The 138683-nt window shown below is 38.6% G+C and overlaps 1 protein-coding gene across 5 annotated transcripts; it reads right to left on the bottom strand.

The window, feature by feature from the left end:
• Positions 1-17604: 17604 nt before the first annotated feature.
• On the bottom strand, positions 17605-123444 carry ADGRG6 (adhesion G protein-coupled receptor G6). 5 transcript variants are annotated; one of them, XM_081942649.1, is made up of 26 exons: positions 122950-123444; positions 115782-115879; positions 83619-83960; positions 79795-80412; positions 73676-73744; positions 69213-69293; positions 62322-62407; positions 60798-60850; positions 60653-60709; positions 58156-58292; positions 56198-56312; positions 55933-55994; positions 54206-54413; positions 52819-52984; positions 50444-50584; positions 47152-47280; positions 45895-45940; positions 44124-44230; positions 41458-41585; positions 40110-40378; positions 36513-36627; positions 34400-34683; positions 30278-30379; positions 26936-27088; positions 25958-26004; positions 20238-20376 (listed from the first exon to the last, which is right to left on the bottom strand). In XM_081942649.1, coding segments are annotated over exons 1-25 (3582 nt in total). In that variant the 5' UTR covers positions 122952-123444; the 3' UTR covers positions 20238-20376; positions 25958-25990. The 5 variants fall into 5 exon arrangements, with proteins under 5 accessions (XP_081798771.1, XP_081798772.1, XP_081798774.1 ...); XM_081942645.1 differs by lacking the exon at positions 25958-26004 and having other exon boundaries at positions 17605-20376; XM_081942646.1 differs by lacking the exon at positions 25958-26004 and having other exon boundaries at positions 17605-20376; positions 45895-45937.
• Between the last annotated feature and the right edge of the window lie 15239 nt (positions 123445-138683).

Here is a 138683-nt window from a genome sequence, read left to right as displayed (position 1 = left end):
GCGACGAGGGCGTGCCGAATTCCCTGACCTGCTAAGTACGTTTCAAATTGCATGGCCGTGAACTGGGGCCCATTATCGGAGACCAGGAGGTCGGGCAGGCCATGAGTGGCGAAAAGTCGCCGTAGAACCTTAATGATTGCCTCTGCCGTGGTTGAAGTCATTAGGACTACTTCTAGCCATTTGGAGTATGCATCCCCAACTATAAGGAAAGTCTGACCTTGGACTGGCCCTGCGAAATCGATGTGTATTCGCGACCAGGGTGCTTTAGGCTTCTCCCATTCTGTGGCGGGTGCTTCCGGGGGTGCTGGTCTCGATTCCTGGCATGGATCGCAAGTGGCCACCCATTCCTCTATTTCTTTGTCCATGTTGGGCCACCAAACGTAACTTCTTGCTAACGCCTTCATTCTAACGATCCCCGGATGCCCCACATGTAATGCCTCTACTACATTTCTATGTAACGCATACGGAATAACAACTTGATCCCCCCACAATAAACAACCTTGTAACACTGAAAGCTCATCACGTTTCCCCCAAAATAACTTGAATTCCGGGCCCACGTTTCCCTTCAGCCACCCCCTCCAAACCCAGGTTTGAACTTGCTTTATTATGTTGTCCCTAGCAGAGAATCTGGCAACGTCGCAGGAAGAAACCGGTCCTGAGTCCAAACAGTCAATTAACAACATCGGTACCTCGGGAGTGGGGTCTGGCAAGAGATCCGGAAGTGGGCAACGGCTGAGTGCGTCTGCGTGTCCTAGAGTGGAACCCGGTCGATGAATTAGCTTGTATGAATACGCGGCCAGGAAAACAATCCACCTGGTCATGCGTGGAGAAAGGGAGACTGGTGTGGGGCGGTTTCCCGCCAAAAGTCCCAACAGCGGTTTGTGATCTGTAATCAGTTCAAAATCGCGGCCGTAGAGGTATTCGTGGAAACGTTTTACTCCAGCTACAGCAGCTAACGCTTCCCTGTCCATCTGGCTGTAATTCCTCTCGGCCGATGAAAGAGTCCTGGAGTAGAAGGCGATGGGTGCTTCGTTCCCGTTTGGCATCCTGTGGCTAAGTACTGCGCTGACTCCAAATGGGGATGCGTCGCAGGTCAATACCAGCGGTAGCGTCTGGCTGTATTGTACTAGCAGCGAGTCAGTGGTGAGCAGGCGCTTTACTGCGGCAAAAGCTGCTGCTTCGGATCGTCCCCATCTCCATGTTGTGTTCCTCTGGAGTAGTCGATGTAATGGCTCAGCAACGGTCGCCTTCTGTCTCAGAAAAACGCTGTAGAAGTTAAGTAGTCCGAGGAAGGCCTGCAACTCGGTCTGATTTCGTGGTGTGGGGGCGTCCTGGATCGCCTTAATTTTCTTTGAAGTGGGGTGTATTCCCTGACCATCGATTCTATATCCCAGGAATTCTACGCTAGGCACGTTAATTTGGCATTTCTCCTTTTTGAGGCGGAGGCCCTTTTCTCTGATTCTGGCGAAAACAGTTCTGACTCTTTTTATTAGTTGCTCCTCGTTTGCAGCGGACACCAAGATGTCGTCGAAATAGGGGACGACTCCCGGTATCCCTTGCAAAAGCCGTTCCATAACGCTCTGGAACAGACCTGGAGCAATACTCACACCGAATTGTAGCCGGTTGCATTTGAATGCTCCCCTATGCGTCACTATAGTTTGGGCCTCCGCTGTGGCGCTATCCACGGGCAACTGCTGGTAAGCTTGTGCCATGTCTAACTTAGCAAATATCTTTCCTGGCCCCAACGAGTGCAATAAGTGTTGTACTACAGGCACAGGATATGCACTTTGTTGTAGCGTGACATTAATCGTGCATTTATAGTCCGCGCAGATGCGGACTGACCCGTCTGGTTTAACTGGGGTCACAATGGGAGTTTCCCAGCGTGCGTGATCCACCGGCTCAAGGATTCCTTGCTCTACTAGCTTATCGATTTCTTTATCTATTTTTGGGCGGAGTGCAAAGGGCACTCGTCTCGGTTTAAGTCGGATTGGCGCCACTTTGGGGTCTAAATTGAATGATATTGGTTTACCCACATACTTACCAAGACCGGGGCTGAACACATCCTCGAACTCCTTAAAAATCTGTTCAGCGCTGCTGTTCTCCACGGCGTTGATCCCGGTGACTTCTAAGCCCAAGGCTTCAAACCAATCTAGTCCTAGAAGGTTCTGTAGCGGAGCGCTGGCGATGGTCACGGGCAGCTGGGCTACGATGTCCTTGAAACGAATCTGGAACGTGCCTTGGCCCACGATGGGGACCCGGTTCCCCTGGTAGTCTCGTAGCAGGATGTCTGGTGCGCGTAGTTGGCTCTTTTTGAGGCTAGGGATAGCCTTTTTCATGGAGGCCCATGAAATGATCGTCAGGGACGATCCTGTGTCAACTTCCAGCTCGCAAGGAGAGCCCTCCAAGAGGACAGTGACTTTCAGCTTTTTAGGCCGCTTGGTGTGGACCTGGCTTATTGTGGTGAGATACGTTCGCAATTCCTCTTTCTGGGTCAACTCTATCTCAGCATCTGTATCCTGAAAATACTCTCGTTGAGCGTCTTGGTAGAACGCTCTCTCAGCTCTTTGTGTATAATCTCTCTGGGAATACGCCCTTTCAGCTCTTTGGGGATTGTCTCTCTGGGTAAACACTTGTGGATTTCTCTCTGGGCGCCCTTTTTGATTTCGCCAAGCCCCTGGTTTGGGCTTCTGTTGGCGGTATGTAGGCAGCTGCCGTGAGGCAGGGACTTCGCTCCGGCACACTCGTGCGATGTGCCCAAGTTTGTCGCAGTGTGAACAAACAACGTTCCTGAACCGACAGGTAGACCGGGGGTGGTTTCCTCCGCAGCTTGCGCAGGGTGGCAAACGGAATCCGGATCTCCCCCCAGGCCTCATGTGACTGCTTCGCATCAGGTGACTTTCCTCGAACTCGGGATCCTCGAAGTCTGGCTTTGTGTCCTCGTAGTGGACTCTGGTGTGTCTTGGTGCTGGCTGGCTTGTGTTGAACCCGCGTTGTATGGTTTCCGATGATCTTTCTGCTGATTCTGAAGCTCTTGCCTCATCGAGTGCAATCTGCAGGCTTAAATTGGTTTTGGCCAACAGCCATTTCTGTAGGGAAATGTCTCTCAACCCGCATATGAGTCGATCCAGAATTTGCTCATCCAGGTCCCTGAATCCACAATGTGTGGCTGCTTTTCGTAGAGCTGCAACATACTGGTTGATAGATTCTCCCGCCTTCTGGTTCCTCGTGTTGAATCCTTGGCGACAAACGTGGCGGGAAGGTTTTGGCGCGTAATGGGTTTGCAGCGTTTGTTGCAGCGCCGTCCATGTTACCGCCTGAATGGGGATTGGTTCTGAGAGGTCCCTGGCCGTCTCGAAAACTTCTCGGCCGCAGTAGCTCAGGAATATATTTTTCTTTCGAGAGTCCGGTATTCCTGTGTATTCGTTTGCTTCGAGAAAACACTCGAACCTGAGCATGTAGGATTCCCAATGATCAGCGATTGGGTCGAATGGAGCTGGAGGAGTGTGCATCGCCATTTTGCCTGCGTTTGAATTTGCCGCGCTGAGATGGCTGCCGGAATTCCCGCCGAATCCCTAGGCTGGATCGAATCCTTGGATTCTGGAGGTAGCCTCTTCGTCCTATCTGTCTCTCGATCCCACCCTCGTCGCCAATGTTGGATTCGGGCAACGAGAGAACAGACTCCGGACACGTAGTGACTTAACAGCTCTTTATTAGTAGTAGTAGTGATCCAGCTTGTTCTGTGGCCGGAGGTTTCCCCTTTTATAGGGATCGGGTACGCCTCTCGGCCAATCAGAACAATACCTGTTTCCCGCCGTAGCGGCGGACCAGAGAGGAGACTTGCTGCGATATATGCTAATATCTAACAGTCACCATGGCTCATTAAGCAAATTATCTGCAGAGGTTAAGCACAAAATCATATGACTGTGCTTACAGCATGTCGAACTTACAACATCAGTACCTCTGAAGCCATTCTGTGAATTACCTGCAGTCGTTAAGCACAACATCATATGACTGTGGCTTGCTGGAAGATGGCTATGACATTCAAATGGTGATCATGTAACTGTGGGAGGCTGCAGCTGTCATGAACGTGTGCCAATCTCAAAGTGCCTAAATTGCAATCAAGTGACCAGAAGGGACTCAGCGACGGTCATAGGTTCAAGGATCAGTCATAAAACTTTTTCCGAATCATCGTAAATTTGAACGGTGACCAAACAGGGACATTATAAACCACAAGGACTACCTGTAATTAATGTCTGATTTTCCAAACCTTGAAACTCTCCCAATATGTAATTACAACTTGAGAGAATCTGCTAAATTAGAGCAGCAAAATAGTTTCCTTGAGTAACAGTTCTAAAACTCCTTATTTGGTTTTTGCCCTGGATGTTTGAGGTGGTGGTAGGGAGTGTCAGACATGGAGATCTGTTCCAAAGCCTGCTCAGTTATGCCAGCAGCCTTTCTGCAGAGGAAAGAAATCAAGGCAAACATTGAGATATGATTTCTATTGACTGCAGGGAGGTCTGGAAACCTACCAATTTTAGTTACTTTTATGCTGCCTGTAGCAGCATAAAAATTCTATGGCAGTCCTTTGCTTATGTAGTTTTTGGTCTGTTTAATAAATCATCTTTGTCAAGAACATGCCTTTTTTGTAATATCTTTTCTTTTCCACCAATATACAGCATTAAAAATAAATGGGCCGAGTGGGAAAAGTTGGATCACAGTACTACCGCCCTGAGATAGAATTGTAAAAGTTCTGATTGAGTTGTGCCCACCAGGGAACTGCAAGTGTGTCAATCAGCTATTGAGCACTGAAGAGTGCGTTGGCCTTTTACCCAGGGGTGGGCTGCTGGGGATTCGCAGGTGTTCAGGAGAACCTCTAGCTAAGATTCTGTGCAGTTCAGAGAACCCCCAAATTCCACTCCTGGCTGGCCCTGCCCACCCCATTCCTCCCAGGAGTCCCCATGCACCACATTTTGGATATAGGTAAGTGCAGGGCATGTGTGAAGGCTCAGGGAGGGCAAAAAACGCCCCTACTGGAAGTTCGGGAAGGCTACACATTGGCCCATTTCTAGCCTCCAGAGGGCCTCTGGAGCCTGGGGAGGCAGTTTTCGCTCCCCGGAGGGTCAAGGAATACCTCCGGAGCCCGGAGAGGGCAAAAACACCCGCCCCACTGTGGTGCAGGAGGCTGACTAGTCCACACCCACCATGGCCACATCCACCTAGTAACCGGGCAGAGAACCCATTGCAATTTTTGAAGCAATTTTTGAAGCAATTTTTGAAGTCCACCCCTGCTATTACCTGGTTTTGCAATGCTAAAAAACAGCATTGGTGCCTGAACCAGAGAAAGGGAGATGTTAGTGGTTGTGTGTATGAACGGTTTGTGCACGAAGCTTGCTTCTGGGGACCATGCTCCTGAACCAGGTTGTGCATCCCTGTGAGACACTCCTTGGATTGGATGACTTTCTTTGCAGCCTTGGTACAGCCTTTGTAAGGATGGTTTTCTTTGTAGCCCCATGTAAGAAGAGATGCTTTCTATGAACGCTTTCAGCAATGGCAAAAACCACAGAACGACTTAACACTTCCTCAGAATCCATGTCACACTAAATCAAGAGATGTCTCACCTGAATTGCCACAGCTATTTGTAGCTCTCCAAAACTTTGGCTACAGCTCTAGAAGAGGAAGGAAAAAAATCATGTAAGGTTTCTTAGCTTTGCCTTCAAAAACACCTCCATGCTGTTTTCTTTAGAAGTGGTTTGTTTGGCTTTTTGGGATGTTTTTCGGCTTCTCTATCTAGCTGATCTTTGTGGGATTCTTTCCTTGTCTTCTGTTCAAGTATTAACCAGACTTGAACCTACTTAGGACAAAAATAAATCCATTAACTCGTGTGATATTTAATGAAGTATAAATTACATGGAGTGAAATTTAGTTTTTCTCAGAGTCCATTTACAGATAAACCTCAACTTGGAACCACAAATTTCTGTTGCTCGGCAGGACCAGCTGTTAAGTGAATTTTCTCCGTTTTGCAACCTTTCTTGCCATAGTTGTTAAGTGAATCACTGCAGTTGTAAAGTGAACCTGGCTTCCGCATTGACTTTGCTTGTGAGAAGCAGGTGCCCAGGTGATCATATGACCCAGGACATGGCAGCCATTATAGCTACCTGCCATTTGCAAAATATCTGAATTGTAATCACATGGGTGCTGGAATGGTGGTAAGGGTGAAAAACTGTTACGCCATATTTTCAGTGGTATTGTAACTTTGAGCGGTCACTAAATGAATAGCTGTAAGTCAAGGACAACTTGTACTTCATTATCTTGGTCAGGCTTGCTTTGGGCATGTTGCTTTTCTTAGGCTAATTTTGTCTCAGAACAGTTATATATTCTTACCCTAAACCCAAGTGTTATTATCCAAACATGACTGGATTCATGTATCAAGCAATGTCCAAACCATCCAAGTCTGCTTAGGACTTTGTGTAATTTATGAACTGAGATAAGCATTTCAGATACAGTAATTAAATGAAAAATACATATATTTGTTAACATTAAGTTTGGGTCAGTTAAACTCAGCCTATAATAATGGCATTGTGCTAAAACTCTTCTCAACAAATGGAGCGGGCAGAATATTAAGGCAAAGCAGTAATTTGTATACTTACTCAGACTGATTTGTCTACTAAATAAATGACTGTCAAATAAATATATATAACTATGATTTTGCTTCTGCCTTTCTGGGAATTTTTTTTCCTGCACCAGCCAAAAGGATTTAACAGAAAATCTAACAGAGCTGAATGAGTTCAACCACCTCGCCAGTAAATGGCATGCTGTTTATTTGAGTTGGCAAATTTGTTAAGGAGGATACCATCTGGGAGAGATTTATTTTCCCTAAGTAAAAGCAACTGGAGGAAAAACTAAGATATTTTAAAAGACCATATGATCCTGTTGAAAAAGAAGGGAGGAAGAAAAACATTAAAAAAATAACTTTTTCTTGGAAGAAACCAAATTAGGTTTCCAGTTCGGAACAAGATTTATACAGTGATACATCTCAATGTAAAGCAGTGAACTTTTAAGCAGCAAGAGAGGAAAAATTCAAAAATTTATAGGAGAACCCCAAGTTGCTCAGATCACCACTTCATTGTTGGCTCTTCCCTCCATTTGTTGATTGAGAAATGATAACTTCTTTTAATTCGGGGCTCTCTAAAAGGGGAAAAAATTGACAATTCAGACATGTCCACAGTCCATTTGTGAAGAATTCAAAGATAGAAAATGAGGGTGAGGCTCACATAGCTACGTCTTTAACACTTTCCATTGTGTGTTTTAGAGTTTCATTCAGTGTAATTTCAGGCTATGAAATATGACTTGTTGGTCATACTATAAAAGAATACCATGTTTTGAAACTTTGGAGTGATTATTACAAAATTATAAATAGTCAACAAATGCTTAATATGAATCAGGTTGGAATTCTTTTCTACGCATCCAATTTGATCCAGCCAATTGGGCTTCCTGCTATAGAACCTCTTAGCCAAATAGTGCCAATTGGTAGGAATTAGAAGACGAGCCCTTTCTGCTGTAGTCCCTGTTTTGTTTTGAATTTTCTCCCCTCAGAGATTAAAATGGCCTCAACATTGTTGGCCTGTTCTAAGACTTTAAAAACTTGGATGTGTACCTGGGCCTGAGACTCTGAATGTGTTCAGGGCCCCATTTCTTGTTATTTATTGTTAGTCAGTTAACTATCTCAGCTGGCATTTTTTTACTACTGGTTCTGTGGGTGTGGCTTAGTGGGCGTAGCATGGCATGGCGGGCATGGCAGGGGAAGGATACTGTAAAATCTCCATTTCCCTTCCCACTCCAGGGGAAGGTTACTGCAAAATCCCCATTTCCTCCCAATCAGCTGGGACTCAGGAGGCAGAGAATAGATGGGGGCCAGTCAGAGGCGGTATTTACCGGTTCTCTGAACTACTCAAAATTTCTGCTACTGGTTCTCCAGAACTGGTCAGAACCTGCTGAATACCACCTCTAATATTAACCCAGAATTCTACGTGCTCCAGTGTGAAGTTCTATAAGAAAATCTTCATTCATTGCAGTCAAAAGGAGCACCAAGATGTGTGTTTATATCTGAAGTAACTGCTTCTGTAAAAAAGAAGGAATGAGGAATTGTACATATGGCTGAATGTCACATGCGAAATATAATTTGGAAAACTGCTCTTTTGTATAATAATTTGGAAAATTGAACTAGTACTTTAGGTTGAAATGATAGTCCCTCATTAAATAATACTGAAGAATTTTCTTTCTTTCTATAGATGTTTATAGTATTAGAAGTTTCTTTGTAACACTGTACCTAAAGAACAGAATCAATGAAGAAAAGGGACTATTTTTCTTTATTTTTAGACATTGATGATGTAAGATAAAAACCACCTAACTTGAAAGCAAAGTTTACATACATGCAGTGTTTAAATTTAAAAAAAGGATTCATGGTTTCATGAAAAAAATGGTTAACTGGAAGGTTATTTTTTTCCCCCTTCAGAAATGAAAGGAGCTCTTTTTATCACAGCTGAGCATACAACTAATAGAAGCAAACTAAAGCTGTAGAACAGTAGTACTTTCTCTTGGAACAGAAATGCTTTTTTCTATGTTTAATGAGGTGCTCTGCTTTTTAGGCCATTCTTTTAAAGTTTGAACCAACTTCGTGAATTCTAATTCTGATGCAAGAAAGTTGAAAGGCAGCATCGTAGTAGATTCTTTCCAGTGCTTGCAAAATATGGTGGTGTAACACGATGGTGCCTTAGGAAGTGGAGAAATGGTTAATGTCAGGTGAGAAATGCCTATCTGGAAAGGGGCAAAAATATCATGCACCGGTTTTCCAAAATACAATATTATCTCTTACATGGTTGAAAAATTCACACAAAACTGACACTAGGAGAATTTTATCTAATTAGCTGACAATATTTTATCAAATCCACAACCAAAAGTGTCTTTCACATGCCTCCAGTATTGTGCACTCAAGTCCATTACTTCACAAAAATATATTTGTGTATTTGTGCATACTTTTCAATTTTTTTATATAATCATCTGCTTAATAATCATATCATACCTCTTAATTTCCTTGCTCTCTGGTCCATATTTTATTTTTACAATTGCTAACAGAATTTCTTGGAATGGAAAGTCATTTGTCCTTCCAGATTAGGAAAGAAAAGGCAATTTTCTTTTTTATGAGAGTACATTTGTGAACTGATTTTGCTGCATAAAACCTAGCAATGCATTGTGTTCAGTTTGATGCAGGTCTATAAAAGAATCATACACGACAGGAATTGCATAAACTGAAGCTCAAGGTTTCAGCTATTGCTAGTGCGTGAAATATATAAGTGAATGATGTCCAATTAAAGAGACTAATTCATTTATAAATTCACTTTGTGCCCAATTATATAAACAGCTACCTATTAAGAAATTAAATATATAGCTTTTCTGAAATCACATCACCTTGGAATGCAAGCAGGAGATTGAATATTTGAATATTTCTGTACATCAAAAACTTCCTTCCTGTAGAACAGAGCCGTCAAACTCGTAACAAGGAATATCTACTTCTATCTTTGACTGATAGAATAAAGTTAACTATTCTTCAGGTATTTTATACATAGGGCCAAGTCCTCAGGGGCAGCTGCTTTAAATGTAATAAATGAAAAAAGCTTCTTTTTTCTAAACAATGGTTTCTAATCATCCATGTGCAATTTTGAATTTTACATTCTTGTTGCTGTCAATCTCGCAGCTTCCATTTCACTGTCTTTTCTGGAACAAATTGGCTCCTTGAGGAAATGCATCAAGAGCATGATCAGTAGAAAATACAAACTGGATATGAATGAAGAGCCAAATATTTGTGTTCCTCTGAAACAGGTTTCAGTGGGAAACAGAAGGGAAGATATCAACTTTCCCTGAATTCTTGATAACAATCGTCATCCCATCATTGGCTTGTGTACTGTATTGAGAATACTTCTACCCTGGCTCTTAAAAGGCTGAAAATTGTTGTATAAAAGTTTCTGTAAGCATCTGACACTGTCTTGTTAGCTTCTTTGGTTCGGGAGATTATAATTTAGAATTCAGTGTTCAAATATTAGCAATTTGATTCTGATTTGTCAATCATTTTATACACGTGGTTTGATTTCACCACTTTTTAGAGCATGAAATTCATCCTTCCTAGCAGTATTTAGCTTGTAAGGTGTGGGTGTCTTTCGGAAAAGGGGTTGTATATCAAAATTTGCACGAGTGCAGGCTCAGAATTGCAGTACAATGCTTTTTTGTACACGTGTGATGATGACACATGTACCAAAGAGGAACAGCTGGATTTCTGTGCCCATTATCTTGTAGACTTGGTTGCCTTTGCCTGTCAGCCCCACAAAGCAAAATGAAGTTAAAAAAACCAATGCCATGTGGATCAGTAATACTTTTATTGCAACAGCTATAGTAGCAGAATATTGCAAGTCTGAAAGTACTCTTCCCTTCCTCCCTTGATCCTTGGGTGAACTATGAAGAGGAGCCAGAGACGTTTTCTCAAGTTACTTTTTTTGACCTGGGTTTAGGTCCCTTTTATCTCACCATTGCATTTATAGTGACTCTTCCTCCTATCCTCCTATTTTCCCTCTGTATCACCCCAGACATTTCTGCATTAGGCATTAAATAATGAGGAGTTATTTTCTCATCTAAAGAAAAGCTAGAAGTTATTGTTTTAGAAGTGGTACAAATTACAGTATATCCATGCCAGAAATGACTGGTATTGCCAGTACTGGCTCAAAGTCATATGGTGTCTCTAGGGTACACTGAGAGATGACGCCACCCACCACAAATGTGATTTTTTCCCCATTTTTAGAATGATTTATTTAACATCTGCTGTGTGTGACATGACCTTGGCAACTACTACTTGATCTACCATTACACTGAAGCAGAATCAATGAAGAAAAGGTACCTTCCAACTTTGTTACTGTTTACTGTTTAATTCCAACAACAGTTAAGAGAAATTGTCTGTGCTTACCTGATACACGCTGAATTTACTAGTATGGTAAAAAAATTCAATATTAAGCAAAAAAAAATATTTTCAATATTGAGCAAAAATTAAGAACACAGGAGCATAACCTCAAATTGACAGGAGGGAAGTTCAAAAGTGATGTTACAAAGTATTACTTCAGAGAAAGAGTTAGGCGAACCAACTTCCAGTGGAGCGGGTCAGTCATCAATAACTTAATTTAAACATGTTTCGGATAAACATATGTCCATCATCCAACCAAAATTAAAAATGAATAAAATTTAAAAATAATAAATATATACATAAAAAAAATCCAAATAAACTCATAGGGCAGATTTGATAGACCACGAGGCCTTTTTCTACTGTCAGTTTGTTTCTATGTTTCTAAATGTAAGTCTGAAAGAAATAAGGTATTCCATACACAAACAGCTTTAACAGATTACCTCATGTTATTTTTTTTTATGTTAGGGAAAATTCTTTTCCAACTCCAGATGTGCACAAAAAGATACAAAGCCTGCCAAGCCTTCCCACACATTAGTTCAAACTGTCCCAAATACCTTTTCCAGCTGAAGCCTTTTCCATTGCTTTGCAGCAAAGGGGGGAAACCTACGGGATCAATGTTCTGCACTTCATTTTTTAGGCTTGTCTTTTAGCTTAGTTGTTTTTGCCCTGATTCAGACCCTGGGTATAGTATTTAATTCTTATCATTCCTTCTTTTGAAATGATCGGATAACTTTGAGAAAAGCACGTGATATATTCTAACGCGGAGGCATTAAACTGGCAGCCTGTGGGCCGGATATGTCACATGCAGGCCACGCCCATCCCAGGTCCGCGAAGGGGAAAAACATTGCAAAACATCACATGACAGCAATGTGATGCTGCAGGTTTGACACCCGTGGTAACCCATCTGTTTAGCCTGGGCTCTTTCATTGAAACGTTGTTCTCTAAATCTATATTTACTGCTCTGCTCTGTTTTGTGGGCTTTCGTGAGTTGTTTGGAGGGCCACTTGAGAAAACAGTATGCTGGACTTATAAATCTTCTGCTGCAGTAAAAAATGACTGAGGTGAGAATGTTTTGCTCCATTGTACTTCAGAATGGTGTGAATACAAATACTAGTTTTATCTATGTTTCATGTTTAACTCATACCTTTAATTTCTTGCTCTCTCTCCACTTTTTCACATTCCCTGCATGCTACATAATGTTGATTACTACTAAAAGCATATCTTGAGCAGTGTGTTTCCCTTTATCTTCTATCGTTTCTCTTTCCCCTGTTTCCTCATACTACCTCATATAGCCGAATCTGCCTTTCAGAAAAAAAATGTGCAGCTATTATACAACGGAAGACTCCAGTTAGCCTGTTGTCCATTGGGAATCAAACTTTGAAGAGCTGTTATAAATTAACAAAAAATGCAAACTTTATTATTTGTTGAACATCAACTGTGTGAAGGGGACTGGACAGAAGGAGAGGGAGTAGCTTCAAATCACTCCATTGAGTTTATTTTATAAAATGTATTGGCTGTCCATCCTACCACAAGATTACTCAGGTGGGTTTCCATGGATGACGATGGATAAACCCGGAGCCTTCCAAATCCTACAGTGGTGGGATTCAGCCAGTTCACAATACTTCGGGAGAACATGTTGTTAACTTTCTGAGCAGTTTGGTGAACTGGTTGTTAGAAGAAAACATTAGGGCAGAGAACTGGTTGTTAAATTATTTTAATCACACCACTGCTTGGTTAGTACTTTAACTGAGACACTGAGAAATTCCCAGACTCCAATGGCTTCAGCAGAATGCCTAGTGCCACAATGTTGTAATATATCTTTGGCCCCTGTGTATGTAATGTAACAATGAATGTAGAAAAGTGCAGTGCTTATTTGATCACATGCTCTCCCTTAGCTGTGTTGAATGCCTCTGAGTAAGCCACACTCTCTCTAGTATCTGTGTGTGTGTGTGTGTGTGTGTGTGTGTGTGTGCGTGAACATGTTAGAAGTCTTTTCCAGCAGCCTTTTGGGATTCTCCAGAACTCCAGGGTAAAAATTAGGAAGAAAATGCGATGACATTAGAGTAAAAGGACTCTATGTGGAGTAGTCAACAAATGGGATGATCTGTGTTTGGTTATACCATAATTTGTTAAAGTAATAAATGCCACCCAACTCCTAGTGACTCTAGGGTCTCACAACAATCAAGGAAATATCAATAAACTAATACTCATGAAAGATAAAAATAAAAGACAGCAAGTATGACAGATCAAGTGGAATGAAGCAAGGACCTTCACTCACATGCAAAACACCTGAGAGAAGAGCCCAAACTTCATGAATCCTCTGAATAACAATAGAGTGGGATCTATCCAGCTCTCCAGCTATGCCTCCATTCTGGACGCCAGTCATGGTTACTGAGAAGGCATGTTTGTGGGGCCTAGATAGATAACGTTGCGTAATCAAAGGAACACAAAGCACACCAACCCTACAAGATCAGATACTATGGAGGAAAGGCAACATCTCAAGTAACCAATATCATCATCATCAAGTCATATTGATTCTTTAATGACCACAAAGATATTTTTTATCTGGGACAACCTGTCTTGAAGCTAGTTCTTTAAGTCTTCCAATGATACAGCCATGGCTAGGGTAGTTGCAATTCTCCTGGTTGTTGCTTGTCTTTCTTTCCACCTTTCCCAGAATTACAGCTTTCTTCAGAGCGATGGGTCTTTGGAAGCAAACCATGTATGACAATTTGAGCCTGGTCATTTGTCTCAAGTGAGAACTCTGGGTTGTTTTGTTAGATAAGTTTGTTTGTTTTCTTGGCTATCCAGTAATATTCAACACCAACATTCATGGTTTTCTTAATGTACTGTAGTGTTTTGTAAATGCACTCTTGGTAGATTATGTATACAGACATATACATATGTTCTGGAATAATAAATAATATTTTTAGAGGAATGGGCAAACTTCAAAAGGATTCTAACAACAGAACACATCAACAAAAGTTGATAAATGTAGGTATATTGCGGTATCTTCTTTTTATGTGCCTCAAGTAATTTTTTCAATAGTCATTTAAAAATGAACAAATATTGGATTATGGGATATGAATATTCATACAAACCTTAAAATTAATCAAAGAAAGCATGCCCTGTGACATGAAAATGGAATGTAACTTGAGAGCTGAGTCATTGTTCTGTTCACTAATAGGCTTATCTATCATTTAGTGATGAAGGGCCCTGTCTAAAGAAGGCATTATGAATAGGCTTTTCTTTTTCTATCTCTTCTAGTGTTCACAATATCCATGACTGTTGAATCTACCTTAAGTATGCAGAATTAAAATTTGCTTTATGTTGTGATGTGCCTTCAGGATATGAGATGAGATTTTGGTCTGCATGTAGATTTTTCTGCTTAAAACAATTCCGTTTACAACTGCATACAGAAATGAACTGTTTTTGAGTTTCAGTGCACAACCAATAGTGGTGCCATATTGCACTCTGCTGGCTCATGCTAGCTAATGCAGGCAACCAGATTTCTGCATAATTTCTGTTTTTATTTTGAGGCAAACATGCAGAGAACTACTGCAATACAGGAATGCTAAGTCACTAAGATCATCACACCATAATTCTCAACAGATTGGGCAGAAGAAACAAATGGAGCTGTAAAATACATGTAAAGTACAGCAAGCTTCTTTTATGAACTGTCCCCATCCCAAAGTATAATCTTACTCCGAAACAAATAGTACCTATCAACTTTGGAGGCAGAACATGATCTCAAATAATGGATTCTATGTCACAGAAATATGTAGAAATTGATATGTATCCACAATAGCTCCTAACAGTCTCAAAGTTCACCTGTTCCACGATTTCCAACTGTATATAAGCAAGTGTATTTGGTAGGACTGGTAATCAAATTTATAAGGTAGGTCTTATGATTTGCTTCCAGAAATTAGTATTTATCAATGTATGCATCTGCTAATATTTATCACTTGACTTTAAAGCTGTAGCCTTTGCTGGAAGCATACTTACTCAGAATTGCATTCCTTTCATATGTACTTCGAGGATATGGATTATCTGTACCCATTCCAGTCAAGTTTCATACCTGGTTTGGTAGCAAGAATACAGCTTTGAGAGATTTCTGCTTGGCCTCATGGATGCTAGGCTGTGAACCAATCTGTCACTCTTGTTTTAATATCTATATGAAGCAAAGTCATCATAGTATTTGGAGTTGGATGTCTTCAGTATGGGTGACACTCAGTTCTTTTTCTCCCTTTCATAATTATCACAAAGCATAAGAACCATGGTGGTGCAGTAGTTAGACTGCAGTATTGCAAGCTAACTCTGCCCACTGCCAGCAGTTTGATTCTGACTGGCTCAAAGTTGACTCAGCCTTTCATCCTTCTGAAGTTGGTAAAATGAGGACCCAGATTGTTGGGGACAATATACTGACTCTGTAAACTGCTTAGAGAGGGCTATAAAGCACTGTGAAGCAGTATACTAGTTTAAGTGCTATTGCTATTTGTTTCAGAAAGACTGAGAAGACTAGGAAAAGGTGATTGGAGAGTCTGAATATCTGATAAGCCATTTTTGTTACTGAAAAGGTAATTTGGGGAGAAAAATAAAAGAGAAGATGATGGGAAAGATATGAAAGAAGACAGAGTGAAAGTGGAATGACTGCAGGAAGAGAACGCACAAGACTTGTATGAAAACATATTGTACATCAGACTAAGCTAACAAACTGAATGTGAGGAAAGATGTTGAAGGAACTAAGAACAAAGTGAAAAGAATGAAGTTACAGAGTGCCATACAAGTGTGTAGTTATGCTAATGGGAAGCATTAAAAGGTACTTGGTAAAATGAAGAACTGAAGAAAAATTGATACAAGAAAAGGCTGCAAAGAATGAGAGTGGAAATATATAGTGTATAGTTGAAAAGATGGTTCTGTGAGGAGAGATAACAAGCTTCCAGCAAGCGAATGGAATTAAAATGGATATGGAATGAAACTGAAATGATGGTATGCCAGGAGGACCATTAATACTATAAATGTTAATGTTCAAGGAAAAAGTGCTGAAGAAGATTTAATAAATGTGTGACTCTTGAATAATGGTAAAGCTGCATAAGTAGATGGTATAACTGGGGAAAAGTTTAAATATGAATAAGGTTTGGTTAAGAAATGCTACTTTGGGTGTGTGGTGTGAAGGCTGCATCCTTAGCGAATGCAAAATCTTCCTTTGCCCCTTGGAAAGTCTTGTCAGAATGAATGGAAGGAGCACATTTGCACTGGCAACGTTCCAGAATTTGGACTGGAAAGGTACAAGCAGTTACGAGTAAAATGTTGCAAATGCGATATGACTTTAACCTGGGCTGGTGTGTACACCAGGTCATTGAGAAAGATATGATTGTGAGAAAGGTTTATGTTTATTGAATAAAGTGAAGAGACTTGAATCTTGGAATGCTTTATGCAAGTATGGAGTTGAAGGGAAGATTGGTTACTGCATTCAGACACAGGGGCAGATGATGAAAACTTCCACATGAATAAATGACATGCTTAGAGGATGGTTCAAAACTGAGAGCAGGGAATAAAGATGTGCAATGTATGTTTACATATTTATGGATGTGTATGAAATTCATGTAAGAAATGCATGTGGTGATGCCAATCATTGGCTGAGAGATAAAAGTGAGTGCACTTTTGGGATTTTAGCGTTACAGTTCAAACTACCTGAAAAGGATGAAATATTTGTTTAAAATTGTAATTTTGCATTATTTTGGAGAATGATGACCAGATTGTTTGCTTTTCTTCTCATCTTGAAATCCCTGACAATACATAAAAATACCTTCCCCTTTATGTCATCCTTCTCTTTTCAGTCAGGTAGTCTCCTGTGACTCTAAGGTCATTCAGCAGAGTTTAGAGTTCCCTGTCCTTTCAGTGTCTGGTTTAACTCTTCCATCTCCAAATTCTGGTGAAGAAAAATTACTTGGAAGAAATAGATCCGTGATGGCGAACTTATGGCATGCATGCCACAGGTGGCACGCAGAGCCTTCGCTGCGGGAATGCCAGCTGTCCTCCCAGCCCAGCTCCACTGTACATGCAGGTACCCCCATCAACCAGGTGTTCGGGTCTCTGCTGCACATTGCGTGGGGGGCAAGGCGCATGTGGGGGGTATGCGAACATGAGTGTTGGGCAAGGTAAATGCATAGGGGATGCTCGCATTGCATTTTGAGGCCTCCACAGTGTCCCTGTGCCCTGTTTTGGCTTTCAATTGGTACAGGAAGATTTCCAGGCCCAAAACAGGACACTGGGGGGGTGCATGCGGCCCCTGCCCCCCCATTTTGGGCCTGGAAGGCCTTCTGCAATGATCTAAAAGCCAAAAATGGGAGCGGGTGTGGGGGGGGCGCATGCCGGGGGGGGCGAGGGAGAACGTGGGGTCACGTCCACATACACAGGGGGTTATGTGCGCATGTGTGTGTGTGTGTGTGTGTGTGTGTTGCACACACATTGCATTATAGGTGTAGGCACGTGCATTTTTGACATGTGATGACAAAAAGGTTAGCCATCACTGAAATAGGTTATTATTCGGCATTCTACCAAAGAATTTCGTTGATCAGTTGCAAAGAATCAAGAGCCACTCACAATTATGAAAAATTTAATGACTTAGACTACTGATGTTACAATGTTTGTATAAATTGTATCACTAGCCCCTAAAAACTAATGTTTGAAATTATATCAGTATTTCCGTGATAAACAAAAGCTTACCCAATAAACTGTACACATAGCAAATCTAACATGCAGACATATTCACACATACACACCTATTTTTCTCCCTATCACTTAAAGTTTGCATATAATTACAAGGACTGCTAGAGTGCAGCTAAAATATGCTGACGTATTTTGAACCTCAGAAATAAATAAATATATACAAAGAAAGTTAAGCTTTGCTGATAAGAAAACCAAAGATCTATACAGAAAGACAATATGATGAAAGAAGAGCACTAGAAAAACTATTTATCTGATATAATTTTTTAAGGATTACTACATGGTAGTAAATGCAAAGAATATTCTTATTTGGCTAAAACATAGGCACATTTCACATTAATCTGGTCAGATAAAACCAACTTCAGGGGAAACTAAAGTATTACAATTTTCCTAATGAAAGTCAAGCATTAATTACCATTTTCATATTATTTACTTCCAATTACCATATACAGAAATACATTTTCCCTTCTTATTTTGTATATTTTTATCCAGAAGAAATATTACATAAGCCACTTTCTGAAATTTATTAAGAGATATAAACTAATTTTTTAGAAGGCACATATGAACAAAACATTCTCTTTAGTAAAGTGATTTGATCTCATCAAATTCTGGTATAATTTGATGTCATAAGGAATCATTCACTCATATTAAATTAAATCCTTAACCCATTATAAATAATTCTTTTTAGGGATTATAAAGCAAATTAAATTGAAGTCAAACAATTTTGGTGCTACGGGGCAACTTAATTTGACAATTCTGATGGTGAAAATTAATAAATTGTAGTTCTTAAACAGCTATAAAACAGATGGAGTTGAAATGTATTTTGAAAATAAGCATGCAGAGATTATTGCCATAGAAAGAGGGGGAAATCCTATGATCACCTGTCAGTCACTGGTCAAATTTGCAATTCTGTACACATTTTCCTTAAAATAAGCCTCCTTGTATTCAGTTGGAATTACTTCAAAGACATACTGGAGATTATGCTATATATTACTGGGAGATTAAATAAAGTAGCACACAGAAAGAGTTATTAAAGAATTGAGCAAGTGATTGTTTTATATTTAGCATATAATTTTTAAAAAATATTTGGAGTCCTTAACTAATTTCATCCAAAGAGAATTTGTATTATATTTGTAAACAAAGAACATAACAACATTCTCCTTTAGAGATGAGGTGTACTGACTTTAGTAAATCTAAGTATATGTGCTTCAGAGTATGTAATAATATAATCTGTAATTTAAAACACTGTATGAAGGGAAGAATAGATGGCATGACCGCTAGGCTTACATGTGAAAATCTCAATTGTTTCAGCAGCTGTGTATACCTGAAATGATAAAGATTTCTTGTTAGGTATGTGTCAATACACATCTTGGAAAAGATCTATCTGGGTGAAAAAGTGTAAAAATTGGCAGTAACTTCATTTGTACAGGTTAATAAACATTGCTCTTCAGGCATAAATAAATGGAAAACATGCTTCAGCCTGGAATTCCATGTAACTAAGGATGTAAAAATAAAGCAAATTAGGAAAAAACTGATGAAAGTTTATATATAATATTGGACTGATTCAGAATTTCTATTCTTTGATCATGATGAAGATACATAGGAACTTTGACATATTCAACAGCTCAGTTTCTTTTGGTCTATAACTAGGCAAAATTTCAAGCTAACATAAAACACTTCATTAAGCTCTTCCAAAAGCACACTTCAATACTTCAGCCATTAAAAAATAATAAAATAATAAATATGGCCCAGAGTTTGCAAGCAAGAGTTAAGATCAAGAGTTAAGATAATCTTTGAAACACTTTTGGTTTCTGTAATCAGGCACAAAGAAGTATAAATTTTCTAAAAAAAATGTTTTTCTTTGTTTTGTCTGTGGAGAAAAAAAAAATCTCAAATGACCTCTCTAGCATTGCACAAGCAGACCTCTGCTTATGCCACAAGCAGAATATGCTATCATCTCTCTTTTCAGAGATTTGATAATATTAAACAAGGGGATCCATTTATACTTACAGACATGCACAATTGTATAGCTCTCTCTGTGTAAGGCTACATATGTGAACGAGCACGCACACACACACACACACACACACACACATCACAGAAGAACATTTGGGTTGATGCAACATCTTAACAGCATGCTCTGGAAATGTCTTTGGAAGCTACAAGCTTTAGTTTTGGGCTTTTCAGGATTCTTAATTTTGCAAGATTATAGATGGGATTAATAAATGCGTCACCGTGTAGATGCTTGAGAACTGTTGATAAAAGAATGCCAGCATCAATGCTGGATCAGTGGAGAGAATTAATTAGATGTTCTGTTTCTCCAAATATAGGTAGCTGAACAGCTTATATAACTGGATAAAGCACAACACTTTGGTAGAATTTATATCTTCAGCCAGTCCCACAAGTTCAACACTTAATAATCTTTACGCTGTTTGTTGACTTGTCTTCTTCCAGAAACCCAGATATTCAGAATTTTGTACTGTGGCTCAGGGAGTCTGACATGATCATACTTCTATAGAAATTGTCTGATTGAGTATTGTAGTAACCTTTCACTTTGTCAATGACTTGGTGAACTGGGATGATTGACGTCTGTTCCTTGTCCACTTGGATGTATTTTGTTGAAGGCTTGTCAAGAAAAACATTGTCTGATTAAAAAACAAGACAAAACAAAACAAGTCAGTAATGTTGAAAACAAAATTTACTGCCAACCGGATGACCTCAGACAACCCCTTAGTAAATACTGTAAAGTATATAATTTCTTTTTGTTCCGAATTCTGATTTTCTTTTTACAATCCATACTATGAGTATGTAAGGTGCCAGTCTGATAATTACAACAGGCTTTACATTGCACATTAACAACCATATATTAAAGGTTTTTCCTTTATTATCTTCTTATAAAATGTCATCATTTTTGTGTTTTAGGGAGGCAATTATAAACAAACCATTTGGATGAGGTTCAGGAAATAGAAGTAGCAAAATGGTGATTTAAACTTTCAGTTTTGAACGTATGAAACAATTCAGAATAAGGACAAGAGAAAATACATCTCATCAAGAGTCATGCCAGAAAGGGGAAAGACATTCATTTTTTACTACTGAATTGCTGAAATTAGGAAAGTTGTACTAAAATCAATAGTAATGGCTACAGGTTTCACCATTTTTAGACTCAGCTTATTATGTGCTGAGAAAGGATTTTGACTGAGTTCCTCACTACCAATTTACATTCATATTCCATTTCATTTGTGCACATAGACTAGCGATGGTGAACCTTTTTTGGCTCGCGTGCCATAAGTGGGGGGAGCGCAAGGGGGTCGTGTGCGGGCGTGCCGTGCCCATAATGCAATGGGCGACCCCCCAGTGCGCATACATGCACCACAGACACTCCCCATTTTTACATGCTTTTTTCGCCCTCCACAGGCTCCAGAGGCTTTATAGGAACCCGGGGAGGGCGAAAACAGCCTCTCCCGCCCCCCTGGACGCCCTCCAGAGGCTTTAGGGACCATCAGGAGGCTTCCCTGACACCTTCAGAGCGCTCAAAATGACAATCCAAGCAAACCGGAAGTCACTTCCGGTTTGCTCGGGGGGTCATTTTGTGTGCTCCGAAGGCTTCAGGGACCACCAGGAGGCTTCCCAGACTCTTTCAGAGTGCTCAAAACAACCCTCCAAGCAAACCTGAAATCACTTCTGGTTTGCTCGGGGGGTCGTTTTAAGCGCTCTGAAGGCTTCAGGGACCGTCAGGAGGCTTCCCTGACGCCTTTGGAGTGCTCAAAACGACCCTCTGAGCAAGCCGGAAGTCACTTCCGGTTTGCTCGGAGGGTCGTTTTAAGCATTCTGAAGGCTTCAGGGGGCTTCCCTGAAGCCTCCGGAGCAGTCAAAATGACCCTCCGAACAAACTGGAAGTCTGTTCCTGAACTTCCATTTTGCCCGTAGGGCCAGTTTTTTGCATTCCAGAGGCTTCACGGAAGCTCATGAAGCCTCTGGAGGGCCTCAGGGGAGGAAGGAGAGGCTCTTTTCACCCTCCCCAGGCTCCTATAAAGCCTCTGGAGCCTGGGGAGGGCGAAAAATGGCTTTTAAAAAGGGTGAACTCAGCTGGCCAGCGCGCGCATGCGCATTGGCCAGCTGAGAGAGCAGCCCCTTGCATGCCCTGACAAATGGCTCCGCGTGCCACTTGTGGCACGCGTGCCATAGTTTTGTCATCACTGACATAGACTGTGTTATCTACATTGAAATGAATGTAAAACCCATGCACCACCTCCAGAGATGCAGAATCTATAGATTTAGGGTTTTATTTATTTATCAAATTTAGGTACTGCTCATCTCACTTTCAGAGTGATTCTGCTGCATCTAAAGGTGACATTACTTCAAACTGTAAAGAAGGTACAGAATTGACACTGGAAGTCACAGCTTCGTATTCTTTTTTTTTTAATAACATGCACTGTCTCTCACCCTCTATTATGTTATGATTATATTGTGTATTTCCATTTTTTTTATGTTAATGACCCTGTAATCCCTTGCATCAGGGTGGAGTTGGGATGCCTGAAAGGAACACAAGCATTTACTGGCTGGGTGCCTTTCTTGATGCCCACACGGAGTTCACAGCAGACAATAACTCATTGAACCAAGAGAAATATCTGCTGTTAGCTAGGATCGAACTCACAGCCCCCTGATTATAAGGTGAGAGCTCCACCTCTAGGCCACCATGCTGCTTATATTGTGTGCTTCCCGTATGCTGGGCAAAATCAGCTGGTATGGCTATTGAAAACAAAATATTCCACACCATTACCATCTAACTAAAGATTCTTTGCAGAACTGAAATTTACAAGTTCTGATCAAAATTAGGAGAGGCACAGATTCCAGCATGCATTCATTTTACATAAAAGGTGCCAAAATGCACTTAGTTAATACATTTTGAGAAAGAAGAATAATGTTTAAATGCATTTTGTGTGAACTGGATAGTTTTCGATGTAGAGATTAACCCAGAAGAACATGCGATTAAATATCTGTGAAAGTAATATTGACTCATCTGTCTTTATTACACAGAATAAATAGCGTTATATATTACGCAAAAAAGAGAAAGAACTTGATAAAGTATTTTTTCTACTAAAACTAAAATATGCAATTTTGCCCTGGGTGCAATTAATGTCTATAACAACACTGGCAGAGTTTACTGAATTCCTTTTCAATAATGCTTGGTAGATAAAATATATTGTTTCAGACTTTGGCAGAGTTATACTATGACATAATCAGTACTGACTCAAGTATCAGCTGACTCCAACTGATTCAGTCAGCTGTGTTCATACTGGTAACTTCAGCCTCAAGCATACCTAGAACAAACTTTTGAGAAAAGGCTGGAGAATTCAAGGTAGTGAGCAGCTTTGCTGATCTAAATGTGACCATTAGATGGCGCTCATATAATGTTCTTCTTACTATACAACTAAACACATTATTTTTATACTGTAGGTATGTAAAGAATAAGATTTTACCTGCTGAATTCTTACCACAATTGATATGTGTTACTATTGAATAGTGAATATTATATTTATGCCAAAGACTAATACTCCTTAAAAAAATTAGCATTCAATTATCCAAACAAGCAACTATATAAAATTTAAATTGTTCATAAGTATAAACAAGAAGGAAAGGATTCCTCAATATAGAATAATGTACAGCTAAAATTAAGTAGATTTAAAATTAGACTTACTTATGAAATGCAAATCAAGAAAACACAAATTGCACAGGATTTTTTTACATGGAAAAAAAGTGTAGGTATGCTAAAATATAGCCAGAATGATTTTTTTTGCAAACATTTTTGTATTGTTTACTTTGGTTTTGTTGTACTATTTTTTGAAAAGGTGTAGTTATGATTTCTTGCATGTTATGTTATATGTATTTATTCAATACAAGTATGTGATTTAAGCGCTAAAGCGCATATTCCTACAGTGTTTAGGGTTTTAGGAGGAAGATCAATAAGAAGAGATACAACAGAGGTATATGAAATAAGCCATAGCATGAAAAATATAGAAAAGTTTCCCCCTTCGCTCTATTAGAAGTTGGAGTCAGCCATGGAGGTGAAACGTGCTGAGCAAAACAGCAAAACAGCATCTGCTACCGAAATGTGCAAAAGCAAATTTAGAAGCGCATTAACAGCTCATTAACCGGAGGGGTGGATTATAAAATATTTTATTCACAAACACAATAGCTACTTATTTAAATAGACACACTTTAATCCATAATCCATGTAGCTCTACAGGTGTTGATGAATTGCAATTCCCAGCAGCCACTGTCAGTCTGGCTAATGGTAAGGGATGCTGGATTCTGTAGCTCAGCCCCATTAGCAGACAATCTTTCCAAGGAAAGCTTCACTTTATCTAAGGAAGACCCATTAATTCCTCCTCCATCCCACCATTGGGATATAGGTTCAAGTCTCCAACAAAAGCCTGATGAAGGCAAAAGATGAACCAGAATAGAGGATCTCACAAATCCCTCACCAGTCCTTTAAAAGAGGGGTCCCCAACCCCCGGTCCATGATCCATGGCATGCCAAAAACTGATCCACACAAACAAGCAAAGCCCCATCTGCAGGATGCTGGCAGCATGCAAAACCATGCCCCTCCGGTGTGAGGAAAAACCTCTCTCCACGGAACCGGTCCCTGGTGTCGAAAAGGTCGGGGGCCACTGCTTTAAAAGATACCTCAACCAAGTTTATTGCACATCCTTCCTTCTCATCTTTTAGCCCTAATAATAGCCTCAAATTGGCTCTTTCCAGCTCTCATCTTATGGGAACTTCCGAGCCGTTTATCTAGCTTCCATGCTACATTGCGGTCCTATTCACTTAGATAAGTCTGCTAGTTCATGTTCACCCCTATCATGGCTCCAAGTTATTTAGGATGATGTAATAAATTTCTTTCTCCCCTCTTCCTTTATAGAGGGAATAGCTTTAATCCTCCAAATCCATGTGTGAAATGGGAGAGGGGGAGGGAATAGAGAACTGCAGTTTTTATTCTTCTTTCCAGTTGTGCTTTTTCAAGCAGATGGTGAAGGAGGAACCAAAGGGAGGCACTCAGACTTGCTCATTCATATCCACAACAGAAAGGACTGTATTGCAGCAACTCAGAGATGCGGTGATATTCAAGCCCTCGGGCCTTTCATAGGTTCACTTCTCCCACACCATGGTAAGTGGAGAAATTTCCACCATTATTTCAGGCTTTCCCAGCTCCTTTCTTCTTTCTCTCTCCTCCCTCAGCTGGTGAGATCTCCTCCATCCTGGTAGCTGTAGACTGTTTCAACAGCTGATGCAAAATAACTTGACCTATTCACAGATGCCATCCTCATGACCACTTCTCCTACCCAGACTGAGGAAGATGGCCCCTGCAGGAAGGGGAATGGCAGCTGCCTACTTTTATGTTCATAATGCTTTCTCCCTTTCTTGGAGGCTAAAATTGAATGACTGGAGTATGAACATGTACATGCTGTATATGGGATTGGAAGTCCATGGCCACACACTTAGCTGGTAGCAAGTCTAAGTCCTCAGGGCTAGAGATATTCATGGAGAATAGGAACAATGGCTTAATAGTTATATATTATGCTGAGCCTCAAAGGCAGCATGGCTTAAACCAACTGTCAGGGAGAAATATTTGAAGAAGACAATTTCCTCATTTCCTACCTATAAGCTTTTTGGGATGTCTCTGTTGGTCACTGTATGATAGCTGATTCCAGCAGAATTCATTCCACTTTCATTAGATGGGCTAAATATTAAAAATAAGTCTGAACCAATATACTGTCTATGTTCACTGCATGTTTTAAAAATTTAAGTAGGTTGGTAACTGAAAGTTTTTCCTAATGTTTTGAAAAACGTTCAGCATCAGAGAATACAGTAATTTCTTGTAGACATTATTACAAATTAGGTGAATCACTTCAATTGTGTCCTTTTTATTTTCTTCTTGTCAGCTACTAGACAAAAATATATTACCTAACAATATACATTCTATGAAGCTGTTCCCCTTGGATGTTTACCTCAAACAATGTTTCATTTTCATGCTAACCATAATCAAAAGCACCCTTGTGTACCAAATTATAGTCAGCCAGAATTAATGACAGAGAAAGATGCACAGTATAGAATGAAGCAATATGGATGATTAGTTAATCTTTTCTGCTGATTCAAACTTCATGCAAGTGTCCTTATACAAGCGCTTGGAAATCATGCATTCAGCAAATGTGATGTACACTTTACCTTGAATGTTCAACCACTGGTGAGGATGTGTTCTTAGAAGACATTATCTATACCATAAACATATGAGCAGCTGAATCAATTTTGGAGAACAGTGAAATAATTCAACAATTACTTGGAGATATCCACCACCATGTAAATTACTAAATTATGTTTAAACATAAGCATAACATACCAATTTGAATAACTGTATTTTATGCAGGTGTGCTCAAGCAGTTATTACAGAAAGAAAGATTAACATAAACTGTACTTTACAAATTTTGCACACAAACATAATATTTTTGTCACCTATATTAAAAAGAGATTACTAAGCTGTATCATGACCAAGGAGAAATAATCACCTCCAGTTACTTAAAGAAAATCTATTATCTAATGTAGAACTTCTGCAAATAAAGCTCTAATTTACAACAACACATCAAATTAGTTACTTACGTTGATTCATATTTAATGAATCACTAAAAAGACTCCTTGCAATTAATGCAATTGGGGTGGTGGTGTTATATGCCAATAATTATAAATACTTTAAAACACTTTCAGAGATTTTTTTTTGCACTCAATACAATGGGTTTTTTTTAAACTGTAACCCACCAAAATCACTTAAGTGAGATGTAGACATTTGATGAGTAAAATAAATAAAAATTAAAAGAAATGTTACTTATACAAAAAAGGAGTGTTAGCAGTGTTTTGTTGAAAAGTGCCAACAATCTTATTCTGTTTTAGATTTTGATAAGTTTTAGCTTTTGGTAATCTTAAAGATAACTCAATCCAATGTGGGCTTGAGAGCCTTCTGCCGATATATGTCACTTGAATGGGCTGTTGGAAAAAAATAGCATTGAAGCAGATGAATCCCAGGCAAATTCTAGTTAATTCCCATGGATGCATTTCCTGTCCATAACTTATCTAAGGTTCCACATCAATGTAAACCAAGCTATCTCAGGTAGATAGTTTAAAATTAGACTTTTCATATTGAAAACTACTGACCAGAATGGCTGTTCCTTTTATGGTAGGTGTTGGATGTGGATTTGGATTTTGAAGTCAGGTATGTTGAATTAGAACCAATAGAACTGGAAGATAAGGATTTCCCCAGATTGTCTGAACTCTTCTTTATTATATTAGTTGCTGTTTTACTCCAGTCTGAAAATAAATGAAAGCAAAACTGGCTGTGATTGCATACCAGGTTGAAATAATTAGTCAGACCTTAAAAGAAGCAAAGGAATGGAATTAAAGAAAGCACAAATCATTTTCATTTTTCCCTAGTGTACTTATTACCCTTTATTATGCAAATCAGGCAATCATACATACATCTGTGCTGACAATATGGGAAATTCATATATGCAGTGACACTGCCATGTTAATGATATTATTATTTAAACATTTGAAATTATTCCCACCCTGTCACTTATATAAGATACAAATAATTCTTGTTCAGCAAGGCTTGGGGTGGTTTCTACTGCATGGGGAAGGAGTGAGGGGATGTGTAACTAGTGAGAGATGCATGGCAAGGCTCAGGGAGATATTAGGGTGTGTGCCACAAGGTTAGGGAGGGTGTGCAAGAAAGGTGCAGCAAGAAGGCAGAGGTTGTGCAGTGGTTCCTGAATAGCCTGCAGGTTGCAAGTGCAGAGGGGCTGAGAAAGATGTGCAGGTGGGGGAGACTCCAGTAACTTGCAACCTTCCCTGCCAGCTTCCCCACTGACTTATTGGGAAAGCCATCGGAAAAGGTCATAAATGACAATCAGATGACTGCTGGGTACTACAACTGATCAAGTGGTTGCCAAGTGCCCAGATCATCATCACATGATCATGGGGATCCTGGGACGGCCAGAACCCTAAGGATCAGTTGTAACTACTATTCATTCAGCACCATCATAACTTTGAACAGTTCCTGAATGAATAGCTATATGTTGAAGACTATCTGTATGCACAAAGATGGAGAAATACTAAAATGCCCACAATGGAAGAATAGATTGTAAAGATGGCCGAACCAACAGAAATGACAAAAATGACCTATTTATTAGAAAGTAATAAATACTTTTATTAAAGACTGGGAACATTTTCGGAAAATGGTAAAATATTGAAATGATGATTTCTGGATTTAATAATTGTAAAAAGATTGAATAAGGGTCGAGGGACTATTATATTGTTCTGTAGGGAGGAGAGATAATGAGTTTGTCTTTATCTTTTGCTTTTAACTATTTTTTCTGCATATTTTATCTTCTCTTTTTTCCTTTATATTTGCTTTTAGCTATGTAAAAATATTTAATAAAAATTATTTTAAAATGTAAATGTTCCCTAAATGCAACCACTAAATAATGACTTTCTGTACCAAGATTCTGTATGATTACATCTTAAACCGGAGTTTAATTTAACTAATTCCTTTGGATTTAAAAGGAAACACAGAAATGAATCTTGATTGAAGAAGTGAGGTGAATTTCACCATTGTGATAGATGTTTTTAAAATACACTTTATATGCTTTTAGTGCTTTCAGTTCCTATCCCATGCATTACTAAAGAACACAGAGAACCTCAAGAGAAACTATTTCAAGATCCTTTATGCTTTTTACTCATATCCTTTCTTCCGCCAGCTCTCAAATGTGCAAAAGAAACTATTCAACCATATTCCATATGCCCACTAACATAAATCAGAAACATATATCCATTTGCCCAATACATAAACATGAACATTATTCATTTAGTAGACTCAGGGTGTTCAAATGTTCGTAGGCAACTAGCTTCTATGAAGTGGATGAGGCTATAAGCAATATTTTCTAAGCTACAGATACAATTTTAAAAAGGTTAGGAGCAATTAAAGGTTTCCCTTGTCCAGTCAATACTGATTCAATGAGATGGTGCTCATCTCCGATTCTCAGCCTAGGAAGCCTGAGATATGTTTTTATCATCATGTGGCCAGCATGAAAATACAGAATGTAGTGACCTTTCCCACTGAAGTGGTACTTATTTATCTATTTGCATTTGCATGCTTTCGAACTGCTAGGTTGGCAGGAACTGGGGTGAGTAATAGGAGCTCAACTTGTTGTGCAGTGCTCAGGTCTCAAACCTGAGCTGTCAGCTTTCCAGTAACAGAAAGCAATGGAAGTATATAATTATTTAAAACTTCCTATCAATGCTACTACAGAAGTTCCTTTTAAGTTCCAGTTACTACTAAAATTCCATTAATTCCTGGAATTATATACATACAATAACTAGGAAGTTAAATAAGAAATCTGGAAAGTTGGCAAAGGCAAATACCTTCCATATAATTGCCAAGAAAATTACAAGGACATTTCTGTAAGTAACCCATTCTAGATGAAGTCGATTTTGCTTTAATAATGAGGAGTAGAATTGACCTTAATTAAAGTAAGAAATCATAGAATAAAATGACAATTATATAGTATATGGATCTTGTCTATTTATCTACTAAATAGGAATTCTGCAAGGCTTATGAATACATACTGTATATTTAATTCAGTGAAAGCTAAGATAAAAGGATCAAAGCAATTGCTCTGTTTCAGACTTTATTTTCTAATATCTCCTCAAATATTTACATAAACATTGCAAGGAAACTCTTATTCTTTGAAATAACATCATTTGCAGAAATGGCACATTCTCAATTTTCTAGTAGATAGATTCTATTAAATATCTCAGAAAGTTGAGCTTAGCAGGTCTTTGCAGGTCAGCACATGGATGAAAGTTTACCTTATAATGTACATTTTAGCTTTATGGGTTCAATTAAGAGAGAAAAATTACAAAGGTGTTGTGGCCCAGCAGGATCCGGTTGAGCTGCTGATGGACTCGGATAGCAAGGAACCATATGAGTCTGCCCTGGATGATGTGGAGGACTCTGTGCAGGGTTCAGACTCAGAGCAGGGACCAGAGAGGCTGGTTGGCCACCAGGAGGCGCCTGAGGCATGGAGCAGTGGGGAGGATCAAAGGCAGTTTGTCCCTGATGCTAGATTGAGAAGGGCTGAGAAACGGAAGCAGCAACTCCGTAGGCAGACTCACAGAAGATGATTAAGCACAGGTGGTTGTGGATTGGCCCCTCCCAAGAGAGATTATAGGTGAGGCGTTGGGAGGGGACATTTGCAGGAAACAACCATTCGAATTAGTAGTTAAGAAAATCTATCTGTGTATTCTAGCCGTGTCTGTTCGTTTGAATTATCTGGGTTGCTGCAGAACTACTCTATTGAATGTGAGTTGTCTGGGCCCTCAGCCAAAGGATTCGTTATCTCAGTAATTAAACAATGGCAAACAGCCAAGCCTGTGTTTTGGTTTATTCACAGGCGTGGTGTGTGTGTGTGTCAGAACACAAAGGGTAGTTCATATTACCTGAGTTATCCGCCAGCCTGAATCGTCCACAACAAAGATGCCTTCTCCATTGCTTTTGTACATTTTCTTTCATTGCACAGTGGAATATGAATATAAATAAACCTGAAAAGGAAAGTAATAATAAAATCTAGGGTTTTAGTAAAAAATGGTAAGAAACACACATAAAGACACAAATACCTTTGGTTCATGAAATAGTATATATGATATTTAGATATATACCTTAACTAATTGTTACATATGTGCAAACCTAACCAGATATGAATTCAACTGATTCAGAGTAAGGTAGAAGTTCTAATAAATTAGATCAGGAGTCCTCAAACTGTTCAGCTCATCAATCCCTTCATGCAGTTTCAGCTTGTCCATCATTCTACACACATTATTATATGAAAATAATTTAATAAATATTATTTAAACTAATGATTCTATGTATAGTAATCAACAGTCCTATAGGCATTTGGAAATCAATATTGACCACAGTTAGACAGACCATCTCATTTTTAAGCCAAGCTGGTTAATATATGAATGTCATCCAATTGAGCAAATCTTGGGCATGTGTCCTTTCTCCAATGGTTTCCATAATTCTCCTCCCCTTACTCCCCTAATCATGCTGATGCTGTATCCTTAATGGTGACATTAAACAGGAGAAGCAAAGCTTTATTGAACATTACTGTTATTTCCCTGATGCCTTTATATTTAGTCCTAATACTGCTGCATTCCAGGTTCCATCAATTCATCCTCTTATAGTGCCATTAGCAATGGAACAATCATAGTAGAAGTGCCAGGAAAGAGGCATATTTGAATGCTGAAGTTGGATGGACCTGGGCTCTGGGGACAAGCATGTATAGATGTGGAGTAAAGCACTTTAAATATTATTTTGCTTGGGTTAAAATGTTCAATTTGCATATTATTTAAACAGGAGGAAGACTCAAGCCTGTTCTAATCCAGAAATATATGTATTATCGTCTTGTCTATTATTACATCCATTTGGATGTAGAGGTAGAAGATAAATGATGTACTGTAGCATGTTCACATTATTCTGCCTTACTTGTTGGTCCCAATGGAATTTTGTCGTCGACAACCCATAAGCTGGCAATTGTTACATTATCAATTTTTTAAAAAGAATCTTATTTTATTTCCATTAATTATATTAATGAAATAGAAAACACCTTTTCTTTTTAAATGACAAGGTACTCCAAATATATTTATTAATTATTTTAACAAATAGTATTCTAACAAATATTATTAATACTTTTCTATTTCTCTGTTTATTTAAAAAAATATCCATATCTATACTTCAAGGTATCTCTATAGCATGCTTCATATGGAGATAAACATTCGTTTGTTAAACATTGCAAATTAATGTTTAAAGATGGGATATAGAAACTGGTAAAGAAAAACAAATGTATAGAATTAGAACATGACATTAGGGGAGACATGATAGCAGTGTTCCAATATCTCAGGGGTTGCCACAAAGAAGAGGGAGTCAAACTATTCTCTAAGGCACCTGAGGGTATAGAACAAGAAGCAATGGGTGGAAACTAATCAAGGAGAGAAGCAACTTAGAACTGAGGAGAAACTTCCTGACAGAACAATTAATCAGTGGAACAGCTTGCCTCCAGAAGTTGTGAATGCCCCAACACTGGAAGTCTTTAAGAAGATGTTGGATAGCCATTTGTTTGAAACGGTATAGTGTTTCCTGCCTAGGCAGGGGGTTGGACTAGAAGACCTCCAAGGTCCCTTCCAACTCTGCTATTGTATTGTATTATTATTACAATACAGTTATCTGGAATTCAATAGGGAGAGTAATCTGATTCATATGGCTTACATAACTTGATTCTAACCATGACATTTTAAATACAGTTTATATAGTATTCATATTGCTAATGTATACACAAGTTGTACATATGAAATAAATGATCTATTGAATGATTTTCCTCTAGCACGTACATGGCCTTTTGATTACTAGGAAAATAGGAACTTTATTCAGTTATGCTTGTATTCAGATATATTGATAAGCAGGGGAGAACAATTTCATAAATAGAGTACAGCTGTATAAGTAGGTACCTATGATAAACTACTGTATTTTTCAGTTATAGAGCACACATTGCTTAGTATGAAAAAAAAAAACCCTGTTCAATTTGTAAATCAAGTTTTTTTTTCTTCCCTTTAATTCCTTGAACTAATTAACACAGGCTGCTATTAGGGTTGTTTGCTAAACTGGAAACTTTCTTCTTCCTAAGTGGGATTCTTTGAAAAATGTGTGGGATTCTTTGAAAAATGCATAAATGTGAATTTGTTTTGGAACTCTCATTGGATTTCCAAGAACAAATTTTAATAATTCATCTGGATTTTGGATAATAACCCAGATTCCGAGACTTTACTGGCAAGAGTGTTCAAGCAATTCCAATAAAATCAAGTATGGAGATAGTCCTCAGGAATACCTTTTACTTATACACTTCACTGGTTTTATTTTTTTAAATGAAACCTTGGCAGTCTTTGTAAAACTGCACCAATTCAAGCTTTCTATCACATATGATTGGTGTTTTCTGACAACACCGTTAGAAAAGCAATGGCATGAAATAAAATGGGGAGTATCTTGGATAAAAAGGGAAATGACTGAAAAAACAAATGGAGAGCTGATGGTGTGAAAGAGAGATCACTTTTTAAGTTGGCCCTTTTCTGCTACAAAAAATTACTCCTGAAGGGGTAGTGATATAGGCTTGATAACCTAAACTAAATTTAAATGTTATTACAACAAAGCCACATCTTGTCTACATGATAAATATTTCAAAATTTGGATTTTTAAAAATAATTAATTATTTGCATCCTTCACTTGCTCATAGATAATAAACAAATGAACAAAAATAATTAACATATTATAATATAATAACATTTTATAATACATTTCCCCCCTTTTATTCTTTCTAAACTAGTGGAATACTGTAGCAGAAATTGTGTAAAATAGTCTGTTTACCAGCAAGATAACATGAAAAACTGAAAGCTGAATAGAATTTGATATGGCAAAAGTAGATGGCAAAAAACAAGGGAGAAAAATCAGAACCATTTGTTCATTCTAAACTTTCCTATTTCAATAATAAGGAACATTTTAGGCTTAATTTTGAGTGCATTATTAATTCTAAATTAGATATTTTGAATAAATTTCAAGTTGGAAAGCAGAAATGTGCCGATTATACATTTCTTACTCGAAATGCTTGGATGAATTAAACTTTCTAGAAACAATCAGAACAGGACAGTGGTGGGTTCCGGATTCCATTCCAACCGGTACGGTTGGAACAGCCCAGGTGTCACCCACATGAACGCGCGCAGTGTGCGCACATGCGTCATACTTGCCTGTGACGCTTTCGCAAGCCTCCGTGACGCTGCAGCTGCTCAGCAGAGCATCGCACAGGTACCGTATGTGCTGTGTGCATGCACAGAAAAGGTTAAAGCACAGGTAAGGAGCGAAGGCGGGCGGGCCCTCCGAAGCACCGAACCGTACCGGTATCCGGTGCTCCAGGCTGACTCCAATAAACCCGTACTGGGGCATACTGCCTGCAACCCACCACTGAAACAGGGTGCATTAAGTCCTCGAGGCTACGAGGCCATTGACTATAATTGCTGCCCCCTGATTGGTTGAGACGCAAGCAGCCAGCTGGTGGGAGAATGCAGCCATTCCATTGGTTCAGTGTCTGACAGCTCTAGTATAAAAAGGCTGTCAGCTGTCAAATGTTGCTGTTTGCCGGGTCGAGGTTTGCCTTACATTTTGCCATGTTAAACTGTTAATAAAGGTTGTGTTAGCTTTGCTTCAGTTCCTGCCTGCCTCGTTCTCCCTACAGAACAGGGTAAGTTGGAGAACATTTCCAGTTCCAAAAAAATTCTATTCACCATGATATGATGTTTCTGAATTCTATTATCATCAATTACTGTCATGTGCTATTTATGCTGTATAGTTTTTAAAATTGATGCCATTTGTGTGTGTACGTGTGTGTATTTGTATGGGCTTAAAACTACAAATCTTAAGTACAATTTATCTGTTAAGAGTGCTACCTAATGCATATAATATACCTGTGAATCTGTAAGTTATCAGAAATTAGGTTATTATTTATACATTCCTCTACTCACCTTGCAATGAGTTGGAAATACAGAAGAGATACACAAAAGGAAGATACAGTGGTCCCCAGGCAAAAAAAGCAAAACCCCACGTCATGCCGAGGAGGAAAGTCAGGCTAATAACACTACGAAGGTTTCTCAGGATCTCTTCCCGCATAGTTCTATTGGTCCGTTTCCCATTTCGTCCACATATTTGCATCATCACCACAACAAACATGGCGATGTTCATGAGGAACATGATTCCAAAGTAGCCAACACAAGTCACGTAAAATACAATGGTGCTTTTAATCCAGCAGCTGTAAAAAAAAAAAGTATTAATTCTATGTTATTCCCATGTTACAAAATTCTGGTTGCTTTGGGCTACAAAAATAAAAGGCTTTAACTTATTACTTCCTCAAAGTTGTATATCAGGGTAAGGGTAATGTTGGATTAGTAAATGATCAGGCAAATTCAGAATCAGTTATTCTGTACTTCTAGATACCTCAAACATTGCCACAATTTCCTCAGTGAAGATTAAGTGTTTCTCTGAACAAACATGAGAACACTTAAAATCTGTTGCTTCTTTTGATCCATTAAGGTTAATACGCAGACAAACTCTGGTTTCCTGAAATCTATCTGAAGAAATTCAATATCCAGCCAGGTACTGTCCCAAATGTAAATATTCCTGATTTTATAATCATCTCCGATTACATTAAAAAAGCCCTGAAACTGCAACCTCAATATTTATTGACATGGACTTTAGACAACATGGAAACATCCTATGAACGATGAATATTCACAGAATGCATGGTTATTTCACCAGGAACATGTTTGTTTATATTGGAATGAAAAACTCAAATAAATATCACATAAACATACATTTCATGAGTAAAGTTTTCAATATAAAAGTATGTAAGTGAAAGTGAACCCCTTTGATTTCAGTGGAGGTTAATTCCAGAAGGAGCAGAATAAATGCTATGTCACAATGTTGATAGTCCTCAACTTAAAAGTTTGTTTAGTGACCCTCTGAAGTTACAGCAGCACTGAAAAAAGTGACTGGTGATCGTTTTTCACACCAACAACCCTTGTAGCATCCCTCTGGTCACATGATCAAAATTTGGGTGCTTAGCAACTGACTCATATTTATGATGGTTGTAGTGTTCTTCAGTCATGTGATCACCTTTTGCGGCCTTCTGACAAGCAAAGTCAAAGGGGGAAAATAGATTCACTTAACAACCATGTTATTAACTTAACAGCTGCAGTGATTCACTTAACAACTATGGCAAGAAAGGTCATAATATGGGGCAAAAACTTACTTAACAACTGTCTCAGTTGTTGCAATAAAATGTTTGGGCTCAATTATGGTTGTAAGTTGAGGGCTACCTGTACTAGTCTTTTCAGCAATAAACTCATAAAGCGTAGTTAAAAAAAATATAAGTACCTCCATTTTAAATCATTTATGCACGTGTTTGGAAAGATAAACTTATCAAATTTTGCAGTTATATGGAAGAGAGATATTTAAGTCCATAAGCAAAATGAAGCAAAGTACATTCATGTGAATGCCACACATGCACTAACCTAAGTCAATGGTTTCTACTAAATATTTCCAGAAGAATCATCACGTAGTAAAAATTAGAATTCCAACACAAAAGTTTGTAGCACCGAATTACTAAAATATTATTAATCGTGAGTCATAGTTCAAATAGGACAGTAATGTCCATGAGAACATGTCTTTTGACACTATGTTAGAAAACTGCATAAGCACATCATGTCTCCCTAAATAATGCTTCTTCCTCATCCAACATCTACCACACGCTGTCAAACTCGATAATATCATGGGCCAGATTGTGAAGTTCTTTGCCTTTGCGGGTGGGGTGGGTGTGGCCTGCAAGTGATGTATCCGGCCTGTGGGCCTCGTTTGACAGGCCTGATGTAGAATTATTTGTGTTACATTTTAATCAAAGTGGAAAGCTTACTTAACTAGCTAATTGGAAAGAAGAGGGTCATGACAAATTTGCCTTTATCGTGTTTGCCTTTACTGCCGTCATTTCAGATACATACTCTTATTGGATTCACATCACTTTAAAAATGATTTAAAAGCATTTACCAGGCTGTTTGCATCATTACATTTTAACCAAATACTTACAAATCATCTCCACCTTGTTCCTTATTATTTTTGTCATTCAAAACATTGTTGTAAATATTGTTTGTATTGGCATGGGTGCTTGCTAGAATAATAATTACCACCAATGCTGGAAAACCTGCAATAATATAAAACACAGCAAAAGGAAGTTTTATAAACATATAATAATCTACCTGTTGCGAATGTATACTGCAGATTCATATATACATGGATTTTCATCATATAGATCTTGTTTATCTCGTATAGGTGTCAAATTCGATCGCGTCACATGATGTATCGTGACGTATCACTATGTTTTTTGCCTTTGTGGAGCCGGGGTGGGCGTGGCCTGTGTGTGATGCATCCAGCCCGTGGCTGCCAGATTGACAGGCCTGTCCTATGGGATTGGATTTACTTTCCATGGGGGAGGAAAGGCTGAACTCTCTAATCACTGTACTTATATACTACATGAAGGACTAGAAGTTGAGTCTGCATTTTGCCTATTTAATCAGAAAGAAAGGATAAAGTGCTATCTCTCCAAAACCACTGGTATAAGGTATATATGCCAGGTGAGGCACCCTCATAAAGTGCTGGTAGCAGGAAGTACCAAGATGCTACCTCACAGCTAAACTTCACAAGGGTGTGGGGACATGAGGTATCTGAAAAAAGAGGTAGGACCTCCGACCTTCCACCTTGTGAATCTCAGCCATCTGCCACAACATCGAATAGAGCAAATTAATGCAACAGTGGCTTTAAAAACAATTATCAATAATTCTAAAATGCTGTATATACATAATGTATATGCATATATAAATGTATATTATTATGCCTGTGTGCATTTGAACTTTTGATGTGAACGAAAGTGTTTAGCTTCACCTTTTCCCTATTTTCATCCATTTTCAAATACTCACTGTAACTGTAAACCTTAAGCTGCAGTGTATACACCATAGATAACAACAAATCTGCCAGCTCAACTTGACTTGTGTTTATGTCTCGTTTCAAATACCTCAAGAGAGGAATAGCTGAACAAAATAATAATAAAGGGCTTTGCATATGATGCTACACTGGTAAGGATATATCTTACATAGGACAAGTTGACTTTTTCTAGTGTTTCTAATCCTCTCCAACTTTCCAGAACAGATTCTGTAGATACAGCATAACATTTCTGGCGGTGAAAAATCTTTCTTTATTCATCTTTAGTATTTTGCTCCAAGTAGTTGCAGTGGATAAGAGTAGTTATATACTGTATATCAGGGGCAGGCAAATGATTATCAAAAGTCTTATAAAGACTTATTAACCCACTCTTTTAAAGACAAAGAAGTGAAGTAATTCACTTCTTTGTCTTTAAAAGAGTGGGTTAATAAGTGGGTTAACTGAAGTAAATGTAAAGTATTCCAAAAGCTAATTTCAACTGTTAATAAAGCGTATAAAAGATTCTTCATTGGTGGACAACATCATTTCTCAGCTAAACTGACAAATGCTAGATCATATGTTGCTTTTAAAATTTATTAGACTTTAGGGGATATTTAATGAATATAGAAAAATATAGAAAATTGCATTCCAATCTATCTGAGTTCTAAGGATTCAGCACAAAGTCAATAACATGTGGTTTAATGTTCTATTCTAGATTTTATTTAAAAAAAGATAAAGGTTTCCCTGTCCAGTCATGTCCAACTCTAGTGCATGGTGCTCATCACTTTTTCTTGGCCAAGGGAACTAGTGTTGTCCAAAGGCATTTCATAGTCATGTGGTCAGTTTGTCTATACATCAAAGGTACACAAAACATTGTTATCTTCCCACTAAAATAGTACCTATTAATCTACTCCCATTTGCATGTTTTCTAACTGCTTGGTGTGCCCGAGCTGGGGCAAGGAGTGGTAGCTCACTCTGTTGTGCAGTGTTTGGGTCTCAAACTTGGGCAGTTAGCTTTCCAGCTGACAAGCTCGGCATCTTTAACCATCATGAGACATCATGCCCCTTCTATTCTAGATTAGTGGTTAGTATTTTGCATGGTATCTCAAAATGGGTGTCAATAATGTAGTTAAAGTATAAGAAACTGACTCACAAATTAGTTTATTGCTGTTATTTCACCATGATGTCTTTCTATGAGTTGTTGCATACTATAATTGTGTTCAAGCCCTCCAAGCTTTTTTTCATAATTCAAAAATTAAAAATGTGGGGGGAAGCGAAGTGAATAAGAGTATTGTTTCATGAACTGTAGAGTTATTTATCGGAATCACTGTTCACTGCATGTTTTATAAATAAAAGCTGTCCTTCCTTCCAATCTGAAAGCAGCACTTAGTTGAAGGTGCAGAAAAACTATCTTCAAATGATAGCATACTTGCTAGAATGTATTAACCAACATAAGTTTCACAATGCATTCTTACAGTATATACAACATATATCTTTATGAATTTCATACATTTCCTTTAGTAATTTTTCCTTAGCTTTATAGAAGAATCAGTTACTACCATGCTGTGTTAGATTAAAATGTATAAAGATTATTCTACAAAAATGCTTCTTGTAGCCATGAATATATATAAACCAGAACAACTGATACATAAAAGGCAGGAACCTATCCCTTGCTTTCAGTTTCGGTTCCTCTGCTACTTATATGAATATAACTTCATCAGGCGCTTTTTTATTTGTAAAACAACAACAACAAGCAAACACTTTATTAAATAAAAATAAAGACTCCAGGGCAGGAATGCTAGAATCCATGGTTGAAAATTGGATTAATAAAAACTTGGATTATTTGGCCTAAGGATTCTAATTTTGTTGTCCAAAAACTGCTCATAACTATTTGTGAGATTATCAGTTGGTCAGGCTTTTTAAGCCATCAATATATATATAAATGTGTTAAAATTATGGGTTATATGGTTATATAAATTCTAAGCAGCCACTCCTCTGGCGCTTTATCAATTTCTGTAAGGTAAAGGTTCCCCTTGCACATATGTGCTAGTCGTTCCCGACTCTAGCGGGTGGTGCTCATCTCTGTTTCAAAGCCAAAGAGCCAGCGCTGTCCAAAGAGATCTCTGTGGTCATGTGGCTGGGATGACTAAATGCTGAAGGCACACAGAACGTTGTTACCTTCCCACCAAAGGTGGTTCCTATTTTTCTACTTGCATTTTTACATGCTTTTGAACTGCTAGGGTGGCAGAAGCTGGGACAAGTAACGGGAGCTCATTCCATTACGCGGTGCTAGGGATTCGAACCGCCGAACTGCCGACCTTTCTGATTGACAAGCTCAGCGTCTTAGCCACTGCGACCCAATCAATTTCTTTAAATAAGCCAAATAAAATTACGAAATTACATTTAAAGGAAATAGTTCACTTTTAAGAATAAAAATTAATTGAAACAAGTTATGGGGAACCTTATATGAAATATTGGAAACCTTTAAAATTACAAGTGTATCTGGGTAGAATATCAGAACTTATCCGGGGACAATTCTCCAACTCATAATAAGTATTAAATTAGGCAAAAAAATGACGGGGGAAAGGAGAAATAGAAAAACTAGAAAACAAAAAAAATATTTCTCATATATCTACTGTACTTCTGTTGTCATTCCTTGATTTTAGGAGCTGGAATAATCTAATTTAAAAACAAAAGAGTCTCACTTACCCCAACCAATGACACAGAATTTTAGTATGTATCGGCGAATATAAGTATTGAACACTTTTACTAGTGCTATATACATATGAACAGCTTCAAGGGCCATCCAGGTGAAAGTTGCCAGAAGAAAATAGTGCAGGAGAGCAGCAATAGCTATGCAGAGGCCCTCTATGTCAAAGGATGCAATCCAACCATCCAGGAGAAAGACCAGATTTAGGCCCAACAAAGCTGTGCTCAAATTCATTAGGATTTTAGAAGGATAATCTCTTCGCAGTTTTCTGGCGATAAATGGATAGAAAATTACAATGTAATCAAGTAAGAATTCCCTCCCATTCACGTTTGACATTTTTTTCTTGAACCTTGGAATTATTTAGGCCATAACAGAACACACAGATGTACTCACGTCTAAAAGGTAAGTCCGTTAATAAAAGGTAAGTCCATTTATAAACTTGGGCACTGAGAAAGTAACATATATGCCCGTGATGGCGAACCTATGGCACACATGCCAGATGTGGCATGCAAAGCCTTCTCTGTGCGCATGCGCATCATTGCCATCTGCTCTTCTGGCCAGCTGATGTTTGCGTGTGCCGGGGGTGCAAAAACCTGGAGACCAGCTGGCATGTGCGTGCTGGCCACCTGGTCTTCGGGTTTCTGGGGCACCAGAGCTCACGAAGACCAGCTAGCTGGCACATATGCATGTGCCAGAAACCCAAAGAACAGGTGGCCGCCGATTGCCAGAAGCCAGAAGATCAAGAGGTCTTCGAGTTTACTGGCGATCTGGCGTACCTGCGTTCTGGTTTGATGCTGAAAAGGTTCGCTATCACTGGTATATTCATTTGCTTTTAAGTGGTATCTTTATTGTAGCAGATTGTTTTGTAATTTGGGATTGATTCTTTTCCCCCCCCATAGAAACCAGGATATTATCAGGAAGGCAAAAGTCCGCGTCTGAATCTCTAAAATAAATTAAGGTACCATATGGACTTATGGGTGTGTGATATATAAGCATGTATGTTAGAGAGAGTAAATAAGAGCTGAATTTTAACACGATATCCCAGATTCTTACCTAGTTGAGGAATTAAATGACTATTTAGCCATTTTATTTATAGGCATCTGTTCTGGTTTGTTTGCAACACTAAAACCACATTTCTCCCACAAATAAAACTTGTATTACTGTATCGATCTGCTGATTCAGAAGACTAAGGATCAGGTTTTACTTTTATGGAATTTTCCTGATTTTTCATATTTATTGTCAATAATCTGAATTTTAAATTTTGTGGTTGTGTCCATAGAATGGTTTTGAGAAATACTGATTGAAATACGGTGGTGTAATTAAAACTATTATTTAACAAGTACTCACTCAAAAGCGATATATGTTAGAAGGGTTGCAGCAGAAAATATGGCTGATATACCACAACCGATATATGTTATGAAAGTAAGGACTTTGGTATTTCCAGAATCTATTTGTGAAGCTGTTCTTGGCAAATCCTACACAGAAAAAGAAACAAAGTATATAAACTGTTAGAATGACATTTTTGAAAACTGTTTGTCTTCTCCTGGGACAACAACATAGATGAAAGTGATAGGCAATCTGGCCAAAAGTACTGCCCATGATATATTTAATACTTGCTGTCATTTTGGCTTCCTTTCTACTTTTCCTGAAGTCAAGAGGGTATGTTGTATATCAGCGGGAATGAGCAGTAAATACAAAGCACTAGTTTTATGTCATTTAGATTGCAAAACAATCAGTAAGCAATCCTTCCACTTGCAGTTTCTATTTTCTCAACATTTCTTAGAAATCAGGACTTTTATCCTATTATTAAGTGGAATCTTCCTTTATAAAAAAAGTCTATAAAGTCTAACAGTCTTGCCATAAATGACATTTTGATGTGTGAAAATTTATGCTGGTGTTATTTCATAGGCCCATTTGAGAACTTCAGTTTGAGTACTATGTTCCAGATTGATAAAAATAAATGGAACATTGGAAAAATGAAAGGAGATAAAACACTTTGGATTTGCATGGGGTGGTGGGGGTTTCAGGAAGCTAGTTGGAGTTCATGAGATGTTGCCATTTACTTGTTGATTGGGTTTTTCCCTTGGTTGTCATTAAAGGTTTCTAACATTGCTGTTTATAGACACTTCTCTTGTAATGTTCCCAGAGTAACCACAGCAAGATGGATGGCCATATAAATTGATTAAATGAATGAGTAAAATGATGATTGATATGTAAATGTTTTTAAGAATACTTTCTTCCACAAGCTCACTCTTCAGATTATTTCCCACCAGCCAGGTCTCCAACAGAACGGTTACACACACAACTGGAATCTTGTGGAAATATTACAAAGGCTAAAAGCAAGATAATCTTATATGGGGAAATGGGAATGAACAGATTTCATTGCTAATTCTCAACTATAAAATTTCCCACCTCTAAGAACTGCTTTTCCTTAATTAAAACCGCTGGCCAGTTTTAAAAACATGCTGTTTGTGTGGAATGTGATAACGTTGTCATCTTTAGATTTTCCATGCATACAAATCTGAATGAAGATTCACCAAGGCGCAGGGGTGGACAATTTGAAGTTTCTGCCTATAGGATCATTTTCTAAGCGATTTACCTTTCTCAGAACAACAATGTGAACAAGCTTGTAAAAGTGGCCATACTAGAATGACATTCTTACAGCACAATTACATACCTATTCATACTGAAGTCCTACTGAAATCCATAGACTTCCCCCCCAGCCAAGTAAGTAAGTTGAGTCTTTCAGCATTAAACATTTCAGAAAAAAATATTGAACTATGATATTGATAGCCTCTGAAGTTGTTGATCTTAACTTTGTTGAAAGAGACAAAGAGTATTCCATACTAAAGCACTCAGCCACTAAAGAGGTGTAAACATTGTCTAGTAATGGCTACCACTGCCTTATCCTGTCTTAAAATGCAGCTGTAGATTGGAAAGTCTTATACATTTCTGCACAGAAATAATCCTGGAAGTATTATTGGATATTTGCTAAAAAAAATATTAACATTTTCAGAGTGGAACGCTGCCAAGATTCTATAGACTTTTCCCTGTCTTCATTTTTAAAACCCTTACAAAAGTACTCGCAGCAAGAGAAAAGAGCCATTGACTTTATTTCAAACAATGCACTCCTTTTTGAAAAAAAATATATGGAAGTAGAATGTAACAATCTTGAGAAGGGAATAGAAAAGCATGCCACATCACAAGGCCTGTGGGAGTCATATATTAACTTTGTAGGTGTGATGTACTATGACTCATAAGAGGGAACTAGGAAGGAAGAAGTAGGGAAAAGCTCATTCTCATATTGTAACTTAGTATTTGAAGCCTTGTTATTTAAAAAAAATAATGATTTAAACCAGGAAAAAATTTTATGTACATACTTAACTTTAGCCTAAAATCACTAAAATATCTCAGAGGTTGTCAGTATCAAGGCAAAAATTGAAATGATTACTGAAAAGAACGCATTGTCAAAAAGTTATAGATAGATCTTTATTGATTTTTAAGTATTGAACACATCTTTTCCCCTCTTGCAGATGGTTCAACGGGGCCACAATTTTTTTTTAAAAAAGGAAACTAACCAGATAAATTCCAGAAAAGTTATTTTCCTAAAACAGCCACAGATAAACAATTCCTATAGCAGATTCTCACTCTGGACCAGAATATGTAAGAAAATGCATAAGGACTATGTACAGTCCTCTATGTTGCATTAATTGTATGCATACAGATCAAAGCAGAATAAAATCATATGATGTCTCTATCAATGCTGAACATTGCTGATGAGGATGTGTTTCTCATGTTTTTCTGTGAAGATAACATTCAATGACACATTCTCCTCTAATACCTAATATCATATTGTGTGGTATCAAGAATACTACAATTCAGAATTAATAAATAAAAATATTTAATGAAATGTTTGGCATGTTCAAAAGCAGCTCATTTAAGTAAAATTACAAAAATGCCTCAAGGAAGATAGCAATTTGTGAATGTTATGAAAGAATAAGACTGGAACTTACCATCAATATGCCAAAATGTGTAAGATGATTGCAGAGACAGACAGTCTCATTTTCATTTGACTCGGGAAGTGCATAGCAGCCTGTTGGATTCCATCCACCTTGGCCTCCTACAATAATGAATGATTATTAATTGTTAATTGTTATTGATTCTCCTCCTCCTTTAAATTTTTTTGATGTATGTTTCATATGTACGACGTATGAAAGCAGCTTATGAGAATTATTAAAAAAAAACAATGCAGCAAAAGTGCAACTATATTTCTTTAAGTTGATTGTATCAAAGAAAAGGCTGTATCTCAAATTTCAATTTTATCAGTCCTGTTTAAGGGAAGGTCATGAACAGAGATGGACATTTGCATTTTAGCAGTGGGGAAGTCTATCCTATCTTAAAATATATGTTGAGGTTAGTAAATCCTGCTCTCGCTTATAGTGATTCCTCCCCTACTTTATCACAGTTTGGGAAACTAGAACAAATATGATGGAATGATAAAACATACATTAGATTTAACATGCTGATTCTGCAGTGGTGTCTACAGTGACAGTCACTGATGTGAAACTGGCAAGTGTGACTGAGCAACTGAAGCATTGCCAATTTTAAGTTTGATACTTGACATGCACATTTAAAAAGGAGGGTGTTTCAATTGCCTGGTTGTGCTTCCCATTTTGACATTGTTGACTGTCATTGAAAACCTTCCTACAACTCTGTGATAGCAAGATGGGCAACAAGCTAATTTAAAACACTGAGCATTTTACCTCAATGGATGACAGTGAGCTTCTACCTTTTCAAAATGGAAGGATTCAAAAACTGCTCACAATTGCCATGCATGATTACTAAATACTTTCAGCAAAATGATATTCATATTATCAATCCTTCCAGTCAGGTGACACAAAGGCGGACCAAAAAAATTATGAAGATTAGGATGAAGTTTAGTTGTAGCCAGACAAATGGTATGGACAGCTATGTCCCATCTCTTCATCCTTCATAATGCATGTTTCATTATTTGAAATAGATCCTCCAGCTGATATTTAATAGAGGTTGAAGCTCCCCAAAAGTATTTATTACCACCATTAGGGACTAGTGTAAAATCTAACCTATGCTGATTTGGATGCATCTCAAGACTTCCAGCAACTGCCCTCCATTAACACAGTTTTTCATAATTCTAGAACACTAGTTTTCAACCTTTTCTTTACCATGGACTTCCTTTAATTACCCTTCCATGCCACAGACCATGGCCACAGACCACCAAGATTGAGGTCAAGATTTAAAACATAAGATTTCTTCAAGCCTTCATGGACTCCCTGTGATGATGCTGTGCCTCCCCCTCCCAGTGGTCTGTGGACCACCAGCTAAGAATCACTGCTCTAGACACAACTACGGTAAGTATCTGGATAGGCATAGTTGCTTGTTGTAATCACTTTCCAGTCTGGGTAGGAGAAGTTGTTTAGTTGTAAATATTTTCCAGTCTATTTTCTGATTCCTGAGTGTGGTCTGAATTGTAATAAGATTTACAGGAGGGGCAAATCCCAAAGAAATACATGGAAAGTATTCATCTATAATGGATGGTTAGATTATATTACATAACTGAATTATATTAAAGAGTTCACTACTAGAGGGCGGCTTAATACCATTGTTAGACTAAACTTTAGATTTTACATCTTGTATAAATGATTTGTAGGTTGGAATGTGAATTGTCTTACTGCTAAGTAAATAAAAAGTTTTCAGAAATGCCCCATATCTTCCATATCAAAGAAAAGGGGAAAAAATTAAACTTACTGTTCTTGTTCATATCCCAAAAAACACAAGTAGTATTAGGAGCCTTCTAAAAATTAAAACAAAAACACAAATTTGTATCTCTATAGGTACATGAATTAAAAAGTAATGTCTTCTAAAATGTTATTAATTAAGCAAGGAAGCTAATTTTCCATCTACATTTCTTCTCATTTATTGTTCTAAACTTGTAAACACATAAAGAACTAAAGAACAAATTAAAGACAATCTTAAATGAGCATTTTCAATTAAAAATCCAAACGTTTGAACATGCACATTTAATCAGTTGGATAACTACTGGAGAAAAGCAATCACTATGGAATTTAATCCTTCAGTTCTATAATGCTCTCCTGAAGAAAATTCATTTTTCTGGATTAGTGTTTGCTTAGTGAGGAAATCATTCATTGGAAGAAAATGCTATATTTTTAAAGATGTCTCAAAACTGCAGGATTAGAAATTATTAAACTCTTAGTCCTCTAACTAAGAGCTAATGTGAATGAAAAAATAGAAAGTGCTCGCAGGAGTTAATTAGTGATTGTGGATTAAGGAATGGTATCTTCTCTAGCAAAAGTTGATTGTTTGTGTATCTCAGATCACTTTTGCCCCGCATGTTGACTCTTAATTGACATGATAGCATCAGCACTGGTATTATTGTTTTGCTTTGTATATTCACAGCAAGGGAAAGCAGTGAAAGCTTTGTCACTCTGCTCTTCTCTTTCTCTAGTTTCTCCCATTAATAGTTGTGAAAAAGTATAGCCATAATGGGTCATGGATTCCTCTACATATGATGGAACTACACACAATCTCTCTCATTGGTGTAGAAAAAGGAATGCTAACACATTTCTTTAAGGATATACTTGCTGTTCACATGTTCTCTTCAACAAGCAGCCATGTAGCTGTCATAAACAATATAATTCTTTGTGGGATGGGGTACACGGAAAAGCAAAGTTTCTTATGTATGTTTAACTCACTCTGAGAGTTGCCCTATAACTTTATGTATACCATTTTAAATTCTAAGGGCAAGAAATTTGACCTTCAGTTTTTATTCCCCAGCTTCTTGATTTCAGGGTTGATTTTGGAGAAAAAAAAAGCTCCAGGGCAACAGAAAATAATTCAGAGGTTGACAATACATGTGCATTATGTAGAGGTATTTCTGTTTCTAAAACCATTTTGTTTTGCCCTCCTGCTCAGTACAGACAAATGAATATTTTGTTGCTCTAACTTAATCAATTATATTTTAAACAAAAGCTGAAAAACTCTTACCTGGATGTTGTCATGTTTGAATGTATGCTTGATTGTAATTTTCACACCCTCCTTGAGATCACGGATAGTAGTGTTCCCCACACTGCAAGCTACCACGTAACTGGTTAAATTGGAAGGAGCTTCTGCATCCTTTAGGATATTAATTTAAAGATTTATAGGAAAAAGTGATTTTGTAAACCCCCATTTAATAACAATTCATAAATTTATTTGTCCAAATTGCCAGTATAAATATTGTCAGTACATACAATACAATAGCAGAGTTGGAAGGGATGTTGGAGGTCTTCTAGTCCAACCCCCTGCCTAGGCAGGAAACACTATACCATTTCAGACAAATGGCTATCCAACATCTTCTTAAAGACTTCCAGTGTTGGGGCATTCACAACTTCTGGAGGCAAGCTGTTCCACTGATTAATTTTTCTAACTGTCAGGAAGTTTCTCCTCAGTTCTAAGTTGCTTCTCTCCTTGATTAGTTTCCACCCATTGCTTCTTGTTCTACCCTCAGGTGCCTTGGAGAATAGTTCGGCTCCCTCTTCTTTGTGGCAACCCCTGAGATTTTGGAACACTGCTATCATGTCTCCCCTAGTCCTTCTTTTCATTAAACTACACATACCCAGTTCCTGCAACCGTTCTTCATATGTTTTAGTCTCGTCCCCTAATCATCTTTGTTGCTCTTCTCTGCATTCTTTCTAGAGTCTCCACATCTTTTCTACATCGTGGCAACCAAAACTGAATGCAGCGTTCCAAGTGTGGCCTTACCAAGGCATTATAAAGTGGTATTAACACTTCACGTGATCTTGATTCTGTCCCTCTGTTTATGCAGCCTAGAACTGTGTTGGCTTTTTTGGCAGCTGCTGCACACTGCTGGCTCATATTTAAATGGTTGTCCACTAGGACTCCAAGATCCCTCTCATAGTTACTACTATTGAGCAAGGTACCACCTATACTGTACCTGTGCCTTCCGTTTTTGTTGCCTAAATGTAGAACCTTACTCTTTTCACCATTGAATTTCATTTTATTAGGTAGTGCCCAATGTTCAAGTTTGTCAAGATCCTTTTGTATCTTAAGCCTATCTTCTGGAGTATTGGCTATTTCTGCCAGCTTGGTATCATCTGCAAATTTGATGAGTTCCCCATTTATTCCCTCATCCAAATCATTGATGAAGATGTTGAAGAGTACTGGGCCTAATACAGAGCCTTGGGGTACTCCACTGCATACTTCCCTCCACATAATGCTTAACATTATTTGACTGTAAGAACATGCTGTTCATTAATTTAAAATGTGGTTTTTTTACTCCCAGAATGTCTGCTATTTCCCTTACTACTGCAATGCATAATTTTGCAGTCATTCTGAGAAATTTGACATTTGTTTGGAGGCAATTCACAAACAATGCTGCTGATATCTAATGATATAATTAGATTAATTCCTTATCTAAGAAGGAATAGCTTTTCTTATCATATTAACAAAACTTGTCTACAGAAAGGAGACAGATACTTTTCTTCAGCTTTACTGCTACTATATACATTATCCTATTATGAATATCTAAAAGTGACATACAATTTTCAAGTCCTGTATCACCCCACCTCAAAAATCCAGGCATGTTTTTGCAAGCTGCCTATCAAAATTATCATTATCACTCAATTATTTCAGTACACTACTTCACCTAAACCATGGGTTAAATCTGATCTGCCATCTAAATTGGGACTGAACAAGGGCTATAGTTACCTTCCAGTCTTTACTTAATAAAGCATGGGAAGAAGAGATCATTGGTTGTAATTTAAAGAAAGGTGAAAAGTTACCATTTACCTAAAGGAGGGTGAAAAACTTACCACTGAAATGATGAGGAAGTCCTGCCTTAGCACTTGGCCACCACAGGTGCCGACATAAAGTGATGTCGAGCTGGCCATGCCCCCTGGCCATGCCCCCCCCACCCCCAAGCTCAAACACAACTTTGATGCGGCCCTCAAAATTGTAATTGTTATCTTTAATAAAAGTGTTTTAAAAAAGAATTTATTTGACCAAGCAAGAAACAGAACAAGCATAATTATACTCACATTTAAACTGAATTTAGTAGCACCAGACAAAACAAAACAGATTATTATATTCCAGTCCCATGTAAATCACTCAGGATTTATTTCTATTGGACATGGAAGCTCTATTGTATGAATATGCTACCGGTGTTGATTGCATATGTTCCTTATACAATCTTCAGGCAGATTAATATTACCTATTGTTTGAACATTTTCCTCAAATTAAATGTAAATGTTTATGAATACATTTCTATCTTGCCTTTCAGGGCATATTGCACCATAAGAGAGCATGCAAAAACAAAACAAAACAAAGAACAAACAAAATTAATAAAACATAGTGGAATAATAATGTTTTCAAAATTCTTTAAAAACCAGAAATAAAGAGGCCCATATGTATTTCACTGAATAATACATTCCAAAGTTATGAGGCAATTGAAAAGTATTTCTACCCATCAATGCATTGTTCAGCATGAGAGCAGAATCTCTTTAGGAGATCACAGAACTCAAGAAAGCTCATAAAGATAATACCTGCATATTAAGGAAATATTTATATTCTCTTTTCAAATCCTATAGTTCTGGTATTCTTTAGCCTCCCCCCTATAACTGTGCATTTTATAAGTTTATTTAAACTGACCAAATAAATTATCAACACTTGCTTTTTAAATACCAAGATTAAAAATAAAATTTTCCCCTTTTAATTGTCAATGTAATCCCTTGCTTTGAAATGGGGTCAGGGCAACTGATTGGAGGTGAGGATTTACTGGCCGAATGCCCTTCCTAATGTCTATGCAGAGTTCACAGCAGACAGTTACTCATTGACCCTGAGAGAGAAATATCTGCTGCTGCCTAAGATCGAACTCACAGCCTCCTGATTGTGAGGTGAGACTTCCACCTCTAGGTCACCATGCCTCCCAAGGTTAAAAAGAAGAATAAAGCAACAAAAATTAAAACAACAGAAAGAAAAAGAGCCACTATTGGTATTTTTAAAAACCTGCCCATTAATTTCATCATACAATTCACTTACGATCTAAATTGGCCTTTACAGTAGAAAGGTCTTTTAATATATTTGCCAATCACAGTAAAAATCTTGAAAAGGTTTTATCAGATAATGAACACACAGAGATAAAGTGAATGTCATCCTGCTATTCCTCTTTCTAAATTTATAGTGTCTGAATAGAGTCATAAAAACAGTAACATCTCACTATAAAGATAAATTTCAGTATTTTTATATTTTTTACATAATCATTAAACATATTGATGCCTACCTGGAAAAGTCCATTTTTATTGAAAAAAGTGAATTGAGCCCTTGATATTGCTTCAAGTTCTTCTTGATTTAAATTATTTAGCAGACTTGGAGGCAAAGAAATAGTAGCAAGAGAATTTTCTTGGTGTTTACCAAAATCAATCTAAAACAGAAAAATGAAAAAAATCCTCTATCAAAATAAAAATAGAAACTATTTACCATGTTGAATGAGGAAATATATTGTTTGATTATTGGATTCCTAATTATTTAGTTAACGTTAGTTAAGCCCTTCCTCATCATTATGAAAATCAATATTTATTTTATTTCAGTTCATAAGATTATGCCCTTCTAAAGAAAAAATTAAATTTGTCTCTATTAAATGTAAATATCAATTTAATATTGTTTATTTTTACAAGTCAACATTAAGGTTAATTTACTGAAAAATATTTTCATTTAGCAGTCTATATAATTCAGGTTGTACAAGATCAACTTCAGCTTTTTTTCAAAGCTATTGTTTACCTAATTTAATGGGTAGATAATACTGCTAAATATATTTTGGTTTGGATTCATTGAGAAGTAAATAATTAAGTGAGTGTCTCACCAACCTCTCTCCCAGGGAAGCAACAACTAATAGTTGAAATAGACCTTAGGGGCCACCTTCAAGAGCTGCTCAACTCATAAATCCTAACAGATTAGATTAGATTAATTTCAGCATGGGCCAGATATAATGTTTACCACAGAATAGTAGTTGTTTTCAAATTCTAATATCTTGTGTCAGGCTTTTTATTTAACTTGCTGTTGAAAGCTCATGGAACAGTACGCAAGACAACAATACTGCATAAGCTAGCATAAGGTAGGACACAGGCACAAAGCCTTAAATCAGAGATGGATCACATTCTTCAATCTAGAAACAGAACACTGCTTACATGCCCTGCTGGGAACCACAAAGAGTGTGGCCAGAAATGTCATAACATCTTCAGCAATTTAGGACTAAATTGCTCAGGCGGATGCCAACATGTAACCTCCCCATATCAGCTGCATTCTCTACCAAACCTATGAGGTTGCCCTCCCATAACTACTTAAAATGACCTTGTAAGAAAGCATTCACAGAAAGCTGAATTGACCCTGGGTGGTAGCAGAGAGAATAAATCAGGAACTTGTGGCCCAGTAAACCAAATTGTTTCTATTCATTGACCATATCTCAAAGATAACGTAGCTAGCATGCTGACCTAGCAGGATGGGATAAATAATAATAAGGTCACATGGATGGCTTTATCTAAAACATTCCACACTCAGTTTGCCTTTTTCTTTGTCTTGTCTTTGCTATGCAGTGGGCCAAAGCTCTAGTTCTGCTTTTGCTCATGCCAGTTCAGAGTGTCAATGTTTTGTTGGAAGCCCTGTTGCATGCAAATATATTATATTGTATCTTCAACATGATTTGGTTGCTTTAGGTGAACCATGTTTTGACAATAACAATATTTTAGGGCTTAAAGAACTTATTTGCCCTTAAACCACTCCATGGGAAAAATCTAACAGGTATTTTTGGGGGATGAGAAACGGCAGCAATTTTTAAGGAGTAAAATGGGTGCTTTACCTTGCAAGACATCTTCTTAGCTTTTAAAAGCCTCCCAAACTCTCCTTCTTACAAACATTAGTACCCAATCACTCTAGGGCAGGGGTGTCAAACTCACGGCCTATGGGTTGGATCTGGCCTGCGGAGAGCTTAGATCCGGACCGTGGGGCTACCCCGGAAATAGCACAGGACTGGCCTGCAGTGCCTCTGCCAGCGAAAACGGAGCTCAGGCTCCCAGGCTCCGTTTTCATTGGCAGAGGTCTAGCAAAACAAACTAAAAGCAAAACAAAACAAAAGGAGAAATGTTTCCCCTTTTGCATTTGAGCATCCAAGAATGGACTGAAAAGGAGAAAGGGAAAGACTAAAAAAAAGAAGGAAAGATGAGAAGAGAGAAAGGAAGGAAAAATAAGGAAGAGGAGAAGGAGGAAGAAAGGAAAAGGAAGAGAGAAAAGAAGAAAAGGAAGGAAGGGAGGTAGGGAGATTATAATGAGAGAGAGGAAGGGTCTGAGGGAAGTCCTGCCTTAGCATCTGGCCATCACAGGTGCCCCCAACATAAGTGATGTTGATGTGGCCATGCCCCTGGCCACGCCACTCATCCCCTGAGGTCAAATACAACCCTGATGCGGCCCTCCATGAAATCGTGCTTGACATCCCTGCTCTAGGGCATGCTATAAACCACAAATGGAGTGGTAAGCACATGTGAGTTACACAGTATGTATTGCTCATCCCTGTCTTGAATTGATAAACTCAGCATAAATCACTGAATTAGTCAATGGAATTCAACATATCTTGCTTGAAAATAACTCTGGATGTTCTTGATATACCTGAAAATCTGAAGCATTGTTCTGGGGACCAACACTGAAGGAAGAGCCATTGAATAAAGATGAATTCAGGGATGAAACTCCAAGCGCCAAGTTTCGGGTTGAGATGCTCATGGAAGGACCTATAAACTGAATCTTCAATGCCAAGGCATCAATTGTCTTTATAGCTCTAAAATCAAGCATACACATCAAATTCATTAAGCAAGCAAGAGCATTGTTAAGTGAGTTTCACCACATTTTTCAAGTTGGCCACGCCCACCCAGTCACATGGCTGACAAGCCACTCCCACCCAGTCACATGGCTGGCAAGCCACTCCCACCCGATCACATGGCTGGCAAGCCACTCCAACAAAGCAGGCCACACCTACAGAAGAGGTTCTAAAAAAATTTGAAACCCACCACTGCTTTGCATGCATTAGTAAGTATTATTTTTGGCATAGATTTACCTAACTATAAAGAAAAAAACCCAAACTTTAAAATATTCAGATATTTGTGAGCAAATTTTACTGAAGAACAGTGTGTCCAAAATGATAGAAAGAGAACAAAAGTCATATACAGATCATTCTCTTTCTTTGCTCTATTCTTTGCCCTGCTGGAGGAAGAAAAATTTGCTTCTTTCTCAGTTTCCTTTTTTTAATTAGAATGGTGGTATTTTGAATATATGTTTTTAAACATAGATTATGTTCCTTGTTGTTTTTAGGCCTAATTCTATTTTTTTTTATTTTGCTCATAGTGATGGGGAAATGCTGTCATAACTGATAGATACTGGAGAGATATCCAGGGCTCTTGATAGTTGTTGCTCCCACAATTATAGCTACTCACAAAACCAGTTGTATCCCATTTATTAACATGGCCAGCATGGGAGAGAATTTGCAAAAGCTTTATTGGGCACTATAATTTCTATTCTACTGCCATGCTGGGAGACATGATTGCTCCAAACAAATGCATCTCTTTTCTGGGCATCTGTTCCTTTGGATTACATTTGCAGTTAAGAGTTAATTGATGTTACTTGAGCTAACGAATTACAGTAATTTGATTCAATGAAACACTTCTTTCCTGGAATCTAATACTTGTGAATGTTATTAGTGTCACTAGCATGTCTTGTCTCACTTACATTTTATCTACCTTTCATTTTGACTTATTTTAATTGCAATGATCCTAGAGAAAAACTGATTTAGTATTAAAATAGTAGATTTACTATCAAGCCCATGAATTGAGAAGTTAAGAAAGTCAAAAATAGATTTCATTTCTTTATTGATTTGAATAATTCACTTGAGGAGTTAATTTTAAAATGCAGATAAAGTTTCACACTGTTTATATGTCCTACCAATATATAAACATTTTTAAAAAAACTCTGCATACCACTTAGATCCTCTTCCCGTAACACTTACTCAGAAGAAGATGCAGCCAATACATTATCAGAACTAGTTAAAATATTAGAAAATATTGTGATCACAGTAGAACCCAAGGATTCATTGATTTCTTCATCATTCACAATTTTTTTTAGTTTCTGGATTACATCATTGACTTTGTCTGAAGTCAACTGCTGCCCTTCTCCCGTAAGATTCAGTAGTTGGTTGGCTATGTCAGCAGCATTTTCTGAAAGCACACGAAGAAAGCAATACATGCCAGTTAGTCTCAGAAAAAGTTCCTTTCCCCCCAATTATAGCAAGTCTATCAAGGATTAGGGTGTGTATGTACTTAGTGTGTATTTTGTGTACTGGTGTGGTAGAGCTTCCAGATGGCTTTGGACAGTAGGTGAATGTACTCTGCTTTTTTGCTCACTGTTGTTTGGCTGTTTCAGACTCTGCTGGGTATGTTTTATTTTTCATTTTCTGGGGTCCCAAAGGTGCTTTTTCAAGAGGCAATTGTACTTTCTGGAAAATCCAGTTGCCTCTTGAAAAAGCATCTTTGGGACAACCATGACCTGGATGACTGAGAATCTCCATAGACATTTCATTCTCTGGGTTTTGGAATTCATTTGTTCTGTCTATCAGTTATAAAGCTAGTATGATTTTGGTGTTGGTTTTGTATTGTGTTATACAATTATGTTCATTGTTTATGGAACTGCTACATGATGTACCATATTTTTTGGAGTATAAGACACACCCTTTTTCCCCTCAAAAAAGAGGGTAAAAATCTGGGTGCATCTTATACACTGAATACAGCATTTTAGGCCTCCCAAAACTCCGCCCCCTTTGCAAAAATGGCCATTCACAGCTTTTAGAAGGCTTCCAGAGTGCTCCTGGGGGCTGGGGTGGGCAGTAATGAGCAAAAAACAGGCTATTTTTTGCTCGTTTTTGCCCCCCTCCAGTCCCCAGGAGCACTCTATAAGCCTCCTAAAGGGCTATGCATGCCCCTTTTTTTGACAAAAATGGGCCCTTTTTAGCAAAAAATTGGCAGTTTTTGGGAGGTCTGCAGAGTGCAAAAACTTTTTTCTTTAATTTGCCTTCTCAAAATCTTGGTGCGTCTTATACTCCAGTGCATCTTATACTCCGAAAAATACGGTAGATGGTAGCTCAAATAGCTGACGACAGACATTAGCTTATTGATATTAATATGCTGAATGAATGCCTCAAATCAAAAGATGCTCTTTGAAGATGACAGACGAGAGGGGAAACAGGTTGTTCTGATTTGATAACTGCTTCATTTGTATCAATAGACCTATCTTATGGGCGAGATTCTTTATCTTTAAAGCAATTTTTCTGCATGATAGGAGTCTAGTCCTAGACAGCAGGTCTGCTACCCAAATTATTCATGTGGTGCTAGGGTGAGTGGATTTTGGTCATGTTCCCATAGCCAAATGCTAAAAGTGTTTCTGATTTTTCTTCAGTAGGAATAAAAGAAAAGCCTCAACCTGATAAAATATTCTGAGTAGAATTTAAATATTTATGCTATAAAAACACCATGCTGTTGTTGCTTTTTATATCTAAAATAAACATGGATTGTGCTTTCGAGTCTAGCAAAACTGCATAGTTCTTCAGTTAAAGCATTAAAGGGTTTTATATCAGAGACGAATAGACTAGAAAACTTTTCTTGGCAAGGCCCAGATGTGTTTGAAGCTTGGAAAAGAAATATTTCAAATTTATCTAAATGGAGCGGATACCCAAACCCTTACCTGTACAGTTTCTAAGATCAGGAGTACCCCAGTAAGATGTGTAATTATTCAAGCTTAGAAAGCTAAGGAAAGAAAGAACAGCAAATACCATTAGCATATCACTATACGGAAGTTCTTATGAAATCACATAGTCCACATTTTAAATCCTTTGTATCTTTTACTTCTTCACTTTTAAAAACCTAAATCTGTCGCCTTTTAATGATCTCCGTAGTATACTTCATCTCAGTCTCACCACTAAGCATCTCATGATCTTTTGGGCTGTTACCATGTTCGTGATGCAATCTGGGTAGGGTTGTCATAGCAGCTAGCGGTGGCAGTGTCTCTTGGTCCAGTTTCTTTCCAAATGTAATTCATAGGCTGTTCCTGCTCCAAACATTTTCCTACAAGAGCAAATGAAAAGCCGTGAACCAAACAAACAACCATTAACACTGCAGCTTTCTAGTAAAAGTTGCTAGACTGGTCTGAATAAATCAGGTTTAATTTTATACCAAGTTATTTTTATTTGCAAATACTTAATGGGATGAGTATTTATGAAACAAAATGTACATCGCTGAATACAAATGTATTTTCCAAGTAGAGACAGAAATCATCTTGAATCAGGGAGAAATTAGTATTTGTGGTTTTTTTTTAAAAATCCATACATTTTAAACTAATTTATAATCTTATAATAATAATAAATCAGGAATGCGTGGATCAGAATTGAAGACCAAATGTTTCTAAATGTCCTTGGATCTGAACTGTGGCTTGCCATGCAGTATTCAAAGCTTACTATGCTGCTTATTGTCTCTAAATTAGGGTATTGCTCATAATGGCCCATTTCTAGTCAAACTAACTCTAATCTGGCTTTGACCAAATTCCATTACTGTTTTGCAGTATTATTCCAGGGCCACTGTCCCAGATGTTAATTCCTTCCCAGATCAGCCACTAAATCCTTTGCATAATGTTCTTGCTTCTTGTATTTTGAATGACCAGTTGAATGTCTGAAGGAGAAACCTGTGGCATGGGTTATAAGGCACAGGGTACAGAGAATAAAGGTTCAATACAAAACTTTTCTCAATGATAAACAGCCTTTACTCATTCTGTTAATTTGTGAGGAAACAAGTGCAAATGGCTTCAAAAAGTTTCCGTTTCTCCATAATTTTGTTTCTGCTATATTTGTTTCTACCAGGGCTAAGTTAAAAGTGAACTTGAAGAACAAAATGTTTAACATCATCCAACTGCATGCTTTGAAAATAATTTGGGAAAAGTGTTTTGGGTCTAGGGCCAGTACATCAATCTTCTGATATTCATTGAAACATTAAAGCTGTATGTTTTTAATATGATTATTAATATAATGGCCTATTTTTCCTCACAAAGCAACCTGAAAAATGACAACTGTGAATGAATCAATGACAGAGACATGCTGTGCTTTCAGTTGTGAATGGTCTGAATCACTTCTTGTAGACTATTTTCAAACTATGGACAGAACTAATAAATCTATTAATTTTGATTTCTCACATATTGCAACTGACTTCACTACTTTAATGTTTTCTGCTTATTTGGTTAATGTACAATAGTTAATTCCTTAAAGCATAGTATAGTATATAAAACTATAAACTGAAACAGTATTTTTAAAATACAGTTATTGGTTAAAACGTATTGCTCTTATACACCAGGGACGTGCGGTCAGGGGAGGCAGGGGAGGCAGAGCCTCACCTCTCTTCATGAAATAATAGTATATAATATTATATACTATATATATATATAATATTATAATATTATATACATCCGTCCGGCCGCGCCCGGGAGCTGCGGAGGCAGAAATGTTGTCGGCACTGCCGGATGACGAAGGCACGAAAGCGACTGGGGAACGACGAGAACCTTCCTGCCTCTGCTGGATTTCGCGCGCTCCTCGTGACTGCAGTCGCGAGGAGCACGCAAAGTCCAGCAGAGGCAGGAAGGTTCTCGTCGTTCCCCAGTCGCTTTCGAGGACTGCGGAGCGCGAGCCGGCGGAGCACGCTCAGGAAGGTGGGGAATGGGATCACGTGTGCTGGAGGCTGAGGCAGCCTGAGCCTCCAGCACACGTGGTCCCATTCCCCGCCTTCCTGATGACGTCACCAGCCTCACCAGCCATAAACCTCACCGCACGTCACTGTTATACACTGATAATAATGATCAGAATAATAATATTTGCAAAGTACAAAAAATGAGAGTACAACAACAAAAAAACCTCTCTGTCCTTACCAATTGAATGAACAATCACGTTATGGAGTTTCAAGTTTTCTGTGATATTACTGTTTTCGAGTTTCTTTCTAATTGTTTGTTCTTCTAAACTTCCATTGTTGGTAGAATTGAAAGCTAAAAGAGCACGGACTTCAAAACTGCAAAAGAATTGCTGAATTAGAATATAGTATAACAATAAGGTATTTAAATATGATCACTGTAATTTAATATAATACACAAAAATAATCAATTAATGGACTCAACAATTCATCAATTTATACACATGCCATATTGGAATATCCTGTTTTATTCTTATAAAATTTCCCCCCTACAGTATCACAACTAATAATAAAAAGTCTTTCTAAAAGAAGTAATCTAATATGGAACAAAAGTTGTGGCTAAAAATCATATAAAGTTAAATTAACTTATAAAGTGTAACCTGAACATAACATAAATGCATAGTTTAGCCTCAGTCAGATAACATTAAGTGTCTTGATCTTATATATTCCCCTTACCCCTTTTCCCAGGGGTAAGGGGAATATATGGGGATCACAAAGAAGAATTGAACTTTCTACTTCTTTTACTTCATCCTACTTAATCTTAAAACCAATGTAACAACTAATATTAATTAGGCTCAAACAAAGCCAACAACACCAAGTTTGCTTGTTTTAGTGATCAGATAAAATCAGTCAGTACCAAAGCACATAAAAGTGATATTTGATTTTGCACCATAAAACAAATCTACTGATTTTATTACATAAAAATACTTCCTGTTATTATATTTAGTATTATACTTTTTAAAAAATGCAGTTTTAGGAAATAGTTCTGTAATACACTGTTAAATGTAAACAGACGATTTGTTTGATTGGATTTGCTGTTATTTTGTTATAGGAATGGCCATTCCTTGTAGTAAGAGTGTGCAGCAAGCGCGTATTTACTGAGCTGGTAAATAACATCAAAGGCAACAATGCTATTTGCAAAATAAAATGGGGAGTTCACATACACAAAAAGGGAGTCCCTTTGTAATACATGTCTTACCCATCTGACCTAGACTTGGTCATATGGTTACACCTAGGATATGAATGCTCTTTCGGGGGGAAACAGCAGCAGCAGCAGGAACAGAATTGTGTAGCTTTACTGTGATGTCAAAAATGGCATGGCATCAGTTATATAGATGGCAAATATAGAGATTTTTTTAAAAAAAGAATCCAGTGCAAATGATGATGATGATTTTAAAAATTATTTTCTCTGTTTTCCAATAAATGTCATTTAATTTGGAAACAGGATTACTGAGATGGAAAAATTAGATATGCGGTTACAGTAACAACTGAGAAAACATTGCATTTATTCAAAAGTTAATAATATATTAATAATGTGTTGTCACTTCACTGTTGTTCAGAGATCTTTTTATGCTTCCCCAGGTGCAAAAGCAACATGTGGTTCAGGAAATGGCAAACATACGTCTGTCATCGGTGTATGATATTAATGCAATCTGAACATTAAGAGCTTTTGATAACTTTAATAGAAATTACTAAGTGATGTAAGATGAACAAACCATTTGTCAAGCCATTCCAGAGTTTAATATTCTATGAGAACTCTTCCGTAACTCTAGTTTGAATAGTTCAGTTTTCAGTCTTTGAGAAAACAAACAATACTAAAACTCACGAATGAAGGCAAATATAGATGGCCAAGGATCATGTTGGAATACTAAAACTGTTTCCAGTGGGGGTAGAAGTTGGATTTTGCAGCAAAAAAATGAAGTTTTGTGGATCATTCATATTATTGTAGTTATTTATTAACATTCCCAGTGATACTGTATGATGCCGATACCTACATGTAATTCTCATGGCCATTCATTTACAGACTAATGTTACAAAAAATGACTTATGGTTTTCACACTTAACATTGCAGTATCCTCATGGTCACATGATCAAAATTCAAACGCGAAGCAACTGGCATGTATTTATGACGGTTACAATGTCCCAGGATCATGTGATCATCTTTTGAGATGCTCTGACAAGCAAAGTCAACGAGGAAGCCAGATTCGCTTAATAACCATGTTACAAATTACAGTGATTCACAAAACAACTGTGGCAAGAAAGGTCATAAAGTGAAGCAAAACTCTCTTAACAACTGTCTTGCTTAGCAACAGAAATTTTGGGCACAACTGTGGTTGTAAATCAAGGACTACCTCTATATGTACAACAGACTTCAGGAAGCATGTAGTAGGTTCCTTATAAAATGCATTCAACTAACACCTTTCATCAATGGAACTACTGGGTACTTCCTAAACTTTCTTTTTATTTTCCCTGCAAATGAGTCTTCAGAGAAGGAATTATGACATTGGCTCTTTAAACTAGTAGCTAAAGAATAACTTGAAAGGACATGTTGGGAAATAGATCTCATGTTATTACGATGCAAAATTATTTGACAAACATAAACCCAATTAGCATTTGATAAATATAACAAAGTTTCTTGAGTTAGTTTAGAGCTTTTCAAGAATTTCTTACAATTTTACCTTCGATCAATGCTTCTCTTTCCTCTTCCTGCATTTTTTGCTGAACTTGGCTCAACACTATAAAAAAAAAGAAGTATTTGTTTTTAAAGAAAAGTGCCTTCTGCAGAAGATAGTATATTTCCTTTCTATCCTGTCAAGCACTTACCTTACATCAACCACACATACATTATAATTCCAGCTCCCCATGGTCTGAATTAACTAGAAAACAGGAAAATAAGGCAAAGGTCAAAATGCATAAAATTGTTGAAACTGTTAATTTTTGCATTACATTCATTTTGCATGAATTTATTTTCATAGAATCTGAGTTCATTTTCATAGAATCATTATTACGATAATTACTACCATGTTTTCCCCAAAATAAGACAGGGTCTTATTATTTTTTTTGACCCCCAAAATAAGCGCTTGGCCTTATTTTCGGGGAGGTCTTATTATTTTTGAGGTGCAGGAGGCAGCGAGCATGGTCACCTCATGGCTGCTGCTGTGTTACAATATTTTCGGAAAAGGCTTATTTTCAGGAGAGGGCTTATTTTAGCACATACGCTCAAAAGCCTGATTGGGCTTACTATTCGGGGAGATCTTATTTTCGGGGAAATTTACTTTTTGTTCTTCATCATATTTTATTTTGTGAGTTAATTGTAGAAAAAATACTCTTTAAAAAGTAAGGCACAGAACAACAGGCTAGGAAAAGCAAGTTTAAGAGCAGAAAAGCAAGAATTCTAAAGGGCATGGGAATATTTCTTAGTGATAATGTTCTCTTCCTGACCTATACTTTCACTACCAATATAAAGCACTAATAGAAAACTATTAATCACTAATTGAGACGTGAAGCTGGTTTAGATAAAATGCTTTGTTATTAATCCTTAAAAGTAGTGACAAATCTAAATACGAGAATTAAATCTCCATGCAGAAGTCTTAGCTAGGGGATTTACTGAACAATATCTCAATGGCATTGCCAACAAATTGATAACCTTATAATTGATATAACATATAACCTCGAGGCGAGATGAGTGGCAAATTATTGTTAACTTGAAAATTATTAATCCATATTCAACTTGTCCTTAAGAACTGGTAACCCATTAAAAACATTTTAACAGTGAAATAATAAAAAAAAAAAACGCTCTATCACCGCCCTCACCAACAAAAAGGTTGTGATTATACAGTGAGAGTAAACCTACATAGATTGTGGTGAAAAAGTATACTAGAAGTGACAAAAGGAGGAGCCAGTCTGGTGCAATGGTTAAGGTACCAAGCTAGAAAATTTCTTCCCAGTTCTGTACTGACATATACAATATACTGATTTGAATCCAATGTGAACTTTATAGCTGGATAAAACTAGTTTGTATGAGTTAAAGATTTTTTTTACTCCAGTGCCTGGGCAAAAAGCCAGGTCTTGATGGCCTACTGAAAAGATAAAAGGATGGGGCAGGCTTAATCTTAATCTCTCTATATTTTGAAAGTTCAGAATAAAAAGCAGTATTTCAGATACACAGCATATACATCTGAACAAATAGTCTAGAAATTACCAGTTCTGAATCATGCTTTTGTAAAATTAACCTTTATCATTTTAAAGATCATACTTTTAAATTAATAGTTTAAAAAGTATTTCAGTAGCTTCTTTAAAAGCACACTTAAAATTTATAAGTAATAGTTTGAAAGTATCTTAACTTACCCATTCTCTAATTACATTCTGAATGTTTGGTTCTGCATCTTCTTTGATTTTGTATACGGTAAAGTCAATTCTGTAGTATAATCTACCTAGGCATTACAAAACCAATGTAAATGTCAGAATTATGACTCTTAAATATATAAAATTCTCACCAAGATATATCACCCTGCCAATGGTAAAGCCACAACACTGATAATGCTTTTAAAATGGGGTTTAATTTTTAATAATATGGTAATTATTGTCACCTGATTTAATTTCACTTTTTAAAAAACCTTGATTTTTTTTATAATAGACAAACATATAGAAATATTTATTATTGTGTTATTTTTGTTGCAGGAAGGCAAATTATTTTAAAATATTTGAGCATTATTTGAAAATATTTTAGTAATATCTTCCTGATCATTTGATCGGTTTTTCTATTCTTTTTCTGAATAAAAAATAGGGGTATGCAGACTCTGCTTTGAAGGCAATATCTGAAGCTTTAGAAACAATCTATTCCCCAATGAACTGATCCAATAATATTCTAATTTAATTTGGGTCCTGCAGATCACAAATGGGATTTGGAAAAACTATGGAAAACTCTGTTCTTTCATAGTATGAATGAGAAAAGCAAAAATGACTATAACTGGGTTTTTTTTTCAGTATGAGATGAAATTTTCAGGAAAACTACAGCATTATGAAGGTATTCTATTTTATTAAAAAGCACATCTGGTGTTTTTTTTTTAAATTATTGTAAACACCTTTAAAACTCTTTTTACAAATGTGCTTAAATGTCTTGATATGATATTTCTTATAGTAATAGGTCAGGGTTATAGACTTTTTTTTTACCATATAGTTTAAGAGTTTATTAATCTATGTAAGAAACCCATTTTCAGCTGGTGAAGATCATTGTTGGGTGCTGAAGTAGAAACTATCTTATAAAATAAATAATTTGCTATCTGAATGATACACAATTGCTAGCACTGTACATATCAAATCTCTACATAGCACACATCAAATCTAGTTATGTGGAGCATATTTAAAACATTTTGTGGTTCCTACTGAGTAAGAAGGGCAGAGAGCAGACCCTATTTATAGCACTAAGTGATAATCAGGTGAGGTAGGAAAAAAAAATCTCACAGATTATCTCCTAAATTATAAGAGAATCACTTAGGGAAGAAATTACTGATATGGAATCCAGATTCCCTTACCGTATAACATTTCACTAGTCATACTGAACTTTTTAATAAATACCAATCTATAATAGAGTCAATGTATCATCAACAAGAGCCGAATAGCTTTAAAAAATATCTTGTACAACCCCAATATTCCATTCCATGTTTCTGGTTATTTTCCCAATTTGGGGATATTTTTTTTTTTTTGCATTTTCAATGATATATCACTATTGCTGGTATGAATTGACATATTCATTAACATGAATAATCCATGATCTCATTAACACTTCAATTCATTTGGACATATATATGCCATAAATATGTGTGAACCCATTTTCTATGAACACAAAATCTCTTTTATAGTATATCTTTCTAGAAAGAAATTGCTTTGTGAAAATTCCGTTTATTTTTTGTAACACTGACTAGGAAAATTCTAATGTCTCTAAATAGCAGAGGTGATTCAAATCTACCACTTCTGAATAATGAGTGAAAACATGTTTTCTTGATGTTAGTATGAAGAACTATAGCTTTGTTTTACTCTCAGGAGACTATCAATTGACAATATTAAAATAATTCAAAACATACTTTCCATTGAATGTATATATTATTTTTAAGACCACTGTTTCAAAATACTAAGATAATCTGCACAGTAAACAAGCAAAACTGTTTTTTTTTTAATTTAAATATACTTAAAAATTATTAGGCAGTGATTTCTCCTATTCATTTTATTGGATATTGTTTATTTTGAAAAATCAGTTTAAAAATCAACAACACTTCATAGATTCAATGTCTTTTTTCTTTATAGGTAGCAAGACATAAAATAGAGAAAGAGATACACAGAGATTGCATAATTTGGTTCAGAAGCAAGCATCTCCGTGGATAGAAGTAGGAGAACACAACTATCTGCATATGGAGAAGATAATTTGATATGATTTCTCTCTCATATTTTCTGCTTAAACTGTAATTATTTGTCTTCATTAGATTTTTACTAAACAATTTCCACTGAATAGGAGAAACAGTTAATTTGATTGTCACAATAGTCTCCTCAAAGATCTTGAATTAGTAAATGGAACGGTAGTGATTAGAATCATTTGCTAAAGTTTTACACTTTGATCATTGATCACTTTAGTATGGTATAACTACTAAATTTCTATGGCTTTAATGCTTCTATTGCTAAACATGAAATCTAGTTTAGCACCAGTAATTCTAAACTCTATTTATAGATCTAACAGATAAGACATTTTTCATTCTACATCTAGCTTCATGTTTTGACCTACTGTGTTTGACCTCAGGTCCACATGGGCAGTTCTGGTTCATGAAGGAATTACATAAAAAATAAGTCAAAAGGTATTTGCTGTTGGGAGTCAACGTTGTTTTGAACACAATACTTTGATTTGCTTCTGGTGCTAAATTGGTCAGGGCGGTTTGATGAACTGATATATCCACTGTGTTTTGAACTTCTGAGTTGTGATTATGGGATATCATTCCACTGTTTGATACATTTTCATCAAAATACTGAATAGATTCATTCAACAAGGAAGATTGGACCATCACATCAGTAACTACTGAAATTGTGGTTTGTTCCAAAAGGTAAGAATAGTTTACTATTTTTTCATATTTCAAGTCTTCAAAAGATGAAGAAATTGTCTGGTCATAAAACTCAGTCAGACTAACATTATTTGGCTTCAAAGATGACAATCCTTTTTTAATGGGATCATCAATAGACTTGCTAAAACTGTGATGCACTTGCCAAACAACTGGTTCCTGTTTTGAAACAGTCACTTTTATTTTTGTATCAATATTTTTGTGATCCATATCACCAAACTCTTCCGCATAACCAGGTTGAAGAAGTAGTGTGTCTCTGCTTTCTAAATTGTTTGAATCATGTTCATTTTCAGAAAGGGATGTTTTATTCGGAGTGCTTGTTTCCTGAACTGGCTTTTCGTTCCACAAATATTCTGAATCAAGCAAATGTTGATCAAGGTTATTTAGAGGATTCCTTGAAATTGAAGTGTCTGAAATCATAAAAGCTGCTGAATGTTTGCCAAACACCGCAATTCTTCCATGACTATTAGTAGACAGTACTTCTAAAGGCAATGTCCTTATAAACAAATCAGATATTTGTGCATGTTGTATTTCCAAAAAAGCATTATTCATAAGTGAATGCGCTGCATTTTTCATATAATCAGAAGCACTTGTAAGCTGACTAATCTGTAAGTCTGTATATACATTATGTGTCAGTTCCTTAAAATGTACTGGACTTAATGATAAAACTTTGCAAGTATCTTCTATACAGGAAGATTCAAAAAATGGTGTTGCTGATGTTTCAGCAGATGGGAAAACAGTTATTAGTTGATCATCTGGGATTTCCTCCATAGTTTGTTGCATGGCTAAATTGGCAGTAATTATAAAATCATCAATAAACCTTCCTTGTAATATATCATAAGTACTAATCTGCAAATGCAAGGAAGGCTGAATCAAAGGTGTTATATGGGAAGTTAAAGGAACATGAATAGCTGAAATATTTATGGATCCATTTTTGATAAGAAGATGGTCTGGTTTTGTTGCTGTTCTTTCAATAACATTTGAATTCCTTGATGAGTATATTTCAAAAACTGAACTAAGATTCTCTTCTGACGTATTAGTAAAAATATATAACTTTGAAACATTACCGCCTATTAGTCTATTGTAAGGAACTGTTTGCATGGTGATATCTTCTATTTGTGTAGGAGACATGAAAAAAGACATTGTCTCTGTTAGAGAAGAATATGATTGATTAAATGAGGACAACCATCTTCCAGTAGATTCTGGAGAATCATTAACCATAGTCCAAAAGGAAGTATTTATGTACTGTGTTGGAAAACTTACATCATTAATTGTAAGAAAAGAAATGTCATTATATGGTCTGCTAGAAACATTTTTTTCTACATATCCTGCTCCAGACATCAATTTTGACTTTGACTTGACATCTTCCAATAGAAATGAAAAAGATACATCATTATTGTAAGAAATTAACTTATCTGGAAGCTCAAATTCATCTTCTAGAGATGAACCTTCATGTTCTTCTAAATTGACTAACTGCTCAGTGATAGGATTAAATGCAAAAAAGTCACTTTTAAAAAAAGCTCTATTGTATGTTTCTTGATATAAAGGCGAAACAGAAACAGTTCGCTGAATTTCAGAATTTCTGCCTCTTGTTTTTGGTAACCCTGATGATAAATGTAATTCCCTACTATATTCCACTGACATGAAGAGTTCTGTTGGATGGATTCTGGGCATAACATCTGGAAACCAGGCCTTCATGTTTTGTAATGAACCAGAAGGATTTGTGCTGTGTTTAAACAGTTGTTTTTTAAAATGTACTGAATTATAGTCTCTTATGTGATTTAATTTTGTAGTCTGCAAGTCATCTACAATGTAAAAGCCATTTCTAAGAGAATCCTCTTGTAGAAATCTCTTTGTGGGCTGCAAGTAGACATTTTCAAGTGATTTGTTTAGTAAGCCAAGCATTGTTTCTTTAACTAATTCCTTAGGATAATATTGATGAACAAGAGAAGAAAGATTTTCTTCTGGAATTCTGGAGATAAAATAGTCATAAGTTGCATTTTCCTTCCATGTACTCAAAGACTGCAAGAAATTGTTAGCGTGCTTATACACAGAAGAAAATGTGTAACTAATAGGAGATAGCATCCACTGACGGTCTTCTGTAAGTTCAAAAAAAGTGTTCTTGTTCACCAGTGAAGGAAACAGTAAGTTTGATCTAGAATCTTCTATTTCAGCACTTCCACCTTGTTGAACATGGAATCCTAAATTCCTGATGTGATCAAATGGGAGAGTTGGTGTTTCCTGTGAAATCTTACTCTCACTTAACACATTCTCAGAATGTCCTGAGATGTTATTAAAGTATGACACCTCAATGGAAGAATTATAATTTATGTCTGTGAAAGGCCCCAAGCTGTTAATTTGCATTTCTCTAGAAGCAGATGGTATCACTTCAGGAGTTATTGTGATGAAGTAACTGGGTGCACTTTTTCTCTCAGTTATTGTAAATTTACTGGTGTGTAAAGGCCTCTGTTTTATAGGCCAAACTATTGGGGTTGATATAATTCCTATGTTTTTGATGCCTCTTATCCTAGAATCTTCTTGCCAATGTTGAATAGGTTGAGAAGAGTAAGCTGAATTTCTCTTGACTCTGAAGACCACTGTAGCAGGACTTTTCATTTCCTGCAGGACTGTATACAGTAAGTCATTCAATTAATAAATGAAAAACGTTACTTAAGGAAATTACTTTGACATCAAATACAGCTCAAAGATTGAGTTTGAAGAAATCACTTATTTCAGCAGGAACTGCACTATATAAACTGAGTTTTGATATGCAAAATGTAAACAAGAAAGTTAGGCAATTTATTCTTAAACTGTTCATTATACAAAATTGCTTCCACTGACTTAAATTTTTCAAAATGTGTACAAGAGACAGAAATATAAACTTCACTCCTGTTCTTTGTCTGATCAAACTTTTATTCTATTCATTATTACTGATTGTGCATGAAGACACAGAATTCTCTTTAAATGAGCTCCTGGTCCAGGGGTGGGTTCCCGCCAGTTCTAACCTCTTCTATAGAAGAGGTTCCACAAATCTAGAGTGCTGTTTAGAACCGGTTCCAGCTCCCTCCCCCCACCCATCCACAGATCATCAAGATGAAGAGCGAGAGGAGGAATTCTGGGAGTTGAAGTCCACAAGTCTTAAAACTGTCAAGTTTGAACACCCCTGGGTTTTTTTTTTCTAAAGGGTTAGGGGTGCCAGGGTCTTGTAACTTGGCAGCTTTAAGACTTGCGAGCTTCAAATGCCAGACTTTCTAAGCCAACATTTTGATTGCTAAGCAACAGCATTATTAAGTGAGTTTCACCACATTTTACAAGTTGGCCACACCCACCCAGTCACATGGCTGGCAAGCCACTCCCACCCGGTCACATTGCCGGCAAGCCACTCCCACAAAGCAGGCCACACCTATAGAAGAGGTTCTAAAAATTTTTGAACCCCACCACTGTCCTGGTCATACATTATATTACATTATCTAGCATCTGTGAAATGTTTTTATTCTTACTCCATACGCACCCCAAGTTATGCTCTATCCTGGCTCACCCTTGTATCTATATACCTGTTTTTGGCTTTCTTTCTAATTCTGCATCTAATTTTTATTTCATTGGTGTTGAAATTGAAAATACTCAACTCCAGAATCTGACAATGTTTTAAAGCAAAATAGACAAACTAAGAGACCCATCTTGGGCCTTTCTTTTCCAATCTGTATATTTCTTAAATTATATTCTTATGTTATCAGGATCTCTTGAACATTGCAGGAACAACCACTTTCAAATGGATTTGAATTATTCTTAATGAAGTTACTTGAATTAATGATCCTAACGGAAGCATGTGAATAATTGTATATAGCCCCAGGGGTGGTGTGGATAACCACTCATACAGAGAACTACATTAATATTGCTTTTGTAAAACCTTTAGCATTTGAAGATTAACAAAAAGAATCATAACAGAAACATGAAATCTTTTAGAAAAACTTCCTTCCACACAGGAAATTTTGCTTATCCAAAATTGTTATTTGACACAAACCTCTTAAAGCAGCGTTTGCTGAAACAAAATCTGACACTCATATATAATGCAAGTATGCTCAAAAGATAAAATGATGTAATATAAACAAAGAAAATATAACATTAAATTTCTTACCATCCATTATTTTATCGGTTCTGTTAGTATCAGGCATGTTAGTGGTAACAGTGGGTGATGGAGTGGTTGAACTTATAGTAGCTGGTAACAAAGATGAAAAATAATTGAACATATATGGAATATGAATGTTAATAAGGTCAGGCAAAATAGGAATACATGAAAAAACAAACAGACAAAATGACTTTTAAATGACTGGATCCACATGCAACATAAATCACACATATACAGTCATTAGACTCATTTCAAATTTCAAATTGTATTTTTAAACAAGTCTCATTTGTTCACCTGAAACATTTGACAAAACAATGCCCCACAAACAATTTAACAATAGCGTATGGGTGAATTCATGCTTAAAATTTATCACGTTTTTAAAAATCAAATCAGGAACTGATGAATAACATAAATTACTATACACTATTTCCTACTGACCAATGTAGACAAATGTGTTACAAAACAAACTGCTTCTTTGCAATGGCTGCAACAAAGATACTAATGCAGATGTTGACAAATAATGCTGTTAGCTATAATGGAGATGAATTGGATGAATATGGATTGTAATTTTATGAGAATTATGTGAATTTTGCTAAAATTTATGGTTCCATTCTTTTTTTTTAAAAAAAGAAAGTAACATGAATTTAACCTCAGAGTTTTGCTACAGTATACTATACAAACAATATCTTTCATTAGTTAAAAAAGCAAATATTTCAATCCCAAACATATGGTTTGCAAGTGAGCCATTGACTTGTAAATTTAGTATCAAACCTGCCAGCTGAACAAGACTATTTGTTTGAAATGAAGTACAACATAGTCTACCTGTGAGCGTAAAAATTCAAAATAATATTCTCTTAATGACAAAAGAAGTCTTTATAAATAGCATAAAATTTGCCCTGCATCTATTTGCCAACTGTGTCAGCTTCTGATTAATGCCTGCATAATGGCCACAACAAGATTACATTTTCAAGTTGCTCAATTTCAGAAGTCTTTTGTATTGGCAATCAGAGAGTACCGCTCATGACTGTAAATATTCAAAAACAGATGTATGCTCATCTAGATGACACATTCTAGTTAAAAAAAATTAAGTTAGTTTGACTATATTTTTGAGAAAAATGCATTAAAAACAGCTAAGTCAAAAACATAACTGCTGTAATATTTGTTTAGTAACTATTCCTATTCATAGTGTGAACTACAGAACTGCATGAAATCAAAACATTTCTCCCTGCAAGCTCAGAATGAAACAGACCTTATTTAAAGAGAACAAAACTTCAAATTTTAGAGAAAATGATGGGACTGTCAAATCAATTGTTGCACACTTGCTTTTCACCTAGCGTCATGATAGTAGGTAGGACTATAGTCTATCCTGAATGACATCTATTAACCAAACTGCAGAAAATGTGGCTGGGATGATTTCTTTAGGGCATATTGGAAGACATTAAAATAATTTCTCAAAGGAAGTAATGAGAACTGAACTATATTCTCACCCATGCTCATTCAAACCCATTCAGGGTAAAATCTGTTTTCAAAAAGCCTATTTCACCTGCTGGCAGAGATACATTTTTAATTTAAATAAACCTACAGAGTGACTCGGTTAACAGCTTATGGAATGAAGATGGCAGCTAATCTCTTAATCATTTTCATCTTGGTTAGACTAATGTCTACCTGTAAACCTATAATAGTATTTTTTTTCTTCCGGGAAAAAAAGAAAAGAAACAGTACAAAATATGTAGACTTTAAATACTTGTGTTGAAATACTTGAAAAAGTAGAGATGACTAATTGCATACACTAAATTTTTTGATTATTAGTGAGACAAATTTTGAGACTTTCTCTATAGAATTATCAGAATTATTGATGTTTCAATATCTTAGCATAGTATTCAGTATGTAGCATAGTATGAAATGAACTGCAGAATAAGAGAGAAGGTTTATAGATTGAACTGAATTTGAAAAAAACCTATAACAAGAAACCATCAAATTTCAATTTCAGATGAAACTATTAAGCAGATTCCAATTGTCATTAACATTTCACAAACTCAACAACTTGGAAATTCAAATGCCAAAACTATAGTAAGAATTTATTAGGAATTTGGAAATCATAGTCTCTGCCTAATTTATACTGATCAACTCCCAGAAATCATTTCTGCTAAAATATATTAGAAAATCCTGCTGAAACAAGTAGGTTCAAATCTATTGCACAATAACACTCAACAAATACACCTTTTGGATTTCAGCTTGATAAATGCTGACATAATTCATAGTTTTGCAACAGTTCCTGCTATACCAACAGTTGTTCAGACAAAAACTGAATCAATTCACACAATCTCTTCTTACTCATACTGATGTATTCTTCAGATGAAACTCTATAAAGAATGCAGACAAGCACAACAAAGATGAATTGAGGACTGGAAGTTAAAACATATGAATAATGGTTGCAGTGATTGGGTTATGTCTAGTTTAAGGAAAAGAAGGACTAGAGGTGACATGATAGCAGTGTTCAAATATATAGTGGTTGCTATAAAGTAGAGGGTGTGTGTGTGTGTCAACCTATTCCCCAAAGCACCTGAAGGCAGAACAAAAAGCAGTGGAGGAACTAATCAGAACTAAGGAGTAATGTCCTGACCGAACAGTTAATTATTGAAAGTGAAATGGCTTGCTTGTGGATTGTATATTACTGGAGGTTTTTAAGAAGAGATTGGACAACAACTTGTCTGAAATGGTATAGGGTTTCTTGCTTGGGTGACTAGCAGGGGGATGGACTAGAAGGCCTCCAAAGTCACAACTCTATTATTCTGTTGCTCCATGAATTGCAAAATTGTTGGGTGTACATCATCCATCCCACTTCTTTCACAAACTCATGTTCACAATTGCTTTCTACCTCCTCAATCTCAGCATTATATTTTTTTCAGTGCTAGATTAGAATAACAGAAAGTTGTTAATCTTCAAAAGATTTCACATTCCCATCACACAAAGACATGACCGTACAACACAAGGCAAGTGTAGCAGGATACAGCTACCCAATTAATAAAAAATTGAGTTGCAATTCAGTCTTGCAACTACTGCCTAACTATATTCTATATCTGACACAACTGTACATAGCAGCACCCTGTCAGCATTTTCTTCACCTAATTCCGTGTTTCTCAACCTTGGCAACTTGAAGATGTCCGGACTGGCTGGGGAATTCTGGGAGTTGAAGTCGGGACATCTTCAAGTTGCCAAGGTTGAGAAACACTGACCTAATTTGTAAAGCCTTCACGATTAAGTCAAAAACAGAAATGTGAAAGAAATCTATGTAGGTCTGTGCCAGAGGAACCAACTTTCCGAACATTCAGAATAAAATTCTTCACTGGTCATTTCACAGATAATATAGCTGAAACCATCCTCTAACTGAAATAATTTAGTACATTATTTAATCTTTCTCTGTCACACACGCATACGTTAAATTATTAAATCGAATAACTTTTTCTGAATGCCTACTGTACTAAGGCATTCAACAAGTATGAACACGGTTTTTCAGCTAGGTGACTTGTCTCACAAATCATGTCATTATGAATCAGAAAATTAATGAAATCCTCATGCTATATTATCTTTTCACTGCAAAATATTACAGGAGATAAGCAGTGATGTGGAATCAATGGTAAAGATAAATGGGCAAACTCTTGTTTGCAATTCAAATCTGGAACTATCTGCCCCACAGATGTTCAACTAACAACCTATTTCTTTTTTAATATTAAGAACTAATATAAACCAAAGTTTTAAGAAAATTCATAAAGAGAGAAAAGGAGAAATAAAGAAGAAAACTAAAAGTATAGAAAAAAAGAAAGTAGTAGAAAAAAGGGAAAAAAAGATATAAGACTTTGTTATATTTGTAATGTTTGTTTGATTTTTGTGAGCAGCATAATATAAGAAAGCAAAAAAAAAAAAAGAGAGAGACCAAAATAAAAGAAAAAGCTTTTCTAACTGCTTGGCCTATAGAGGAAATAATGTAGGTTTTCTTCTTTCTTCTCAAAAAATATAAATAAAATCCTCCTACAGAAAAGTCTACGTATAATTTCTATACAGAATAAAACATGAATCAAGAACATGAATCAAGATAAATTACCACAGTTCATGCTAACTAACTGATATAACTAAACTAACACTGCATAACTCTTAAGGAGAATGCTGTGATCCATTAGTTTGCTCATACTCTTGTGTCAAAATAAAAAGGACACTGAAATATACTATAGCAACAAACTGAATGAAGGAAAAAATAGGCTACAGCCTTTTATACTGGAAGTGTTGATTACCTACAAAATTTAAAATATGCAATAGAAAACCTAAAGAGTTATTTTTCTTTTCCTTCCATATTTGGTTTATCAACTTCTGCCTCAGCGTATTCCTCCTCTACATACTTTCCATTTAAATTTTAAAGCCTAATAAAGAAAAGGTAGCAATAAATTTTAACTCAGCACACTAGTGTTGCTTCTTACCTCGGCAAAGGCTTCCTGTAGTAGCACAGCTAGTTGGTTCAACTGTCGGCAAGGGGACGAGATATGAACCTTAAAAAAAGAGAGAGAGAGATGTAAACAAGACTTGCCTTTTAATGAGAAATTCAGTGAGATAGCTAAAGAAATTGCTTTAGTAAATACAAAATAAAGACAAAAAGTGTTAACAGATCACTAAATAAAGCAAATGTGCTGAGTATAACAATAGATACTATAGGATCTTTTGGTAACTCAGTAAAGGTTCAGAGGCTACCTTGAAGCTTTTTTTTAGGATTCCACAAAATCTGATAATACAAGTTTAAACACAAACGTTTGGTAGCTTATCTCCCTAGTTATAATGCAGGCAAATGAAATGGCATATTGCTTCATTCAAGGAAGACAAATACACCAATAGTTTGTTTTTCATAAAGGATAGACGCTCTTCATGGAATTAGACACATAGGCTATGTTCTGTAAGCCAATTGTGACAGAACACTATTCCAATGCCAATGTTAAATAAGATTCAGCTGTTAGACTTGTTCATTTCTGTACATGAAATGAGTTGTGGCAGCAGAGAGGGGAACATCTTGTCTTTCACCACAGATGGCACAATTTATGGAGGTGGGCTTGGATGTACCTCAGAATAATGGCTCCCTTTCTGCGGATACAATTAGAAATTGACCATTTTCAGCTTTAAAGAAAACCATACTTACTTCCTGATGCTATTTGTATGTATTGTACACATGAAATTGTAACTGTTTTTCTCCTTCATGTAAACAAGAATGGTTGTGATGATATGCATAAAAGTTCTGGGTCAAACAGCAAAATCCTCATTTTATAAATGAAACAAGTTCTTATAAAGGAGAGTATTTGTAGTTCAGGGTTGAAATGAGGGGTCCTTGGTGCTTTTTGAACTTGGTTGTCTTCTTGCAGACGTTTAGTTACCCAAACTATGTAATAACACTGTTATATAGATGTTTATGAAGTATAGTATTTTCTGCTAGCAGAAGCCTATGTTATCACTTTCTTTCTGCACATTGCAGCAAATTGCTTTCAAAATCATATCATCAAAGCTAAATGCTGCCTTTTAAATGCACTATATTGCCTATACTGTATATTGTAGGAGATGAACCATGTCAGTAGTACATGGAATGTGCCTCTCAAAGAACCCCATCTCCATAAACTGACCTGTCCTGCCTTCCCTTCCCCATCTGCCTCATCCTAATGTATTTAATCTCCCATAAAGCAAGCTTATGCGCTTGATGAAATTAACTGCAGCCCACAAAATGTTACGCCTTAAATAAAGTGGTTAGTCTCAAAAGAGTTTCATCATCTACTATAAACCATGAAGCATGAAATACTTGAAAGCTTTTGTGAGCGAGTTCTGTTACAAAGTAGGCATCTAAAGCAATAAAACTTTAAAGTTATTATATGGACTCCTTACAATTTCCTTGCCCTTCTGAAATTTTTAAAAGACTTCCTGCTTAGGAGCATCTCTACAACATAAAGATACAAATCACTTACTAAAACAGCTGAAGAAGAAAGCAAATTCCCTTTTATTTTAACCTAATCATGTGTGAAGGAACTTTACAAAGTCCATTTCTTTTCACCGGCAAAAGAAGGATCACCCCCACTTTTGAAAACTTCTAGATTGAAAAGTTACCCCACTGGACCTAAATATCTAAAATTTGGCACAAGACTCATATTTTTGATTCAACAGGGTGGCAGTGTCTAGCTGACCATGACTAATATTGAAAAACTAAGTTAGACTGGAGAGAAATTGGATCACAGGTTATTTCTATTCACTGAGTCCAGGAACAAAGCTCAATTTGAAGAAGACTGTACATAATCTTCTTAGTAGAGGCTATTCTATCTATCTGATTCTTCAGAATTTTTAAAAAAACACATCTTTCAATCTTTTTTGATTGCCCACGACAATCAGAGGAGAGCATTCTTGAACAGTGATTTTGATTAGGGTCATACCTGAATTACATGACTTTTGAAACAGAGTCAGTGATTAACTGAAGCGTTGTTCAAATCACTGAATCACAGTCTGAATCTAATCATACTTATTGATACGTGATCAGCATATACCCTTAATAGAAATCAAGGATATATTAAAATTAAGTAGATGGGAACAAAAACGTTTTGATCTAATTAGTTTCCCTTATAAGAGAATTTCAGAAAAGAAATAAAATATTCATCTTGCTATAAATGTATCTTCAACTTCATCTTCATCCTCAGCTGGTGCATGTTTACACCGCCTTGCTGTCAGAATCCCTTCAATTTTGCAATCACAACGATTGTACAAGGTAGATTAAGGATAAAATACACAGCGCAAAGATATTTTCTTAAAATTGTTAAGTATTATTTTGCTATTTGTCCATGGCAATCACAGGTTGCTAGAGGCAAAATAGCAGGTGGTCAGAGCAACTGAACTTCTGTCCCTTTTCCATGCGTGCCGTGTGCACGTTCAAAAGGAAAGCGCCATGTTCACACTGATGTGCCTGCCATCTTGGCCTCTTTGGATATGCCTCTGCAAAATGCCATGTTCAAAAGCATTCCTCTAATGGTGAAACATTCCTCAAATAGCGAATGCCCCTCTGCCCTCTGAAGACTCCAATGTAATAAGCTCCAAGCTTAAAATGAATATAAAGGTAAAGGTTTTCCTCGCACATATGTGCTAGTCCAGTGGTCGGCAAGCCGCGGCTCGCGAGCCACATGTGGCTCTTTACACATTTTAATGCGGCTCTTCTGTGTGCCAGGCGCCCGCTCCCCTCCCTCCTCTCGGGCACTTCAAAACAAGCGCCCCTTTCCCTTTTTTCTTTTCGACCCACAATGATTAGGGAGGATCCTGAAGTCGGGCGGGGACGAGAAGCGAGGAGGCAGAAAAAGAAACGGAGGCTAAGGAGCTTCCCCCCGCCCCCTCCCAGCAAAAATCTAACCGGGGAGCCGGGCGGGCAGTAGCAAATTAGCCGATCACGCTGCGTGCGTGATCGGCTAATTTGCTACTGCCCGCCCGGCTCCCCGGTTAGATTTTTGCTGGGAGGGGGCGGGGGGGAAGCTCCTTAGCCTCCGTCTCTTTTTCTCCCTCCTCGCTTCTTGGGGCTCCACCAATGGGGGAGCAAGGCCCGCCCAGCACCAGGCTTTGGGCTAACACAGAGGTCTGCAAAGTTGGCTATTTTAAGACTGGTGGACTTCAATTCTCAGAATTCTGGGAGTTGAAGTCCACCAGTCTTAAGAGCCAATTTTGCAAATCCCTGGGCTAATATGATTGATGCCCTTGGTGGACTTCAATTCTCAGAATTCTGGGAGTTGAAGTCCACAAGTCTTCAAGCTGTCAGGTTTGAAGACCCTGGGTTTTTTTTCTAAAGGGTTGGGGGTGCGAGGGTCTTGCAACTTGACAGCTTTAAGACTTGCATGCTTCAATGCCAGAGTTCCTGAGCCAACATGACTGGAGGAGGAATTCTGGGAGTTGAAGTCCACAAGTCTTAAAGCTGTCAGGTTTGAAGACCCCTGGGTTTTTTTTTCTAAAGGGTTAGGGGTGCAAGGGTCTTGCAACTTGACAGCTTTAAGACTTGCGTGCTTCAAATGCCAGAGTTTATTGAAACTAAAAACAGTGTACCATCCTATGTATTTTCGGTTTTAAAAATGTGGCTCTCAAAATAAATTTCAATCGTGGTTTTGGTGAGATTTGGCTCAGTTGAAAAAAAAGGTTGCCCACCACTGTGCTAGTCATTCCCGACTCTAGGGTTGCTCATCTCCGTTTCAAAGCTGAAGAGCCAGCGCTGTCCGAAGACGTTTCCATGGTCATGTGGCTGGCATGACTAAATGCCGAAGGCGCATGGAACGCTGTGATATTCCCAACAAAGGTGGTTCCTATTTTGCTACTTGCATTTTTTTAAGTGCTTTCAAACTGCTAGGTTGGCAAAAGCTGGGACAAGTAACAGGAGTTCAGTCCATTATGTGGCGCAAGGGATTCAAACCACTGAACTGCTGACCTTTCTGATCGACAAACTCAGCATTTTAGCCACCTGAGCCAATGTGTCCCTAAAATGAATATAGAAGAACATTTTTTCTATGGAGAGGTTTTTGGGGTTCTTCAAATTTACAGGTCAAAGGCTTAGCCTTTTTATCCAATTTGGAATTGGAGTAGGTCTAGTCAAGATAGGTGTGGAGCAACTTTATTTTCAGTCTGAAAAGACTACATTTCTGCATTCTAGACTTTACTCCACACAGCTCTATGCCAGTATCTAACCAAAGCTGGGGGAAAAACTGTTTAAAAGATACACAGTACTTTATGAAATAAGTTGGGGAAAGGGTGATTTTATTCTCTCTTCTGTGGGCTTTTTAATAAGATGCATAGTTTGACTGGTAGCAAGACACTGATTGCTTAGAAAAACAAAAACTTATTTATAAACTTAGTTTCTATTTCGATAACTTATTTTTGAATGGGTAGCACACAAATAAATGACTACATTTAGTTTAAGAACATTAATGTTCTTTAGAATGCTAACACACTGATTGCTTAGAAAAACAAAAACTTATTTATAAACTTAGTTTCTATTTCGATAACTTATTTTTGAATGGGTCTGTAGTTATATTCTTTTTAGGATCTTTGGCCTGCCACACTTTCTTATAATTTTCTATGCTGTTTCATTAGTGTAGTAGTTGGGAGGGGGGAATAGAAAGGAGTAGGATTGTAGAATGTATTGTTGTCATTCTTTTATAGAAGCCAAGGTCATCTTTTGTCTCTGTACCTCGACACCTGACCGGAAGCAGAGGGGTGTAGATGCCAGAGTGGAAGATGATGATTGGAACATGTGATGGATTATGGGGTGTGGGGATAGATCATGAACTTTCAACTGGGTGGAATTCCAAGAAGAAAATCAGTGTTGGAATTCCATAGACCTGCTAACATGCCTGTATGAATAAATGGGACTTTAAGGATGATTCTGCCTTAGACAATGAATTATTTCATACATGGTATTTAGAACACACTAACTAACACACTGATTGCTTAGAAAAACAAAAACTTATTTATAAACTTAGTTTCTATTTCGATAACTTATTTTTGAATGGGTAGCACACAAATAAATGACTACATTTAGTTTAAGAACATTAATGTAAAGAGAAGTATAATATAACAATGCTACATAGTTTTTGTTACTGATTGTAGCCTGTGTAATACTTTTCAATAAACAATAAAATATAACAATTTGATAATTGTTAAAATTATAACATTGTGCATTCAGCTCATTATAAAATCTATTTGAAAAACCTCTTGAAATCAGTTTGTGCTGCTGTGGTTAGGGGCTGAACTGATCCTGGAGAGATCCTGATTTTAAGGATCAGCCATGGAAACTCACTGACTTTCAGCCAGTCACTGTTTCTCAGCCCAGCTACTTGATCATGTTGTTATTTGGGGGGAAAATAAGAGAAAGGGATATTTTGCGTAACACCTTAAGCTTCTGAACAAAACAGTGGGATATAAATTGAATAAATAAATAAACGCATTACTGAGATTCTGAATTCACGAAAGTTATCTACAGAATACTGTGGCGCATGAATCTTATAGCCCTGGGATGGCGAACCTATGGCACGCGTGCCACAGGTGGCACGCGGAGCCATTTCTCAGGGCACATGAGGTATGCCGGACCGGTTTGCTCGTAGGGTCATTTTTAATCCTCCGGAGGCTTCAGGGAAGCCTCCTGAAGGTCCCAGAAGTTTTTGGAGGGCCTCTGGGGGGCGGGGAGGCTGTTTTCTCCCTCCCCAGGCTCCTATAAAGCCTCTGGAGCCTGGGGAGGGCGAGAAAAGCATGCAAAAATGGGGGGAGCGCCTCTCATGCTCGCATGCGCATGGGAGGGAGTGTTGCGCATTGCATTAGGGGTGCGGCACCCACATTAGGGGTGCGGCACCTCCAATGTAGGACCCTCCTGCATTCCCCCCCCCTTATGGCAAGTGAGCCAAAAACGATTCGCCATCGCTGTTATAGCCAAACAAGTTAGAGAAAATGGAATATGGGTATCATTTTCACTATAAACAAAGTTTCTTTTTGAAACTTTCCTAAATCATCTTAAAAGCTATACTGAAAAGAAAAGCCTAAATTTAAAAAAGATACTCACCACAACTCAAGTTGTTCTCTGCTTTTAGAAATGCTGTTGGAATACTCCAAAAATCATTTTCCCAGTCAATAATGTTACCTTTCTCATCACAGGTGAGATTGAAAAGTGATTGTGAATTCATTGTAAAATTCCAAAGCCGGAAGTTGTACATATCTCCAGGTAGAGGTTTTATGTCTTCTCTGTTAGAACTCAGAACCAATTTTCCATCACCCGGAATCACTTTTCCATAAGTATCTAAGCAATGGACTGTTTTATATGTCTCTTTAATATTTATCCCTACTATGCCTGATGAGCTATCCCATACAAGGCAAAGCTCTTCAAATGTTTCTGTGAAAATGTTGTCATCTGGACCAATGTCAAGAGCATCGTTTAAAAAGCACTGTGAGTCGGAGATAAAAATGAAGTGCCCCCTTTCTGTTTTGCCAAAGCTGAAGAATTCCACAGATGAATCACCGTAGGAGAAAGCCTTCCATTCATAGTTATTACTGTTTGCTCTTGCTTCAAAGCACAGGGTGAACTGATTAAGTTCTGGGACGTGGATAGAATTTGCCAAAGACACAGACTCCGAATCTAAAAATTGCGGAATGACAACCTTTTGATTCTTCAAAGATACAGCAACTAGAATATAGACAGAAAACATTTTCAGAATCAACCACCATCAACTTTTATTAAAAGTAGTACAATACTTTTTATCAATGGATAATTAAACTCATCAGTCAGAAATATATGTGGGGATATTATTGTAGTCAATTAACTTATAATATGACCTACAAAGTGTGAGTTAGTTACCTGCAAAAACTGTTTGGTGTGCTTTACTTGTTGTACCAGACAAAGCAGTAAACCAGTAACCTGAAACAGCCCTTTCATTTCTTTATGCATTGCTCCCAATGGGTTATTTTATACGACTACATTAAACTGAAGAAATTAATACCAGACATCTTTTTCAGAGTGTGCAGAGAGTGCCCTGCCATGTTATTTCACAAATAAAAGCTCTTTGTTTACAAACTTTTGAATTTCAGTTGAATAAATCTATTCACATTTCATCGCAAAACGGCTTACTAAATATACCAGCAGTCACATCTGGCTGCCATATCCTCTGCATCTATACTTAGGAATGATCTGAGTATTTTAATTGAACTTTATTTTGCAGTAAGCATAATAGCCATAATGCTGATCAATGCTTAATCCTTAAAAATCATATTCATTTCTATCTATCTTGCCAAACATGATTCTGGTCATTTGTGATTGATTCCATTGATCCCATTTGATATACATTGCATTTGTTACAAATATTAACAGTTTAATTAAAAGTTCCTAGAGGAAACCCAGCTGCATAAATATCCTACTTCTTCCTCCACAAATAATACAAATGTAGCTACATAATCAAGCAGAAGAAAGTGACTACTTTAACTTATGGGGGGGGGGAGTCATGAAGACCACTTAATAGCAATAGCACTTAGACTTATATATCGCTTCATAGGGCTTTACAGCCTTCTCTAAGTGTTTACAGTCACCATATTTTCCCCAATAATCTGGGTCTTCATTTTACCGACCTCAGAAGGATACAAGGCTGAGTCAACCTGGAGCTGGTAAGAATCAAACTGCCGGACTGCTGGCAGCTGGCAGTTAGCAGAAGTATTCTGCAGTACTGCATTCTAATCACTGCGCCACCACGGCTCTTAATTGTGTATTGTTGCTACATTTTTACTGATAAAAGGGAAAGCTATTCTGATTTAGGTACCATGTAAATCAACTTGTTCTGAGTCTGATTTACCTTAGCAACAAGAAACTATTTCTTGCCTGTTCATACTTTTTGGAACTCTGTTTGTCAAAACAAGCAAACCAAAAGTGAATACTGATCCCCAGAAGAGAGTTTAGAAAAGAAAAACTGAAAAAAAAATGCCTTTACAAATCCAGTTATATAACAATGGTAACGTGATGCAAATAGTTGTAGTAATAACTCAAGAGAGAAAGAACAAGCGTTCTGTCAGTAATTTCACAAGAAACATAGTGTCAAAATTAGCAACACATTTCTCTCCTGATATATAAAAATGTTTAAATTTTTTGAGGAATTCCTACTATTGATATTCCTTTTCAAGCAATATCTATAACATTTTTATTATGTGTCATCAAGTAATTTTTATACCTGGCTATATTTGTAAATGGTAAACGTGTATTAAAAAGTAACTGATCTCAATACGAAACCAAACATAGATACATTTTTCACCCCATGGCGTACAATTTACATTTTCCTTGAAAAGTTGAAAAGGTCTATTAAAAAAGCAATTAATAGAGCTTTTATACCACATTGTGGGAATGGCTACAGGCCCAGCTAATCAAAAGCTAGTTTAAATTAGATCAATGGGGCTAATTTGTTGCCATGGGGTAGCTTTTTATTTAATTATAACTAGGGTTTAATTTTTACTTAGTGAAACAGAAGTCTTATTTCATTAATGAAATAGTGATATGCAGTCTTATTTCATTAATTTGATTTCCTGATGACTAATTTCCTTCAAGCATTTTTAAAGAAAAACTTCTATATCATCTTACTTACTCTTGAAAGGTTTTGATGTGCAATTAAAAAGCTTAAGGAAATCCACTGCATTCCTATTTGCTTACTCAGCAGCACATATTATATTCTCATAGTACATTACAGGATATCTGTATGTGAAAGTAGTCCTTGCCTTAAAACCACAATTGGAATCAAAATTTCCATTGCTAAGCAAGGCAATTAAGTGAGTCACACCTGAGTTTATGACCTTTTTTTGCCACGGTTGTTAAACAACTGTAGTTGTTTAGTGAATTACATGGTTGTTAAACAAATCTTGCCTTATCTATTTATCATTTGTCAGACGCTGAATGGGAAGGTCGCAAATGGTGATTACATGAACCTGGGACATTGCAACCATTGTGAATGTTTACCAGTTGCCAAGTGCCCAAAATTTGAACATGTGATCACGGGGATGTTATGTACAACATGACAGTTGTAAGTGTGAGGATCACTTTTTCAATGCCATTGTAACTTCAAATGGTAAGTTGAGGACTACCTACTGTATACTGTACAGGATTTAGACAACCACTAGAGGGCAACCAAGAATTACCAGTAGATATTTGGTTTGTCTTGTTGCCATTTCAGGGCTGGTATTCAGCAGGTTCTGACCAGTTCTGGAGAACCGGTAGCAGTAATTTTGAGTAGTTCAGAGAACCGGTAAATACCATCTCTGACTGGCCCCATCCACATCTATTCTCTGCCTCCCGAGTCCCAGCTGATCTGGAGGATATGGGGATTTTGCACTATCCTTCCCCTAGAGTGGGGAGGGAATGGAGATTTTATAGTATCCTTCCCCTGCCATGCCCACCAAACCATGCCACTTCCATCAAGCCATGCCCACAGAACCGGTAGTAAAAATTTTTGAATCCCACCACTATGCCATCTGCTTCTCATCTAGAATTTTGCATCTCATATGGTGCCCTATTTTGCAATACAGTAACTCTATAACATAGATCATATTATTTTCCATATCACGTATGCATATATCCCTGAAGTACAGGGATACACAGAGAGTTGCAAACTTGAGACCCTCTTATTGACTTCATGACCCAGAGGAGAGCTGAATAAAGAACCATATCTCTTTATCTGCTGTGCAACACAATTTCTTTAAGTAAGAGAACTCCAATGGATTTAAGTCAATGGATGTATAACTTACCTAACTTAGCTAAATAGTAACATTTTACTTTTACTATCAAATAAATATTATCAAATCACAATCTCAAAAGTTTACATATAGTTTACAGATTGGAAACAGCAAGAAGCGTATACTTACTTCGAGTATAAGTGGCACTGAAGCCTTTTTTTTGAATGCTAAAGTCACTTGTAAAAGATACAATCATTTCATTCCTAGACGAGTTAAATGATAAACCTTTGGCAGTCATACCACAATAGGAATCCTTTTTGTCTCCAGTGTCCAAAGATACATGATCGTATGTGCAACCAGAAGCTTCTTCAATATCAAAATCAACAAATGTTATCTGAATGATGTATCCAGAAGGAGCTCTGATGGTCCACTTGCATGCTTGATTATTGGGATAATTATTAGGGAAGCAAGGAGAGGTAAAAATTCCCGTGGGATTGGACAACACCATACGACACTCTGAGCATTCTTGAGCTTTGGAACAAAAACAAAAAAACAGAGAAGAGTTGGTTAACATAACAAAGTAGAATTTGCCACAGTATAGATATTCTTGATCATTTCATGCATAATCAAGAAATATTTACAATTAACTGAACTTGTTCTCCTTCAGATATAGACATAACTCTATACATCTATTATTCTATACATGAACAATATGTAATTCATAAACCAGATAAATATATTTAAATATCATTTAATAAATACATAGGTGAGTATCATAAAGCTTCATTTATATGATTTAATGCTGTAACTTCATCTACCCTTACCTGGCTGTAAATTCCTTCAATCATGGGAATTTTCTTCTGAATAAAAATGCAAGGGCCTTACTACATTGAAAACAGCATTTCATAATTTGTAATTTATATGCTTCCAGCATAATTATTAACTGGCTGCTAAAACATATTTTTATTTCCAGTGTTAGATGTTTTATTTGTTTGTTTTTATCTGCTTTTACTTTAAAAGAAGCCTCAAAGAGAAGTTTTAATAGAACATACTATTAAAGTTCATTAACATGTGCAAAACAGAACAAATTATAATAAATAATTTTAAACATTTTGACATTTTAGCAACAATACACAAAATAAAATACAAATGAAAAATCTTTCTATAGATTTAGCTCCTAAAGGCTGAAATTTCATTTTGATTCCCATAAGAATTTTTGGAAATATACTGTATTACATATAGAGAACCCTCTCTGTCTATCAGCAGGATATCTGTCCAAAATCAGGATGAACTGAGACTAACTTTGGTGGTGGAGAACAAGCTGACAAAATAAATATTGAGTTTGAAAATGGGCCAAATCTAGATAGGAGATATACAGAAAAAAATACCTCAATACCATCCAAAGATAGAAGGAATTTGGCAGCCAACTACTTTATCTTAAGCACTCTTGGTCACATAAGCTGGCATGGACCATCTGCAGCCTACCCTATGCTCCTTGGTGTATTTACATAATCAAATAAAAACACAATACAACAAGAGGACAGCAGAAAAATCTTTTTAACTATGTGCTTTTAAGAGCTTTTTAAAGCTGCTGCGTTTAGAGGTATGAAGATTTGGGAAACATACTATTTTCGGGACGTGGGATAGCAACAAAGAAAACTCGCTTGCAAGTGATCAAAGGATACGCTCACAGAATCAGTAGATGGACTCCCCAGTTGACCCTCAGTAGGGGATTTCATATAAAAGAAGGCATTGTTTCAACTTATGGACTCAAGTTATGCTGAGCTTTCAAAGTAATAATGAAAACTTTGTATCTCATTCATAAAAAATTGCCAACTTACGTAGTACCAGCTGTGTAATTGGTATAATTTAGACTAACTGAGCTGCTTCTGTAGATGAACCTGGCTGCTGAATTCTGTATTAATGTAAAACAAACTCTGTGTAGATCACTATAGATAGAATTGGAATTTACCAATACAGGCTTTACATTTTAATCATTTTCTTTTTAAAAAATGCAGTTCTTTTACTGCATTATTGAATATTGTAACTGTCTTAATCAGAGAGAAGGATTTAGATCTAGAAAATAGAATAGAATAGAAAATAGAATAGAATTTGGAGGTTTTCTAGTCCAATCCCCTGCTTAGGCAGGAAACACTAATCTCTCAAACTGTAATTGTGCATACAGAAACATAAAATTAATAAATTACAAAAAAACCCTAAGAATGTGATAAACATAGAGAGACATTTGGCTAAATCTACTTTACATCAATCCTATTCCTTATATTTAATATACAGGTAGTTCTCGACTTACGGCCACAATTGAGCCCAGAATTTCTGTTGCTAAGCAAAACAATTGTTACTTTCCTCATGTAAGTGAGGAATGCAATGTAATGGAGCTCTGTCCCATTTTGACACAGTTAGTAAGTTAGTAACATGGTTGTGCCTTCCCCGTTCATTTTGCTTCTCAGAAAGTTGCAAATGGTGATCACGTGACTCCGGGACACTGCAATTGTCATAAACATGCACCCATTGCCAAGCACCCGAATTTAGATCACGTGACCACAGGGATACTGCAATGGTCGTAAACATGAAAAACAGCCATTCGTTTGCTTTTTTTTAAGTGCCACTGTAACTTCGAATGGGCACTAAATGAACTATTGTAAGTCAAAGGCTACCTGCGCTTTTCTTATATATGTAGTGGCAATGGGGAAGACCATTCTATTTTGAGGAGTTTGGTGAGACATTTTGTTTTTCCCTTCATTAAGAACATTCTGCAAGTGTCTTGCATTGCAGACCATGGAAGCAGGGCCATGAAGTCTTAGTGCCAGGTTGTAATAAAAGGCATGAAACTGCCCATGAAGTTTTAGACTCTGCAAAGGCTTGAATGCTCAGTGCTATGTACCTGGGGCCAATTGGGGACTCTCTGCTGCTTGAGAATGAGCTCCCAGCAGCTGAAGGGAGAGAATCTTGCTTGGTATTTTATGCTTTCATATGTTTTTGTTTAATATGCCTGCTACAATTAGATAATAAAGCTTGAAAACTCCTTGTGCTTGCTGTTTCTAGATCCAAAAGGACCAATTGCGTGGGTATCTGATCACTGCCCTGGCACTTGACAATATATTTCTAGCAAACAACTCTTGTTTCCATTATCTCCAAATATCAATTTATACATTGCAACACTCAGTTCTCTCTTTTTAAGGATCTGTTCAACTCATCCACACATGATTTTATCAGTCTTCCCCTTCCTCTCAGTACGTATGTGGGTGATTCAATCCTCATTCATTCTCTTTATGACCAAATCACTTCAACAGATTCTTTTTGATTGCTCAATCAGTCTGCCTTCATTCAACATCAATTCAGTCTCCAATCCCACTGTATTTCATTTTAGTTTTATGATTCTTCTGAAATACCTGATTCACTTACAAATAATGAAATGGGTAGAGCTGCACTCTTATCAGTCAGAATTTTAGCTTTTTCTGATCAACATTGATTTTGCACAGCAAGCCACAAACTGCCCATATAGTTCCACCATCATTTATATGTCCTGAAATATTTCCATTATCCATTTTCAGTAAATATTCGGTAAAAATGTTCGTTTTGATCTAATATTTTGCCACTTGCAACATTACCACCTTGCAATTGTTTGTTCCCTGTCAAGTTTTATTGACCAACAAACACTCTTTTTTTCATAATAACTTTCTGGACAAGATAACACTGAAAACAGTAAAAAGAACAAAAAGAACATAAAATCATAATTGGCCTTGAATTTACAATTTGGCAGTATTTTATATTTTCTGCTGATACGTAATTCCATCTTTAACTTGTGAGCAATTATTTTGAAAGCCTGCTTCTAGCTGAAGCTCGATTCGCAGCCGTAGCAGAGAAATACTTTGTAAAGTCATTTGCTGAAGAGAAGTTAACATTGTGGATATTAATTGTAAGCAAGTTATATTTTGCAAGATATCTGGCAAGCAATTACATGCTGAATGATTGTGACCCAACTAATTAATTACAGTCATAGTCAAAAACATTACAGGGGTAGAAATTTCAGAACCTGACTTTCAAACTCTCACCCCACCCTACCTCACGCCTACATTTTTCCATCCACACTGGTTAATATTAGGACAGATTTTTCCAGAGTGGAAAAAAAATCTTAAATGTTAGACCCAATTCTGTAAATAATTATATTTTGTCACTTGGAGTATACTGGTGATTTGGTAGAAATACATTCTCATGAACTGGCCTATTACTGTTCACATGTATATCTTTAGAAGAGTACCAACAAGAAAACCAATAAGAAAAGAAGTCCTGTTGCCATGATGCAACTTCCAGATAAATCTAGAAGAGTAGTAAACTATCTAGATTCTAAAATATTTTACATTTTCATTACAATTGTCTTGCACATTTATTATGTCACAGTTTCTTAAGTGTTCTTATAAATCACAGAAGTAACAGGAATGGCTGTAAGATGAGCAAAAGACTGTTCAGCAATTGTAGTTGGTAATTTTTTTCAATCTGAGACAGTATATTTAGAACTGGAAACACTTGGATTTGAGTGTACAAAAATTTGTGGAAAATGAGAGAAAGAGTTGGTAAGGGCCTAAATGACTAACATTTTTACATAGCTAGTTTGGAAAGGATAAGTCCTGTTATGATTCATGGTCAAGGCTAGAGACAACACTCAACTTTGATTTAACTAATATTACTTTTTGGAGATAAGATAACATACTTTTTAAAACCATGTATTTGAAAACACTAAACAGCAGAATATATCTCCAATTTTTAATATTAAATGTTTTACAGACATTGTCTTCTTAACAATTATGTATGGAGAAAAGAGTACAATAGCTCTTCCTATTACCAAGTAGAACCCATATCAACACTAATCTCCAACAATGTTGAGAGACATTGTACTACCAAATGTTTCCAGAATTATAGTTATCAACATTGCTTTCAATTCACTGATTAAAAAAAAAAAGAATTCATTATTTGGAAACCATCTATTTTACTTCATCTTAAATTAAAATTAATTTCAAACAAAAAATGAAGTAATCACTGTGATAGTTTCTTATTTGTTTACCTTTTTTCTCATTTTAGGCTGTCATTACTACTTTTTAAAAAACACAATGGCCAGCAATTTTCTACTTTCTAGAAGCAAAAAGCAAAATATCAATACCAAGAGCTTCTTCTATCAAAACTTCCTTACTTACATTTTTTTTAAAAAAGCATTTGCTTCCATCAGTAACGATTTGAATAGGTATTTTGTAATTTTAAGGGAGCAGGGGTGCTGCCGGCCCCCTTTTTCACCATGGGGGCCAGGTGTCCAATAAATAGCCACCCTGGATCTTTTTACGACCCAAGAGGGTCTTCCAGGGTGGTTTGAAGACCTGAAAAAGTTTGGAGAATGGGCCGGTGATCTGCCGATGGGAGACGCCGCCCTGAGACGCCGTTTTGAGACCGGAGGAGCTTGAGTTCGCCGTTCTGGGATCGGAGGAGGTTAGAGGAGATTGGAGGAACGGCGTAAGGCTAGGAAATGGCGTCTGGAGCGTGCGGGGGCGTGCTGCTGTCGATATTGGAGGCTTGTGGCTTGGAGCTGAGGTCTGGGGCGGCGGCGAATGGAATGGCCGACCCTGGGGCGGCGGTGATCCAAGCGGCGGCGGCGACAGCTGGAAACGCCGAATGCCGAATTCCCCGGCCTGCAGCTGACTGTGAGAGGTGTTGGAGGTCGAGCAGGAAGGGCTGGAGGCCGGTAGGAGCGGCGTTGGGGCTTGGAATGGTGGTTTTGGGTGCCAAGAACGTGGATGCAGGCCATGGCAGGACTTAAATGCCGAAGGCCTGGTAGGAGAAGGGCTGTGATTCAGGAGGCTGCTTAGAGGCCGGGGGGGGGGGGTTTGCTGGGGACTGGCAGGAGGCTTCAACATCAGGCTTGGCAGAGGAGTTTCTACCTCCTGCCAGCTGCCTCCTTGACTGTACCACCTACCCCCCCCTGCTGACTTTTGGATTAACAACTTGCCCCTGTTTACCATCTGTGCGCGCCCTGGAGGATTACCTCCCTATCTTCGTTTGATTGACCATCTGCCCCTTGCCCATTACCAAGCAATAATCTAACTACCCCTCGCCATCCACCATTGACCACCCACCAGCCCCCACTTATCGATTGTCACCTGACCAGCCTACTACCATCACTACCCACCCTCATCTAGGACTGGACAATTTTCTTTCGCACCGGAACCCGGCTTTTTCAAATTATATTGGACTATGGCTTACTGGCCAGAACATCCTCAGCACAGAGCCTAGGCCCTGATGAATTTTTTAATAACATATGTATTCAAGGTTAGACCTAATCCTACTGCGGGAGTCCCCCCTCTCACAGGTGTGGCCCTCCGCCCTTTCGAGGGCCCACCTTGATGACGGATTTATTAATCTCGAGAGGTGGAGGAAGCGGAGACTTAGGGGGTTTTTAGTTAAATGTTTTTTAAAAACTTTTACGGGTTTAGGGGGCGGGGGCGGGTGGGTCAGATCAGGAGTGATGACAGAGCCAGGTCACCAGGTGGGGTCACGAGCAGAAGGAGCGGAGGGGAGCGGGGGGAGGATATCATTCCCATACGGGGCTCCTTGATTCCAACAGTCATAGGGAGGGGCAGATACGAGGACAGATTAACAACTCGCAGTCGGTTGGGAGACCGTGAGTGCTGGTTACACCCGGTCGCTTGTACCAACCCCCGCGTTCTAGGTGGTCAGGATCTGCAGGCCCAGGGCCTGAGGCTATTGCTATGCAATGCGAGGTCCGTTGTCAATAAGGCCCCCCTCATTCACGATCTAATTTTGGAGGGGGAGCCGGACCTCGCGGGAATAACGGAGACCTGGTTGGGCCATGAGGGAGGTTTACCCCTCGTGGAAATGTGCCCACCAGGCTACCAAGCATTTCACCAGCCCCGGGCCCGGGGAAGGGGCGGTGGGGTAGCAGTGATTATTCAGGAGGACTTAGAGCCGAGGGAGTCCACTGTGCCACAGACGTCCGGGTGTGAATCCCTTGTTGTGAAATGGGGCCCTGGGAGACAGTTGGGCCTGCTGATAGTATACCTGGCTCCCCGCCATACATCAGCGACCCTGCCTGAACTCCTCGAGCTGATCGCATCGGTGGCGGTTGAGACCCCCAAACTCTTAGTGATGGGGGATTTTAACCTGCCATCGGTGGGAGAAGCATCAGAGGGGGTTCAGGAGTTCATGGCTTCCATGATAGCCATGGACCTGACTCAATTGATTCAGGGCCTGACACACGAGGGAGGTCACACCTTGGACCTTGTTTTTGTCTCTGGCCAGTGGTTGAGTGATCTGGGAGGAGGGAACTTAACCATCACTCCTCTGTCATGGTCAGATCACTCACTCCTCCGACTTGACTTCCCTGGTGCTACCCCCCGCTGCGGGGAGGCGGAACCAGAAAGCACTAGATGGTTCCGCCCCAGGCGCCTGATGGAACCAGATAGGTTCCAAACGGAGCTTGGGCCACCTCCTGTAGTCCTGACCCGCCCTCGGGTAGAGGACCTGGTAGCCGCGTGGAACAATGCGACTACCGGGGCCTTGAACCGGGTGGCGCCTTTGCGGCCTCTCCGGCGGCAACGATCCACCCTGGCTCCTTGGTTCACCGAGGAGCTAAGGGTGATGAAGCGCCGCAAGAGATGCCTAGAGAGTCGTTGGAGATCCTCCCGATCCGAATTTGACCGAGCACAGGTACGAGCCCATTTAAGGACGTACCTAGTGGCATTGAGAACGGCCAAACGTCAATATTGTGCCGCTCTCATTGCATCCGCAGAGAACCGCCCTGCCGCCCTGTTTCGGGTGTCCCGCTCCCTCCTGTTTCAGAGGCCGCGGGAGGCCCCTTTACAGGGTAGGGCAGAGGAATTTGGGAAATATCTGCAGGATAAAATCGCTCAAATCCGGAAGGATTGGGTCCCCTTCAGCGGCCCAGTGGAGACGTCCGTGGCGAGTCTTGAGAAACCTTTCTGGGAGGAGTTTGACTTGGTTGTCATCGAGGATTTGGACAGATTGCGTGGACGACTGCGACCTACCACATGTTTACTGGGCCCGTGTCCCTCCTGGCTTGTACTGGCATCCTGGGAGGTTACACGCGACTGGCTCCTGGGCCTAGTGAACGCTTCGCTGGGTGAGGGGTCTCTTCCGGCCGCCTTGAAAGAGGCGGTGGTGAGACCCTTGCTCAAGAAGCCTTCCCTGGACCCTACAGAGCTGGCCAATTATCGTCCTGTCTCCAACCTTCCCTTTCTGGTGAAGGTTGTAGAGAGTGTGGTGGCTTCTCAGTTCCCACGACATCTGGAGGAGAATGATTATCTAGACCTGCGCCAGTCCGGCTTTCGCCCCGGGCACAGCACAGAGACGGCCTTGGTCACGTTGGTAGATGATCTCTGGAGGGCCAGAGATAGGGGTTGTTCCTCTATCCTGGTCCTATTAGACCTCTCGGTGGCTTTTGATACCATCGACCATGGTATCCTGTTGCACCGACTGGAGGGATTAGGGGTCCGGGGCACCGTTTTGCGGTGCTTCGGCTCCTACCTTTCTGGCCGGACGCAACGTGTGTTGGCAGGGGAGCAGAGGTCGACCCTAAGCCCCCTTACTTGTGGGGTGCCACAGGGGTCGGTCCTCTCGCCACTCCTGTTCAACACATACATGAAGCCGCTGGGTGAGATCATCCGTGGTTTCGGGGTGGGATATCATCTGTATGCTGATGATACTCAGCTGTACATTTCCACCCTGAACCACCCCAACGAGGCCGTCGAAGTGATGTTCCGGTGTGTGGAAGCCGTACGGGTCTGGATGGATGACAACCGACTCAAGCTCAACCCCTCCAAGACGGAGTGGCTGTGGGTTCCGGCCCCCTGGTTCAACCAGTTAATTCCATCTCTGGCCATTGGGGGTGTTCAACTCGCCCCCGTGGAGCGGGCGCGCAATCTGGGCATCCTCCTGGATGCCAGGCTGTCCATGGATGACCATGTGACAGCCGTGGCTAGGGGGGCGTTCCACCAGGTTTGCCTGGTGCGCCAATTGCGCCCCCTATTGGACCGGGACGCCTTACGCACAGTCACTCATGCGCTGGTGACGTCTCACCTGGACTACTGTAACGCTCTCTACGTGGGGCTTCCCTTGAAATGCACTCAGAGACTGCAGCTGGTCCAGAATGCGGCCGCGCGGGTGATTATGGGGAGTACAAGGTACTCCCATGTGACACCTCTCCTGCGCGAGCTGCACTGGCTTCCTGTGGTCTATCGGGTGCGTTTCAAGGTCCTGATTACGATCTTTAAAGCGCTCCATGGCTCAGGACCTAGCTACTTGCGGGATCGTATTCTGCCCCATACATCCCTACGACCTATCCGCTCGCACAGAGAGGGACTTCTCCAGGTGCCGTCCACCAGACAGTGCCGAGGGGCGGCGCCTAGGAGCAGAGCCTTCTCTGTGGCGGGCCCAGCCCTGTGGAATGACCTCCCTCCGGATATTAGGACCACCACTGACCTCCGCTCCTTCCGTGTAAAGCTCAAGACCCACCTATTCCAAATAGCTGGCCTGGCTCAACCATAACCTCATATCGCTCCTGACGGGTTTTTAATTCGGCAATTTTATTCAATGGGATTTTAAATTGTGTTTTTTAATTGTTTTCACTCATCAGTCTACCTCCTCCATGCACATGTATATGTCTTTGTTCTTATGTATGTTTGTCTTTATCTGTATTTTATTTGTTTTGATTGTACGCCGCCCCGAGTCCTTCGGGAGAGGGTTGCGGCTAACAAATAAAATTATTATTATTATTATTATTATTATTATTATTATTATTATTATTATTATTATTATTATTATTATTATTATTATTTTGAAATTCACATGAAGAATAAAAAGGACTCTTCTCTCCAGAACACTTTATAAAATTTATTAAACATATTGCTTCTGGCATTAAAATTAAATGTCAATATTTGATCATTCCAAATCTTAAAATTATACTGCTATATATGGCTATGTATAAATGCAGTGGAACTTATTCCATGCAGTCGCAAGCAATTATGTAATCTTCAGGGATAGTATTACTGCTCCAAATATTTAAGAGCACTATATAATTGATGTTATTTTATGTACCATATGAAGTATCACATCTTGTTATTTTTCATTGTTTTGTTCCTTTCATCTGCCTAATAGGACTCCCTTAACCCGGAAGAATATAAATCCTTCGGTCTGGACTGGAAATAATGTATAGGCCTCATGATTTTTTTTTTTTATAATTCAATGAAAGACAGAATTATGCAGTCATAAAATTATTCACTGAAGATACGAAACAAAGGCAGCATTATTGCTAGTTCCACCAGCTTGCTTTATATCTACGCGCTGATATTTTGTGCTTCAGAGAAAACTCAACTGATTAAAACATATAATAGTAAGGGATTCAACCCCCCTAAAATGTCCTGAATGTGCTATCCCAAAATAAATGCTTGCGGGGGAAAAAATCTTTAGAATGTGTAGCATTTAGAGCGAAGAATACAGACTGATGGCATGGAAATTATCACTCAAAATCACTTGGAGAATTTTCAGCTTAACAGTTTAGCTATCTAACATGTTGCTTTAAAGCACAAATGAGTAACCTTTAGTTCGCTAGTCTCCTTAGATCTCTGATGCACAAAACTAATGGCAGGTGGATTTTTTTTTTGAGGTGAGAACCACATGGAAACATAAAATACAATATGCCCTTCATAGTTTGGGCAACAAAAGGACCTCACCAAATTTAATACAGAGATATCTGCAACTGGAAAGGGGAATTGAAGATGGGGCGCCAATTATGAACAGACCTGTTCCACCCACCCTCTGTCCATCCACAAATACGGTACATGCTTTGACCACAAAAATATCCTGAACCAAATATCTGAGAAGAGTTTTACACAGAAATAATTTGAAACATAAAAGGTCCAGACCTAGAAAAGGTCATCTGGCTCATAATATTCAGGAATACAGATTAAACTGCTCCAGACAGATGGTTATCTAACCTTCACTTGAACATATTAAATGAGGTAGTTTCACAACTGAAGTGATCTTATCATTATGAGGTATTTTTCAACAGAACTGCAATTTGCTTCCTGTAACTTAAAACCATTCCATCTTGTACTCTGGAATGAGTGAGCAAAATATGTCCATCTTCTTTGTGGCATTCTCTCAAGTTATCTGAAGAATGCTATCATATTTCCCTTCAATCACTTTTCTCAAAGCTCCTTCAATCTCCCTTCTCAAGTTTTAATTTCCTGATTTTTCTTCTTACTCTTCTCTCAATGTATTCTGATTTCTCTGGTTCATTCTTAAAAAATGGTACTCAGATGTGGCAGTAACCTTTAAGTTAACCTTGAAGAAGAAATCTATCCTGCCTCGATTCCCTTTTGCATAACAGATTGCTGTTGCTGTTTTTTGTTTAACAGGCTGCAGAAAGTTAAAATAGGCACCTCAATGTCTGATCCGGTATCTGCTAATAGGGGTTTTCCTCAGAATAGTGTCCTAGGATCTACTCATTTCTTGACTTACATAAATGACTTACGTATCCTCTTTGCCGATGATGTAAAATTTGTTTAATGCTACTGAAAATTCACTTGTTTTTCAAAATGACATTGATCACATTTTTTAATGGTCGCCAATTTGGCAACTTCAAATTTCAATTAAGAAATGCTTAGTTTTAAAATATTGGAAATAAAAACCAGAATGTAAAGTATAAGTTAGTTGGTATTGATCTTTATTTTGCTAAGGACCTAGGCGTGCTCATCTTGAATGATTTATGTTCTAAAGTTCATTGCAGCAGCTTTACTAAAAATGCACTAAAAGTTGTAAATTTAATACCGTGTTGCTCACTAGAGTTGTGGAATTCTTATCACATACTGGACATTAATAGAATTAAGCAAGTTCAGAAGTAATTTACAAGAAAGGGTTTGCACTTTTCTGTCCATAGCTTATGCTACCAGACTTGAAATTCTTGGTTCAGATAACTTGCAACACTTGCAATTAGACTTAGGTAATTATTTTTGCAAAATTGTACATAGTAACATTTTACCTGTAAATAGCTTTTTTAGTTTTAAATGTAATGTAAATAAATAACTGCTTTAAATCTAATGCAAACCATTTTAAACTTGATTGTAAAAAATTGATTTTTGTAATAAGAGTTGTCAAAGTTTGGAATATACTACATGATTCAGTTATTTTATTTACTAACTTTTATAGTTTTGCTTATTTGAATTATTAATTTTTGTTTGACAAATAAATATTAAACATTAAACTGTAGAACTATAGTTGTTGCCTTCTGGCTTCCCCATTGTCACATACCTAATGCCCACAGATAGTTCTTTTCACAACTGTAGCCAGAAGTGACAAACTGACATAAGTATGCATGGTCACATAATGTTTCACTTTATGACCATATTGCTTAGTAATGGAATTGCTAGTCCCAATTATGGTCAATAAGTAAGGACTAACAAGCAATTCTTTCAAAGGTTTGCTCCAGGTTTAGCATTATTTTTCTTTTGTTTTGAAGTTTTATTGTAGGAATTTCACTCTTAACTCATAAAATATTCAAGTGAGGAATACATTATATACAAAAATTATATCAGCAGGAAGTTAGTTTTCCTTTATATTTTCCAGTTGTTCAGCCATCGTATTTCCAAAAAATACAATCTTTGTGGGGGGGAAAGTACCGTGTTTCCCCGAAAATAAGACAGGGTCTTCTTTTCTTTTGACCCCCCCCCCCAATTTTGCTTGGGCCTTATTATTGGGGGGAGGGGCTTATTGATTTGGGGTTACTGGGTGGCTGCTCTCCTTAAAGCGGGCACCCGAAGAGCCGGCCAGAGCTTCAGGGGCAAACGGCTGTGTTGCGCTATCGCAGCAGCACAGCAAAGCCGTTATGAGATGATCACACTCATGAGCAGCTGCCCTGCAACGCCCATTTCCAGCCAGGCAGAGCGCCACTCACCAACCCAGTAATATCCCAAAGGCGCTAAGCCACGTGGCGCTCTACCCGGCTGGAAAGAGAGGTTGCACGAGCTGCCTCCAGCTTGCGTGCTTCCCTGACTCACCATGCCCAACTCTCCCTACAGGGATGGGCCAGGGCACCGTCACCACTATGGCCCTGCTGCTGCCGCAGCCCCACTGCCACTGCCGTGGCCCCACTGCCGCTGCCACTGTGGCCCCACTGCCACCGCTACCATGCTCCGAGCATAACCGGCTTCCAAACTCAGGAGATCCGCTGCCGAGTCTTCTGGCAGTGGCCGCTCTGGGACTACGCTCTATGATTGTGGGCTGGCTGCGGGAAGACTCTTCCAACAGCCATCCCACAATCATAGAGCGTAGTCCCAGAGCGGCCACTGCCGGAAGACTCGGCGGCAGATCTCCGGAGTTTGAAAGCCAGTTATGTTCGAAGCATGGTGGTGGCGGTAGCAGTGGGGTGGCGGCAGCAGGGTGGCAGTGGCGGCAGCACCCTGGCCCAGGGCACAAGGGAGAGTTGGGGATGGTAAGGCAGGGAGGCACGCGAGCTGGAGGCAGAACAAGTGCTCGCGCAACCTCTCTTTCCAGCTGGGCAGAGTGCCACGTGGCTTAGCGCCTTTGGGATATTACTGGGTCAGTGAGTGGCACTCTGCCCGGCTGGAAAGGGGCGTTGCCAGATGGCTGCTCATGAGAGCAGCTGCCCGGCAACCCCCCGCTTCAGCTGGGCACAGCACCACCCACCAACCTAGCGGTATCCCAAAGGCATCAAGCAATGAGAGTGCCTTTGCCCCCCTCCTCCCGGCTCCTGCAGCTTTGCACCTTCGGGATATCGCTAGGTTGATGAGTGGTGCTCTGCCTGGCTGGAGGGGGGGGTTGTCTAGGGGGCTTATTATTGGGGGAGGGCGTACATTTTTGCCCACAGGAAAAATATGGCATCGTCTTATTATCAGGACATGTCGTAATTTCAGGGAAACACGGTAGTTTTGATTCTTTCTAACCAACTTGGGTTTTCTTTTACTTTGTACTTTAATATGATGCTTTTCATTTGTGCCCATTAACTGCCTTTCTTGTCTTCTTTCTCTTGAAGGGAAGTCATCCTGTTACTTACAATCTTCTCAGCTGGATTATTTGTTCCCTTTTGGTTTTCTCAGCTTTCAGTTTCTTTTCCTAGCTGTAAAGTACTCTGTTCCTAACAAGTTGTCTAACACGAAGGTGCTCTCTGAAATGCCTCTGATGCCAAAGACCAATTTACCTTAAAAGCAAAGTTGCTTGAAAAAATTACGTATGTCTATATATAATCAAAGATCACAAATGTTTTCCCAGATGATAGCATATATATGAGTTACTTTTCCTGAAAGACAGACTGAACTATGAAAGAACAAGTTGTAAAAGCAGAACATATTTTCTGCCCTAGAGTTGGGGCCCTGCCCTGCCTGTTTCCCTTGATATTTTGGTTTTCTGCCAGTGAAAATTCAAGTAGAAGCACAATGCATTGACTAACTCAACCCACATCCAGTTTTTGAAGAGGTCACCCTGAAGGCAGAGTAAGGATTTCCCTCGGAGGAACAGGTAGTATGAAAATCCTGTGTTACACCCAATGTTATTTGAGAGTATTTTCATTGGCATTCATGCTATAAGTTTTTACAAATAACAAAACTTAGTTGCTAATTCAAATCTTAATTTCATGTTTGTGTAACTAATTACACTTTTATAAAATTATTAAAGCTCAGTAGACTGAATTTGCTTTAATAATTTAGACCCAACGTTTCACTAAACAAAAACTAAGCACACAGGAAAATAATGGCCTATGGCCCCATACTTATTTCTGTCTACAAATTAATTTCATTTCGGTGTAATTTATTTTCAAACACTATTACAGGGGGAAATACCTATTCTTTCTTCAAGCTGCCCTGACAATATCCTTAGTTAGGCTTAGGTTGTATTTTAACAATGTAGTAGCTCAGCTTCTTATAGACTGCATATCAATGTATTCCAATGGACCTACAAGTTTACTATAATACACAAGTATGCAAGATAAATAGTGGCAGCAATTATGACAAACAAAATCCAATATGAAAAAAATATACTGTTCTCTACCACAAAATCCTTTTTATGAGACTAAATCTGGTTGTACAACTGTATCTATGTGGAGATGCACAATCATGAACACTTTTAGCAGTGACTAATAAGAAATATGAGTAATAAGACCCATTATTGAAGGAGGGCTTGCAATAGCGTTAATGTTTTTTTCCCTGTTGAACTGAATATAGGGTCTAATATTTGTTTTATCATTTTAAAGGAGTTTCAAAATTATATATTTATTTATTGGTATGGCTTCAAATCAAATTTATTCTAAAACTGAGAAGAAATTAATCTCACTTCATTTTAACTTCACTTTAAAGTTCAACTGATACTATATAGAACGGAAACAAAAAGCAGACATGAATAGGGCATTGCTTTAAAAATGGCAATTTTCTATTATCCCAAGTAGATAACATAAAAGAAGCAAAGACAAAAAAAGAGATCCTTTTGCAATTTAGCTTGTTTTAAGGTCTGATCTACTGTTGCACTTCATATTTCCCTCTAAAACTGCAGAACTGAATTGCTTTACAACTTCTGAAACCAAATCTAGGACATTAGCCAAAAGGAAATCTCTGTCATGATTATGTATTTAAAAGTAATACAGACAGGAAAATGGCATTTAGTTATCTCTGGAGACATACTTTAAAGAGGCTTGGAAAGATTTATTGAAGCAGGATAACAAGTGCACAAAGATTCTTGAACTGAATTAGGAAGTGACTTAAGATATTTTAATGTCTTTTATGAAATCGACTGAACAAATTGTTTTAAAACACTGTGTCTATGCAATTTAGCACAAAGTCCCTTATCTTGAACTTTAACACCATGTACAAGCTCAGGATTAGCTATACTTGACATTATTCCTCTGGATGGGGCCTCTGCCACAGACCCAGACATTAATGTTTTTGTCTACTTTGAAATAATTAAAATTTCATATGAAAATGCAGTATGTTCTGCCTTTTAAAGTTTCCTATCATTTTGGAACTTTATTACTAATTATGTATATGTTAATATGGCAAGTATTTTGTCATATGATTTCCATAGCAAAAATTAATAACAGCATTATTACTGAATGGAAGAATAATAGAAAGCTCCATGATCTTCCTGTATAAAATTAAATACAGTTATATATTCAGTATGTAGAGGTAGCTCAGGGTTACTTACTAAGAAAGGGGAATAACTTCTTCCCAAGGGGAACATAGAATACAAGTAGTCCTCGACTTACGGCCGTCAATGAGCCCAACATTTCTGGGGTTAAGCGAGACATTTGTTAAGTGAGTTTTGCTTCATTTTACGACCTTTCTTGCCATAGTTGCCAAGTGAATCACTGCAGTTGTTAAATTAGTAATATGGTTACTAACAGAATCCGGGCTTCCCCATTGATTTTGTCAAAAGATTGAAAAAAAGGGATCACATGACCCAGTGGTGGGTTCCAGATCCCGTTGCAACCAGTACGGGGCCGCATGTCCACCACATGCACACACGCAGCATGCACATAGCACGCGCATGCATACCTACCGCCCGTGATGCTCTGCGACGGCTCCGCGATGCTCCAGCTGCTCGGCAGAGTGTTGCACAGGCGCCGTACAATCTGTGCGTGTGCATGAAAGCCCCGATCAGCTCAAATACAGGTAAGGGGCGTGGGCAAGCGGGTGGGCCCTCCGGAGCACCGTACTGGAATGGTACCTGGTGCTCCAAGCGCCCATACCAGGGTGTACCGGTCATATCCCACCACTGACATGACCCCAGGACACTGATACAGTCAATGTCATCAATTGCCAAGTATATGAATTTTGATCATATTACTCCGGGGATGCTGCAAAGGTTGTAAGTGTGAAAAATTGTGACTTTTTTCAGTGCTGTTGTAACTTTGAATGGTCACTAAGTGAAGTAAGTTATAAGTCAAGGACTACCTGTAGTAATAAACTGCTGACTGGTTACTTATGCATTGGTAGGAAGGTCTGCAACCATCCCATCCATAATTTCTACTCATGAAAATGGAGCTACATATTTATTTGTGGCAAAAATATTTGTATCTTTCCTTTCAGAAACTGGTGTCTCCCCCCCAACCAATGGGCAACAATTACTACAACTAAACTTTTCTGAAAGTGGAAAGTGAAATAAAATGAGAATTTTGGTCTCTTTTTGAACATCAAAAAGACCAAGCTCATGACCACTACAAGGAATGGAAACATCAAAGTAGAAACTTACAGTGAAGAGATAAAATGCATGGGGGAAAAATCACTTTCCTAGGATCACAGATAGCTCAAAATGGTGAATGTAGCATAGAAATAAACGTTGGATTGCACTGTGACACAAAGCAGTGATGAACATGAATTGATATGGAAAAGCAAGGACATAAAGCTGGCAACCAAATTTAGGTTAGTCCATTCTCTTCCGTGTAAGCTACCTATGGTTGTAAAAATTGGACCTTAAAAAATTAAGACAGGAAGGAAATTGACTTTCTTTAAGCTGTGGTGCTGGAGAAGGCTACTGCGTATTCCCTGGACAGCAAAGATGACTAACAAGCAAGTACTGGAGTGCATAATACCAGAAGGTTATTACTAGAAGGCAAAATCACGAAACTGCATCTCACTTATTTTGGCCATGCTTTGGAGGACAATTCATTGGAGAAAGCAATTATGTTTAGAAGACTTAGCGGTAAAAGGAAATCAAAGGATATGGTGGCTGGACATCACCAAAGCTGACACCGTCCAGAGCACATAACAATTCAAAGAAATAGTGCAAGATCAGAAGATGGGGAGAGACCTGGCCCCATAGAATGGCCAAGAGTGAGACATAATTGAATAATATCATCAGCACCGTTCTCATCAAACTTTTCTGATAACTGTTAATTAATCCAGCCCATTAGCTTGGAGAAATTTTAGCCCAATCTTCCTTACAGAATAGCTTCAACGCAGAGATGTTGATAGACTTTATCAGATGAACTGCCACAAGTGTTCTATAGGAATAAAGTCAGGACTTTGACTCGGTCATTCCAAAACATTAACTTCCTTTTGTTTCATTCTTTGGTTGGACAACTTGTGTTTGGATCTTGGCGCATGACCCACTTTCTCTAACGTGTCACTCCAAAGACAGATATCCTAGGCATTTTCCTGTAGAATTTGTTGGTACAATTCAGAACTCATTATTCTATTAATGATGGCAAGCTGTCTTGGTCTGGAGATAGCAAAGCGAGCCCAAGCCAGGGATGAAATGCTACCAGTTCACCCAAACCAGTAATAAAAAATGCTATCGGTTTGGGTATTTCTGACAATCAGCTGTGACGTGCGATTTATATTAGCTAGGATTTCCTGCTTTCTAGCTAATCTAAATCAGGTGGCACAGCGGATTCCCTTCCCCCCGCTGTTCTACTTATCCTTGCAGACTCGGAAGGCTTCAAAGTGTTCCTTTTTTAGCGCTGCACAGGCGTGCCTCAGGCACACACACACACACACACACACACACACACACACAGTGCGCTCTCGGTAGCAGACTCAACAAACTGGTAGCAGATTTCAGAGAATTTCACTGCTGGCCCAAACCATAAGACTGCCACTACCATGTTTCACAAATAGGATAAGGTTCTTATGCTGCAATGCAATCTTTGCTTTTCAGCAAATACAATGCTTTTTAAAAAACAAAAAAAGGTTAATTTTGGTTTCATTTATCCACAGAACAGTCTTCCAATATCCTTCTGGCTTACCCACATTGTCTTTTGCAAACTGTGGACAGGTAGTGATGTTCTTTTTGGGGAGTAGTGGCTTTCTCCTTGCAATTCTGCCATGAATATCATTGTTGTTGAAAATTACCCCATCAAGTAAAAAGTAAATTAAAATTAAGTGACAAAATATTTGGGTAAAATATTATAGGCCTGGTAAATGTAGCCAACAAGTATTAACCGGTATTAATTGGGGCATGTTTAATGTTCTTATTTTTATTTGTAAAACTGCACCTGCTACTTTATAAAACTTATCTAATTATTTATTTGCACAGTCTTTACTGCTTGTTAGTACAAGCAATAAACTAATTCAGCAGGATTATGGGTTGGCATAAAACCTGTCCTTACAATTTAAGAAAACCATATCTCAGAGTAGTTTTGCTATCTCATATTTTCCACATGCTAGAGAACCATTTCCTGTTTAATCATTCTGTCACATGATAATTGCTTAGAAAGAATTCTTAGATCTAAAGGAAATTCTTTTAAAGATGAAGAGTTTGGAATTACAACCCACACATTCTTTAGAAGTGTTGGAGTGGAAGGTGGTAAGGAAACAGAAAGGCTAGGCACTATATTTTCACATTAAAAATGTCACTTCCAAAATGTAAGTGTGTGTGTTTGTGCATGTGTGTGTGCATTGTATATCATATATACCGTGATTTCCCAAAAATAACACAGGGTCTTATTTTCTCTTGACCTCCCGAAATAAGCACTTGGCCTTATTTTTGGGGAGGACGTATAATTTTTAGGTGTAGGAGACAGCGAGTGTGGTCACCTCATGGCTGCTGCTGTGTTGCAATATTTTTGGGGAAGGGCTTATTTTTGGGGAGAGCTTATTTTAACGTATGCGCTCAAAAACCTGGTTGGGCTTATTATCCGGGGAGGTCTTATTTTCAGGGAAACAGGGTATGATTAAAACACAGAAATACCCATCCATAAGCCAGGCACACTGCCATCCAATTAGTCTGTGCAAACAATTCCTGCAGTTTCTTTTCTTCTATTTCCTAACAAATCGGCCATAAAGCAGCGAATTCCACTTTTTAGTTGTACCATTATATGTCCTTATATATCAATTAGTAAACATAGTATGGTGTTCACTTAAAATTCATATTATTAATTTAGGAGAGAGTCCTATTCTCCCTTCCTGATAAGATGCTTTTCTCCTTTAAATTAAAACAAAAAACAAAACAAAACAGGGAATTGAAGCAAAGGTGCAAGAAACTTGTCCCTTTCACTTCCACCCTGCTGGCCTGAAGCCAATGGGGCACAGGGGTCTTTGGAGTTCTTTGCATCACAGTCCTCTGAGGAAAAGAAAAACAGATTATTTTGCCAATAATTGTATACTGGAGGAAAAAGATAACAGTAATAACTCCACTTTGTTATTGTGTTCCAAAAACTGGAGGAGAATAATAATATTTAATGAAGAAAAAGGGGAATGCAAAATTTTTCGCAGTATAATGCGCAGCTAACGTATTTATGATACCTGAAAATTAAAGGCACACTAAAATTATTGTTTTATATAATTTGTAATACTGATTCAGAACAAAATTAAGACTTTCTACGCATTAGGATTAGAATTATTTTAAGCCTTAATCAGATTATACAACCTTTAGAGCAAATTCTGTTTAGTCTAGGAAATGTGTACATCCATTTAAAAGTCAAAACTGCTGAATTATTATACATCTGTTTTCTCTAGAATATGTTTTGCTTTCTGCTAAATACATTAAATATATCTGAGTTTGGAATTTGGCCTGTATAATAAATAGCAGCAATATACAGGTTGTCCATGACTTACAACAATTCCTTGACTGACTATTCAGTTACAGCGAAACTGAAAGAATGACATGAGCTTTTTTCACACTTACAACCAACACATCCCCATGGTCACACGATCAGAATTCAGATGCTTGGCAACTGGTTCATATTTATGACGGTTGCGATGTCCCTGGGTCATGTGATCATCTTTTGTGATCTTCTGACAAGCAAATTCGATAGGGAAGCCAGATTCACTTAACAACTGGGTTATTAACTTAAGAACCTCTGTGATTCACTTAACAACTGCATCAAGAACGGTTGTAAAATGGGGAAAAACTCACTTAACTAATGTCTCACTGAGCAGCAGAAACTTTGGGTTCAGTTGTGGTTGTAAGTCGAGGAGTACCTGAATTATGTAAATTATGTAAAGGTGACAGTAAATCTTTTATCACAATGTGAAAAAAAAAATCATGTCAGGAAAATACTGCCTCCCTCCCATATTATATCTGAATGGATAGGTAGCAACATTAACTTCTAATCTATTGAATTTATCACTTGAAGCTTACTTGGATGGAAGGGAAGATATGTAGAAAGTTAATTAATGGAAGACAATATATGAAACTCAGGAGTTTCAACAGTGGAGTCTTTGGTGCTCTCTGAGTTTGGTTGTTTCCTTGCAGATGTTTCATTACTTAACTAGGTAATCTCTTCAGTGCTAGAAATGCATGGGGTTTGTTCTCTGTTTATATACAGTACATTACCTTCTCAGTGTTGAGGGGGGTGTTGTTTTTTCGGTAGTTCCTTGATTATTTGTCTGAGTTGGTATTTCCTTACTTAGAGTATTGTTTACTGCTTGTTGTGTCTAATGTTAATTCTTGCTTATCTGGGTGTTGATTGCTAGCAAGTAGATGTTCTGGTCTTTTTATCATTTATTATATGTTTCAAATTAAATGTTGCTTATCTCTATGTGTGTGTTGAAATTTGGTGCTAGATGGGGTGGCAACACTCCAGTACACGCCTGTGCACAATTTGGAGGTCCTCTTAGATTCACTATTCCTGTTCAAGTATTAGGTGGCAGTCATGGTGAGGAGGGCATCCGTTGTACTCATTCCTAGATCAGCGGAATCTGCTCAGTTACATATGCCCTAGTCCAGTGGTGGGCAATCTTCCATTTGGACCTGTTTCCCACAAAAAAGAAAACACAAAAGTCACAAAATCCCTCCCGTGCCTGACTATTTCCTGAGCGACCACAGAACTAGCACATATAGTTAAATTAAATGTTCTATTTTCTTCTGAAACTTTTCTTCTCTTGGATTTATCCATAGTTGGCCTACCTGGGGTTGAAAAGCTCAATAAATCGCATGATGGCAGGTATCACATATTGGGGGTTGTGACGCATATTTTGAGCGACAGGGAGCCACAGCAGAAGGATGAAAGGGCCATATGCAGCCCCAGAGCTGCAGGTTGCTGACCCCTGCCCTAGTCACAGACTCTTCTACCAAGGCAAATAAGTGGCTTTATTGCAAGTACATTGGATTCACTATCTGTAGGATAGTGGAGAAGACTAATATCCCAGGAAGGCTTATTGACAACTGGAGAGACTAAACTTGCCTACAAGAAAGACCAACTAAAGAACAGAATGGAGGCATGGGAAGACAAACTACTACATGGCCAGTACATTAAAAAATATATCAGGGAAAGCATAATAACAAGACCTGGCAATGGCTAAGAGCAGGAAAGTTGAAGAAAGAGACAGAGGGGCTAATTCTGATTGCACAAGACCAAGCCTTAAGAACAGATGCATACAAAGCCACAATTGACAAGACAGCAACAGATAGCAAATGCCATCTCTGCAAAGAAGCTGCAAAAACAGTGAATCACCTGGTTAGCTGCTGCAAGAAGATCACACAGACTGACTAGAAAGGACGGCATGGCAAAGTAGCAACAATGGTGCATTGGAAGAATTGCAAGAAATAATATTTGCCTCCAAGCAAGCAAGAAACTGCTGGGACCATAAAATAGAGATAGTAATAAAAAATGAAGAAACTAAAGTGCCCTGGGACTTTAAAATTCATATACACAGGTACTTGCCACAAAAAGACTTAACAATAGTTGATAAGAAGGATTTTAAAAAGTCTGGATAGTAGATATGGCAGTACCTGAAGATGACCAAATAGAAGAGAAAGAACTGGAGCAAATAACAAAATGCAAAGATCTGCAAATAAAAATAGAAAAAATAGAAAGATTGTGGCAAAATAAAGCAAAGGTAGTACCAACCTTGGATGCAATCCCAAAACAATTGGAACACCATTTGAACACCATTGGCATTGATAAAATCTCCATCAGTCAACTGGAGGCTTTGCTATTAACAGCTTACATCAAACACCCACATCTGCCTGCACCAGATCCTTTGGAAGGCCTCAACAGGTGGACAAAAAATGCCAAATCCAGTCTGAACATCTAGCTAGCTGTGCAACGAACCATAATGAATTAAGCATGTAAAAAGCTTTGGGTGCATTTTATGCCCAGTCTTCATCTGCAGTATTACAAATTACTTCCTGCTTGGAAAATTCCTGGGACCATCTGGAACAACCATATCAGAATAATTCAAAGGAACAATAGGATGTTTTAGCATTGTCCAGAACACTCCTTCATAATACAGAATGTTTTACACACACTACATTCTAATATTTGTTTACAAATAATGATTTTGTGAAAATATGTAAAATATTTTAATACTTAAAAGTGTGCCTGACATAGTTATTTCTTGCAGCTCATATCTTGACATAAATTATATATATATATATATATATATATATATATATATATATATATATATATATATATATATATATATATATATATATAATATATATATATATATATATATATATATATATATATATATATATATATATATATATATATATATATATATATATATATATATATATATATATATATATATATATATATATATATATATATATATATATATATATGTATGTTGTATTTGTGCTGATAAAATAAAGGGAGACTAGTATAGATCCATTTCGAGCTATTTAGCTGTCATCAGCTAGCCATACCCTTACTGGGATTCGAACCTGAAACAGCAGGGCTATTTTTTATTATAGAACCTGGATGGAATGTATATTGTGTAACTTTGATCAATGTAGAGGGTTAGATATCAATTGCAATAGATACCTATTAAGTTGCAAGGTAAGTATCATTTACAGGATATCAATATCTTAAGATAAAATACTTCTCTTAATATATATAGCGTGTGTGTGTGTGTATGTGTATGTGTATGTATATGTACAGTGTATGTATGTATGTATGTATGTATGTATGTATGTATGTATGTATGTATGTATATATATATATGTTTGTGTTACAACCCCTGGTATGACCTAATATGGGAGGGAGCTCACTCCTCCCTCTTTCTGTCCTTTCGGCTCATCACAGAAAACCATCCAGGCAGAAACCCATATTTTTATTTTTAAAGTTGCCTTTTTATATTTGTGTTGTATTTGTGCTGATAAAATAAAGGGAGACTAGTATAGATCCATTTCGAGCTATTTAGCTCTCATCAGCTAGCCATACCCTCTTGGTTTATTTCACTGCCCATTTCACTATATAAGAAGATATTTGTAGAATAGATAAGTTCTTGTTGGACTCTGAAGACAAGCGCACACAAGTATTCCCTGATCCCAAGTACAAGGATAATCACCAGAAGTTGACAATAAACAGTCAAGAATAATCTACTGTCCTGCCTACAGCAGAATGAGCTACAGTGCAATTACCCTCCTCCTTATATTTTTATTATTTGATTTATTGATATCCCACATTTATTATTTTTAGAAATAAGTCAAGATGGTGGACACATAATTGAAAGTATAATGAAATAAGTACCTCATGCAAAATATCTCAATAAAAGTATTGTTTCAACCATTTAAAAAAGTATGGTTCTACATTTAGGCAAGAAAAACAAAATGCACAGGTACAGTATAGGTGGAACCTTGCTCAATAGTAGTACCTCTGAGAGGGATCTAGTGGACAACCATTTAAATATGAGCCAGCAGTGTGCAGCAACTGCCAAAAAAGCCAACACAGTTCTAGGCTGCATAAACACAGGGATAGAATCAAGATCACGTGAAGTGTTAATACCACTTTATAATGCCTTGGTAAGGCCACACTTGGAATACTGCATTCAGTTTTGTTTGCCACAATGTAAAAAAGATGTGGAGACTCTAGAAAGAGTGCAGAGAAGAGCAACAAAGATGATTAGGGGACTGGAGACTAAAACATATGAAGAACGGTTGCAGGAACTGGGTATGTCTAGTTTAATAGAAAGAAGGACTAGGGGAGACATGATAGCAGTGTTCCAATATCTCAGGGGTTGCCACAAAGAAGAGGGAGTCCAACTATTCTCCTAGGCACCTAAGGGTAGAACAAGAAGCAATGGGTGGAAACTAATCAAGGAGAGAAGCAACTTAGAACTGAGGAGAAATTTCCTGACAGTGAGAACAATTAAGCAGTGGAACAGCTTGCCTCCAGAAGTTGTGAATGCCCCAAGACTGGAAGTCTTTAAGAAGATGTTGGATAGCCATTTGTCTGAAATGGTATAGGGTTTCCTGCCTAGGCAGGGGGTTGGACTAGAAGACCTCCAAGGTCCCTTCCAACTCTGCTATTGTATTGTATTGTATTGTATTTATTATTTTTTATATCTTCAGCAAAGGGCCACATTTTATATTACGTCTCATGTTCATATATTTGCTTTGTAACACATGATTAACTTTCTATAAAGTTGTTATTCCAGTTAGAGAATGTGTTTACCTACTATCTCATTGGAGATGCTACATTTTATTTTATTAATTGTGCTGAGATCATATCAGCATATGTTTAAGGTACACCCACTGAATCTCTCATTCCTTTAAACTTAGTCATGTTTTATTCATTTATTTAAGGTTAATTATTATGCTTTTATTTTCCTTGTGGGTGGATGAAGCAGGAAAAGGTGGGACTAACACTTTGTCATAAATCGAAGGCTTCTTCTACGGTATGTTTTAGATTTTTCCTCTTTCGAAAGCAAGCAGTTTCCCAATTAGAGTGACAAAAATAAAGATTAGTCAGTTTTAATGAAGGAAATATGCAGCTCTCTAGATGAAACAGGAGATTCCCTGTCACAATGTTTTTTTTCCACAGTCAGCAGCAACTCTTTCGACTCCTACTAACTTACAGCTTATTTCATCTAGAGAGCTGCTTATTTCTAATTAGCCTTTTGCAAAATGGTATCCTGTTTTTTGGAGCACAAGTCAGATGTCTCAGTCATGGACCTTTCTGGCTAAGACTTTTTGGAGCTTTGGTTCCTGCTTACATACACGTTGGAGAAAACTGCTCTAACTTGATTTACAAAACAAAGTACTGGTGATCATTAACTAGTATGGAAGCAAGAAAAATCTTTGAAGTTGCAGAAGAGACCAGACATTGGTTATTAAAATCCAATTTTCATTCCTTTAAAAAGTGAAAAGTGAAGATTACCAGTCTTGCTGAACGTAATAGTGCTCAGTATTTTACAGGAAGTACAATTGATAAAGAAAAATACAGTATTCTTAGCATATTTTTTCGTTCTAGAACTGGCACATCAAAGTAAGTCACAAACACATCTTAAAAAAATAAAATCAGCATATCTTACTTTTTCACATATTTATATCAAACTGTTTGTTTTCCGATGTCTAAGCACCTGACGGTTTTTTTCTTTAGATATTTGATTAGTTGTCCTCACTAATATACAATACAATAGCAGAGTTGGAAGGGACCTTGGAGGTCTTCTAGTCCACACCCTGCCTAGGCAGGAAACCCTATACCGTTTCAGACAAATGGCTATCCAACACCTTCTTAAAGACTTCCAGTGTTGGGGCATTCACAACTTCTGGAGGCAAGCTGTTCCACTGATTAATTATTCTGTCAGGAATTTTTTCCTCAGTTCTAAGTTGCTTCTCTCCTTGATTAGTTTCCACCCATTGCTTCGTGTTCTACCCTCATGTGCCTTGGAGAATAGTTTGACTCCCTCTTCTTTGTAGCAACCCCTGAGATATTGGACACTGCTATCATGTCTCCCCTAGTCCTTCTTTTCATTAAACTAGACATACTCAGTTCCTGCAACCGTTCTTCATACGTTTTAGCCTCCAGTCCCCTAATCATCTTTGTTGCTCTTCTCTTTCTAGAGTCTCCAATATAGATCACTTTGATCTTTCTTGTAATTTTGTGAACTCTATTCAGCATCTGGACTGCTTCAGAGACCTGGCAAATTCCTAGTTATCTCTTATCACTTACAATATAGATAGTCCTCAACTTACGACTGGTTGTTTAATGACCATTTAATATTATGATGGACCTCTCCCCCCAAAAAACCATACTTACAATCCTGTTCTGAATTCCCCCCATAGTCATGTGACAACATTTTGAGCATTTGGTGGCCCTACACATTTATGGCTGTTTGCAGTGTTCTGCAATTACCGTATTTTTCGGAGTATAATGCGCACTTTTTCCCCATTTGACAAAAATGGGCCCGTTTTCTGCTTTTCTTTGCCCCCCCACCCCCCAGGAGCATTCTGCAAGCCCTTCCAAGGCTATTCATGCCTTTTATTTGAAAAAAAGAGGCCAATTTCCGCAAAAAAAATGGGCCATTTTTTGGAGGTTTGCAGAGTGCAAAAAGTTTTTTTTTCCTTTCGGAAAGCTCTTTAACTGATGACAATTACATTGATCAAGTGCTGTTCCAGCAGAAACATAGTCTTAAGGTTTGTCAGTGATTTCCTTCTCCAGCACATGGATAAATACACCTGGAAACATCTACCTACTCTCTCTCTCTCCCTACCTATCTACTGTATTTCTCTCTCTCTCTTTCTTTCTATTTCTCTCTCTCTATCCCTCTCCCTACCTACCAACCTACCTACACATACTCTCTCTACCTACCTACCTACTGTATTTCTCTCTCTCTCTCCCTCTACCTACCTACTCTCTCTCTCTCCCTACCTATCTACTGTATTTCTCTCTCTCTCTCTCTCTCCCTCTACCTACCTACCTACTCTCCCTCTCCCTACCTATATACTGTATTTATCTCTATCTCTTTCTATTTCTCTCTCTATCCCTCTACCTAAATACCTACACACTCTCTCTCCCTAGCTACCGTATTTATCTATCTATCTATTTTTCTCTCTCTCTATCCCTTTATCTACCTACCTACCTACTTACTCTCTTTCTCTCTCTCTCTCTCTCTCTCTCTCTCCCTACTGTATTTCTCTTTCTCCCTCTCCCTCTTTCTCCCTCTATCTACCTTTTTTTAAAAAATTGCCTCTTCAAAACCTTGGTGCGTTTTATACTCCGGTGCGTCTTATAGTCCAAAACATAGGGTACATAATTGTGATTTGCAATGTTTTTTTCTGAAAGAGTTTATGTCTGGACTTTCCTTAGTAACTACCACAAAAATAGGTTGTAAAACCGGCTTGGTCACATGCTGATAGACACTTCTTACAACCATTATGCTCAGGCTCCATTATAGTCATAAGTTGAAGAACTACCTGCATTTGAAGTAATGACTATTAATTCAAAAGTTAAGCAATCCCTTAGCAAATTAAAAAATGTGTAATTTCCAATCCATGTCCTTGTTACAGGAACAGCTTTCACATCAGAAGGTCTTTAATATGGGTAGGATTTAGCATGGATTTAGCAAATAAATCCTCCTTTGGATATGTTTTTTTAATTGATGAAATACTGACTGGCCTGGTGGGTGATACTGTCTTATCACTATTTAATAAGCAGGCCTCTTGGTTTTGCAACTACAAAAATAAATGCAACTTATGTAAGATGAGCTAGGAAATTCAATATTTCCTACCTATTGTGGAAAATATACTGACATGTCCAACTTATAAAACAGTTTGTAGATATTTCAAAAGAATTAATGAAGAAATTGTTAGGATTGGCTAATCGAGCTATTCAAATATTTCAAAAGATGGATTTCAAAATGCATAGAGGTGCAGCTGAAGTATATGTTCCTGAAGAGTAATGACAGCCATCTCCCCCACCCCCTTGGGTTATGTACCTGGTTCAAAAGCTATTCCCAGCTCTACCTGGATGAATATGCATGCTTAACTACTTCTCATTGTTGGAAAAAAATTGAAGAGAAATGTCTGTGCATGCCCACACATCAGACAGATGGAAGCAGTTTCTGAAACCACTGTACAATAACAAAAAAAAATCATAGCTGCTTTAACAATGTGGAAAGTGCTCTGGATATAATGCACAGGTTCCAAATGGATCATTAGTACCTTTCCTTAGGATTTCCTAAACAGAGCTGAAAAAAATTGAAGGTACAATACCTTAGTAACAAGTCCCACTACAACATTACATTTTATTAAACTAACATTTTAAAATATTTCTTTTATTTAAATAACAACTTTAAAAAAACCCATTACCAAGCCATAGAAGTATCCAGTAATCCCTTGTTACGATCACTTCCATACTTCCCATTTGGCTTGCATTGAGCTCTCCTTAGTATACTCTGAGGATCTTTCTGATTAGGTAGCAAACTACTTAGAGCTCCATGAGCCATAAGCACAGTAAACAGGTCCTCTGTGCAACAGATCTAGAGGGCAATAGGTGGGTATTTAACCCCACTTCAGTTACTGGTTCTAATCCATCTGTCTATTATGCCTAATCATAGGGCTGGCTCTAGACAGTGTGCCTGACTCCAATTTTTTAAAAAAATCCCTTTCATAGCTGGTTCAAAATTTTACAACATTCATTACATATACTGCATTCATTACTCATGTCCCAAGACAGGTGCATTATTACTTAAATTAGTATTTCCAAACATTCTTGCATAAAATATAGCTTCCTGTTTTTAAGTAGATTTTACTTAATTTATGATTCTGAGTGCATTGCAGCATTTGTACACATGAAGCAATTTTATGAAAATTCAGGAGCTACTATTTCTGAAATATTAAAGTTCAGATCAAATTATAAAATACTGATGATTCATGCCAATGGTATTCTTTCATAATCAGATATTTCACATAATCTTTCTAACAGAATACCAACCAAACTTGAAAATTCATCACCTAGATATTGAAAGATGTATAGACAGGGAGTGTTAAACTTGTACTGAATTCAGATTTAAAACAATAAGCAGTTGCTGTTGTTGATTTGTCCTTAGAAAATAAAGTAGTAAGATAATAGCATCATACATTACCCCAAGCTAACTACATGCTTACTGATGATGGACTATTCACTACTTTCCCCCTGTATTCCCATGTCCTGTGTATTCTCACTATCTCAATCGAAGATAGAGGTAAGAAGTCATCTGGAGTTTTTTGCTGCATTGGTGTATAGTTCCTTAGCACCCAAATCTACAAATGCCATTAGAGGACTTGAGCATCTCTTAAGTAGATAAGATGATTAAAGAAGGAAGAAAAAAATTAAAATCTAGGTAAAAATACGAAGGTTCTGCTTGTTTTGACTAAGTCTCCTTCCCTTTTAAGGGACTAAGTACACTTTGGAAGTATTCTTTGACCATGAGCTATCACCAAGATGTCACATGTGGTGGTTGTGGAACTGTTTCACAATTACGCTTGATGTCGCAATTGCAATCCTTTGTAATATTAACAGTGGCTAACCAAGCTGCTTTGACTATTGCCACAATCCCTATATATTGAAGTATCCGGAACTGTCAAGAGGTACAGCATCCTGTTAGCACAAGGAACGGATATCAAATGATGACTATACCAAAATATTGCAACTGCTTGACAATTGCTTATAGGACACAATGTAAGGTGGCAGAGTTGACTTTTTAAAACCATATTGCTTTTCAGGCCTAGCCATCCAAAGGCATGTTTTTCCTCATTAAAGTAACTGTCCCATAGTTAAGGTCTGCAGGAAAAGCTTTGTGAAGACGGCCCTGGGTATAAGAGATCTGTGGTTCTAAACAGAGGTGGGTTTCAGAAGATTTTACCACTGGTTCACCACACATCAAAACTGTGAGTGCGCATGTGTGCATGCTTGCTTCGTGATCATGTGTGCCTTCCCCGCATGTACTTTGCTCGTGCACATGGCTTGCACACATGCGCATGTCTTAGAAAATGTGGCTAAATAGGACGACATAGAACTGGGGCCACCCGTAGGTTGCCACTACCGGTTTGCCCAAACCAGTCCGAACCGGCTGAATACCAGCACTGGTTCTAAAAGGAGGCGGTTATGGAACACATTCCTTCAAGTGTTGCATCTGCTCCAGCCTCTCAGCTTACAGAAAATCTATAAAAACATAGCTTTTGCCATGATTTTAATAGCTATTTATTGATCTCAAAATTTGTATGTCATTTTAAAGACCCTGAAACTAAACAATTAATGTTAGTGTAGAAGTGTTTTTAAAGTTCTTTTCAGTTTTAGCAATTGGGACTTGAAGTTTTCTTGTGTCTTGTCATTGGGATAAGATTATTTGAATTCTCCTATCTGGACTATTACAGCAGTAGCAGTCATATCCCTCCTGCTAGCAGTTTATTTCTATCCACCACCCACTGAATTTATTCTACTCTTCCTTGTGCTGCATTTTTTTTTTTTTTTTTTGCTATTGTTGTCTTCTGAATAGAAGCAATTTATCTGTACCAAAAGCAATTCCTTCCTTCTGCTTCTGGGAGCAAGTCATGTTCCCTCCCAGTTTTCACTAAATCCAATTTACCATTTAATAAAATGTTTAAGGAAAACAAAACAATATTTTCAGAAATAACCTTTATCATTATAGCAATCATGAAGAGACAGATTAGTATGGTTACTTACTTGTCATTGTGCTCTACTTAATTGCAAATCTAATCCAAACTATATATACAAAGTAGAGGAAGCCTAATTATCCTCCATTCTTCTGTTTGCAAAAAAATATATAACCACACCTTCAAAGAATTATTGGCACATACTCACAAATATTGTAAGGTGACAAGGAAAAATAACATCAAAGCCATAATTAAAGGCCACTCCTATCAGAACATCAGAGATGTGCCAAGGAGGGAAATTTCCAGCTTGTTTCCTTCCTTTGAGGGGATCTGTTTTCCTCCTTTTATAGATTTCATGTGTTTCACAGCCAAGCTGTATAATAAAATTGCTTACTCTACAGAACATATGTAGCTATACTTTCTATTCACAACAGTTTCAGTAAATGCTTTACAAAACTCAACTTCTTAAATGACACTTTTGTGAGTGTAGTTCACATTGAAAGAAATAATTATTAGATCGATAGGTGATATTTGTGGTAATGAAGTGTGACATCTGTTCGATTCCTATTGCACTGAATTTTCTACACAAAGTCCTAATATTAATTAACTTTAGCACCCACAGCTGCTACAGCTGTTGTGAAATTCCATTTCTAGCACTTTATGCAGTTGCACACAAGCTTGTGTATGGTGCACTAGGAGATACAACATGATGCACCATTGGCTGCCACTCGTGTGTTACTTGGTATCTGATCTGAAAATCATACCTTAATAAATTGTGAAATGCAATTCTAAGAATTAACAAGGAAAAATTAGGATTACTGATGAAGTAAAAAGCATCCATCTGAAAGTGCAAAGGTATATAAGATGCAAAGGTTTATACTTGTTTTATTAATAAAATAATAATATCTTAATAGTATAATGATAATATAATTATCTTCAAATACTATTTGTAAAACTTCCATAAACGAATATATAGTTTTCTAAAGCACTTGTTTTTAATGATTCTCTAAAGAAATATTCATGGTATCTTACCTGAAATCTGTATGCACAGAAGGCTGAGTATGAACAGAAAAAATAAATGTGATTTTCTTTTCCATTGACAGCACCACAGCTGAATCTTGTATAACATCCTATAGAACAAGGAATGAGAAAAAATTAAGATATCTCTTTAATGTTCCTGAGATTACAAACCTACTTTTTCTTCAAAGAGTTGCTTTATTCAATCTATTTTAGTCAAATAACTGCTATTATTTATTTTTTATCTAAAACAGAGAAAGTTATCTGCTGATCTCCAAATGTTTCAGAATAAAACTGCTATTCATGCAATGTACTCCTAAAGTACTGTTGTCTGAATGGTACTGAAAACAAGTAAATACTCAAATTTATTCAATCCAAGATCTTTTCCCACTGATTTGAAGATGTAACAATAAAGGTGGATATAAGACTGGAATAGCAATACAAGGCTGGAGTCCAAGGGTGAAATTGTACTTGTGTTCCCTCAGCCAGTGGATTAGTGGAAGCCTTGCTGGATCTTACAACTTCACCTAGTTTATTGTAATGTACAGTGGAAAAGCAAATAGATATTCTGATATTAAAAACACTGACTTTGTTCTAGCTGCAATATTGAAATTGCATACAGGGATGCTAGGCTATTCTCCCCTGAATTCTCTTCTGTTCCTCCAGTGAAGATTTGGGATCAATCCATCTGTCATTAGAACACTTTTGTATATCACTGACTCTTGTCTTCCTAGGATCTAACTATGCCCCTTCACTACAACTGGGAATCCTAAGACACAACACCTTTCACAAAAAAAGGATATGAAAATAAATATGTAAATATTATTACAAATGGGATTATATGTATCACCATTCTGCCTCACATCATAGACAGTCTTTGAGTATGGTAAATGCAATATTTGCTTAAGACTAAATATGTCATACAAATTGGATTACATTTACAAAAATCAGAACCTTGAACCAAAGCTAGTCATCATTACTCATTAATTGGTATCACCATGAAATAAGCGTGATTGTTATTACCAACAGGGAAGAGGAAGCTGAAATGAATGTATTACCCCTTTTCTTTTTACATCTGGTTCAGAGACAACGTGCTCTAATTGCTGATTATTGCAATAATCACTAGAATAGGAATTACCCCACTGCATGCAGGTCAGGAGAATCGCACTATGACTAACCAAAGAGCCAAGCCAACTATTTGGTTTTCTCCATTGGGATATCAGACCAACTGCTCTACTCTGACTTTCACATCACTGCATCTACTATGGAAATATCTATATAATAATAATAATAATGATTATGCTACTAATTTAATTAGAGCTAAGGGTCATTTGCCTTCGCAGTTCACTCTAACCTGGTTACTATGCAGCTTCTTCATTACTAACAATACTTTATTTGTTTAAAATGGGATCATATGGGTCACCATTCTATCTCAGATCATGTGCTGTCCATTCCTAGGCTGTGTTTTCAGGTAGTCTTAAAAACCACACAGCATGGCATACCTTGATAACAGCTGGTGGGGGAGATGGGGGGGGACTTTGGGGTTAGGATAGCAAGGAAAGTTGACTGGTGCAGGGAAAGCAGTATGGGTGTCTCTGGGGATACAAATAAATTGTACACTGCTATCAAAAGAGAATCGACATTGTGTTCCTCTTTATATTCTGTACCTACAAGTCCACTTAACAAAGGGTATTCTGATTGGATTATAAAAAATATAGTTCATCAGTATCTAAAAGGACTCTACGTTCTCTACTTCTGCTATACGTGATCAAAAGGGGAAATGAATGGACGTGTATTGGTGACATACGTGGCACAGATGTAGAAAGAAAGGAAGTCACACTCTTGATCCATCTAGATTTTTTTTCTGGTCAACTCAGTTACATCTTGAACAGCCCTCCTTTTCCAAAACAGAGTTGTATTCTGAATCTGAGCCTTAAATATTTATTCCCAGCATGTAACAACAGGGTTTTTAAGTTGCCTTTACTGATTTTAGTGGAAAACTGTTTTAAAGCCTTATTATCATAGAGGAGCTATAGGCCAGTGGCTGCTATTCATTAATTGCATTTTATAATATATAAAAAGAGAGTGCTAATTTATTAAATATCATTGGTCTGTATTAATATTAACCCCATATTTGTAGCCATCAACCTTAGGATTTTTGTTTTCATTAGATTCATGGCAATTGTGCCTACGTGAGAAAGGGAATATGAAGCAAATCAAAGGCAGCACTTAGGTCTTCTGAGAACATCTGACTTTTCTCACAAGCGGCCTAATGTCCTCCAGATGCGTCACCTCCAGTTCCATATGTCCTTCAAAAATTATGAAAGATCTAATCTAAAACATCAGTAAAACAAGAAGTCGTTTTGAGATTCATTTCCGTGTATGGAAAGTATCTCCGTTTGGTTTTTCTTTTCAGACAAAAGCAGCTATTTTACTGGGAATTTATATTTCTAATACAACTTGCTCTTCCCTGGATAATGGCATGGAGATTTCTTACACAGATCATCAATTCCTTAGAAAGGAAAGAAAAATGTCTATGTCTGTTAAAGGTAAATGTACAAACAATATCAGCTTCATTCTAGTTAAAAATTAAAATATACATAGTATTATTGATTTTTCATAAATAAGTAGCTGATTAATCAATCAATCACATTTTTCTTTGTTGAAGAGAGTTTTAAATTATCAACTTAGAAAGTGACTCAGCTTTCTGATGAACAGTAACTTTAAACTTAATGGTGATCCTACACCACGTGTTGCTCTTTGAAATATAAAAAGCTCTTTGATAAAGCCAGACACACTAAAATAACCGGATTAGCACCCAACACAATGATTGTTCTGGATGTCAATGCAATTGCGAATAAATCCTTGCTAAAATTTCTGAAAATGAGATACCAGAGATCCATAATGAATGGTTAACAAATGAACACACATATTCTGAATTCTTCACTAGATGAAGAAGTTTGCTTTTATGTTTCTTAGTAGCATTTTTTAAAATATCTGTATAATAGTGAATAGCCTACGGGGAGGCTAAAAAATACTAACTAAGAAAAAAATGGCTGAAGAAATCTTTATATTTTAAGGATAGGCTATACTATAACCCTAATTTTGTAAATCAAAGTATCTTATCTATCCAGAAAACCCCCAAATGGTCAATGTACTATTATCCACAGCTATAAATTTCAGCTAAGCTAAATCGTGCAAATACAGACTCCATTTTGCATATCAGAGGGCTATCATTTTCAATCAATCCTACTTAAAGAGATGTTTTCTCACCTTGAAAAAAATATGCCTATTAAAATTACTCTAAGTTCCTGGAAATCATATGTATTGTATCTGTAAGGTAGCCCTTAATAAATATATCAGCTTTGCTATTAAAATAAAACACACACACAGACACACACAATTTTCTGGATTGGAACCTTTTTAACCCCAAGTGCACCATAGGCTGTAACTTAAAACTTTTCATTATACAATAATTTTAAATACAGCACTCCCATTTTGTCTTTTCCCCATTCCTCTCCACAATCCCTTCTCTTCCAATTTGCTGCAATATCTCTTGGGATTTGTATTGCAATGTCCATAGATTGACCCTTCTACTAGCTATTATTACTGTCACCAATATCTGTCAGAGGTGTTTTGCTTCTCTCAACTGCTACCAGTGCAGGCACCAACTGTGGTTCTTAGATTGCAAAACTGTGTGAGGTATGTATAAGACATAATAAATTCAGTAATCAGACAAAACACAGTTCACATTATTCTCGGCAAAAATTGAGATTCACTTAGATGCTATTGTTAAGGCAGGGTACTTTTGGCTTTGTAACTTATAAGACGTTTGGGAGGGAGGAAGGGAGGAAAGAAGGAAGAAAGGAAGGAGGGAAGGAAGAAAATTTTCAAGTTCCATTAATATTTTTAACAGCGCGAGTACTCTTAGCATTATGGCTGGGTTTAAGGCATAGTCCATTAATCTAAAAAATTATATTCTAAACTCAACCGGTACATAAAATTTCTATCTATAGACTTAGTAGATTTCCCATGTTTTATTTATGGAGGCCTAGGCCAGAAAAATAGCAGTCAACAGTGATGATCAAAATAATGATAGGAATAAAGCCTGAAATGGTTCTTGTAAGCATAATGTATTCAAAGATGCCCATTACTGTTTACTAGCATGCAGAATTCCTTCTTTTATATGAAGTTTGATGATCAATTTTAAATGCTGTCCAATAAAAAGGAAAACAAGTCTACAAAAAAATGGATAATAAATATCTTGGTTTAACATAAAAATAGATCTATAACTCTATAGACAGACAGATAGACAGAGACAGACAGACATATTCTAGCAGGACACTATTTAGGCTTACCACTACTTTTAGAAAAGTGCCACAATTCGCCTTAAAGCCTTGCTTTTGTTCATTACAAATGGTAGTAAAAAGGAAGCCTTGAAGATCATGATGAATGAATCAATAATCTTAAATCCCATTATTTTAATACACATATATTGCTGATTAAGCAATTTATAAGGCAGACATATTACAAAAATTGAAAGGAATTAGAGAGATGTTTAGCACTACTGTGCTATCAACATGACGTACTGTTATAGAGAGCTCTATACAACTCTCTAAAATGGCATGCAACAAAGCCTGACTTTGGAAAGATTAATGAATAGAATGAGTTAGAAGTTTCCATGGTTTCATTCATATAATTATGACCTTACATGACTACCCATCAGAACTGCTAAAATTCATGCAGCTGCTACCAAAAAATGAAGTTTCAACTAAGAGAGACTATGCAAATAGGGATTTCCCCTTGAATACCATTTTTTGCTGGTATTATACAAAGTGTGTGATATATATCACACAAATTATGTAGACTTTGTGAAAAATCAACAAATAAAATCAGATGTAATGGAAGGATATTATCATGCGATATTAACCATTACTAGTAATACTGCATAAATGATAAACTAAATTCACTTCAAGTTTTTCACTTCAAGTTTTTCACTTCAAGTTTTGTAATTAATAATCAGGAACTGAACCAAATTACTTATATTACTTAATGACGGCTATGTATTGGTTGCACAGATGGTTTTTTTCCATTTTAGCCTAAGGGTTCAATAGTTATTATAATGCAATCTTATCTAATTTCACTATCACAACAATATGGATTAAAGTATTGTGTCCCATTTTCAAAGTCAACTATATAATATACTTGCAATCAATAAACTGATGAGATTTTATTTACAACTAAATATCCTATGCACTCAGAAACATATATACCTTTCAATTTAGTTTATTCCCCACAAAGTGTAACAAGGTATCAGGTTTAAACTATTTCGTTAATCTATCCTAGTACTTGTAATTACCCCTCCCCACATCATAGCAGTAAGACACAAAGAAGGCCAAAATAGCATCAATATTAGTTCTCCTAACCCTAACCCTTTCTTACACTGGTGTAAACATCACCTATGCCATTTTATATCTGCCGGTATTCCCATAACATTCTCTTTAGATTATCACATTCATGTTAATGGGTGTCATTCTAGTTACTTATAATTTGTAGTAAAGTTTTTAAAATATTATGTCCCCGTTTATACGTTTCCTTGCAAATTTTTCAGAATAGTTTTATTGTTTTAAAATTGTTTTATAGTTATTGGTTTTATTGTCGTTGTGTGCTCCCCAATGCTGTTAAAGATGGGCAGCCATATAAATCTTTTAAATAAATAAATTGGATTAGTATGATGGACATAGCATAAAAATACTGCTTTTTAAGATTAATTTCAATAACTAGAGATTTCTAATCCAAATCAAGCAGACTTTGGGGTAAATTTCTTACAGGAAAACCCGTTTATGAAAACAATTCTTGGTAATTTGCTTTATTAAAAGTTCCTAGATTCTACAGATAAAATGGGACAATTTATTTTCAAAAGGATTTCCATTATTCCTTCCTTTCTGGTTCACAACTATGTATTTTCATTTGACACTTAGCAAGTATGAACCCAAAGCAAAAGTAATGAGCCTCTTTGGTCACTATGCAATATTGCAATACAGCACATTCTGTCTAATAAGTTAGTCCAGCCGCTAGGAAAGTTAAATGCACAGTCATTCAAATCTCAATGCCATCTTTTCTGCCCAAGACAGATAAGAAGATCTCTCACTGGCAACGCAGCAACCAAAGAACCATGAAAGTTAAAGGTGGTGAATATCTTTTTTTCAGGAGTTTCCTGTTCCTCTTTTAGGCAGAGCATCTTTGTTGGCTGCAAGTATTTCTTTGTAATATATTTGTCAACAGTTTACTCACATCTTCACTCAGGTAAAGCCGGAGTTTTAAACTATGCCACCACCAAATAATATTTAGCTGAGACATGAAACTAGGCAGTAAACACCAACTGCTTTTATGAACTACTCATCCAGCTGCATTGCAAACATGCAGAAAAAGCACACATGGGTCCTTCTAACTATTACTTTAAATCCACCAGGTGAACTCATATGGTTGTTTAAAAAAAAAAACCACAAAAGAAACTTCCCTGTGATCATCCAGCTGTCAGTTTTCAAAGATTGGACTAAGTCTGTTCCATCGGAACTAGGCTCTTTTCTTTTTAACCTCTTCTTCCTAAAGTTAGCTTTTTGGGCCCTACTTTTTTCTCTGTACAGACGGGTCACCGGCTCTGTCCTAACGACACACTAAACCACAAACGACCGATCCGCATTTAGCCAAAAGAAAGTCAAAACACTAAGAAGGAAAAGAGGCGGCGATAGGGCACCAAATCCTTTGGCTGGAATATACCGCGCAAGGGAAGCGTAAGACAAACCCCAAACGCGTTCGGTTGTCCAGAGGCTGACAAGAGAACGGAGATCGATTCGCAAGGCTTGAAGGAAAAGAAGGGAATGGAAGAAGAAGAAGAAGAAGAAGAAGAAGAAGAAGAAGAAGAAGAAGAAGAAGAAGAAGAAGAAGAAGAAGAAGAAGAAGAAGAAGAAGAAGAAGAAGAAGAAGAAGAAGAAGAAGAAGAAGAAGAAGAAGAAGAAGAAGAAGAAGAAGAAGAAGAAGAAGAAGAAGAAGAAGAAGAAGAAGAAGAAGAAGAAGAAGAAGAAGAAGAAGAAGAAGAAGAAGAAGAAGAAGAAGAAAGAAGGAGGGAAGCAAAGCGCGATTCCTTTCAGCCAGGACAAGTACCGCCGAGTCAGAAACGTACATGTTGGCATTACTTGGTTTCAGTCAGCATCTTCTGGGGCGGGATTCTTCTTTTTCCTCCCTTCTTTTGGTCCGGGCTGGTAGGAAAGTTCACGAGGGAAGCTCCATCGCCCTCGTCCCACCAACCTTCGTTTCGACGGGCAAATAAATAAATAAATAAATCTGCGACCCGACGAAGGCGAGGCGGGGGGGGGAGGGAAATCAGGCGCTGGGTCTCTTTGCTCCTCCCTCTCCGAAACCTCTTCAAAACTTTTCGAGACCAACTCGGGTAGGCGGTAAACGGGGGGCCACCCGGAGCGATTTCGCCCGCCGCTGCGCCTTTCTGGCAGAGAAGAAGCCACGCAACCTCCAAAGGGGTTTTTTCGCGACTCAGCTCCTCGTTCCCGCCCACTCGGGTGCTTCCCGCGAAAGTTGGGGGAAGCGAAAAACACACACCCGCACACAAAAGCCTGCGCTGTTTGGGGCTTCCACGTGGCCCCGCGCCCGGAGAGAGTCTCCCGCGCGGCTCCGAGCTGGTTTCTGCGGGCGGCCGCCTCTCACCTTCTAGGGGCCGGCTTCCAACTCCCAGCCCCACCCCAGAGTGACGGCGGGGACGGGAAAGCATCCAAAAGTTTTCGAGCGGCGAGGGCTGCCCTACTCACGCGAATGATTCACGTCGCCCGTGCCCGAAAGCAGTCACTAATTCCAATTAATTAATCTCTGGTCCCTCACACTCGCGACCACGCCAGTGACGTTTGCTAAATGAAGAAAGTGGTTCAAGAATAGAACAAAACAGACCAGAATAGCTTTATGGTCACTATGAATGTACACTAATCGGCAGACATTAAAAATGAAATTTCGCTACATACAGCTCTCACCACCTCTAATATACACTACATGAACATGGAAATATATATATATAGAAAAGTATGTGTATACCCCCATATATTAGACACAGAGAAACAACAGTCTAGTCAGGATGTATTTATGTACATGGTGGGAGCAGTGATGTATTAACCATTAAGACTAAGGACGTGCTTAAGGCACCAGGCCCAAGGGGGCACCCCAAAGTTGAGAAAGAAAAAAAAACCCAATGAAGATTTTTACAGTATGTACAAAGGAGGAGGGCACCAAGATTTGTCAGTGCTTAGGGCCCCAGTGAGCCTTAATCTGCCACTGGGTGAAGGAAACAAATCTTGCAAGTTTACCAGACCGATGGCATAGGGAACAATTACAGAATCAGATAGTCCTACTAGAAATACTTGGGAAATCTCCTCCCAGAGGGGAAAAAACAGAAACAGACCGTAAAGTGTATGGGTTGGGGGGGAGGGTGTCTGGAAGATGCCTTCACTGGGTGGCTTTCGCTTGGGGCAATCCACAGTACGCCCTCTTTGCTCTCTTGCAAATACAGTAGAGAGTGAGTTGCAGTTAACAGTAGTGTCAGCTAGCCTCGCATTGCTGGTTACCCGAAGTCGAAGAACTCGAGATCTGGAGGGCATCAATCTGGGTAAAGCAATCATAAGGCTTCATTCTCCCTTTATACCACCACCACCACCGCCCCTGGACCTTGTACTTGTAAAGCTGCAAGAAGAAATAAAGCGAGTGAGCTGTTCTCACTCCTTAATGCTTTGCAAAGGCAGGCATAATCAAAACATTCCTCATGGAATCTTTTTTGCACCTAAACTATGATACAAACATGTCCTGGCAATATCTTTTTCATGCTGTGCCCAATGATACTCATCCATCTATGAATAAGACAGGATTAAGTCATCCTTAGCTGTACTTGTGTTAAAGTGGCACTTCCCTTTCATTCTGCCCTGATTCCAGGGCAGCCTCAGTGTTCTAAAATTTCTCTGGGCTTTATTAATCATTACCTTGGACAGAAATAAGATTGCAGCGATTTGAAGGGGGGGGAGGCAAAAGAAGAATCAGGAGTTGCATTAACAGGAGTTGCATTAACAAATAATACAATCAAGATCAAGTGAGGTATTTATACCACTCTATAAAGCCTTAGTAAGACCATACCTATAATACTGCAGAAAAGAACAACCAAGAGGATTAGGGGACTGGAGGCTAAAACATACAATGAACGTTTGCAAGAACTGGGCATGGCTAATCTGGTGAAGAGAAGGACCAGGGGAGATATGATGGCAGTCTTCCAATATTTGAGGGGCTGCCACAGAGAGGGGGGGGGGTAAAGCTATTTTCCAAAGCATTTGGAGACCAGAGAAAGAATAATGGATGGAACCTGATCAAGGAGAGATTCAACCTAGAAATAAGGAGAAAGTCAGTGAAAACAATCAACCAATGGAACAGCTTGCCTTTGGAAGTTGTGGGAGCTTCATTACCAGAGGCTTTAAAGAAGAGACTGAACTGACATTTATCAGAAATCAATCAATCAATCAATCAATCAATTTAAATTTATTAGCCGCTCCCTTTCCGAATAGGACTCGGGGCGGCGTACAATGGAGTAAAAAACATATAACATTTACATAAACCCATGACATACATAAATACAAAGACACACATGTACGGAGGAGGTTAACAGATACAATACATAGACAATTAAAAACCATTAAAATACCCTAATTATAAAACCCCATGTACAATCCAAATTCAAAATGTTAAAAACAGACAGTCAGGAGGGGTACGAAAAAATTACGGTTGAGCCAGGCCAGATAGTTGAAAGAGGTGGGTCTTCAGTTGTACACGGAAGGAGCGGAGATCGGAAGTAATCCTGATGTCACGGGGGAGGTCATTCCACAGGGCTGGGCCCATCACAGAGAAGGCTCTGCTCCTGGGTGTCGCCCCCCGGCACTGTTTGGCGGACGGCACCCGGAGAAGTCCCTCTCTGTGAGAGCGGATTGGTCGTAGGGATGTGTGGGGCAGGATGCGATCCTGCATGTAACTAGGCCCTGTGCCATGAAGCGCTTTAAAGATCATAATCAAGACCTTGAAACGCACTCGGTAGACCACAGGAAGCCAGTGCAGCTCGCGCAGGAGAGGTGTTACAGGGGAGAATCTAGTCCTCCCCATGATCACCCGCGCGGCCGCGTTCTGGACCAACTGTAGTCTCCGAGTGCATCTCAAAGGAAGCCCCATGTAGAGAGCATTGCAGTAGTCCAGGCGAGACGTCACCAGCGCATGGGTGACTGTGCGTAGGGCATCCCGGTCCAATAAGGGGCGCAATTGGCGCATCAGGCGAACCTGATGGAACGCCCCCCTTGCCACGGCTGTTACATGGTCATCCATGGACAGCCGGGCATCCAGGAGGACGCCCAAATTGCGCACCTGTTCCATAGGGGCTAATTGCACGCCCCCAATGGCCAGAGATGGAAGCACCTGGTTGAACCGGGGCGCCGGAAGCCACAGCCACTCCGTCTTGGAAGGGTTGAGTTTCAGTCGGTTGCCATCCATCCAGATCCGTACGGCCTCCAAACACCGGGACATCACTTCGATGGCCTCATTGGGGTGGTTCGGGGTGGAGATGTATAGCTGAGTGTCATCAGCATACAGATGATATCCCACCCCAAAGCCACGGATGATCTCGCCCAGCGGTTTCATGTATGTGTTGAACAGGAGAGGCGAGAGTACCGAACCCTGTGGCACTCCACATGTGAGAGGCCTCCGGGTCGATCTCTGCTCCCCTGCCAACACACGTTGCGTCCGGTCAGTGAGGTAGGAGCCAAACCACCGTAAAACGGTGCCCCTGACTCCCAGCCCCTCCAGCCGGTGCAACAGGATACCATGGTCGATGGTATCGAAAGCCGCCGAGAGGTCTAATAGGACCAGGATAGAGGAACAACCCCTATCTCTGGCCCGCCAGAGATCATCCACCAATGCGACCAAGGCCGTCTCCGTGCTGTGCCCGGGTCGGAAGCCGGACTGGCGCGGGTCTAGATAATCATTTTCCTCCAGGTGGCGTGGGAACTGCTGTACCACCACACTCTCTACAACCTTCGCTAGAAAAGGAAGGTTGGAGACTGGACGGTAATTGACTAGGTCCGTCGGGTCCAGGGAAGGCTTCTTGAGCAGGGGTCTCACCACCGCCTCTTTCAAGGTGGCTGGTAGAGACCCCTCACCCAACGAAGTGTTCACTAGGACCAGGAGCCAGTCACGTGTAACCTCCCAGGATGCCAGTACAAGCCAGGAGGGACACGGGTCCAATAAACATGTGGTGGGTCGCAGACGTCCACGCAACCTGTCCAAATCCTCGATGGCAACCGAATCAAACTCCTCCCAAAGCGGACCCTCAAGACTCGCCACGGGCGTCTCTACTGAACCACTGAAGGGGGCCCATCCCATCCGGATTTGAGCGACTTTGTCATGTAGATATTTCCCAAACTCCTCTGCTCGACCCTGTAAAGGGGCTTCCCGCGGCCTCTCAAACAAGAGGGAGCGAGTCACCCGAAACAAGGCGGCAGGGCGGTTATCTGCAGACGCAATAAGGGCGGCGCAATGTTGACGTTTGGCCGCTCTTAATGCCACAAGGTACGTCCTCAAATAGGCTCGTGCCTGTGCTCGGTCAGATTCGGAACGAGAGGATCTCCAACGACTCTCTAGGCGTCTCCTTTGGCGTTTCATCACCCTTAGCTCCTCGGTAAACCAGGGAGCCAGGGTGGTTTGTCGCCGCAGGAGAGGCCGCAAAGGCGCCACCCGGTCCAGGGCCCCGGTAGTCGCACTATTCCATGCGTCTACCAGGTCCTCCACTCGGGGGCGGGTCAAATCCACAGGAGGTGGCCCAAGCTCCGTCTGGAACCTATCTGGTTCCAACAGGCGCTTGGGGCGGAACCATCTAATACCTTCCAGTTCCGCCTCCTCGCGGTGTGGGGTAGCACCAGGGAAGTCCAGCCGGAGAAGATAGTGATCCGACCATGACAGGGGAGTAATGGCTAAGTCCCCTATTCCCTGATCACTCATCCACCGGCCTGAGACAAAAACAAGGTCCAGCGTGTGACCTCCCTCGTGAGTAGGGCCCTGAATTAACTGGGTCAGGTCCATGGCTGTCATGGAAGCCATGAACTCCCGAACCCCCTCAGACGCTTCTCCCATCGACGGCAGATTGAAATCCCCCATCACTATAAGGTTGGGGGTCTCAACCGCCACCGATGAGATCAGCTCAAGGAGTTCAGGCAGGGCCGCTGACGTATAGCGAGGAGCCAGGTATACTATCAGCAGGCCCAACTGCCTCCCTGGGCCCCATCTCACGACAAGGGACTCACACCCGGATGTCTGTGGCACGGTGAACTCTCTCGGCTCAAGGTCTTCCCGAATAATCACTGCTACCCCGCCGCCCCTCCCCTGGGCCCGAGGCTGATGAAATGCTCGATAACCTGGTGGGCACAATTCCACGAGGGGTAAACCTCCCTCGCAGCCCAACCAGATCTCAGTTATTCCTGCGAGGTCCGGCTCCCCCTCCAAAATAAGATCATGAATGAGGGGGGCCTTATTGACAACGGACCTCGCGTTGCATAACAGCAGTCTCAGGCCTTGGGCCTGTGGGACCTGACCACCTAGTATGCAGGGGTTGGTACAAATGACCGGGAATGACCAAAAACCCCGGTCTCCCAACCGACTGCGCGTTCTTAATGTGTCCTCTGTAAGGTCCCCTGCCATCTTGGACTAGATGACCTACAAGGTCCCTTCCAACTGTATAAATCTATTATTAATCTGTTATTTGAGTGCAGATAGTAAATATGTTGATATATGTATATGTATGTATGTATGTATGTATGTATGTATATATGTGTGTGTGTGTGTGTGATATACATACATACATACATACATACATACATACATACATACATACATACATACATACAAGGGTGGATAGGGAGCACTTCAACTCATATAATAAATCTGAAGAGATTCCATACAAGGGTGAGGGATTAAAATATCAAGACCATGCCCCCAACCTGTGACTAAGAGCAAGGCCCTTTTGTGTTCATGCCATCTTGACTTTTTTTGACCCTTAGGAAACCATTGATATCCACTGAAGATCACAGAACAACAGACTTGCCTCATTTGATATGAAAATGAGGCAAATCTGTTCTGTAATATCATACTATTCAGATATGTAGAAATGTAAGCATACCCATCTAAGTTTTTTTCTTTTTTTCATGTGTGGACACACCAATATTTTATGTTGATTCAAACAGTATAATAAGTATAAAGGTGACATAACTGAACACACAAAAGACCCATTGGAAATTGATTTTGCAATCATTTATTCAACAAAAATTAACAGATGTGCCATTTTATTCTATGGAAAAAGTAAGGACACCCTTGGTTCTAATATCTGATACTTGGTCCTTTGGGGCATTTCTTATAACTATAACCAGTCTCTGACATTAACTGGAAGGATTTTTTTCCTAGTTCTTCATGATTTTTTTTTAGCTATGCAATATTTGAGAGGTTTCTTGCATGCACAGCCTGTTTCAAATTATTCTACAACATCTTGATTGGATTTAGATCTAGGCTTTGACTTGGCCAGTCCGGAACCCACTATTTCTTTTTTTTTTCACCCATTACTTGGTGGATTCACTGGAATGTTTAGGGTCATTGTCATGTTGCAAGGTCCACTTTTGGTTGAACGTCAATCTTCTGACAGATGGTCTCACTTTATCCTCAAGCACCCTCTGGTACCATGAAGAATTCATAGTGGATTCTTTCCCAAACCATAACATTTCCACCACCATAATTTGCAGTTGGCATCAGGTTTTTCTGGTAAAATGTTCTTTTTGGTTTTTGCCAAACATGGCGCCTGGTACCCTAACCAAGTAACCTTGTTTTTGCCTTACCTGTCCAGAAGTGCTTTGCTTAGCAGGTCATGAGCAAATTTTATTCTTGCCCTGATATCGTTTCTCTATTACAAAAGTTTCCTACTTGCACATGGAGATCTAATTTAGTGGCTTCTTTCTAATAGTAGACTTGTGTACTTTGATATCAATAGTGGTATAAGCTACCTGTAGGTTGTGTAACAACTTTCTGGGGTTCTTAGAGACATTTTTCAACATATTGGCTTGAATCTATTGATACAACTTGACCTGGACAAGTTGGCAGTAGTTTGACATCTTCTCCACTTGTAGATGATCTTCCAGGTTAGTTTAGTGAAATGATTGATGTTCAATGTTTGGCAATTTTTTAAAAAAAATCCCTTCCCAGAATCATTGGCATCTACTGTATATCCTAATTTCTGAGAGCCTCAGAGAGTTTCTTTCAATTTAGGCATGGTATTCTACACGTGTAACAACAAAGAGCAAATTAAACTCAACATCTGAGATTTAAATAAGACAGGCACCTTCCAGCACCCAGTCTTCTGTACCTGATTTTAATTTTAGGTATTTTAGGTAGTAAAAAATGCTGGGTTGTATTTCTTTTTTGTACATATGAAACTTGCATTTGTGTTTATTTAAATCGCACAATGTACTAAAACATGTAAATGATGCATAATAATTCTTATACTACATACTGTTATCAATATTGTTGAGATAAGCAAATATGCTGAAATATGCTGAAAAAAGGCAAAACATTCAAAAGGTTGTGCTCAACTTTTCACATGACTCTAGTGGCATGATAAAATCTTAACACCATGATTTTTACCACTGGGACTCTTGGTGTGGTTATGATCTTTTCCTTACTGGCAACCTGGTCGGAAGAGGATGTTCTGAATTTGTTGTTGGCAACATTTGTCTTTCCTACTGCTGTCTCATTATGTTTTATAGAAAAGGCAGGATTTCTGCTACACAAAGAAGTGATGGCAATTCCATTCATGCATGGCAAACATGTACATTTGTTTAATCTTAGTGTAGTTAATTAAAATATTCACAGTCATAGCTTTAGAATGGTTACATTACATGATGATTCTGTCTGTAAAACTTTGATATATCAAATGTGATGAGTTTTCATATCATTTTTGACACAATGCTTTACACATGACGAATCTTCAGTGGGAGAATTTTAGAGGGAGTTCCCAAACAAATGAGAATGAATCTGTTTATTCAGTTCCACATTTATGGTTACACAATTATATATATAAGTATGCATTGAATGAATTCTGGTATTGAATTTCAATAAAGGCCAAGAAAAAAAATGATGAAAACGATTTGCCTCTAAAATAAGACATTCCATTTATGAAATTAACTGATTTCTAATCTGCATATAGAAACCATCCTCTTTCAGACATACAAACTAATGTCTCGCACAGAATATGCACAGTATAGTACATGGCATAACTTTCCAGCAAAACCAGTAAAAATAGAAAAAATAAAAATAGAATTGAGATAAATAAAAAATATACTGGATCCAATTTGGATTAGTCACCAGGTCCAGAAGTTTAGTCTTCTAAGCTTTTGGACTCATGCTGGAGCCTATCTTCAGGGAACCTCTCTCCAGCAGAAAGGAAGAGAAAGTACCACTTTAAACAAAAGTACCACTTCTCTCACACTCTGCTAGAGATAAGTCTGAAAATTCCGAAGACTAATCCTCTGGTCCCTGTGACTGATTCAGATTGGATCCTGCAACATTATCCTGGGACATGTATATTTTCCTTCATTTGTGGAAAAATATCTTTTCTCTACAGCACTTGTATAAATCCTAGAGTCGTGGTGTCCTTGGTGCCCTTTGAACTTTCTTGAAGACATTTCATAACCCAAACTAGGTAACATCTTCAATACAATTGTTACCAGACTACTGTACTACTATTCTAATTTTATTCATGATTAAGATTATATCTTATGATTTTTCCAAACTAGCTTCCGCGACAGGATATTTCATCCTCTACCAATCATGAATGCTGGTAGAAGAAAAGAAGACTTGCAACCAACATTTCATTAAAATGTTTTTCTTAACATTTGACCTTCCAGTACTGTACAACTATCTCTCTTCAGTTCTATAGGCCTGAATCAGTGGTGAGTTCTGTTAGATCTGGGCAACGAGAGACAGACTGCGGACACGTAGTGACTTAACAGCTCTTTATTAGTAGTAGTAATGATCCAGCTTGCTCTGTGGTCGGAGGGTTCCCCTTTTATAGGGATCGGGTACGCCCCTCGACCAATCAGAACGATACCTGTTTCCCGCTGTAGCAGCGGACCAGAGGGGAGACTTACTACGATATATGCTAATATCTAACACCCCTCCCCTCCTAGATGGAACGTTGCGGTAGGTAACATAGTCTTTTAGGTATGTGGGTGTTTGTCTTGCTCGGGAGGAGCGTCGTAGTTCGGGCTGGTTAGAAATGGTTGCAGGATCAGGTGCTTTTCCTGTTTCACGTTCGGGAGGTTTTGTGTCTTCGTTGCTAAGGCGTTCTGGGGTCTGCTCGGTTGCGTTGTATGGGGTTTGCTCTGCTTCGTGCGTGTTTTCTTGTTCCAAGCTTGGTTCGCAGGTGTCGTGGTTTTCTATGATGGGGCTCTCGCGTGGTTGACTTTCTGTAGGCAGGGACATCTCGTCTTCGTTTCGAAGGTCTGAGTGTGCTAGGCGACCCCGAAGTTGATCGATGTGCCTTTTCCAGTTCCGCCCATCTTCTAGTTCCAGCAAATACGATCGTGGACCCGTGATGCCAATGACCCTTGCCGGCATCCACAATGTTCCCCCTGCATAGTTGTGGGCGTATACTGAATCCCCTATGCTGAAAGACCGAATTTTACTTGTGGAGTCTGGGGGAGCTGTGGCAGAGTAATTTGGGTGAAGGCGGTCCAGGTGAGACCGTAGACGGCGGCCCATAAGTAGTTCAGCAGGACTCCTACCCGTCGTTGCGCTTGGGGTAATATGCTGAATTAGGAGGTAATGGTCAATGCGTGTTTGCCAATCACCTGGACCCATCCTAGCGAGGGCCTCTTTTGCGAATCGCACCATTCTCTCCACCTGTCCGTTTGATGCCGGATGGAATGGCGCGACGAGGGCATGCCGAATTCCCTGACCTGCTAAAAACGTTTCGAAATGCATGGCCGTGAATTGGGGCCCGTTATCGTAGACTAGGAGGTCGGGCAGGCCATGAGTGGCGAAAAGTCGCCGTAGAACCTTAATGACTGCCTCTGCCGTGGTTGAAGTCATTAGGACTACATCTAGCCATTTTGAGTATGCATCCACAACTATAAGGAAAGTCTGACCTTGGAATGGCCCTGCGAAATCGATGTGTATTCGCGACCAGGGTGCTTTAGGTTTCTCCCATTCTGTGGCGGGCGCTTCCGGGGGTGCTGGTCTCGATTCCTGGCATGGGTCGCAAGTGGCCACCCACTCTTCTATTTCTTTGTCCATGTTTGGCCACCAAACGTAACTTCTTGCTAACGCCTTCATTCTAACAATCCCCGGATGACCCACATGTAAAGCCTCTAATACATTCCTACGTAAAACATACGGAATAACAACTCGATCCCCCCACAATAAACAACCTTGTAACACTGAGAGTTCGTCCCGTTTTGACCAAAACATTTTGAATTCCGGGCCCACGTTTCCTTTCGGCCACCCCCTCCAAACCCAAGTTTGAACTTGCTTTATTACATTGTCTTTAGAGGAGAATCTTGCAACGTCGTATGAAGAAACCGGTCCAGAGTCCAAACAGTCAATGAGCAATACCGGTACGTCTGGAGTGGGGTCTGGCAGAATGTCAGGTAATGGGCAACGGATGAGTGCGTCTGCGTGTCCGAGAGTGGAGCCCGGTCGATGAATCAATTTGTATGAATACGCAGCCAGGAAAACAGTCCACCTGGTCATGCGTGGAGAAAGGGAGATCGGGGTGGGGCGGTTTCCCGCCAAAAGTCCCAACAACGGTTTGTGATCTGTAATTAGTTCAAAATCGCGGCCGTAGAGGTATTCGTGGAAACGCTTTACTCCAGCTACAGCAGCCAGCGCTTCCCTGTCCATTTGGCTGTAATTCCTTTCGGCCGATGAAAGAGTTCTGGAGTAGAAGGCGATGGGTGCTTCTTTTCCGTCGGGCATCCTGTGGCTGAGGACTGCTCCAACTCCGAAAGGTGATGCGTCGCAGGTCAATACCAGCGGTAGGGTCTGGCTGTATTGAACAAGTAGTGAGTCAGTGGTGAGCAGGCGCTTTACCCCGGCGAAAGCTGCAGCTTCGGATCGTCCCCATTTCCATGGTGCGTTCCTCTGGAGTAGACGGTGTAGTGGCTCAGCAACGGTCGCCTTCTGCCTCAGAAAAATGCTGTAGAAGTTAAGTAATCCGAGGAAGGCCTGCAACTCGGTCTGATTTCGTGGTGTGGGGGCGTCCTGGATCGCCTTAATTTTCTTTGAAGTGGGGTGTATTCCCTGACCATCGATTCTATAACCCAGGAATTCTACACTAGGCACGTTAATTTGGCATTTTTCCTTTTTAAGGCGGAGACCCTTTTCTCTGATTCTGGCCAAAACAGTTCTGACTCTTTTATTTAATTGCTCCTCGTTTGCAGCGGACACCAAGATGTCGTCAAAATAGGGGACGACTCCCGGTATCCCTTGCAAAAGTCGTTCCATGACGCTCTGGAACAATCCTGGGGCAATGCTCACGCCGAATTGTAGCCAGTTGCATTTGAATGCTCCTCTATGCGTCACTATAGTTTGGGCCTCCGCTGTGGCGCTATCAACTGGCAGTTGCTGGTAAGCTTGTGCCATGTCTAACTTAGCAAATACCTTTCCTGGCCCCAACGAGTGCAATAAGTGCTGTACTACAGGCACAGGATATGCGCTCTGTTGTAGCGCGACATTAATTGTGCATTTATAGTCCGCGCAGATGTGGACTGATCCGTCTGGTTTGACTGGGGTCACGATGGGTGTTTCCCAACGCGCGTGATCCACCGGCTCAAGGATTCCTTGCTCCACTAACTTATCTATTTCCTTATCTATTTTTGGGCGGAGTGCAAAAGGCACTCGTCTCGGTTTAAGTTGGATTGGCGCCACTTTGGGGTCTAAATTGAATGATATTGGTTTACCCACATACTTACCAAGACCGGGGCTGAACACGTCCTCGAACTCCTTAAAAATCTGATCAGCACTGCTGTTTCTCACGGCGTTGATTCCGGTGACTTCTAACCCCAGGGCTTCAAACCAATCAAGCCCCAGAAGGTTCTGTAATGGCGCGCTGGCGATGGTCACGGGCAGCTGGGCTTCGATGTCCTTGAAACGGATGTGGAATGTGCCTTGGCCCACGATGGGGACTTGGTTCCCCTGGTAGTCTCGCAGTAGGACGTCTGGAGCGCGGAGTTGGCTCTTTCTGAGGCTAGGGATAGCCTGTTTCATGGATGCCCATGAAATAATCGTCAGGGTCGATCCTGTGTCAACTTCTAGCTCGCAGGGTGAGCCCTCCAAGAGGACTGTGACTCTCAGCCTTTTTGGTCGCTTAGGGCGGACCTGATGTATTGTGGTGAGATACGTTCGCATCTCCTCTCTCTGGGTCAACTCTATCTCATCGTCTACATCCTGAAAATACTCTCGTTGATACGCTCTTTCAGCTCTTTGTGTGTATTCTCTCTGGGGATACGTTCGCTCAGCTCCTTGTGAGTAATCTCTCTGGGGATACGCTCGCTCAGCTCTTTGGGAATTTTCTCTCTGGGTATACACTTGTGGATTTCTCTCTGGGCGCCCTTTCTGATTCCGCCAAACCCCTGGGTTGGGCTTCTGTTGGCGGTACATGGGTGGCTGCCATGAGGCAGGGACTCCGCTCCGGCACACTCGTGCGATGTGCCCAAGTTTGTTGCAGTGCGAACAAACAACGTTCCTGAACCTACAAGTAGACCTGGGGTGATTCCCTCCGCAACTTGCGCAGGGCGGCAAGCGGGATCCGGGTCTCCCCCCAGGCCTCATGTGACTGCTCCGCATCATGTGACTGTCCTCGAACTCGGGATTCTCGTAGTCGGGGCTTGTGTCCTCGTAGTGTACTCTGGTTTGCCTCGGTGCTGGCTGGTTTACGTTGGCCCCTCGTTGTATGGTCACCGATGATTTCTCTGCTGACTCTGACGCTCTTGCTTCGTTCAGCGCTATCTGTAGGGTTAAATTCGGGTTTGCCAACAGCTTCTTTTGTAGAGAAATGTCTCTTAACCCACAGATGAGCTGCGCTAAGATGTGCTCGTCCAGATCCCTGAACTCGCAGTGAGTTGCTGCTTTTCGTAGGGCTGCAACATATTGATTGATGGATTCTCCCGCCTTCTGGTTCCTCGTGTTGAATTCCTTGTGGCAGACATGGCGGGAAGGTTTTGGCGCGTAATGAGTTTGCAGGGCCTGTTGCAACGCCGTCCACGATACTGCCTGTATTGGAGTAGGCGCGGTGAGGTCTCTGGCCGTATTGAAGACTTCCTTTCCACAGTAGCCGAGGAAGATGTTTTTCTTCCTTGCGTCGGTGATCCCCGTGTATTCGTTTGCTTCGAGGAAACACTCGAAACGAATCATGAAGGCTTCCCATTCGTCGTTTGCTGGGTCGAAAGGAGCGGGGGGAGCATGCATCGCCATCTTCTCTGTTTGAATTTGCCGCGCTGCGGTGATCTGAGATGGTTGCCGGAATTTCTGCCGAATTCCTGGGCTGGATCAAATCCGGAGATTCTGGAGGTAGCGTTCTTCGTCCTATCTGCCTCTCGATCCCACCTTCGTCGCCAATGTTAGATCTGGGCAACGAGAGACAGACTGCGGACACGTAGTGACTTAACAGCTCTTTATTAGTAGTAGTAATGATCCAGCTTGCTCTGTGGTCGGAGGGTTCCCCTTTTATAGGGATCGGGTACGCCCCTCGACCAATCAGAACGATACCTGTTTCCCGCTGTAGCAGCGGACCAGAGGGGAGACTTACTACGATATATGCTAATATCTAACAAGTTCCTCCGGGTACGGTCTGGTCTGGCCGTACCGGTAGTCGCCGGGAGCAGCTGACAGCGGACCGTTATGGTGACTCGTTTGACCCGCCTGCCCGCGTTCTATACCTGTTTTTAAAGCAACCGGCCAACGCGTGCACAGTGTGCAGTGCCTGCGCAAGCCTCAACATGCAGCTAGGTGTCGCAGGGGTGATGGATTGCGCATGCGTGTGTAGCGCACATGCGCAAATAGGACACGGGGCCCCGTGAGCAGCGTACCGCTAGCAATGGTAAGAGCAACCCACCACTGGCCTCAATATATTCTTTATGATTATGTCTGTATATGATTATGTCTTATTTTCTGTAGATCAATTTTTCTCAGCCTTAGCAATTTTAAAATGTCTGAACTTCAACTCCATGCTGTCTGGGGATTTCTGGGAGTTGAAGTCCACACATCTTAAACGTTGCTAAGGCTGAGAAACATTCATTGATTGAGAAACACTGCAGCAGATCTTCTTAAGTATCATCACAGAAATATGTTTTCAATTTCAATATAATTTAAGCATTCACCAAGCAAAGTTAGTTTGAGAACCTGATGTTAAGAAAGTGAGAATAAGACTACTCGGCATCTTTGTATGCCATTTGAGGGCAAAAGTTTAGTGCAGCATTTGCATTTTAGGATTGTGAAAAAAATTGCTGAAATGTTTTTTTTTTAACTTTTATTTGTTTGGCTAAAATAGGTTTAACAAAGGGCATATGTTCTGCTGTGGCAATTCTGTAACAGCCTCAAATTGAAACTACAGAAACCTTTCAACTTCTTTCTCATGCAAAGGTCTTGCAGCATGAACTCATGCACAATGTGATTCATTAGCTCAGAGGACTCTTAAACTTGTTTTCCATGTTGGGACTCATAGAATAGGCACTGTATATATTGTAAACTATGTTTTCTACTCTTTTTCTTCTAATTTAACAAAAGAAAATCAGGTAATTAACCTTTTAAAAAGTTACCTTTTTTTAAAAAATCACACAATTAAATGTATAGCTAAAGGTTATTAGAGTCCATTTTTGGTATTGACTTTTATATTTTCCATTTTCTGAACAGATGTGGAAGTTTAGAAATATGCAAGGAAGGCTAACCTCAAGCTATTTCCATCAGGGGTATATGAGCTGGAAACTTCATGAGGAAAAGTTTTCTCAGCTCTTTGTTTGCAGCCCAATTTAGCAGGCTTGGAAAAGTTTGGAAAATCTGGAAAAGTTTTAAATAAACATCTTCAAATTTGGATGAAACCAAATCTAAACTCTAAAATCTTTGAAGCTGATTGTTACGTTTTCATTGTATTATATTAAAATGTTAAAAGGTTACAAGTGGTACAGGACAGAATTTAAATTACAGACTGATTTGAAGACATGGCATAAGATAGTTCTGTGAAAAAAAGAGATGGAAATAAAATGCTATATTATAACAAAGAAAAAGGAAGTAATGAAATTATCTGACTCATTTGGTCCTGAAGGATAAAGAAGTGGATAGTTGGTTCCTATTCAGTAAATTTATATTGCCAATTTAACATATTGTTAGAATTTTTTTTTAATGAAGCGACGATAACTCGTTAAAAGTAATCGTTTTTATTTCTCATTGGTATCATAAAATAATACTTTGCAGCCTTTGGTTATTTTATTACTATGTATCCTAACTAGGTATATTTTAATTCTGTGAGTCATTATAATTATTTTAATTGGGACAGTCCTGCCTGATGAACTAGGCAGATGAACAATTCAAGCCCCTCCAGACCTTAATTCCAGGCTGTATGGATTCAATAACTATTCATGTGGCTATCAGCATGTAGCTATTTTTTTGTACATTTTACATAGTGTACTGATTAGACGTATGGAAACAAAACTCAGCACGGCAAAGAAAATATTTGCTAGCATACTCAAGAAGTGAATCCTGTGAATAATAATATTTGCATTGGCTGAAAAGCAGTTGAATGTG

This window comes from Natrix helvetica (assembly GCF_964273705.1).
Source record: "Natrix helvetica genome assembly, chromosome: 2".
In the NCBI taxonomy this organism is placed as follows: Eukaryota; Metazoa; Chordata; class Lepidosauria; order Squamata; family Natricidae; genus Natrix; species Natrix helvetica.
The sequence above is the reverse complement of the archived record's forward strand: the minus strand, read 5'-3'. Positions and strand labels throughout refer to the sequence as shown.

What these genes read in the sequence shown, in the direction of transcription:
- ADGRG6 (XM_081942645.1), bottom strand. An exon ending in GTATGTGTGGTTGATGTAAG is followed by an intron (nt 60,710 to 60,797) that starts GTAAGTGCTTGA and finishes TTTTTTTTATAG; the next exon opens with TGTTGAGCCAAGTTCAGCAA. An exon ending in ATAAAAATGGACTTTTCCAG is followed by an intron (nt 47,281 to 50,443) that starts GTAGGCATCAAT and finishes AATATCCTAAAG; the next exon opens with GATGCAGAAGCTCCTTCCAA.